Source organism: Rana temporaria, chromosome 5 (genome assembly GCF_905171775.1).
Source record: "Rana temporaria chromosome 5, aRanTem1.1, whole genome shotgun sequence".
NCBI lineage: Eukaryota > Metazoa > Chordata > Amphibia > Anura > Ranidae > Rana > Rana temporaria.
In genome coordinates this window covers 64,006,173-64,150,351 of record NC_053493.1, presented here as the reverse complement: position 1 = coordinate 64,150,351, position 144,179 = coordinate 64,006,173, and positions in this window count along the sequence as shown.

Here is a 144,179-nt window from a genome sequence, read left to right as displayed (position 1 = left end):
TGTGTCACTCCCTCTCCTCTGTGTCACCCCCCTCTTCTCTGTGTCACCCCCCTCTCCTCGGTGTCAGCTTACCCCCTCCTCCTCTCTGTCACCCTCCATCTTCTCTGTCACCCCCCCTCCTCTGTCTCACCTACCCTCCTCTGTCTCACCCCCCTCCTCTGTGTCAGCTTACCCCCCTCCTCTGTGTCACCCCCTTCCTCTGTGTAAGCTTACCCCCCTCCTCTGTGTCAGCTTACCCCCCTCCTCTGTCTCACCCCCCTCATCTGTGTCAGCTTGCCCCATCCTCTGTCTCACCCCCTCCTCTGTGTCAGCTTACCCCCCTCCTCTGTCTCACCCCCCTCCTCTGTCTCACCTACCCTCCTCTGTGTAAGCTTACCCCCCCCTCTGTGTCACCCCCCTCCTCTGTGTCAGCTTACCCCCCTTCCTCTGTGTCACCCCCTCCTCTGTGTCAGCTTACCCCCTTCCTCACTCTCTTACTTAGCCCCTTGCTCACCTCCTCTCTCCCACCCACCACTCTTTCTCTAATCCCCCCTCTCTCTCTCATCCTCACCCCCCACCAACTCACCCAACCCCCTCTTTCTCCCCCTCTCTCTCACCCCCCCTCACCTCCTCCTCTCTCCCACCCACCACTCTTTAATCCCCCCTCTCTCTCTCATCTTTACCCCCACCAAATCACTACACCCCCTCTCTCTCTCCCCCCAACTCTCTCTCTCACCCCCCTCGCCTCCTCCCCTCACCCACCACTCTTTTTCTAATCTATCTCTCTCTAATCCTCACCCCTCCTCTCTCTCCCTTACACCTCTCTCTCACCCTTCTCACCTCCATCCCCCCCCACCTCTTTCCATCCTCAGGGGGTGGGGGGCCCATCAGGATGGCTGTATGGGGCCCCAATAATTGCTAACAGCAGCCCTGTGAGTGAGTGTACCAGTTTGGATGTGTCCTGAATCCTGTGTCTTGCCGACACACTTCTCCCCAAGGCTCTTCACTCAATGAAAGGAATGAAAACGACACTACAGTAGAGGAGCTCCACACCCAAACTCCAGCTCCCACACTTCCTGGCTCAAAGCGGCTCTCGGTAAGGCAGTCTAATGGGGGTCTTTCGTGGGGAAGGGGACACTGATGGGTGGGTTCCCTGATCTAATCAAGGGGGCACCTATATAAGGGAAAGGGAGTCCTGGTGGACTACAAGGCCCAGCATTTTACTATAGGAGGCACTGGTGGACTACAAGGCCCAGCATTATACTATAGGAGGCATTGGTAGAACTAAAATGCTGGGCCTTGTAGTCCACCAATACCTCCAATAATAAAATGCTGGACCTTGTAGTCCACCAATGCCTCCTATAGTAAAATGCACCAATGCTGTATAGTCAGTGCTTAGCGGTCAGTGTGTGTATTTTGTAGCGGTCAGTGTGTATTGTGTAGTGGTCTGTGGGTAGTGTATTGTGTAGCGGTCAGTGTGTATTGTGTAGCGATCAGTGTGTATTGGTCAGTGTGTAGCGGTCTGGGGGGCGCCACAGGGTTAGCTCGCACAGGGCGCCTGAACACCTAAGGCCGGCCCTGAGCACAGCCATATTTGTTAGTTACCTAATTCAGGCACTGCTTCCTGCTTTGCAGTGCTTCATAACCGAGTGGTATCATTTTTGCTCAAATACATTTTACAGTAAAATTACTAATCAGCAAAATGTATTTGAATTTTTTGTTAACTTTTTCTATTTTTGGAGGGTGTATTTTTAAAGGTATTTCCAGTATTTTGGTTTATTTAATTTCATGTTTTTTTTTTTCTTTTGGTGTTTAACCACTTAAGACCCGGACCAATATGCAAGTTAAGGACCTACAACCCCTTTAATTTCACTGTCTGTTTTTTTTCTTGCTGTGAAAAAAAAAAAACATTAAATTATGAAGAACTTTTTTTGGCACAAGAACAGGTACAAAATATATGAAAGGAGATTCTATAACCCACAGGGGCCATTTAAAGTTGATGTAAACCCAATTCATGAAATTTGAGCTGGGCACATATATCTGCAGTATTTTGTTATCTCTCTTCAATGTGATAAGTCCCTTAGCTCTTTCTGGAACTTCTCCTCTGGTATCAGCATGAGAACTCCTGACAAATTCTCTGTCAGGGAAGGTTGCTAAAATAGATTAGCAGGGAGCTGGCCCTATTACAAAACACCTCTGAGAGTCTCTTCCTATCATAAGAGGGGGTGCATGCCTTTCCTCTAATCAGCAATTTTAGCTATCTTGTCTGTATGCCCAGACATCACACTCTGTGTTAAACAGGAAGAGAAAATCTCCTAACACGATCTCAACTTTCTATACAGTATATAAATGTGAAGACAGCAGATATGGATGTAAAACTTATGTAGGGAGATTTATTTCATCTGTGTGTCATCTGGGGCTGTTCACTTCACAACCAATGGAGGGTTTACATCCACTTTAAAGTCTATGGAACCCTAACAAAAACCAACAACTACCTTATTTTTATTGTCCACATTGGCTCCAATGAATTTCACCAAAATAGTGAAATTTTGAAGAAATTTCTTGATTTTCACTTAAATGAAAGAAAATAAAACATCTCAATTGTGCTTATCCCTTTTATCACACAACCTATAATTAATATGTGGAAATTTTATAATTGAGAGTACTTTGTCATAAATTGTACACTGTAACATCTGAATGTACATCAGCTAAGCCTTGGTGTGTCTAAAGCAAAAATTTGATTTTCATTATACCATTAGCATTTTTATATTTCAATGTTTTTATTGAAAGAATCCAGCAATAACAAAAGTAGCAGTTAAACAGAGGTCAACTATCAAACTGTCACAATGCCAGACACATGAATACAGAAAATATGAACAAACCAACCATTAGCATTTTTAGATGCAAATACTAATAAAAAAATTGCAACAGGTCATATATCAGCTCTTCTCCTGTTTTTCTTTTATGTTTTTATACTGATTCATGTTCGTAGTGCTCTACTGATATTTTGCACTTTACGCTAAGCACATTTTTAAAGCATATCACTATCTCTGTACATTAAAGAGGAACTGCAGTCTGCTCACATAATTTGTAATAAAAACATCTTTGCCATTCTGAAACTTCCCTCCAACAACTTTGCTTATTATTTTATATATACTGTAATTCTGTACTTTCCAAATATGCTGCAGAAATCTCCCTTCACTGAGTCTGGCTGCATCAATTTTAACTGTGGGCAGCTGATGCCTGTTCACTTTCTGGATTTACACAGACACACGGCTCCAGCTCTGCAGCTCTCATTGGCCCTCTTATGACCCATCCCCTCTCCCTACCTGGAAAACTATTACGAGAGTGAGAGAGAGAGAGCTGTGCATGATGTCATAAGCCTAGGCTTTTCTTTACCTGTCAGGAAACAGGAAGTGGGCTGTTTAAGGTATTACTGCCAGAAAAAAAATATTTTGCTATCCAAATTTTAAGGGCAGAAGATTTGATAGATGGAAAGATGAAAAATGACTGAAGTTCCGCTTTAAGTTTGGAAAAAGTGCAAGCATTTTTATAAAGTACAAGTTTAAATACATTTTACTGTCTAGCCATGCATTTTGTACACATTTTTACACTGTGCATATTTAGGTTATTCCGTTTCACTTTTTATGTCACAAAATTAACATAAGGAAAGCTAACAATATGTAAAAGGCACGTACACGCTACGTTTGTGATTTATTTTTATTTTTTGCATTCTTTTAGAGGTCTAATATATTAATACAATGCTGCAGGGTGTAAATTCTTACACATTGCTGAGAACAGAACCAGTGAATAAATAATATTTTTATTACGTATACATTTCCATTTTGAAGGAACTCTATGATAACCTAGCAGTTTTGGCACTTCATTCTGCTTGTGGACAGTATAAAGTTCAACTGATATGGTCCTGCTTGGTACTAGTCATATTTGCCATATCCCAGATAGCAAGGATTACTTTTCACAAATTTGTGGCAGTGTTGAATTGTAAGTCTGTTAACTTGCTTCACATTTTCACTGGTAAGTTGCACACTTGCAGAGCACTTAAAGCACAAGGTTCAATTGACACTTTTCCGATCTGTAGCACATTTGCATGGCAACTCTCTTGCAAGAGCAAAGTTGCAGTGGTGAGTCTACAACAAGAGCTCAGGATGTCTACAGCATGGAAATTCAGCCACAGTGACCCCTTTGGTAGGATGACTATTGAACAACATAACTGAACCAAAACTTGCAGCAGACTTGCAGAATGTTTGCAAGGAAAGTTGATCTGGCGTCATGCAATATGTAGACTTGCTTAAAATTGTGAAGCCTGGTATGTCTAGCAATAGTTAACCAAGTCATTCTCAAACTTGCAGCAGGATTTCTTGCTATCTAAGATCATACAGGGAACATTTGGGCTGGGATAAGGAAAGGTGGGGGGGGGGGGGGGGGGGCAGAAGGGACAAGTAATTTGATGCACCATCGGGGAAACAACAGTGGGGTAGATTCAGGTAGCAATTACGCCTGCGTATCCATAGATATGCAGCGTAATTTCTAATTTGCGCCGGCGTATCGACTTTTCTGTATTCAGAAAGCTAGATACGCCGACTGTAGCCTAAGATATGACTGGCATAAGGCTCTTATGCTGTCGTATCGTAGGCTGCATTCTTACACTGGCCGCTAGGTGGCGTTCCCGTAGTGGTCAGCGTAGAGTATGCAAATTGCATACTCACGCCGATTCACAACCGTACGCGCGCCCGGCGTTCGCATTTTACATCGTTTGCGTTCGTCGGTTTCCGTGTAAGGCTGTTCCTGCTATTAGCAGGGGCAGCCAATGCTAAGTATACCCGTCGTTCCCGCGTCGCGATGTTTGAAAATTACGTTGTTTGCGTAAATGAATCGTGAATGGCGCTGGACGCCATTTACGTTCACGTTAAAGCAAATGACATCCTTGCGACATCATTTGCCGCAATGCACGTCAGGAAAGTTTCCCGACGGAGCATGCACACTACGTTCGGCGCGGGAACGCGCCTAATTTAAATGATCCACGCCCCCTACGGGATCATTTAAATTACGCGCGCTTACGCCGGCCAGTTTTACGGAGCGCCCCCGCAAATTACGGAGCTACTGCTTTGTGAATGAAGCGTAGCGCACGTAATTTACAGAGGCGTATCGTAAAAACGGTATGCTGCACCTCTGTAAGAGGGCGCAAATCTACCTGAATCTAGGCCAGTGTTTCTTCCCTGTTATCAATGGCACAGAGGGACAACAAGAGCCCTGTTCTGAAATGTTGAGCAATCCTGCATTTGGCAAAGCTCCACTATGAATTGCAGTTTAATGCCTCCCTTGATGCAGAGCAGCATCAGGTCTCCCAGCAGATATTCTATCAATATGGGCACCTGTCAGAGAGTGAAATTGTGTACTTCTTCACCTAACACCTGCATGCTGGATAACTGAGTGCCTGAGTGATCAGCATGCAGGTTTAGCTGTAACTGCCCTCTAGGTTGGTGCTGGCCATCCCTGGTGATTGATGAGAAAACCTTAAAGTGGAAAAAAGTCTAAAGCCTCGTACACACGACCGGTTTTCCCGGCAGGAAAACTGCCAGGAGAGCTTTTGGCCGGGAATCCTGGCTGTGTGTATGCTCCCTAGCAGTTTTCCCGTCAGGAAAACAGACGGGAATCCCAACAGGAAAATAGAGAACCATGCTCTCTATTTTCTCATCGGGTTCCCCGGCAGAGTGTTTCCTGCCGAGAAAACCGGTCGTCTTTATGCAGTGAAAAACCGTGCATACTCGATAACACTTCGGCGCATGTGCGGTAGCATACAAGGTTAGTGTGGGGTGTAGCAAGATGGCGGCGACGGCATCAAATGTAGTCAATGACGTCACCGCGTTCTTGTCATTCAAAAGAACGGCGGTTCTTTTGAGTGCCTGTCTGTATACACGGCTTTGCAAGGCAAGCTTGCCAGGAATCCCGGTCATGTATACAGGGCTTAACTCTAACTATTTTTAAAACATTCCCTCCCCTCCTTCTATCTAACCTGCATACCCTATATAAAATAGATCCACAGCTTTAGCTCCCCTGTGTTAGTCAATGGCTGCTGCATAGTAGAGGAGGGAGTGCCGATAACGGCTTTGCCATAGGTTCCCATAGGCTCCTGGGAATTCACAGCCTCTATCGAACTCTCCCTTACACAATGGAGCCAGAGCTGCTGAATCAGATGACTGGTCTGGATTAAAATATTTAAATATACAGATCTTTTTTATACATGGTATACAGAATAGGTAGGAGTCAAGAATGTTTTTAAGAATAGTTAGATTTAGGCTTTCCTACCACTTTAAGATCTGGTATACTATCAGTGGCTTGAAGTGGAAGATTGCAACACAGTGCTTGTATGTAAGGGAGATCCATACATGTGAGATTACACTAGTGTCAGGAATGCTAGTAGATCAGACTGTGTGACCGCACAGAGGAACCAAACAAGGTGAGTAGTGAAATAAAAGGTGTTTATTTACAAATGTGTGAACCACCAGTGCACAATAAAACGACAAACAGTATGTACAAATAAAGGGGAATACCGTATTCATAAACGAGCCAAGCCAAGGTCATACACATGGGAGGTCAGTAGATGGGTAAGGATGGGGACAGGAATCAGGACACAGGGAGGACAAGTCCAGGCAGGGATCAAGGATCAGGTCCAGAAATCAGGGTCAAATACAAGCTCAGGTCCAGGAGGTATGACGATACCAGGGCGAGGAGTGATTACACACGCCGGGTATTTATAGAGGCGTGCTGATTACGTTCAGGTTACACCTGAACGCAGGAAGGGCTGTGTGCTCCACACTGCTAAGAACGCCCCGCTGGTGGACGCCAGTACTGCAGCCCAAGGATAACATAGCAGTAACACCAGCAGGGGGAACCTTCCCTGACAGTACCCCCCCCCAAAGGAGCGGCCTCCGGACGCTCCAATTAGATGTTGCTGGGGAAAGTCTGTGGTGTCAAGCTGGGCAGCAGATAAAGTCACATCAGGTTGGGCCGGATGAAAGTCCATGACTTTTAACAGGGCAAAGTGCAGCTCAAGCTGGGCAGCGGGTACAGAAATCTTAAGTTGGGCAAAAAGTACATCAAGCTGGGATGCAGATAGGGTCAAATCAAGCTGGGCAGCAGACTCCGGGTCGTCGAGCTGGGCAGCAGGCTCCGGGTCGTCGAGCTGGGCAGCAGGCTCCGGGTCGTCGAGCTGGGCAGCAGGCTCCGGGACGTCGAGCTGGGCAGCAGGCTCCGGGACGTCGAGCTGGGCAGCAGGCTCCGGGACGTCGAGCTGGGCAGCAGGCTCCGGGACGTCGAGCTGGGCAGCAGGCTCCGGGACGTCGAGCTGGGCAGCAGGCTCCGGGTCGTCGAGCTGGGCAGCAGGCTCCGGGTCGTCGAGCTGGGCAGCAGGCTCCGGGGCGTCGAGCTGGGCAGCAGGCTCCGGGACGTCGAGCTGGGCAGCAGGCTCCGGGACGTCGAGCTGGGCAGCAGGCTCCGGGGCGTCGAGCTGGGCAGCAGGCTCCGGGACGTCGAGCTGGGCAGCAAACTCTGGGTCGTCGAGCTGGGCAGCGGGCAGGGACACCTCAGACTGGGCAGCGGATGGCACTGAAACAGGCAGGGCAGATGGCGCTGAAACAGGCAGGGCAGATGGCACTGAAACAGGCAGGGCAGATGGCACTGAAACAGCAACTTCAGGCTGGCAAACTGGCACAGCAACTTCAGGCTGGCAAACTGGCACAGCAACTTCAGGCTGGCAAACTGGCACAGCAACTTCAGGCTGGCAAACTGGCACAGCAACTTTAGGCTGGCAAACTGGCACAGCAACTTCAGGCTGGCAAACTGGCACAGCAACTTCAGGCTGGCAAACTGGCACAGGAACTTCAGGCTGGCATACAGGATCAGGCTGGCAAACTGGCCGCATAACAGGTAGAGGTTTGGCAGAATCAGGTTCAGCTGGCATGCAAGCAGACTGGAGCAGGTTGGTTGGTGTGGAGACAGGTTGGGTTACTGGCAGGATCATCTTGGTTGGGAAAAACTTTCGTTTTTTCTTGGGCTTAGCCACAGAAGCTCTGTAGGTAAGGGGTGCAGCGGACTGGAAAGGAGGATTGGGATATGGCAGAGTAGAGGGAACGGTAGCTGGAGGAAGTTTTTGTGGGTTAGTAGGCGGCTGAGAAGAGACAGGTGGGTTGTATGCAGGATAGGTACAGGGAGCAGAGACTGGATATTGGTATCTGGTGGGAAGCAGTGTATACTGAGCTTCAACTGGGGTTGCCATTGGTGATGGACAGATGGATCTTTGGGAAGGTGAGTGGTTAATGGCAGGGCTGGAAACAGGTGGATTTGCTGGAATCAGGAGATCTGACCAGGCCTGCAGCACAGGCTGAACAAAAGCAGGTTCACACACACCTTGTCTAATCAGAGACTGCACTGAACTAATGCACTCAGACAACTTCTGCTGGGAACAAGAGGAATAATGTTCATCAAAAGAAACTGGATCATCCTCTAATAACCATATCAAGGATTCAACTTGGTCATGACTGAAGGGGGGAGAGAAATCGTCACTGCCATCAGGAATAAATGACAGGGCTGGCTTTACACACAAACGGATTAATGCCTGAACATCATCATAAGACATATAACCCTGATCCACCATGGAATGGGCTGATCGGATGGCTTCCATCAGCTGGTCACTTGTCCATCCCTCAAAAACCTGGCGACAATACTCCTCATCCTCCTCTGCCAGCAGAGAATAGTAAATGATTTCATTGAAATCCATCTTTAGAGCCACACACTACACCAGTATGGTTCCTCAAAGCAATCACGTCTGATCAAGGGATGGCCCTGGTATACTGTCAGGAATGCTAGTAGATCAGACTGTGTGACCGCACAGAGGAACCAAACAAGGTGAGTAGTGAAATAAAAGGTGTTTATTTACAAATGTGTGAACCACCAGTGCACAATAAAACGACAAACAGTATGTACAAATAAAGGGGAATACCGTATTCATAAACGAGCCAAGCCAAGGTCATACACATGGGAGGTCAGTAGATGGGTAAGGATGGGGACAGGAATCAGGACACAGGGAGGACAAGTCCAGGCAGGGATCAAGGATCAGGTCCAGAAATCAGGGTCAAATACAAGCTCAGGTCCAGGAGGTATGACGATACCAGGGCGAGGAGTGATTACACACGCCGGGTATTTATAGAGGCGTGCTGATTGCATTCAGGTTACACCTGAACGCAGGAAGGGCTGTGTGCTCCACACTGCTAAGAACGCCCCTGCTGGTGTTACTGCTATGTTATCCTTGGGCTGCAGTACTGGCGTCCACCAGCGGGGCGTTCTTAGCAGTGTGGAGCACACAGCCCTTCCTGCGTTCAGGTGTAACCTGAACGTAATCAGCACGCCTCTATAAATACCCGGCGTGTGTAATCACTCCTCGCCCTGGTATCGTCATACCTCCTGGACCTGAGCTTGTATTTGACCCTGATTTCTGGACCTGATCCTTGATCCCTGCCTGGACTTGTCCTCCCTGTGTCCTGATTCCTGTCCCCATCCTTACCCATCTACTGACCTCCCATGTGTATGACCTTGGCTTGGCTCGTTTATGAATACGGTATTCCCCTTTATTTGTACATACTGTTTGTCGTTTTATTGTGCACTGGTGGTTCACACATTTGTAAATAAACACCTTTTATTTCACTACTCACCTTGTTTGGTTCCTCTGTGCGGTCACACAGTCTGATCTACTAGCATTCCTGACAACTAGAGAGTATATAGTCAGGAGGAACACCTCTGGTCATGATGGTTCCAGGTAAGAGAAAGTTTGTTGCTTTTCTAACCTCAGCCATCCCTTAAAGCGGAGTTCCACCCAAAAATTTAACTTCTGCTTTAAGTGATGGTGACCCCCCCTGACATGCCACATTTGGCACGTAATTTTTTGGGGAGGGGGCGGATACCCTCTTTTTAGCATCCAGCTCCCACTTCCTCCTGGGACTCCGCAGAGCCGGAAGGAAGATAACCATCCCCCCCTCTCTCCCTGCACGCCACAGGTCCCAGAAAATTGCCCGACCATTCACAGTGTGCAGCCTGGCTCACGCATGCTCAGTGCGTATCCAGCTGTGAAGCCACAGCCGGGCACCCACAGTAAGAATGCCGGTGCCGTGGAGAGGAGGGGGAGAGGAGCGGTGCTTCATACGCCCGTATTTCTGGAACGTGGGACAGGTGAATGTCTGATTATTAAAAGTCAGCAGCTACACTTTTTGTAGCTGCTGACTTAAAAAAAAAATATTTCAGCAGAACTCCGCTTTAAGAAAGAAAAAGAGAAGCAGGATATGTGTCTTTTCAATCTACCAATCCAAAGAACCTGCTCTATGGCACTGTGGTATGACAAAAAGGGGGTCTTGGACTACGTGCCAAAGTTACTGGAAACATGTTTCAGACAAGTTGCCCTAAACACATTAGACATTTACATTGATTGTGCGGTTTATGAAATAAAAATATCTTCAATTCACTTTGAAATCTAATAACTTAGTCGAGCTTTCCAAAGTTATTTTCTGTCGTCAGCAAGTTTAGTAACAATACTGACAATTTAATGTTTATCGCAAATTCAGGTCTACAATAATTCACAGAGCAGCTGTGAATTCTGGCATTATTGTAAGCAGCCAATGACATGTAACCTTTGCAGACATAATAAGAACAAGTTGTTATCAGATATTATTTATAACTGTAAATCTTGGCTGGCCAAACATTACAATTTTATTGTGCAATTTTTGTTTCGATTTACCAAAACCATATCATAAGGGTCAAACCCAAACACTTTTAGTTAGCATGAAATCAGGCAGGCTCTTGCACTACATAGGTAAAGGTAAATTTAAATTTAAAGAAAATTGAACAAGAACATTGTATAATGTAGGGCCAGCATTAGTTGCAAAAACAAGGTAAGTGTTTCTTCTAATCATTATGATAGAGTATTCCAGACAAAATTAAAAGGCCGGAGAGGCTACTGCTCCAGTGCAGGGATTTCATGTGTACCTTGCTCATCACATGCATGTCCTATGTTTTGTTTTGTTTTTGGCCAGTCAAGTGCTACCCATAACCAGTGGATGATCAGCAGAGGGCACACACCAGGAACAGTGGCAGCTGGTCCATAAGGGGCACAGGGGCACCCCCCTCCCAAAGTTCCCAATGTTAGTCACATTATAATTTATTAAAAAATAAATTGTTAATATATGTGTGCACTGTGCAGGGCGGTGGACTAAGTGGTGTCTATTAGGTCCATAAATGTTTGAAAAGCATGTGATTTGAGGCTGAGTCTCTAATTGGCTTGTTTCAGGTTGTCCTTGGGGCGCAGATCACTGCGCCTCGAACCCTACCACTTTTTGTTTTAGCAAATCAATATTCATCATAACGTCACTTTTGGGTCCTGGCTTATCGTCCTGTGAAATGCAAGGCGTACTCTGGTGAGTGCGGGCCGTGAGGGGTTTGTTTGCGAGACCCAATTTTTTTTAGCACCAGCCGGCACTGACCGGGAAGGTCTGACTACTCTCTTGTGCACATCCAGGTCAACTTGAAACCTGATTGGCAGACCCAAAGCTGTACAATGACACTTAGACAACCGCAGTGGCAGCTGGGAGTTGTATCCCAGCTGCAGAAGAAGATCGGGCATGCATCAGGAGGGAAGGACATCACACAGGTACGGGGGTGTCTAGGGCTTGCAGTTCGGCATCTTCACCCTTGGCACTGAGTTGCTTTATCCCAGCAGTGGGTGTGGAGGTAAGAAAACCATTTAACATGCCAATGTAGCCTTTGTATCACAGTAGCCTCAATCCTGGCCTGTATTTGCCAGTCTCAACATTTAGAAGCATCACATTTTTTGGACACTTATTGCTCAATAAGGCCCATATTTGAATACGTCTGGGCATTTTCATTAATTGTTTTTCCAAGTATGAAATTATAAGACCCAATCTACTTGTATTCTCTGCACTCCAGACTGCTGATGCCTTATTCAATAACTTGGAGGGTTTGCCAAAAAACAGACCATGATTTTTTAATTTTATTATTGAAAATGTAGGTTAAACAATGATGAAAACTCATTTTTTTTCCTGGATAGTGGTTTTGATAGTGAGGCCCCGTACACACGACAGAGTTTCTCGGCAGAATTCACCGAGAAACTCGGTCAAAACCCGGATTCTGCCGAGAAACTCTGTCGTCTGTACAGTTTTGGCTCGATGGAGCCGCCGAGGAGCTCGACGAGAAAATAGAGAACATGTTCTCTATTTTCTCGTTGTTCTATGGGAGAAGGCGGCCCGCCGAGCTCCTCAGCGGCTTCATCCCAGAACTCGACGAGGAACTCGACGTGCTTGGCACGTCGAGTTCCTCGGCCGTGTGTATGGGGCCTGAGAGTCTTGAGTGCACGCACAGAAGGTGCAGAGCTCTGTAGGAACTTATCTCCAAAGGTTGACCAGCAAAAGACAGAGATTTTGTTGTCAATCAAATTATATTTTTAATGTTTTGAATATCTGGCAATTTTTCCTAAGCCTTTTAAATGTATAATTTTAGGAGCTGTTAAAATCATCACGTATGGGAGATCATTTCAGTGACGACACCTCATTAATCTTTTTAGTGTGGAACTGATGTGTCTAACACATTGCTCTCTTGCTGTCATTAACCCGACCAACTTGAACTGCCTTATGTCTGGGTGTGATATTTTATATCCTCTGAAATTATGATATATATACTGCTACCAGAAATGTTATGCATTTGTTTTTCCAAGGAAAAATAACCACTAAAAAGTCCAATCTATTCTACTCTTGGTACTCAGAGCTCTTACAATGCCAAAGGATCACATTACATGACTGTACATTGCACTCAAGGGAGGTGTATGGAAATTTACAGCACTAAATTACAAATGTGAAGTTGATTCTCTGCCAAGTGAATCAGATACTTGCCACAGCAAGAATTTCATAACATTACCATTTAGATTATGGCTTATAATATGAAGTGCGAGTTATGGGCTTTTAAAGTGCAACTCCAGCCAACATGCAATCAGTGAACTATTAGTAATGCTGGGTAAACATTTAAAATCGGAAGGTTCATTTAGTTTATTATATCTATTTGACTTTTTCTTTATGTGTTTGTTAGCACAACCCCCTAGGGACTGCTGATGAACTTGGATCCCCCACTTCTACACAGGTAAACACACCAAAATTTCACAGCACCCAGAGTCAGAGAACAGTCCGTAGCTTTGTTTTTATGTTTTATTAGGGGTTTTCAACTTGGATAGGAATGGGAGGTTATGGGATGCCTACTTGATTTCTGCAAAACTTTTAGCAAACTTCTGGGGCATCTTCCTATATACACATACACTATATTGTCAAAAGTATTGAGACACCTGCCTTTACATGAACTTTAATTGCATCCCAGTCTTTGGCCCCATACACACCATAGAATCCATCCGCAGATAAATCCCATCAAATGGGTTTGAGCGGATAGATCCTATGGTGTGTACACGCCAGCGGATCTTTATCCGCGGATATATCTCCCCTGGGATGGATTCCAGCAGATCGGATATTCGCTGACATGCTGAACAAATACATCTGCTGGAATCCATCCCAACGGATGGATCCGCTCGTCTGTACAGACTCACCGGATCCATCCGTCCAAAGGGATTCCCCGCACGCGTCGTAATGATTTGACGCATGCGTGGAATTCCTTATATGACAGCGTCGCGCCCGTCGCCGCGTCATAATCGCGGCGACGGCGCGACACGTCATCGCCAGAGGATTTCCGCGCGGATTTCAATGCGATGGTGAGTACACTCCATCGCATAGAAATCTGCGGAAATCTTTGAGAGGATTTATCCGTGGAAACGGTCCGCTGGACCGTATCCGCGGATAAATTCTCTCGTGTGTATGGGGCCTTAGTCTGTAGAGTTCAATATTGAGTTGGCCCACCCTTTGCAGCTATAACAGCTTCAACTCTTTTAAGAAGGCTGTCCACGTGGATATAGGAGTGTGTCTATGGTAATGTTTTACCATTCTGCCAAAAGTGCATTTGTAAAGGTCAGGCACTGATGTTGGATGAGAAGGCCTGGCTCTCAGTCTCTGCTCTAATTCATCCCAAAGGTGTTCTATTGGGTTGAGGTGCAGGACAGTCAAGTTCCTCCACCCCAAACTCGCTCATCCATGTCTTTATGGACCTTGCTTTGTGCACTGGTGCGCAGTCATGTTGGAACAGGAAGGGGCCATCCCCAAACTTTTCCCACAAAGTTGGGAGCATGAAATTGTCCAAAATGTTTTGGTATGCTGATGCCTTAATGCCGCATACACACGGTCGGATTTTACAACAAAAATTTTTGATGTGAGCTTGTTGTCTGAAAATCCGACCATGTGTAGGCTCCATCAGACATTTGCTGTCGGAATTTCCGACAACAAAAATTTGAGAGCTGGTTCTCAAATTTTCCGACAACAAAAGTTGTTGTCTGAAATTCCGATCGTGTGTACACAATTCCGACGCACAAAATTCCACGCATGCTCGGAATCAAGCAGAAGAGCCGCATTGGCTATTGAACTTAATTTTTCTCGGCTTGTTTTCACCGCGTTCTTGACATTCGGAATTTCCAACAACATTTGTCTGACCATGTGTATGCAAGACAAGTTTGAGCCAACATCCATTGGAAAAAAATCCACGGTTTTGTTGTTGGAATGTTCGACCGTCTGTATCCGGCATTAGAGTTCCCTTCACTGGAGCTAAGGGGTCAAGCCCAACCCCTGGAAAACAACCCCACTCCACAATCCCCCCTCCACCAAATGATTTGGACCAGTGCACAAAGCAAGGTCCATAAAGACATAGATGAGCGGGTTTGGAGTGGGGGAAATTGACTAGCCTGCACTTTTTTTGGGGGGAGCATGTACCTGATTTTGACAGGTACTCGCTCCCCAGTTTCAGTCAGATCACCTCAGCAATCTAATAGAAAGTTAGCAGCATTGCTCGCGCATCTGCAGTTGGAAATCGGCTATGAAGCCTTGGCTACGTTCATTCTCTATGGTTCCAGGAACGTAGCCACCCTCTCTTGCTTGCTACAAAGATAGACCAGGGAGTGTGCATAGGGAAGTGCACATGACTGCTTTAAACATTCCAAACATTAACTCCTTCAAACCTAACCCTAACCTTAACACTTAACCTAGATTCCTCTTTTGATACTGAAGCCGGCTAATAAAAGCCTTTGACACTTATGAAATTCTTGTAATTATATTTTAGTATACCAAAGTAACAACTGACAAAAAGGTTTAAAAACACTAAAGCAGCAGACTTTGTGAAAATTACTGTTTGTGTCATTCTCAAAACTTTTGGCCATGGCTGTATATTTAGCATGGTTCGAATCTCAGGTGGTCCTAGCAAAGCCAAGATTCTAACCATCTATGGCAGTCTCCTCCTCAAAGGCACCCTTTGTCTGCTCCCAAGTATTCCAGCTACCACCACAATTCACTACTTTGGGCAAATCATACCTTATGCCGCATACACACGGTCAGAATTTCCGACAAGAAAAGTTTGATGTGAGCTTTTGGTCGAAAATTCCCGTGTGTAGGCCTCATCGGACTTTTTCTGTTGGAATTTCCGACAGCAAAAATTTCAGAGCTGGTTCTGAGAAAATTGAGTACTGTCCGTGATCCTTTTTTTTATTTGCACTAACATACAATTTTTCAGGATAAGCTTTCGTGGTATGTCCCCTTCTTCGAGTACTGCTTGGACCTTGAAGAAGGGGACATACCCCGAAAGCTTGTCCTAAAAAAATGTATGTTAGTGCAAATAAAAAAAGTACCATGGACAGTACTCAATTTTCTCTGTCATAATTGCACTAATATGGCTACAATCACTTCAAGTAGAGCTAGTTCTCAAATTTTCCGATGGGAAAAGTTCTTGTCGGAAATTCCAATCATCTGTATGCAATTCCGACTCGCATACAAACACGCATGCTCGGAATCAATTTGACGCATGTTCGGAATCATTGAACTTTAGTTTTCTCGGCTCGTCGTAGTGTTGTACATCACCGCGTTCTTGACAGTCGGAATTTTGTGTGACCGTGTGTATGCAACACAAGTTTGAGCCAAAATTTAGTCTGAAAAAAATCCATGGTTTTCTTGTCGGAATTTCCGATCGTGTGTACGCGGCATAAGAATGCTGGCAGTTCTTCCTGTTTGAGACCTCAAAACAGGAGATGTAAGTTGACAATAGTGGTTTAGCTTACCACGATCCACCCATTAATAAAACATCAATTTAATTTTAAAAATAAATTATAGTTTTTGGTAACAGAAACACCAGTCAAACATATTTTCACTTTTCACCCTTTCAATAAACAGATCAGATAGACTCCTATAGGTACACACATAATTCTTGTTAGTGATGCAGGGAAACTGGAATGTAAGATGAGGAATCATCTTGACCACATCACTATAAATTCTACAGGGACAACAAAGATGCACGCACTGGTTTAATGCCTTCAAAGAAATTTGAAGATACTGTTTTGAAGTAGACAGATTTTTGATCAACTACAGTACCTTAGAGACAGGCCCGGATTTCCCACAAGGCCACCAAGGCCAGGCCTCGGGGGCGGCAGCAGTATGGAGTCCCCCGATGCCCGGAACATACAGTTAATGGCGGTAAGTTGCTTTCTAGCAGGACTAAATGTAGTGTGGGGGAAATACTAAGAAATAATAATTAAATTAAAAAAATAAAAAAGTAATTAAAAAGTAAAGAATAAGAAAAATAATAAGAAAATTATACAATAATAAGAAAGAGTAAATGACAAGCTACAAATACAAATAAATAAAAAAGTGATTAAAAAGTAAAGAAAAAAGAAACAAAAATTATTTGAACTAACCGTGCCGCCCCTGCCATCCGGTTGCCATTCTCTGTTGATTTGGGGATTTGGGGGGTGGGGGTAGTTTGGTTGGCGGGGAGGGGGTGCATTGCGGAACCTGGCCTTGGGGCGGCAGGGAGAGCAAATCCGGCCCTGCTTAGAGATATATAGCCAGATTCAGCAGATTCAGAGAGCTTTACGCCGGCGTATCAGTAGATACGCTGTCGTAACTCGGAATCTAAACCGTCGTATGTTTAAGTGTATTCTCAAATTGAGATACACTTAAACCTAACTAAGATACGACGGCCTGCGCCGTCGTATCTTAGCTGTCTAGTTCCGTCGGCCGTTAGGGGCGTGAATGCTGATTGCGTAGAATGCTAGAATGCGTAAATCAGCGAGATACGCCGATTCACAAACGTACGCTTGCCCGTCGCAGTAAAGAGACGCCGTTTACGTAAGGCGTTTTCCGGCGTAAAGTTAGTCGAACAAATAGCTGGCCTAGTCAATGTTAAGTATGGCCGTCGTTCCCGCATCCAAATTTGAAAATTTTACGTTGTTTGCCTAAGTCGTCTGTGAATGGGGCTGGACGTAATTTACTTTCACGTCGAAACCAATACGTCCTTGCGGCGTACTTTGGAGCAATGCACACTGGGATATGTCCACGGACGGCGCATGCGCCGTTCGTAAAAAACGTCAATCACGTTGGGTCACGATTCATTTACATAAAACACGCCCCCCTCATCCTCATTTGAATTAGGCGCGCTTACGCCGGCCCATTCACGCTACGCCGCCGTAACTTAGGAGGCAAGTGCTTTGTGAATACAGCACTTGCCTCTCTGACTTATGGAGGCGTAGCGTATATGCCGCCTCAAAAGTAAGCCAGTCTATCTGAATCCGGTTAATAAAACCTGACAGACTGATACCATTCCACATGTCAATGAAATGTTAGAAGCAATAAAAGTTTAAGTTTGTCTTACGGAGCAGCCTCCACCACGTTCACCTTATGAACACTAATAATACATTATCTCCTATTCATTCAAATAAAAAGAGAAAAGGTTAGTAGTCTAGGGAATTGAGAAGTGTAGTAATAGCAGCAGAAGCAGACGGGGATTAATCACAAGAGGCACTGTGTAAATGAATGATAGATTAGAGAATAACTCCACCTTTGAGTGAGCTTTCGTTAATGAAATGAAGTCTATGTGCACTACTATTTCAACAGTACTTTTACTTTCTTTGCTGTTGCCCTTTTTTAAAGTATGTTTGATTAATTAGCTCACTTTTCTCCATTTGCTACTAAGCTGAATAAAGAGTTCAGTAGAGAAATCCCCATAAATTTCAGTTAAAAAAATTAATTGTTAAAGTTCCATAAGATTGTCTCCTAAAATCAGGTCATGTGATCCTGCAGGTCTGCTTGCTTGCTAAAAGATAATGCCTTGACATCCGGATCACTGAAGAAATTGGAAACATGAGATGTTGGGCATAAGACTGTCATGCACGGAATTCCGCTCAAGCTTGGCTTGCATACACACGGTCACACAAAAGTTCTCAGAACTTTCGAGCATTAAGAACGTAGTGACGTACAATACTACGACAAGGCGAGAAAAATAAGTTCAATACTTCTGAACATGCGTTGAATTGTTTCCGAGCGTGCATGTTTTTTTCCCGTCGGAATTCCATACAGACGAACGGATTTTCCGATAGGATTTTTTTCCGTCTGAAAAATTGAGAACCTGCTCTCTATCTTAGTCCATTGGAATTTCCGACAGAAAAAGTCTGAAGGGGCATACACACGGTCGGAATATCCGACAAAAAGCTTCCATCAGACATTTTCCATTGGAAATTCCAATCATGTGTACGCGGCATCAGGGTATCTGCTGCATAAAAAAACTCAATAGACATAACACAGAAACATACTATGCTGCATATTAGTGTATATGTATAGGGAGGTGATGGTGTCACTGGAAAACTTCACCTCCACTGCATACCCTGAGCCCTTTGGTCATTTTCTTTGGTTTCTTTGGTTTCAACCACTATAGCCCATGAGGGAAACTGCATGCTGACTGCCTTGTATTACTCTTCGTGTGGGTTAGCACCATTCCATTGCTGGAAGCCAAATTACATTACAATGTCCTACACACAGAAAGATCTGTTCTTACCTCCAGTGACACCTGTACCAGTACTGACTACAGAGGGAATAGCGCTGGGTGCCGATTGTTCTTTACCAACTCTTCACAACACACTTTGCTTCTAGCTATTGTCCAGCCCTGAAGGCAAAGTGAGGAACCACCATGAGTACTTTGCAATGCCTTGTATTCATGTGGTTCCAGACTCAGTCCCTAGGAGAGATCCATTCTGCAGTGGGCCCTAAGAAAGGAATACGCCGCCCAGTAGGGTGTACTGTAACTCTACGTACAAAACCCCCTTCACTGAACTGACAACTCCTCTTTCTTACTACTCCTCACTTCACTACCATGAAAGTTAACTGTAACTGTAAACTTTCCTCATAGCCCAAAGGGTTAGCCAGTATTTTACTCTTGTTCCCTTCAGTTAGTACACTGTCAAGCACACACTTGTTTTCTTTTGCTAAGTATCGGAGAACAAACATGGAGTTATGCAGTTATGGAGAAATGTGTTTCCTGTAACGTACCGGATACTGGGAGTAAGGGAGGGGACTGCTGAGTTGGCGGAGTCCAGTACATGCTTCGCACTACCATCTCAGAATTGCTGGACACCGGGAGAGAGAGGTGTTCTCTAACAGAAGTTGTGTCCAAAGTGCTTAATGTTAACAGTTTAAAAAGTATGGCGATGGATTACAAGGAGCTAGCTGTGCAATTGTACAGCTAAATTGTTGATTTCATATGACCACAGCTTCTACCTGTATTACAGGCATGAGCGATTGCAGTTCCACAGTGTCCCCACTAAGGCTCCATTCACACCTAGGCGTATTTACGCCCGACGCCCGACGCTATTGCAGCCTGAAATACGCTGGAGGGGTGATTTAACATTGTCGGCTATGGAGATGGTTCACATCTCCACGCTGAACGCCGAAACGCCGTACGCCTGAAGCTCAAAACAAGTCCCGGACCCTTTTTTTCAGGCGGCTTCGGCGTTCGGCATAGCCGACAATGTTAATCACCCCTCCAGGGTATTTTAGGCTAAAAAATTACGCGTTTTGTCGCGGCAAATCGCGGGACAAAACGCCGCAATTTGTCGCTGCAAATCGCGGTACAATACACCGCGTTCAGGTGTGAATGCAGCCTTAGACACCTTACACCCCATCCACGTGCTATTTATCCTTGCTGAGTCTGGGTGGCTGCAACATGATCCTGCAGTTTCATCCTGCTGATGAAAAAATATTAGCGAATAGATATCCATAGCCATAGATAGCAGTGAAATGAACCATTCATTGTACAGTATATACTGTATATTTTTTCTTTTTTTTCTTTTATGAAAAAATATATGTTGAGTTCACCATTTTGACATCTGCTGTGAAAGCCAAGCCCAGACATTCATAAAGCTGTAACATTTCCTGAATGCAAAACTGAAAGATTTCCTTCTAAACAATGTCTGTCCAGCTGGCAGAATGAATGTCCACTGAGATGGGAAGTGCTGGAAGGCTGAAACACTATCTGTGTAACAGAGATAGTATGTGGAAGACATCTGCTTAGATCAGGATGCTTTACCTTCAGCAAATAGCTCTTGTGCCATTGACGTTGGCACATGAGTTATTTGCAATTTAAAGAGGAACTGAAGTCTGCTCACATAATTTGTAATAAAAACATCTTTGCCATTCTGAAGCTTCCCTCCAACCATATTGCATATTATTTTCTATATACTGGGATTCTGTACTTGCCAAATATGCTGCAGAAATCTCCCTCCACTAAGTTTGGCTGCAACTATTTTAACTGTGGGCAGCTGAAGCTGCTGCCTGTTCACTTCCTGGATTTACACAGACACACCTCCAAGTGTGTAGCTCCTATTAGCCCTCTTATGACTTACCCCCATTCCTGGCAAACTCTCACGAGAGAGAGAGAGAGAGAGCTGTGCATGATGTCATAAGCCTAGGCTAATGACCAGACAATAAACAGGAAGTGGGCTGTGTAAAGTATTTACTGGTAGAAAAGTTCCAAAGTTAAAACAACAAGTGAAGAAGATTTAATAGATGGAAAAATGACTAAAGTTCCACTTTAACATACCAATAAATGTTTACATTTAAACAGACAAACTTAAATTAGAATTTATGTAAACACATACCTTGTAAAACAACCCATTCAGTTTAAAATAAAAATTAAAGGCATAACATTTGTGTATATATATATATATATATATATATATATATATATATATATATATATATATATATATATATATATATATATATATATATCTATATATTTATAGCTATATATCTATATAGTTGGGACGCTGGCTTTTACACGTACATGAACTTTAATGGCATCCCAGTCTTAGTCCGTAGGGTTCAATATTGAGTTGGTCCACCCTTTGCAGCTATAACAGCTCCAGCTCTTCTGGGAAGGTTGTCCACGAGGTTTAGGAGTGTGTCTCGCAATGTTTGACCATTCTTCCAGAAGCGCATTTGTGAGATCAGGCAGTGATGCTGAACAAGATGGCCTGACTCGCAGTCTCCGCTCTAACTCGTCCTAAAGGTGTTTTTATGTGTTGAGGTAAAGTTCCTCCACCCCAAACTCGCTCATCCATGTCTTTATGGACCATGTTTTGTGCAATGGTGCGCAACCATGTTGGAACAGGAAGGGGCCATCCTTAAACATGAAATTGTCCAAAATGTCTTGGTATGCGGATGCCTTAAGAGTTCCCTTCACTGCTGATCTGTGGTTAGTTCTACAAGATGTTTGGAACAACCTACCTGCAGAGTTCCTTCAAACAGTGTATGCAAGTTTACCGAGAAGAATTGAAGAAATGATGCTGTTTTGAAGGCAAATGCCTCATACACACGATCGGTTTTCCCCGGCGGTCAAAAGTCCGCCGGGAAAACCGAGGGGAAAACCGAGAACCTGCTCAATTGCTTCCCCATGTACACACGGCCGGTTTTCCCGACAGGAAAACTGCCATGACAGCTTTGGTCGGGAAAACCGTCCGTGTGTATGCTCCACTGCAGTGTTTTCCTGTCGCGAGCATACACACGGCTGGTTTTATCGACCAAAAGCAAACATGGTAGTTTTTCCGTCGGGAAAACCGATCGTGTGTATGAGGCAAAAGGGTGATGCTCACACCAAATATTGAGTTTTGAATTTTTCTTCTGTTAAATTACTTTTAATCTTGTAAACTGCTAAAAATGTAGTGTACCTCACTTAGGAGCCGCAAGTAGAACTGGGATGCCCCACCCTGCACAGCCAGACACCCTAGATTTCCACAGGCACACTTGAGTCAGTGAACAGTATAGTACTTTGTTTTGATATTTTATTGAGGGATTTGAACTTGGATGGAAATAGGGGTATTGTGAGATACCTCTTCTTCCTCCATAACTCACTTATTTGCAAAATTGACTCAGCTGGCACACTTTAGTGAATCTGGCAAATGAGATCAAGCAAAATCCCTTTACAGGCAGGGATCCCAGGACTTTAGTTGTGTAGCAAAGTCCAGTGTCCAGCTTACATCCCTGTGGCTACTGATCCCAGCATCACCTCTTCAGGCACTGCCAGCCCACTTGTCTACAGTTGCCCCTTTCACTATCCCACCTGGCTACTTCTCCTCAGTCCTCCCAGACAGCACACTTACCGGCCCCACTCCTGGACTTGCTAACTTTCTCCCGCTGTCCTCACACTTGCTCACATGCATCCAGTAAGCATATCCTCCATGTGGTATAGAGTCCCTTCCAGCATCCGAGTCCTAGGCTCAAGGTCAATGCCCCCAAACCAGGGGGCACCCCCATGGGCCATGGTCAGGTTACTTAGCACTCCTTCTCCATTATTCACCTGACTGCCCTTGCTGGTATGACCCAGGAATATTTAAGAGGGTCCCACCCCCTGCCAGCCCACTTTGCTGGGGACTGTCTGGGGCCCTCCCCAATACTCCAGACAGCTCCACCTAAACTGTACCCTCTACTTCTGGAAGCTTCTCCAGGGTTCCAGAGAGCAGGGGGAGTTGCCCTAGATGCTGCTTGCTGAGTCATCCAGCCTTCCTGAGTCACAAAGTCCTGACCCAGATTCAAACCAGGCTTGGCTGCCAACCAAGCCAAGCCAAATGTACCTACTCTAAATATGTACACTAGCACACTAGCTGGAGGGTGAAAATAAACTTTTAACTGTTCTATTTTTGAAAGCATTAATTTACAGCATTTTTTTTCACACTTGCCTAAAACTTACATATAACACATACAGTATATTTTTTCTGTTGGTTGAAGTAGATGCACCTTTTTTAAAACCTATGTAACTATCCTAAATGTTGCTTGGCTGTGGATTTTAGGAAGCTAACACATTTAGGTACTTATGCTAATTATATGTAAAAACACATTTCAAGGTATCCTGGACCCAGAACAACATTATTCCATGCGGTAGCAGACAAAACCTTGTACAATTTTTTTGCTCGCATAAGCCTACAAAGATAAAACAAACAATCAGAAAGTAATACTTCCTTACAATCATTACATATATTTACTTTACACCTCTAGTGTGTATAAGCGAGTTATCAATATTATCCATGGCTATGATTAGAAATTGGCATGTGACTGAAATCCAGCACCAGTAATGGAGTTTATGATTCAGGTTATAGTTTGCAGAGTAAGGGAAGTAAATTGTATAACTATTGCATTCTGACACATTCCAAATCACAATTTATTTATGACTGTCCTTTCCGCATCACTAATGAGAAATCCAAGTGTCAAATGAAGAGCAGAAATTCTACGTTTTTTAAGTCATCTTAACTATTTAGCATTGAATATATTATTTCATCCCTATTATATACACGCATTCATTATATCTAAGCTCCAGGCATACAGCTACTGTAAATACACAATTCTAGCACATATATGGGAACTATTATTTGGTCATATATGGCCAGTTTGCCCATGCTAATCTCTGGCTGTTTGTAAAAAAAAAAACAACCAGGGACCCAAGGCAACACCATAGACCGAATACAGAGATGATCTTGATTGGTTGATTAAGTATCCAAGCATCCCTGACTGATTTGCTTACATACAACACCCTAGCATCTGACTGTAATTTAGTGTTGGTAATGCAGCAGGGCAACCTTGTCATGTGGTTGGGTAACAATGTAACTAAAGGTTTGTTGGGCAAGTTATGCCTTTTTGATAATGATACAAAGGTGTGTTATAGTTTTAATGTCACATGAGGTGTCTGTAACATGGAACATGATTTGGCATTGCTTGAAGATTGGTCAAACAAGTGGAAATTAGTTTAATGTTTCTAAATGTAAAATAGCAAACCTAGGAAAAGGGAATCACTTGATAGACTACAATATTGGAAGTATAGTGTTAGTATAGTGTTAGCCAGCACTACAGAAGAAACTGATTTGGGGGTACATATTTTAGATGATTGCAAAGTGAGCAAACAGTGTGACCAGGCAGAGGGGAAAGCAAAAGGAATTCTAGGATGCATCACTAGAGGGATCTTTAGTGAGACCTCATTTATAATACTAAATGGGGGTGAGATAGTAGGTGTTGGCACCTCTTAATTTGTGAAAAACCAAAAAAATGGACAAAAAAATATAATAAAATGAGGAATGAATCAATAACCTCCTATAAATCCATGCGTATATAGTTATTTGTGGTGTGTGGGTGAAACCAACCAATGTATACCTATGATACAATCCTCGTTTGTCTTATATTAGGTATATAACAAACCATTTCTAGATCATAGAAAAAAACCATAGTGCACAGAATAAAAAAATAAACATTTGAAAAGAATCACTACAGTTATAAAAAATAAATAAATAAATACAAATATTGATGGATGAATTAAATTAAAGTGCTCTGTGCTGTGAATATCCGCTGATATTAAATAAACAGTCCATGCAAAAAAGTGCTTTGTGCTTCATATAATATGCAGATGACAGTGTGCTCAGTGCTCCCTCTTCACATGCTCTGGTGGGTCCCTTATTCACCAGATCCAGGCACCCACAAGGGGTAAGATGCCTTCACAGTATTAGCCCTGTGTCGCTCTCTGGCAAGTATCCACTTGTTGGGACCCCTTCACTTTAATGTATATCTCAGAGGAGAGAGAGTACTCACATAGTACAGTATCGTTTTGATTAAAAAATGATTTTATATAAAAGTCAGGTACTCACAATTGGCTAGAAACAATCAAGCGTTTGTGTCAGATATCCTTGGAGTGTTTGCGACTGGATGCTTGACCGGTTTCGTCTGATGACATCATCTGGAGCGTCATTTAGAATACTGGGCCAGATTCACGAAAATTTGCGGCCATGTAACGTAACCCGTTTACGTTACACCGCCGCAAGTTTTCAGTGTAAGTGCCTGATCCTCAAAGCACTTACCTGGAAACTTGCAGCGGTGTAAAGCAAAGTCGTCCGGCGCAAGCCCGCCCAATTCAAATGGGGCGAGTACCATTTAAATTAGGCGCGCTCCCGCGCCGGACGTTCTGCGCATGCTCCGTTCGCAATTTTCCCGACGTGCTTTGCGCGAACTTACGGCGGCCCGACGTGTTTGTGAATCGCGACGTGCGTAACGTACTTACGCCGGGAAAATTTTTTTAAAAGCGACGCGGGAACGACAGGCATACTTTAACATGGTGGAGTAATTTTACACCATGTTAAAGCACACCTAACTTTGCGACGGAAAAAAAAGACTTGCGCCGACGTAACGACGGGAAAAACCTTTGTGGATCGCCGTAACTGCTAATTTGCATACCCGACGCTGGAATACGACGCAAACTCCCCCCAGCGGCGGCCGAAGTAATGCATCCTAACATCCGACGGTGTAAGTAATTTACACCTGTCGGATCTTAGGGCTATCTATGCGGAACTGATTCTATGAATCAGCCGCATAGATACGACAGGAGATACGACGGTGTATCAGGAGATACGCCGTCGTATCTCCTCTGTGAATCTGGCCCACTGTGTCCAGTTCTGGAGACCTCACTTTCAATATTGATAAGATGGAACAAGTCCAGAGACGGGTAACAAAATTGATGAAACGTTTGACGGATAAAACTTATTTTGGGAAGATGTACGTTGTGGGCCCAAATGGGCTTCACTGGGAGTACCTAAAAAACACATAAAAAACACACAAAATCTAATCGTTATATTCTACTCCATTGTGATTACTCTTTACCCTTGGATTGTTTCTCATGTTCTTCGTCACATTGTATCCACTACATGCCTTACAGTATGTAAGTGGTACTCTGTTCTCCTGTTTTAAATTCACAATAAAGTTCTTGGAAAAAGAAAAAAAAAATACAAAAATGTACGGTAAGTTTTCTGGCCTAGTAAATAGCTTTCAATTGGCTAAAAATAAATGAAATGAAATGAAAGAAATGCTCAAGTCTAAAATGCATTCAAAAATACAAAATGTATAAACACTCAAGTGTGAATGGAGCTGCCAAAACACACATTCCATTCTTTGCAACACAGATAAAATGTTTCACGTTTTTATCCTCACACAAATACAATAAAATAGGTTTGATACACTGAGAACAGTAGACTGATAGGATTTGAATATAGTTTTTGTGAAACAATACAAACACCACCTAATATGATTGTTAATATGAAATGATTACAATTCAGTCTTGAAGCAATTTGCTGTAATCCTTGTACTTACTATACTACGGTATATTATATATTTTTTTAAATTCTATTTTAAAATATCTATCATTTAGTAATGTGTGCTAATTACACCTGATGTTAATAATGCAGGTGCTGAGCAATCATATATTGCATAAGGCAAACTAAGAGGGGTTTGGACCGAAGTCTCAAAGGTTCTTAAAAGCTGCAACTGATATTTTCCCGTATTTTCACAGGAAATATTGTTTCTGACAGTTTTCCCTATTTATAATGCTGCTCTGGGCAATTTTTTCATTTATTTTTGCCATAGTATAACAAAAGGTAAAAATAACCCAGTGAAATGTATTTTGTGAATGCATCTCAGCAATTCGTGAAAACGAGGTTTGTCTGAGAATTTGCAGTGTCCTAAAGCTGCCCTAACCCAGTGCGGCTTATTGCAAGTAAGCTGCCATTGGAACTGTCCCCAAGGTACTATTTTGCGGACGTTGCTTTTTGCTTTTCACAAATCAGTTTACCTTTCTTTATACTTTTACACCATGCTTCATGCAGCTTTTCATGCCAAGCTTTTATAAACTGGACAAAAGGCAAAATGTAAAGGAAACATGAGGCAGTCATGAGAAGAATAGGTGACCCCTTTAAGTAGGTGTAAACTTCTTTAACAAACAATTGCATTTCTTTTTTTTTAAATACTTGTATTCACTTTTCTTTCATGCTTTGTTTTAGTTCAGCACTGTTGGTCTCCTGCAGCCTCTTTAGAGCCATTTGTTGTCTACATGCACATATGCCGGTAATGGCTACATATGCTTTCTCAGGATCACTTATGATCACAACAGTGGATCATGTCTGCACAGTGTTGAAACACTTGCTTGAGATACTTGTAGTCTCCAGCTGGTGTAACAGGGTGATAATGCAGATACAGAAAGGAACAGTGCGTTTTCACCATATTCAAAGAAATGCCTGAACAAAGACCATCATGCCAGGATCACCAGGTATTATTTTAATGAAAGATGCAAATAATGAGTCAAACATACCTGGGTTTGGTCTGGGTATGTTTGGTGAACTTTACCTAAGTTCACATGCTGAATCTGAATTCCTTTAAAATCAATGGGAGCCGCATCCTAGACATCAGTAATGAGAATTTTCTAGGCTAATAAGCAAGAGATTGTCAAACATACAGTAGAGCATAGGGGCTGAGAACAGCCCTAAAGGACATATACCAAAGCAGAAATAAAAATGGAAAAGTTCCATTTGGCAGGGAGCAGTAATTGTATAATGCTTTAAGTAAAACATAAAAAAATCTAAATCCCCAGCCTTCACAATGACATGACCTAACTGACTGTCACTAACCCAGGTCGGCGCATTGTTCTGATGGACTCTGTCCCAAGTTGGGTTATAATACAACATCCTAGGTGATTCATAGACACCCAATACTGAGTTTATGTTTGTCTCAGTTATCTAGTTTGCTTCAATCTGTGTATGTATCCATAATAGCCAAGGTGGTCCTGGGATCCCCGGAATTTGTTATCTACAGTCTTCCCCCATGTCCTGTCTTTGTGATTGTAATTCCTTAAAATTTATAATACAATTCTTTGAAGCTTAAAATTTAAATAAATAAATAAAAGCTAAATAATTTTAATTAACATGCCTGGAGGATGCAGTTAACCTGCCGTAAATTGGGTATCCATATGATGTATACAACTTACTACAGCAAAACTGACATTTACAAAGAAAAAAAGTTGCCTGAAAATGACAGTTTCTAGCTGCTTCCTTCTGTAAACAAAGCGACTTGGGATTCAATTCATTTATACCAGATCCTTATGCTACATGAGGGTCTGTCTGGTATAGATGTTAATAAGGGGACACAACGCTATATATATATATATATATATATATATATATATATATATATATATATATATATATTGTGACAGAAAGTCAGGTAAATCTGTGGGTGTTGTCACAGACGGGAGATACATTTCTGCCTTGTTTAGACAATATACCAATTATTATCAGGTGTCGGCTACAGAAGCAGCCAAAAAGATTTAAGGGCGATGGAAAACTTCAACTGTTCAGAATGAGGCAATTAAGGCCTCTATAAGTAATCCAGAGAATTACTACTGATTGCTGCATCCTGAGGCTTTCTGAGTGAAAGAGAGCAGTGAGCGAAAATACTTCTGAAGGTGAGGTGCTGTTGATTTTTCTGTGTGATAAAAATCAAAAATAGACTATTGGTTTCTGCTGTAGGACCAGCAGTGTCTGCCCAGCACTAGGCTGTGCCAGACTCCATAGATAGGTTCCTGTGTGGTGAAGGTAGACGCCCCAAGTGGCCAGGGTTTATTTTATGTTTGATTTTGTTTATACTGTTTGGATGCTTGCACTTGTTTCCAGCAAGATGGAAGAATAAACCCAAATCTTTGCTTTCAACCGTCTTCAGCTGTTTCTCTGTATAAATCAGTGTGTAGTGAACCCATCCAGGGGGTCACACACCCCACTACCGAGCTAATCCCTTACAATATATAAGGGTGTCTCCTAAAGACAGAGGCCTCTTTCCCTCCACCCTGGCCCAGTGGTTGTGAGAGTCTGTGGCAGGGGCTTATCGGAATCTGGAAGCCTGTTTAACACCTTGCCACCCAGCCTATAGTAGATAGGTGGCCAGGCAGGACATTACTTCTTGAAAATGGACATCATATGACGTCCTCTCAGAAAGCGCAGCGGCGCAATCTGTCACTGGCTGTGGCTATCAGATAAAGCCGATGACTGATCGGTGTACTGGCTCTCTGTCACTACCATGTGACCAATCACAGCAGATCACATGACAGTTGAAAACAATTCATGCCATCCATTGTGTTGCTAGCTGTGATTGGTCAGTGTGATCACATGGTACAGATAAGGCCAATCACAGCCCATCTGTACAATGTGATTAGCTCTGGCCAGTCACAGTTAATCTCTACAAAACAAACAGAATGAATCAGCTTCATTCAGTAACATGCTTGCTTATACAGTAGCAATGAAATTCACAATATGTAAAATAAAAAAAATCACAATGTGCAAAATAAAAAAAATTGTGTGAAATAAAAAAAAAAAACACTCCCCTTGTCCTTCCTCTGGTCACAGTGTCTTAAAAAAACTTGTAGAAAAAAAAATGCAAAAAAAAATATGTATCTAGCATTACCCAGAAGGAGCTGCTGGTTTAGATTTTGGGTTTTGCACGTTACCTCTAGGTTTATTGTGTAGGGAAGGAAGTCTGTAGAAATTGCAATGTCCACACAAGATGTAAAACCCTCAACTGTAGGCTTTATTTTCGCTGCATAAAACTTGTGAAGGAAGTAGAGAGTATAGAGAGAAGGGGAAGGTTCAGGTACGCTGTACAGAATGCACAAAGTATTCAAAGTTCTAATATTCGCCACTCACTCCTGAGTGGGTATTGCTCACCCGGATAGACCCCTCTCACATGGCCTAGCAGCCGGAATGATACACGGACAGTATAGAAACAATCTCTGCCACAGACCGTCTGAGAACACAGAATGGATAGTCAGGAATCCTCTGCCACAGGATTTAAAGTCCTGAACTTCCTGCCTTACAGCCAAAGAGCCTTTAAGCCAATCCAGGGGACTGAAAAAAAACTTGTATAGCGGATCCCTTTTCCTTAACGAGGTTACAAAGGCCTATCCTGAGACATCAGCTTGCCTTGCTTGTCTCCTCCAGGGCAGGTCCTCTCCCGGTTTCCTTCACTAAAAAGCTTCCTCCACTTGGACGAACAGTTTGGGATCCCTTGTAGGACCATAGGCCCCAGCCAGCATAGCTGGGCCTACTCGTCAGGAACACAGCCTCAGACCAACGTGGTCCCAAGACTGAAATCACGCACACCCACCTCACGCCAGGAGGGCTACGAGGCGAAGGACCCGGAATGATGGCCTCTTCCCCTTAACTACCCCCTCCTAGCATGCACAGCGGGGGTCACCACTCCCACTGCACCGCTGCCGAGGAGGGACACCCAATACACCATGGTACACCTGCGTTCCAACAGGGGCCTGAAGTGGCAACGCCACCCACAGGCAACAAGGGAAAATACTACCAGGCAGTACCACAGCCAGAATAGAGGCAAATTTGTATATAATTCAACAGGTATGGGCCCAACTATTGGCCCAGACATCCATTAAATTTGAAACATCGCCCCCATCTTTGGAAGCAGGGCGCTACAATGTTAAAAAAAAAAAAAATTGTACTGTCACCAGTCAGTGTCCCTAATCACTGCCACACCAGCTATATGATGACACTATACTGCACTAGTGACAGTATGTATAAAACTTTGTCACCTCTTCCCATGCTCATCATCAGGATTTTTCTAGAGCCTCTCTGGTACCCCAATCAAGCCAGCTGTCTCCCACCTTGACCACCTTTTGACGATCCTTGAGGACTCATCTCTTTAGGGAAGCCTATACCTCCTCTGCCTAACAACTGGACATTCTTCATCACCTCATCCCCACACAGTTATTATCTTTGGTATCACTATTCCTTCCCTTATAAATTGTAAGCTCTCATGAGCAGGGCCCTCTGAATTCTCTTGTATTTAATTGTATTGTAACTGTACCATCCTCCTGAATTTTCTAAAGCGCTTTGCAAAGTATTTGGTGCTGTATAACTACTGATAATATTAATCAAAATAAACTACCACACTGAGCAAAGCTTTTCTACATTTTGAAACCCCTTTTAGTTTAGCAACAGTCTTCCATAGATATCTTATCAGTGTGATGGAGATTCAGGAAGCTCTTCAGTATGTTTGTCCAGTGATAGACAGAAGCAGAGCCAATACACAGACCACTAGCAGCAGTTTATTTTCCTGATACAAACCAGATCCTAACAATATTAAAGTGACACCATCTTAAACCTTTTGTTTACAGGTTTTGTCAATGAGCACAGCCTGTTCTCACTGTTCTGATGGCTTTTTCTTAAGATGAACATTTATCAAGATTGTATTCCTAGATTGCACAGTAAAGCTCAGAAGACACCGTGTATCACATCACATCAAAGAGAGTTTATACAACGGGATGTTTATGATTTGATGAAAATCCTGGAAGTCTTAGGCCCCATACACACGATAGAATTTATCCGCAGATACGGTTCAGCGGACCGTATCCGCGGATAAATCCTCTCTAAGATTTCAGAGGATTTCAATGCAATGGCGTGTACACACCATCGCATTGAAATCCGCGCTGAAATCCTCTGCCGATGACGTGTCGCGCCGTCGCCGCTATTATGACGCGGCGACGGGCGCGACGCTGTCATATAAGGAATTCCACGCATGCGTCTATTCATTACGGCGCGTGCGGGGAATCCCTTTGGACGGATGGATCCGGTAAGTCTGTACAGACGAGCGGATCCATCCGTTGGAATGGATTCCAGCAGATAGATATTCTGTGCATGTCGACAAATATTTATCTGCTGGAAATCCATTCCAGGGGAGATTTATCTGCAGATAGATATCCGACGGAGTGTACACACCATAGGATCTATCCGCAGAAACCCATTTGATGGGATTTATCTGCGGATAGATTCTATGGTGTGTATGGGGCCTTACTCCTGTTGTTTGGGAGGTTCAATAGGTTTACAAATGGTGAAAGATCCATAAACTACAACTGAAGCAAATCCTGACTTCCTCTGTATAATAGAATTCCACTGAGCTATTATTACAAAGAATGTAATTATCTGCATATTTTTCAAAGTTAGAAGACTAATAAAGAGTATGTAATTTTCAGGGGATACATCATGAGTACATCAGGTGGTTATGAAGTAGCTCTATAATAATATGCTTTCATCTGTTTATCTCATCTATACTAACAAAAAACTTGCAGTCTTTTCTTGGAACCTAAAAACATTTCAATTTCTTTTAGTACATAGGTCCATAAAGAGCACAGGAGTGCCATCCCCTTTCTCCTGTCACCCCTCTATCACTATAGATAGATTCATACATTGCATGAATCGATCTATGGTCACCGCTGCCGCCCCCTATTCAGGTGTCCGGCCCCTTGAATGGGACTGTATGCAGAATGCTATCTATAACCACTTAAAGACCTCAGGTGTTTTTCAGATTTGGTGTTTGCAAGACTAAAACAGTTTTTTCTGCTAGAAAATTACTTAAAACCCCCAAACATTATATATTTTTTTTTCTAACACCCTAGAGAATAAAATGGCGGTCATCGCAATACTTTTTGTCACACCGTATTTGCGCAGCAGTCTTACAAGCGCACTTTTTTTGGAAAAAATTCACTTTTTTGAATTAAAAAATAAGACAACAATAAATTTAGCCCAATGTTTTTTATATATTGTGAAAGATAATGTTACGCCTAGTAAAATGATACCCAACATGTCACGCTTTAAAATTGCGCCCGCTCGTGGCATGGCGTCAAACTTTTACCCTTAAAAATCTAGATAGGCGACGTTTAAAAAATTCTATAAGTTGCATTTTTTGAGCTACAGAGTAGCTCTAGGGCTATAATTATTGCTCTCGCTCTAACGATCGCGGCGATACCTCACTTGTGTGATTTGAATACCGTTTTCATATGCGGGCGCTACTCGCGTATGCGTTCGCTTCTGCGCGCGAGCTCGTCAGGACGGGGCGCTTTAAAAAAAAAATTTTTTGTTTTCTTATTTAATTTTATTGATTTTATTATTTTTTACACTAAAATATATATAAAAAAAAAATGAGCACTTTTATTCCTATTACAAGGAATGTAAACATCCCTTGTAATAGAAAAAAGCATGACAGGTCCTCTTAAATATGAGATCTGGGGTCAAAAAGACCTCAGATCTCATATTTAGGCTTAAATGCAAAAAAAAAAAAGGAAAATTTGTCATTTAAAAAAATGACAGAAAAAAAATTGTCTCTTTAAGAGGCTGGGCGGGACTGACGTTTTGACGTCACTTCCGCCCAGCAGAGCTATGAGGACGGGTGGGGGCCATCTTGCCCTCACTCAAGTCCTCACTCTCCAGGCGGCAGCATCGGATCTCCTCCGCCGCTACCGACGGCTCCGGTAAGCGGCGGAGGGCGCGGAAAAGCGGCGGGAGGGGGGGGGCCCTCTCCCGCCACCGATAACGGCGATCTCGCGGCGAATCCGCCGCGGAGACCGCCGTTATCGTTTACACGGCCGCCCGCTGAAAACATGGATATCTCAGTTGTGGCAGCAGCTGCTGCCGTTACTGAGATATCCATGTTTAAAAAGAGGACGTATATATACAGTGGGGGGTCCTTAAGTAGTTAGGCCCCTTGAATGGGACTGTATGCAGAATGCTATCTATAAATAATGACCCAAGAGACAGGTAAGGTGGGTTAAACTTGGCCGCAGGCCTTTATTACTGGTATTTTATTTTTTTTAATTATATTTTATTAAACAAATAACCATTGCTAGATATCAAATAAACACATCACCTATTTACTTAAACCACCATACATTCATCAACCCAGCCACTACGACTCAGGTTAGATTTAACGTCTTAGGCCTCGTACACACCAGCGGATCTGTCCGCTGAAAACGGTCCGTTTTCAGCGGACATGTCCGCTGCGTCCGCTGCCGGATTTCTGTCTGATGGTTGTACACACCATCAGACAGAAATCCGCGCGGACACGATACGCGGTGACGTGGCCGTGCCGTCGCCGCAACGGTGACGCGGCGACGTGCGCGGCCCTGGAAGGTCAATGCTTCCACGCATGCGTCGAATCACTTTGACGGATACGAGGGCTTTCGGCCGATTTGACATGTCCGGTGAGTCTGTACAGACGACCGAACATGTCCGACGGACAGGCTTCCAGCAGACATGTTTCTTAGCATGCTAAGAAACATTTGTCCGCTGGAAACTGTCCGATCCGCCGGACAATTGTCCGGTCGGCCGTACACACGACCGAACATGTCTGCTGAAACTGGTCCGTCGGACCAGTTTCAGCGGACATGTTCGGTCGTGTGTACGGGGCCTCATTAACTAACCCCTCTCGTTTGTTAAAATAAACCAAGAGGGAGTACTACGTAATAAATAAGGCCGCGAAAAGGGAGGGGGGGTAGTTCACAGGTAAGGGTTACCTGATAGTCTGGTCACAGCAGCTTGCTGCACCTGCCTTAAATAACCTTCCTTCCTTCCAGAACATTCCCTGGTGCCATGTGACCTAACACCTGCCTCTCTATTGGCCCTAGATTACCTTACCTATACCCATTACCATACAGGTGTGAGAAATAACAAAATATGGTGGAGTGGCATAGAGTGGAGTGCCTGTTTAATCACTATTGTCAGATGCATGCTCTGGTCCCTTTAACATCTTTTCCTACAATTTCTGGTTTCTTGGACATGCTCAAGAGAAATATGTTTATCTTATTTCCTCCTTCAGTAGCTCAGAAAGGCCATACCTGATGAGGCAGAGGTAGTCGAGCAAGTGGTCTGCAGCCAAGTGCGCAGCCCTTCATAATCAGAACTGGTGTGCAAGCAGGTTGCTCAGAGCCTAATAGCATGAAGTTTCTCTGAAGGACCAAAGAAGCCCCTCCCCAATTGCTGCCAGAGTACTTCAGTTCCAGTGGGATGGCCCTTTGTCATTGGATCTACCAGAGACACCCTGGACATCACTGTGAGGGACACTGTCTATAAGGATAATGAGGATAGAGCAGCTGTTCTATACAGAATGTGACATATGGGCTCCAATAAATGAGCCCATGTTATGTAGCTTTCAAAATGTGTTTAGCATTATTTTTGTAGTATTTGCACACTGCCATTTTGACCCTGTTTTGCATTATTGATTCTAAATTTGCACCTGTTTAATCACTCTACCTGATCATTCAACTGATTACCTATCTTGTTACAGTATTTCAGTGAATAATGTCTTGGGGACAGGAGTAAAACGTTGTCACCCAATAACAGGAAGTACTTAGACAAGGCTTCTTATGGTAGTATCACCAGGTTTTTTGTTTTTTTTTAAGGAAAGCTGGACATATTAAAAAGAATGAAAATAACTTGAAATTCAGGTAACATTTTAAAGCTTATATAGCTTTTAGTTATCAGGTTTAATTATGTATTTTATGTTTTGGTTGATGTTTTGGCTGATGTTTAATTTTCAACAACAATTTATTCTATGACCGCATCCCTGTTTTATACATTTAGAAGAATCCATGGTAAACCCAGGGCAGTCTGAATGATATTTTTCCCAGGCTGGTCAAAAGAAACTTGCCAGCTGGTGTTTTCGCCATGTCTACTTAGCAGCTGAGGTTAGAGTTATCAACTGTTAGCATGGAGCAGGTGGTAATCATCTAGTGTTCTGCTCATGCCTGCTGTGTGAAGAATGTGATACCTCCAGCCCTCCTTCCAGTTGAGCAGCAATAGGTGGGTGACGCCAGTGATTACATTAGGCTAGCTTTAAAGAAGAATTCCAGCCTATACCATTGTTTGGAAATAATACAAGGACCTAGCACATTGCAACATTTATCATGTTAAAGTAAACCTGTCATGAAAGAAATATACAGGCTTATTTACTGTCCTTCCTCTGAAAATGCTACTTGTCTGGCTGTTATACTAATCATCTTAGTTTTAATGCTTTCTGTCCTGGAATAACTATACAGATCAGGAAAGTCTGAGTAAAATCAGAACTCAGACAATGGGCCAGATTCACATTGGTTAGCGGATCTTTAGATCCGCGTAACCTATGTGATTTAAGATCCCCTGCCGCAAGTTTTTGAGGCAAGTGGTTAATTCACAAAGCACTTACCTCAAAACTTGCGGCAGCGTAGGGGGAGTGTATTTAAATCAGGCACGTCCCCGCGCCGATTTAGCTGCACATGTGCCGTCCGCGAATTTTCCTGGCGTGCATTGCTCCCAATGACGTCGCTAGGACGTCATTGGTTTTGGTTTGAGCGTAACTTGCGTCCAGCGCTTTTGTGAATCGACTTACGCAAACGACGTAAAATTTCAAAATTAGACGCAGGAACGACGGCCATACTTAACATTGGCTGCGCCTCATAGGCCCAGGGGTAACTATACGCCGGAAAAAGCCGAACGCAAACAGCGTAAAAAAAAAGCATAATCGTTGTGTAAAAGATAGGGAAGCGCCACCTAGCGGCTGGCCTGGAATTGCAGCCTAAGATCCGACGGTGTAACACAGTTACACCTGTCGGATCTTAGGCCCTGTACACACGGGCGGATATCCGATGAAAATGGTCCGCCGGACCGTTTCTATTGGATATGTCCGCTGGCGGATTTTGATCTGATGGCTGTACACACCATCAGATCAAAATCCCCGCGGAAAACATCCGTGGTGACGTGGCCGCGCCGTCGCGGCGACGATGACGCGGCGACGTGCGCGACCCTGGAAGGTAAATACTTCCACGCATGCGTCGAATCATTTCGACGCATGCGAGGGATGGGGATCGGACGGACTTATCCGGTGAGTCTGTACAGACGACCGGATAAGTCCGAAGGACAGGTTTCCAGCGGATAGATTTCTTAGCACGCTAAGAAATTTTTATCCGCTGGAAAACCGTCGGCTGGACAAATGTCCGCTGGAAAATGTCCGCTCGGGCCTACACACGACTGGATCTGTCCGCTGGAACTGATCCGCGGATAAATCCCAGCGGACAGATCCGGTCGTGTGTACAGGGCCTTAGGGATATCTATGCGTAACTGATTCTATGAATCAGTCGCATAGATACGACCGCCACAACTCAGAGATACGACAGTGTATCAGGAGATACACCGTCATATCTCTATGTGAATCTGGCCCAATGATTGGAAGACTGGGAGGAAGGAGAGCCATAAGAGACGCATGCTACATACAAATCAAACCAAGCTATATGAGAACAATACATGTATTTCTAGAATTGTAGCATATTTGCAATTGTTTTTAACATGTGCAAGAATAAAATTATTATTTTTATATATTTTGTGTAGTACAATTAAAGTCCTGATTTCTTTAGGTAGGTTTAAAAAAATAAAAATAAAATCAGAACTCCTGATAGTTGATTATGGTCAGTAACTCGAAGAACTTATGCAAGCAGATCAAGACAACAGACATGCAGCTAGTATTTTCAGTTTCAGTATTTAAGCTGAAGCAGCAGCGTCCATGTTTCTCTCCTGATAAATTGCCATCTGAATCCATGTATCGTTCTCTCTATGGTAGTATGCAATTTTATACAGTTATTAAGGTAATTTCTATTACTTAACCACTTAAGACCCAGACCTTTATGCAAGTAAAGGACCAAAGGTGTTTTTACAATTTGGCACTGCGCTGCTTTAACTGGTAATTGCGCGGTCATGCAATGTTGTACCGAAACAAAATTTGCGTCCTTTTCTTCCCACAAATAGAGCTTTCTTTTGATGGTATTTGATTGCCTCTGCAATTTAATTTTTTTGCTATATAAACGGAAAAAGACCGAAAATGTTGAAATTAAATGATATTTTCTACTTTTTGTTATAAGAAAAATCGAATAAACTAAATTTTAGTCAAACGTTTAGGCCAAAATGTATTCAGCCACACGTCTTTAGTAAAAAAAAATCGCAATAAGCGTATATTTATTGGTTTTCGCAAAAGTTATAGGCCCAGATTCACAGAGAGCGGGCGTACATTAAGCCGCCATAGCGCAAACAATGTACGCTACGCCAACGCAGCGCAGAGAGGCAAGCATGGAACTCACCAAGCCAGTGCTCCCAACGCTACGCTGGGTTTCGAAGGCGTATGCCGGCGTAGGTGGAAGTGGGTGTGAGCCATGCAAATGTGGCGTGACCCCATGCAAATGATGGGCCGAGCACCAGACCGATACATATCACGAACTGCGCATGCACCGAGATGTGGACGCATCCCCATGCGCATGCTCACAACCGCGTCGGAACAACTGCCTAAACTACGCCGGATCACTGCGTACGGCATGAACGTAGCCTACGCCCAGCCAGACACATCCAACGTAAAATACGCCGACTTGTGTTCCCTGGTGCAGACCTTTGCATGTCTGCTGCTGGGTTACACCTCCTTTATGGGGAATAACTTTACGCCGGACATACAACTTACGCGCACTGCGTTGGGCGCACGTATGTTCGTGAATCGCCATATTTCACTCATTTGCATATTTGAATGGCTAATCAATGGAAGCGCCACCATGCGTCCAGCCTAAATGTGCGCCCACCCTACGCCGGCGTAGGCAAGTTACGTCGGTGGGATGAAGCCTGTTTTTAGGCGCATCTTAGTTTGTGGGTACGGCGCACATTTGCACTTACGTTGGCGTATCTTGTTATACGTCGGCGTAAGTGCTTTGTGAATCTGGGCCATAGCGTCTACAAACTAGGGTACATTTTCTGGAATTTACACAGCTTTTAATTTATGACTGCCTATCTAATTTCTTGAGGTGCTAAAATGGCAGGGCAGTACAAAACCCCCCCCCCCCCAAATGACCCCATTTTGGAAAGTAGACACCCCAAGGAAATTGCTGAGAGGCATGTTGAGTCCATTGAATATTTTTTTTGTCTTAAGTGATTGAATAATGACAAAAAAATAAAAAAAATTATAAAAAGTTGTCACCAAATGATATATTGCTCAAACATGCCATGGGCATATGTGGAATTACACCCCAAAATACATTCTGCTTCTTCTCCTGAGTACGGGGATACCACATGTTTGGGACTTTTTGGGAGCCTAGCCGCGTATGGGGCCCCAAAAACCAAGCACCGCCTTCAGCATTTCTAAGGGCGCAAATTTTTGATTTCACTCCTCACTACCTATCACAGCTTCGAAGGCCATAAAATGCCAAAATAGCACAAAACCCCCCCAAGCTTTCCATTTTGGAAAGTAGACACCCCAAGCTATTTGCTGAGAGGCATGTCGAGTCCATGGAATATTTTATATTTTGACACAAGTTGCGGGAAAATTACAAACTGATTTTTACAACCAGCGGCTCCTTCGGGGGTGAGCGCTACATATCCATTAGAATGCATGTGCCTCCATTGTGGGGACACTCGTTGTTTAGTGTTAGGACCACAGATTACAGGGTGCCTTGGCGCGGCTCTGTGGCTCACGCAAGCGTTTGCAAATGCGTGCGGACAAAACCCCTGTTTTTAACGCATACTGCTAGACAGGTTAGTTGGTTGTTCTGCGAGCTGGTCGGTAAGTAGGCTTGGTTTTTCCCTAGGCATTCCCCAGGTTTTGTTGTTAAATGTTTACAACACTCCTGTAAAAAGGTTCTTCCTTTTTATTTTATTCCATTGTTAAACTTACTACATACTGTCAGCAACTTAGCTGTTCTGTTTTGGGGACATCAGACACCCCTTGGCCAGTCCTTTTGGGACTAAAGTCTATTTCAAGATTGACTTTGGTGTTGTCTTGAGATTAACCACTTTTAGGGATGCCTGCTGGGTAATCCCCTTTCCTCCTCAATGCAGCCAATTCCAACATGAACATCTGTGAAAAGATAATTTCTTCAAAATCTTTTGCATTTTATTTATCTTTTGTGTTTTTATTACTCCCTGCATCCCCATTAGAGAGATTTCCCCTGACTTCCTGCTCCCATGATCTGACAGGGAAAAGTCACCTTCGGCTGGAGACCTATTTTAAAAGAAAGTAGTAGAATGGTGTCCACAGATGAAATCGCTATTCTGAGAAAACCTGGAGTTTATACGTTTTAAATTAAACTTTTGGGAGAGAAGGGAAGGTTTCAGGGCACCTATGGATATGGCAGACTTTAGAAAAGGGACAAAAAGTACTTACAGTCTTTATAGACAGAGGACCTTTAACCACTTAAGACCCAGACCAAAATGCAGGTAAAGGACCTGGCCAGTTTTTGCGATTTGGCACTGCGTCGCTTTAACTGACAATTGCGCGGTCGTGCGATGTGGCTCCCAAACAAAATTGGCGTCCTTTTTTTCCCACAAATAGAGCTTTCTTTTGGTGGTATTTGATCACCTCTGCGGTTTTAATTTTTTGCGCTATAAACAAAAATAGTGCGTCAATTTGGAAAAAAATTCTATATTTTTTCCTTTTTGCTATAATATCCCCCAAAAATATATAAAAAATAATTGTTTTCCTCAGTTTAGGCAGATACGTATTCTTCTACCTACTTTTGGTAAAAAAAATCGCAATAAGCGTTTATCGATTGGTTTGCGCAAAATGTATAGTGTTTACAAAATAGGGGATAGTTTTATTGCATTTTTATTAATATTTATTTTTTTACTACTAATGGCGGTGATCAGTGATTTTTTTCGTGACTGCGACATTGTGGTCGGACACATCGGACAATTTTGACACATTTTTGGGACAATTGTCATTTTCACAGCAAAAAATGCTATATAAATGCATTGTTTACTGTGAAAATGACAATTGCAGTTTGGGAGTTAACCACTAGGGGTCGCTGAAGGGATTAAGTGTGACCTCCATATGTGTTTCTAACTGTAGGGGGGTGGGGCTGGACGTGTGACGTCATTGATTGTGTTTCCCTATATCAGGGAACACACGATCAATGACAGCGCCACAGTGAAGAACGGGGAAGCTGTGTTTACACACAGCTCTCCTCGTTCTTCAGCTCCGGGGACCGATCGCGGGACTCCAGCGGCGATCGGGTCCCGCGGTCACGGAGCTTCGGACCGGGTCACGGGCCACGGCTGGGCACTTAAAGAGGACGTACAGGTACGTGCTTGTGCCCAGCCGTGCCATTCTGCCGACGTATATGTGCAGGAGGCAGTCCTTAAGTGGTTAAAGAGGTTGTAAAGGCAGAAGGTTTTTTATCTTAAAGCGGGGGTTCACCCTTAGAGGGCACTTTTCCCCCTTAGATTCCTGCTCGTTATTACTAGGGGAATCGGCTATTTATTTTAAAATATGTGCAGTACTTACCCGTTTACGAGACGCATCCTCTCCGTCGCTTCCGGGTATGGGCTTCGGGAATGGGCGTTCCTTCTTCATTGACAGGTTTCCGAGAGGCTTCCGACGGTCGCATCCATCGCGTCACGATTTTCCGAAAGAAGCCGAACGTCGGTGCGCAGGCGCAGTATAGAGCCGCACCGACGTTCGGCTTCTTTCGGCTACGAGTGACGCGATGGATGCGACCGTCGGAAGCCTCTCGGAAGAATGTCAATCAAGAAGGAACGCCCGCTCCCGAAGACCCATACCCGGAAGCGACGGAAGAAGATGCAGCTCGAAAACGGGTAAGTACTGCACATATTTTAATATAAATAGCCGATTCCCCTAGACCGAACGAGCAGGAAGCTAAGGGGAGATTTTTTTTTTTTTTTTAAATGGGTGAACTCCCGCTTTAATGCATGATCTATGCATTAAGATAAAAAGCCTTCTGTGTGCAGCAGCCCCGCTCAGCCCCCCTAATACTTACCCAAGGTCCATCTCTGTCCAGTGATGTCCATGAGTGTCTCAGCCGTCCAAGATTCTACTTCCTGATTGGCTGAGACACAGCAGCGGCGTCATTGGCTCGTGCTGCTGTCAATCAAAGTCAGCTAGCCAATCGGGGAAGAGCGGGGACGGGTTGGGGCTCTGTGTCTGAATGGACACAGGGAGCTGTGACTCGGGTGTTGCTTGTTGTGGGGGCAGTGAACAGGAGGAAGGGGCCAGGAGCACAGAAGAGGAACCCAAGAAAGGGAAGATTTGGGCTGCTCTGTGAAAATCCACTGCAACAGAGCCGGTAAGTATAACATGTTTGTTATTTTTATAGGGAAAAAAAGAGCCTTTAGAATCACTTTAAGCTAACTTATAATTCCGTGAAATCATGGCTGCAAAGTACTGAATTGTTTGGCTACTGATTTTAGGGCTAGGTCACCACACTTCAGTCAAGGACCAATCTTCTACGGTACTCCACTTAGGTTGAGTTTCCCCATTGTGCTCCAATTCCCTTGCTTAGCGTTTTAGGCCTTAAACCCAGGCATCTGTCCAATCACATGGTCCTTTTTCTCAGGCAGCAGGCCTAAGATGATCATTCATACAACTGCATCCCTCTCTAGCCAAGAGGCCTGGGGAAAGACTTGCATCCCAAAGTCACTCCTGAATAGTAATACTTCCTGTTGGCCTACACCAATGGCAATAAACCTCTAGTGATTGGCCAAGGAGATAAATATTTTAGGGCTGTGCAAATTAACTTTTAATTAATCGATTAATCTTAAATTTTTTTGATCGATCAAAATCTTTTTGATCGATTAAAATTCTTTTGATTGGTACTCACCTCTCCGCCGGCTTCTGGGCCTTCAGGGAGTTTCGTCAGAGATCCAGTAACGTCACGGACACAGGCGGGGCTTGCCGTGTCCATCTGAAGGGCTCCTTTGCTGTGCCTTCATATCTGCATGCCGGCGGGACCTTACTATCTGCCACACACAAGGGCTGTTACACTTCCCTCTATCACTTCCCTCTATCAACCTGGGATTCTACAACCATCCACTGGGAGTTGTGATAGTTCCCTTCATGGGACATCTACATGCCGATGGACTGATGTAAACCTCTCCTCATCTGGATTCAGCAGTGGTATCGTTGTACACATTTTTTTTACCAGTATCACACTTAGCTACATGTTTTTATGACTGCTTTTGTTACCGTTTGGTATTACTCGCACCATTTTTACAGTTTATGTAGCTACATCGATTTTATCTCCAGTGCAATATTTATTTTGTTACCTACTTGAAGACTATAAAAGTTTTAATGCTATTCCCATCGAGCGCTGCCTTTGTGTGTTTTTGTATCCTGCTATCCATTTTTCCAGTGGTTGGTAGCTGCACTGGGAATCAGCCTGCAAGGAGATCAGCTAAAAGTAGTTGGATCTGTATGTGCGTTATAATTAATCGAAATTAGTCGATTAATCGATAAAAAAAAAAAACGATTACTCGAACAGAAAATTTTTGATCAGTAACAGCCCTAAAATATTTATAACTCAGGTTATAGCACCACAGTATTACCAGGGAGAATCCCAAGCAGCAGGCAGAAGCAAACAATAACTAGAGCTTAGTAGAGACCCAAGAAATCTGAACTATTATTTAGGCTTGGATAATTACAGTCTACCAACTCTAAATATGAATGAATATTTCTGCTTTGGGATCAGTGACTACTTATGCCTGCTCTTGGCTGCTATCCAGCTTTTTTGGATGTAAAGGGAGACAAGTCTCTAAACCAGAGATAAGCAACCTCAGCACTCCAGCTGTGGGGAAACTACAAATCCCATCATGCCTCTGCCTCTAGGAGTTATGACTGTGATTGTCAGGGTCTTGCAATGTCTCATGGGACTTGTAGTTTTACCACAGCTGGAGGGCCGAGGTTGCCTTCCCCTGCTCTAAACAAACAAAACCCATGATGTGTGTACAAAGCAACTCCAAGCAAACAGCTTGCTACACAAATATATGTTTACTATTTTAGCTACCAAAGGGATTTCATTATTTTTAGCCTATCTTGTGATTTACACATCCCCACCATACCAGACCTAGGCAGGTGACACAATTTTTTCTTGATGCAGAAAAAAAGAGTCCTGTGTCACCTCTCGCTGTTCAGCCCCCCTGTCAGTGCTGCAATAGCATGAAAATCTGTATTTTCAAAACACTGCCATGTATTTTATAACTATACTGTAATTTATTCCAAGGGGGAATGAAAATATCTAGAGGTGAAGTAGGAAACCCTTTAACCTATTAAAGTTGGTCTTTGTTTTAGGAAAGTCATTGTAATCTACAGTAGGAACAGGGTGTAAATAAAAACCCTGCCATCTCATAAGTACTGTACGTGTATTAATTAGTCTTTATCCACTTCAATTACTTTATGATTAATTAATCACCCAATATTTATGTTATGCAGCGCCGCTAAGACACATCTAGCAAACAAAATATACACTATATCCAGTTTTATTTTGACACTTTGGTAACAGAGATTATATAAACAATTGCCAGGCTCAAAGTTATTATTAGCTTTACTTTCCAGTCAAACAATTCATTTTTGTATATAATAGGCCGTGGGTTTTTAAATGTGCTTTAATAAATGTTAATACGGTATATGTAAACATGCTGGCAATATTAAAAGAATAACAATTTACGAGCCATGTCTAGATAATAGAAGGACAATGCCCAAAACAGAAATCTTTTCAGATTTATAGTACCGAAAATGTAGCAATAAATGTGTTCTGGTCGAAAAATAGTAAAAACGTTTTAATTGGTCACTACATTGAGTCTAAGAACTTACTCAGTATAGCAGGGCAGAGAACAAAGGTCTTGTGTAGGTGCATTAAACTATAACAACCAATCAGATTTAATTAAAGTTTACAATGAAACGTATTTAAAAAAATGTGGGGGGAGGGGGAGATGGTGGAACCAGGGGAGTACCATTATAGCTAACATTATCCAAGAAAAACACCTTTTTTTTACACGTGCCCCCCCATATGGCAATCCATCACATTATTCCTCGCTCAAAGCTTAATCATGACACGTTCTGTAAGTACAACTTACTTCTTCAGGAGATGGAGAACATATATTATCTACAATTATACAAATATGTCATGAATAGGGATGAGCCGAACACCCCCCGGTTCGCAGCAGAACATGCGAACAGGCAAAAAATTTGTTCGAACCCGCGAACACCATTAAAGTCTATGGGACACGAACATGAAAAATCAAAAGTGCTAATTTTAAAGGTTAACATGCAAGTTATTGTCAGAAAAAGTGTTTGGGGACCCGGGGTCCTGCCCCAGGGGACATGTATCAATGCAAAAAAAACATTTTAAAAATAGTTTTTTCAGGAGCAGTGATTTTAATAATGCTTAAAGTGAAACAATAAAAGTGAGATATTCCTTTAAATGTTGTACCTGGGGGGTGTCTGTAAAGTAGCGCATGTTTCCAGTGCTTAGAAAAGTCCCTGCACAAAATTAAATTTCTAAAGGAAAAAAACGTAATTTAAAACTACTCGGCTATAATGAATTGTCGGCTCCCAGCAATACAGATCAAAGTCATTAAAAAAAAACAGCATGGGTTCCCCCTTAGTCCATTACCAGGCCCTTTGGGTCTGGTATTAATATTAAGGGGAACTCTGCGCCATATAAAAAAAAATGGCGTGGGGTTCCCCTTCAGGTCTGGTATGGATTTTAAGGGGAACCCCCCACCAATTTTTTTTTAAAAATTGCATGGGGTTCCCCCCAAAAATCCATACCAAACCCTTATCCGAGCACGCAACCTGGCAGGCCGCAGGAAAATATGGGGGATGAGAGAGCAGCCCTCCCCCTCCTGAACCGTACCAGGCCACATGCCATGCCAGGATGTCCCCATGTTGATGGGGACAAGGGCCTCATCCCAACAACCCTTGCCCGGTGGTTGTGGGGGTCCGTGGGCGCGAGGCTTATCGGAATCTGGAAGCCCCATTTAACAAAAGGGAACTCCAGATCCTGGTCCCCCATGTGAATTGGTAACGAGGTACATTGTACCCCTACCATTTCACAAAGAAAAAGTGTGAAAATTTTAAAAAACGACAGGAGATGGCATGGGACAAGTCTTTATTATAAATTAAAAATTAAAAAACAGTCCAGCGATGTAATCCAGTCTGTCCAGCGTTGTAATCCATTCTCGATGTCCAGTGATGATCCATTCTCCAGCGATGCTCTCCACTCTAGCGAGGAACGACGCATGATCCTCTCGCACCAGAGGCACCCGGCCTAATGACACGCAAGCTGTTTGACAGTTCTTTTATAACCGAGGTGGGGCCACCCGTGACGTGGATGGGTGACCCCACCCTCTCTAACGCATCACAGGGCTCGGATAAGGGTCTGGTATGGATTTTTGGGGGGAACCCCACACCATTTTATTTTAACTTTGGTGCAGGGTTACCCTTGAAAGCTTGCTATGGGGGCACTCAGCAGGAGAGGGGGGCCAAGAGTTCGCGTGGGGGACTTAAGGAGAGGAGAATCAGGGCTGCTCTGCGCAGATAAATATGACATGATTGTTATTTTTTATTTATTTTTTATTTGCCTTTAATATCACTTTTACGTAAAAATATTTCTATGGTACAGTTCAATCTGATTTATCAGTCAATCCAATAAACATCCTAAATCAACAAAACTGTTTCTGATTGTCCATTTTTGTAGGTGATTCTCATATTTGCACCCATAAGTGAACACAACATTGAATATGATCTTCAATCCCATAAAAGGCTTTATAAACTTTCTTATCTAAAGAATTAATTTGAAAAGCTGAGTACTAAAATAATTTCATATCCCATGATTGAGGAATGGAAGGGGGGGTTGGGTTCATTCTCGGACTCCAAACACAACAGTCTTCTTGTCCCATGAAGATTAATGTGAAGTTTTACTCTGGGGATAATGACAGGAGTCTAAATAACATTAAGCCATTACATTAGTGATGTCATGTGAAGCCCAGAAACCCCAAAGTGCTGCTGCATAAACACAGTTGTCAAAGATTTGTTATTTTAAAGCTGAAACTTGTCAGGATCATACATTGGCTCAGGCACCCCATTCCCAAGATGCAGCTTGATTCATGGCTCATGCTTAGACAGAGGAAGTCAACGTCTACTAAAAACCAAACAGGGCAAGAATAAATTCCACAAGAAGTTAGATAAAAAAGGAGGGGTCAAAGAATTAGTAGAGAGTTAATTACGGGTTGCTTTGGCAGTGAGAAATTTCTCAGGAAATCTACAATGATGCAAAGAGAGACCACACAATAATATATTCTCTAATGCTGTAAGCAATGTGGAAAGTCATGTATCATGCATGGACATGGAGCTCCAACTAAAATGTTTAAGTTTTATGGAGGGGAATGGTTAAATCCTCTGTTTGACTTCATTGCCATTTGTGTTCTTCTTGCAAGCACAACAACAATTAGTAGAACTTTCCCCAAAGTTGGGGAAAAACCCACTGTACCAGTACTGCATAGTTTTTTTTAATCTGAAACCTCAAAACACCAAGCAGTACAATCCAGAGATGGCAATTTAAAGAGGTTCTTTAACTCTAGAAAAACATTTAATAAAAGTCAGCAGCTACAAATTCTGTAGCTGCTGACTTTTAATAAAAGTATGCTTACCTGGCTAGGGATCCAGCACTATCCTCACCCGGGCTAGTTCTCCACTAGCCTTTGGGTTCTTGACACCGCCATCTTAACTGTGTGCCATTGGCTGTGCTGCTTGTGGCTTCTCAGCTGACTGCCCACTGCGCGTGCCCCATCCACGCTATGCTTTGTGAATGCCACACAGTCTTCTGGGACCTGTGATGAGGGAGGGGGAGAGTGGAACTTCCACTTGGATTGTCTAGGCAATCCAAGCTAAAGTTGGAGTGGGTACCTGTCAAAACGAAAAAAAAAAAAAGACATGCCAAATGTGGCAGAGGAGAGGGGAGGAGGAATTAAAGTGGAGCTTCCCCTTTTGAGTGAAGTTCCGCTTAAAGGTAGTAGGTTGTAGGATGGAGTTCATAAAACTGGGTTTGATATGGTTTTCCACATTCAGCAGCATACCCCTGTTACCAATAAGCAATATAATCCCCCCATTGTTTGAATGGCTCAGCATTTCGTTGGATACTAAGATTTCAAGCTGGACAGGAACCAGAGAGAGGGCCTTTTATTTGCCTTTTTTTAATAGAACCCAATGCCTTGGTTCATTAGGGTAGGGACTTTATAGAGCCCCCAGTTTCCTAACCCGTAGGGCTTGTTCACACTGGCAGGCTGCACTAAACACATGGACACTGGTGTTTCCTGGGAGGAACAGTGCCAATGCTCCAATCCCAGCACATTCCACAGTTTTCACTTTATTATTTTTTTTGTTTGAACTTTATTGTAATGGCCCAAGTGACATTTTATTCAGTTCTATTCACTGCAGCATTTTTTGCGATGTGTTCATTTGCGTCACGTGCTATGCTGAATTAAAGTACTCCATGCCGTGCCTTTTTCAATGTTTATCCCTGCAAACAGTGGTGTGAATTGACTTTAAAAAAAAATTAGGAGAAGTGTCTTGTCTTTGAGTTAGGCCTGCTCTGGACAAGGTTGCCCGCACAACCTAGAGTGGCTGATTAATTGATCGATCATAGTTTCAAAACCTCAAAAAGCTAAAGACTTAGGGCTGGATTCACGTCGTTCGGCGCATTGTTACGGCGACGTAGCGTATCGTATTTACGCTACGCCGCCTTAAGTCAGAGAGGCAAGTGCTGTATTGACAAAGCACTTGCCTCCTAAGTTACGGCGGCGTAGCGTAAATGGGGCCGGCGTAAGCGCGCCTAATTCAAATGAGGATGAAGGGGCGTGTTTTATGTAAATGCGTGGTGACCCGACGTGATTGACGTTTTTTACAAATGGAGCATGCGCCGTCCGTGTACATATCCAAGTGTGCATTGCTCCAAAGTACGCCGCAAGGACGTATTGGTTTCGACGTGAACGTAAATTACATCCAGCCCCATTCACGGACGACTTACGCAAACAACGTAAAATTTTCAAATTTCGACGTGGGAACGACAGCCATACTGAACATTGGCTACGCCACCTAGGGGGCAGCTTTATCTTTACGTGGCGTATCTCTTACGGAAACAGAGTATCTTTACTGCGACGGGCAAGCGTACGTTCGTGAATCGGCGTATCTAGTAATTTACATATTCTACGCCAAAATCAACGGAAGCGCCACCTAGTGGCCAGCGGAAAAATTGCACCTTAAGATATGACGGCGCAGGCCGTCGTATCTTAGCTAGGTTTAAGTGTATCTCAGTTTGAGAATACACTTAAACTTACGACGGGCTTAGATTCCGAGTTACGTCGGCGTATGATACGTCGGCGTATGATACGTACTGATACGCCGGCGTAACTCTTTGTGAATCCAGCCCTGAAATGGTAGTTTCAAGCGACCACAAGGAGATGAAATTGGCTCAGTTTTTTTTAGTTTTGAAATTTATAGCCTAGTTTGATAAATGAAATAAGGGTGGCCAATCAAAGGTGTGGGTGGTAGATTATGGAGAGTTGTCATAATTATGGTTAGCTTTAATTGAGACCATGGCGATAAAGCAACCATTAAGGCATGCACTCTATTTGTACTGTACACATCCTTAAAATGAAGCTAGTTTGAAGTGTGGGGTTTAATTGTTTTTTTTATTTTATTTTATCTTGACTACGGTTATTTTAATTAATAAAGAATGCTATTTTTTGATGCAGACATTACAGATATACTGTATATGTAGATTAATTTATTATTCGTTGGAACAGAACTATCCCCTCCCTGCCTCTAAAAATAAAAGTTTAATTACACCTAAAAGACTCAGAACTGTGTTTCCTTTGATCTAAAAAAAATTAATTTATAAAAGTAGCCAATCTTATTAAACAAAAAATCAAATGCATAATTAGAAACATTTCCCTTATTTCAATTTTTTTTTCTTTCTTTGATATAATAAATTAATGGTCTAGTCACTTTCATAACAAATAGGTAAAGTAGTTATAATATCAACAATCACATTTTCTGTTAGCTCAGTAATAAGGAGAATTAAGCCCCAAATGTTTTTTCTTAGCTGTGTTATTAACCATTTCAGCCCCGGAAGGATTTACCCACTTCCTGACCAGGTCTTTTTAACTGACAATTGCGTGGTTGTGCGAAGCTCTACCCAAACAAATTTAATTTTCTTTTTTTTCCCCACAATAGCTATTCTTTTGGTGGTATTCGATCACCTCTTTTTTTTTTTTTTTTGTGTGCTGTAAACAAAATAATAGCGACAGTTTAAAAAAATATGTACTTTCTGCTTCAAAACATTTCCAAAAAAAAAAAAAATAATGAAAATGTAAAAAACAAATGTATTTATCAGTTTAGGCCAATATGTATTCTGCTACATATTTTTGGTAAAGAAAATCCCAATAAGCGTATATTGATTGGTTTGCATTTACAAAATAGGACATAGAATTATGGCATTTTTCCTATTTATTTATTTTTTACCAGTAATGGCGGAGATCAGAGATAGTAGTCTAGTGGAACTGCGACATTGCTGCGGACAGATCTGACATATTTTACACTTTTTTGGGAACCAGTGACATTATTACAGTAGTATCATCTTATGTTTATTGTTTTTCTAATTATTCATGCACCTTTTAGTAGTGGCAACAATGTATGGATTTAATTTTAATTCATTCATCTCTATGATTATTGTGTACATATGTATTCATGCTTATTTTTTCTTATTAAGTATGTGTGTTTATGTTGCTGTCCGTGTTCATGTATGTTGGGTTGTATATGTACACACGCAGCAATATTTTTGTACACCTTTTATAAAAAGTTGTTATTTTGGAGGATAGTGTGGTTCTTTAACATATGTATGTATCAATCATGTTGTGTAGCTGATGAGACCATCTAATGAGTATCTGCTGATGTGAGGGCGGCCATATATAAGCTTCAGCATTCAGTTTAGTTTTTGTAATGCTTAAGCACAGATCAGATTTGTGAAACGCGTCTACGTGACTAATACCTGGTATCCCTGGTGTATTTTGACCATCTGCAATAAAAGGCACTATTTGGAAACTTTGGATGTGCAGCCATTTCTTCTTTTTCTCAAGTTTTTACGGAGGTGGACTGGGGCTAGCATACACCTGCATACACCTGGAGCAGCAAATTCCTTTTCTTTTAGCATTAATACAGTAATCAGTGCTAAAAATATGCACTGTTATTGTACTAATGACACTGGCAGGGAAGGGGTTAACATCAGGGGCGATCAAGGGGTTAAATGTGTTCCCTGTTTGTATTTTCTAATTGTATGGGGGACTGTGTGACTGGGGAAACACATAGATCCACCTTCCTACTTAGCAGAAAGACAGGATCTGTGTTATCTCCCCTATCAGAACAGAGATCTGCCTTGATTACACAGGAAGATCCCCATTCTGTCACTGCAGGGAATGATCGCGGGTGACCGGTGGACAAGAAGTCCACCAGACCCGCTGACTGGCTCCCCCGCTGGCTAATGGGAGTGCGTGCCTCTGGCAGCACACGTGCCCACAAAAGCGAGTTCCCGAGCCGCCGTACACCTACGGCGATTTGCGGGATCATGCCACCTTGCTGCAGTATAATGATGACGGCTATTTGGCAAGCAGTTAAAGTAGTTGTAATCCCATTCATCTATAGCTCAGGTTCACACTGGGCTGTGGGAATGAAGCCGTGTGATTTCAGGCTGCAGGCTGGCTGCAGAACCCTGCAGAACCAACCTGCACAGAAACCTGCACAGATGTCAATGTAAATTGCAGCCTGAAATCGCAAAAAGCAGTACAGAAACTACTTTTTGAAATCGGTGCAGCGCCGCAGATACAGCGTCGCACCGATTAGGACAGTACCATTGCTGGCGAACGCCGCCAATTTGACATGTCAAATGGTACCAATGGGAACCAGGGCTACAAGCTCTAAAATTGTAATGTTATTTAAAATGTAATTTTCTATTTTTAAATACCGGGTGATCCTTTGTTCAGGCATTCCCTTCGATAAGGTGACAATATTCTGTCTCTTTCTCCCTTTGTGCTCATGTGTTGTCACCTTGTCACATGGTTTTAGAAGATGAATACAAGGCTGATTACTAGAGGGGTAGATCTTCATCACCCAGTAGTCAATATTTGCTCTAATTATCCATGTGAGAAGAAAATTCCTCTTCACTTTAAATATCCAGTCATGACATTTGCTTTTTACATCATTGGCTAACTGAAGTGAATATTAAAGGAGTTGTAAAGGAAACATTTTCTTTTGCTGAAATTACTGTTTACAGGGTATAGAGACATAATAGTTAACTGATTCCTTTTAAAAACAATTAAAAATAGATAAAAATCTCCTGCTTCTGTGATGTACAGAGCCACAGAGCCAATACAGGGTAGTGGTGGTTTGGAAAATGAAACTGATTGGTGTTGAGGGGTTTTAGACACACAGTAATCACACCTCCTTGATTAGTGACCACAGAGAGAAAGCTCCCAGTACTGTGGTTATCAGGAATCAGAAAACCAGGAAGTGTGGAGATCAGAGAAGAATTACAGCAACTTGAGAGCAAAAACGAACAATGAGGACATGAAAACAGCACTGCATTAAGGTAAAGGAAGCTATTAAGATAAAAAAAAAATCCTTTACAAACCCTTTAACTCAATTTATTATTATTATTATTATTATTATTATTACTTTTATTAGTAAATCAGCCTTAATAGGAGGCCTTTTAACACATATTACACAGACATGTTCTACTGTGAGGAGGGCAATATGAACGTTTAACCTATAAGTGGTAAAGTACTTATTTTCTAAGTCCTGAGTATATCACAATTCTTTCCCTCTCTGACAATATACAAAAATAAATTATAATAATAAAATTTCAATGCCAATTCTCATAATTTTTAATCTCCTTATTGTAGTGTCATGTTTCCCTAATTTTCTCAGTTGTGTAATACCCTAGCAATATCTGCCACCTGGTACAAATAAAATGGAATAGCTGTCTCACCTAAATCCATACAAGTGGTTTCACCATACACCTACCTGTAGCATCTACTGCTGACAGTGACAGTAGAGTCTTTTATTTCACAGGGTTGTATGGTATAGAGATCCTGAACCCTGCAGTGTTCCACCTATAGTGATATCAGATACCACCAGAGGCTCATGTCTCTTTTTCTGAAAAATCTGGAGTATTTTTATGTGAATGTGTAGTTTGGTGCAAGCAGGGAGAGGAGCTACCCTACATCTAGCCATTAACAGAAGATAGCAGAAGCCAATTCACACCTCTGCACCTTAATGCTCACTATGTTCTTGTATACTGTGTTTCCCCGAAAATAAGACCTACCCCAAAAATAAGACATAGTGTTATTTTCCAGGAGGGCTGCAATATAAGCCTTACCCCAAAAATAAACCCTAGTTTAAAATGCTTGTAAAAGCCTATAATCCACTCTATTACAGTAGTATATAATGTACAATGTGTGTGTTTCTGTAACATAATTGCGTGGAAGAGAGCTCCAGCGGGTCACAGAAGCGCAGACCGGCACTATAACCAAGGTATATGGCACAATTATATTACAATTATATTACATTATAGAAACACACACATTGTACATTATATACTACTGTAATAGAGTAAATTATATGATTTCTCAAGCATTTTAACCCACACTGCATCATTCCCTGCAGTGACAGAATGGGGATCTGCCTGGGCTTTAGTTCACACTGGGGATTCTTGACAGGCAGGGAGGAAGAGGGGGAGAGAAGACAGCACATTACATGGTAAGACCTACCCCGAAAATAAGCCCTACTGTGTCTTTTGTTGCCAAAATTATTATAAGACCCAGGCTTATTTTCGGGGGAAACACGATATGTTGTAATTTATCTATTTATTTGCCACTGTTTTGAAGCAGTTTGGAATTTTTTTTTTGTATAAACCGTATCCCATGCAATTCAGTACTCTCCCCCAAGAAAACGCAATCAGAAAATGCAATAAAATGTATCAAAAACACATAAAACCCAACAAAGAAATTCACAGGGAACTGAGCTAAAAATAAATGCATGTATTTTTTAAGGGCAGAATATGCCTTTCCTAACTTTTTCTAAAAATATACAATAGATTATTTCACTGTGTTCTGAACCAGCTCCAACTGGATACACTTTTGATAGATTCAACAGAAGCTTTCCTTTAATAAACACTTAAAAAACTGAATCAAGAGTCCCCAATACAATTTACCTCCAGCAACAAGCCCAAGTTGAACAAAAAGGGATTTTAACTTTGCCATTGACAAAACTTTTTATGCATACCGGTGTATATGCGTTACAGATTAAGAAAAAAAAAACTCTTGCATAATTTTTAAAATGAGTATATGGCTAGTCTGTTTCATTTTGCAATAAATACTTTCCCAATTCCAAAGAAAAATTACAGATTTACATCAAATTTTAAAGGAATTGTTGTGCTCAAAATGGGGATTCCAGGCACCTGTACTTGCCTATTACACCTCAGTGCATGTCTACTCTGGGTTGCAAAGTTCACAGCACTGTATCTTTCCAGCCATTAGATGAATAATTGTATGTACAAGAGTGCACTTATCTGGGAAGCAACACATTAGCAGTTGGAAAGGTACAGATGTGAACATTTTCCTCTGAATGAAACTCTCATAGCTGTCCCGCAGTGTGTATAAATAATGATTGGAAACATTTTGTTATTAGTACAGAAATGGACTGGGACCATTTGATGTATTTTTTTAAATAATTCACTGTAATGTGCATATTCATGCTTAATATAAAAAACAATTCTTAGCTTTCTAATTCCTGATCTAAGCATTATAATGATGAGTAGGCAATCGTAAATCTCTCCCTGCCTCTACAAGCAAGTAGGCCACTTAACTTGACCTGGAAAGGCTTAAGCCCCTCATTAAACTTGGTAGCTCAGATGGTTGAAATAATTGGATGCTAGCCAGAGGGCATCTATTTAGTCTATAATTAGGTCATTTCATTTTCTTCCCTTTCAGCGAATGTGCTTATAAATTAATTTAAAATCCTGCTGTGAAATGAAAAAATACAAATAAATATAGCGTAGGCTACAAATCCTTTTTCCAAGTGCCTATTGAAAAATATCTTCTGCCTCCATTATTGTTCAGAGAAATGCATGCAGCGGCATTGGAGGTACATACTGCTGCTCTGCTGGATGGTTATTAATGCTCATACCTGCTGCATGGTATCCTATTGATTGTCAGCAGTTACCATTTCCCAGAGATAACAGGAGCGGAGAGTCAAGAAGATGCTGTAAAAACCATATGGGCAGAAATTGTATTTTATATAGAAAAGTGTTGGATAGTATTGGCTCTTTTTTTGATCAAGTCTTTAAATATAAATATTTTAACTGCAGACTACATTTAGATCAGGGGTCAAGTCCTGGGAAAAAAAGTGTGGGAACTCACCCAAGATTCACCACCTCAAAAATACATATATATATATATATATATATATCAGGAACGGCCCAAGACATTGTGCTGCCTGGGCCCAGGAATGAAGTGCTCCCCCCCCCCCCCCTCCAAAAAAAAAAAATATTGCCCACCAAAAGGCCCCCACATTAATTATTTTATATCATTGCAATTAAAACCCAAATGAAATTTATCAGTAAGTCAGATTTACATGCAACAGTGATGGTGGGGTTCAGACACAGCCAGGGGTGGTGGGGGTTTATACACAGCCACGGGTGGTAGGTTAAACACAGCCAGGAGTGGTATTGAGGGGCGTTAAACACAGGCAGGGGTGGTAGGGAGAGGGTTAGACACAGGCAGGGGTGGTAGAGGGTTAGACACAGGCAGGGGTGGTAGGGGGTTAGACACAGCCAGGGGTGGTAGGGGGTTGTACACAGCCAGGGGTGGGGCATCACTAGGGTTGGTGTCACCTGGTGCGGTAAGAAATGGTGTCACACCCCCCCCCCATTGTATTTTTTCCCATATAACACTGCATATAATGCCAATAGTAGTGCCGTTAACAACTATAAAGCAATTAGCACATTTAACTAACAATATGATATGAAAAAAATTAGAACTCCCCAGGAAATAACAACCCCCCATCCGGATCAGTACCCGTTTCAGCAATAATAGCTGCCAGTACAGTGTCAGTTTCTGCAAAAATAATTGTCAGCATTGGTGTCCATTTCTACAATGATTTAAAGCATTGGTGCAGTAGCTACAATAATAGCCCTGGCATTGATGGTCAGTGGCATTAATGCTTTTTTAAAGCCCTGCAGCACAAGGAGTTAATTTACACTGCAATGGATCACTAATGCAGTAGTGGCCAGTGGCTGTGTTAATTAACTCCCTTGTGCTGTATTGGTGGTCAGTGTTAGTTACCCCTTTTTATTGCAGCATGAATGGGTTCATTAACACTGATTTCTATATATATATATATATATATATATATATATATATATATGTGTGTGTGTGTGTGAATCTGTTGGGCTATAAGTAAGGGCATTGCTAATACCAACTTATGTTATGTCTTGTTTTTAAAGATTAAAAGTAACTTAAAGTCTTACAGCTTGAGAAAAAAACAGAATGACGAGTGCAGTTCCAGCAGGTTGGACACAGCATAGTAAGTGATTCAGGACATTAGGACATGGTTAATACCATGCCACAGGATGGGAATAAGCTGGAAGTCAATACTAGCTGCTACAAAAATGGTAATTCAAAGTCAAAATGTATGGCAGAATCATAGATGAGGGTGAAACAAGTATAGGAATAAAATGATCTGAGGAAACCTAAAGCCTTATACACATGATAGGACTTCCATCTGACTTTTCTGTGGATTTTGCACCGAATGGGCATTGGCCGTGAACTTGGTATGCATATACACGGCAGGGCTTCATTGGCCGTGAACTTGGTATGCATATACATGGCAGGGCTTTTTCAGCCAACTTTCACCAAATCATGTGGTTTCTCAGCTCTTTACCGCCACCTTTGTGCAACTTCTGTTATTGTTGTCTGATCTTCAGCATTGGTTTCCTAGCATGCGTGTTTGTATATTGGACATATATTGGATGTATATTGTATATTGTACACACGATCGGATTAGCCTCCATCGGACATTCGTTGCCGAAAAGTTTGAGAGCATTCACACCGAACATTTGTCTGATGAAAAAGCGAAAACATTTGTCCGATGGAGCGCACACACGGTCGGATTGTCCAATCAAATAGGTCCGTCGGACATTTGTTGTCAAAAAGTCAGATCGTGTGTATGGGCCTTAAGAGAGTTGCACTCATTATCCAGTACAATGGACACCCAGAGTGTGCTGAATAAAACAAATATATGTTTCTAACATAGAATTCCCCGTTGTTCCTCCTTTATTATTCTATAATTTGGCATTCATTTCTTTGTAATGATAAAATGCTTCTTGAGTCTTCCTCAATCCCCTTATCTTGGAATAATTTTAGTGAATTCCGGAAAGCTTTATGTATTTTTCTATTACAAAGTAGAGGGGAGATTGTTGTGAAAAAAACCTCTCTAGCCATTTGTGATTGGGAAGACGCAATTAGTTTCTCAATATGAATCTTAATGGACTCCAATAATCTCATACACAACAACATTTAGGCCCCATACACACGATAGAATTTATCCGCGAATACGGTCCAGCGGACCGTTTCCACGGATAAATCCTCTCGTGGATTTCGGCGGATTTTGATGCGATGGTGTGTACACACCATCGCATGGAAATCCGCGCCGAAATCCTCTGGCGATGACGTGTCGCCGCGATTATGACGCGGCGACATGCGCGACGCTGTCATATAAGGAATTCCACGCATGCGTCAAATCATTACGACGCATGCGGGGGATCCCTTCGGACGGATGGATTCGGTGAGTCTGTACAGACCAGCGGATCCATCCGTTGGGATGGACTCCAGCAGATGGATATGTTGTGCATGTCAGCGAATATCCGATCTGCTGGAATCCATCCCAGGGGAGATTTATCCGCGGAAACAGATCCGCTGGCGTGTACACACCATAGGATCTATCCGCTGAAACCCATTTGCTGGGATTTATCTGCGGATGAATTCTATGGTGTGTACGGGGCCTTAGACTAGGTGAGGAAGGGGCAGCACTGTAAGCCAATCAGGGTTTACTGCAATACACAGTGCTACAAGTATAACACATGGATCTATCCCTTCGCTTTTCAATCACAGTCCTGACCAAGCTGCACTGCCTTCAGTGTACTGGAAAAAAAGTAAAAAGTCAAGACTTTGTTTAATGCCTGGTAGGGGAGTCTGGATCAGAGAACTTGGTGAACAGTATTGCAGATCTTTTGGTAGGTAAGACAATTCACAGATGTATTTCAATGGTGTTCTCTATCCTGGCCTTGATTATTAACTCTTATACAGTCTTTATGCTGCTGTGGCTCTGAAGACAATGAAGATTAGAATGTTCATCAGCTTGACCATCCAGCTAAGCTTTGGAGAGGTCTGCATAATGACAAAGAGGCTGCTGCTGGAGAATATGGATGTTGCTGAATCTGCAAGAAGCTACATTTATGAAGTCTCAATATATCATGCAGTGCAATCAACCATGGCTTTTTTTCTCACTGTATATCTCATATTTGAAGTTGTGTTTAAAGTGGATGTAAACCCTCCATACACCCAGTGAAGTGAACAGCCTCAGATGATACACAGAGATTAACCAAATTTCCCTAAATAGGTTTTATATGTATATCTGCTGTGTTCACATGTATATACTGTTTAGAAAGTTCAGATTGTGTTAGGAGATTTTCTCTTCCTGGTTAACACAGAGTTTGATGTCTGGGCATACAGCCAAGATAGCTAAAATTGCTGATTGGAGGAAAGGCACACACCCCTCTTCTCATTGGCAGAGACTCTCAGAACTGTTTTGTAATAGGAGCTGCTCTCTGCTAATCTATTTTTCTACCTTTGACAAAAGATTCAAGCTGCTTTTGTCTAAAAAGTAAAAAAAATATGTCAGGAGTTCTCAGGCTGATAACAGAGGAACCGTTCAGAAGAGAGCTATAATGCCGCGTACACACGATCATTTTTCGTAATGAAAAAAAAACAAAGTTTTTAAAAACTTCATCTAAACTTCATGAAAACAATTTCGAACATGCTGCATTTTTTAACGTCATTTTAAAAAATTACGTTTTTCGGATTGTAAAAAATGATCATGTGTGGGCTAAAACAACGTTTTAAACCCGCGCATGCTCAGAAGCAAGTTATGAGACTGGAGCGCTCGTTCAGGTAAAACTACCGTTCATAATGGAGTAAGCACATTCATCACGCTGTAACAGACAGAAAAGTGCGAATCATCTTTTACTAACACGGAATCAGCTAAAGCAGCCCAAAGGCGAATAGAACTTCCCCTTTAGAGTGCCGTCATACGTGTTGTACGTCACCGTGCTTTGTTCATCATTTTTTTAAACGATGGTGTGTGGGCAACGTCGTTTTTAATGATGAAGTTGGAAAAACTTTGTTTTTTGGACATGCTGAAAAACAGAGGGCCAGATTCACAAAAGAGATACGACGGCGTATCTCCTGATACGCCGTCGTATCTCTGTGATCCGGCCGTCCTAACTATGCGACTGATTCATAGAATCAGTTACGCATAGATAGCCCTAAGATCCGACAGGTGTAATTGAATTACACTGTCGGATCTTAAGGATGCAATTCTAGGCCAGCCGCTAGGTGGCGAGGCCATTGCGGTCGGCGTAGAATATGCAAATGACTAGTTACGGCGATTCCCGAACGTCCGCGCTGCCCGTCGATCTAACTTTACGTCGTTTCTGTCAAGATACGCCACGTAAAATTAGGGCTGAGCCCTAGGTGTTCTAAGCCATGTTAAGTATGGCCGTCGTTCCCGCGTCGAAATTTAAAAAACAACGTCGTTTGCGTAAGGCATCCGTGAATGGCGCTGGACGCCATTTACGTTAAGGTCTAAACAAATGACGTCAGTGCGACGTCATTTAGAGCAATGCACGTTGGGTAATTTTCCCGACGGAGCATGCGCAGTACGTTCGGCGCGGGAACGTGCCTAATTTAAATGGTGCCCGCCCCATTTGAATTAGGCGGACTTGCGCCGAGCGGATTTACGCTACACCGCCGCAAGTTTACAGGTAAGAGCTTTGTGAATCAGGCACTTACTCTGTAAAACTGTGGCGGTGTAACGTAAATGGGATACGTTACGCTGCTGTGGAGCAACGTAAATGTATCAGAATCTGGCCCAGAGTTTTTTTCATGCCGAAAAATGATCGTGTGTACGCGGAATAAGACTTAGCTCATCGAAAAGAGATAACAACACACTGCAGATATATATATATATATATGTGCCCAGATCGAATTTCATGAATCGGTTTACATCCACTTTAACCTACAAAGAATTTTCATATAAAAAATACTATATCGTTATTATTTTTTCTTAACAAATACTTATCACCGCTCAATGGTGTCGCCTAAAAATATTTATCACTTACTATTTACCCCACTGTCTGGGTAAGGTATTAAAGTATAACTTTTTTTAGATTTGCATGTGCTATGAGGATTAGAACCCATTATTGCTAAAAAATAAATAAAACGCCAGTAATCCTTAAATGTTACTAAACCTACATCATAATCAATATTAATAAATGATGTATTACATGCTGTTCATACTCACTCAGTCACTATTAGATTTATTCTCTGTATTCTGCAAAAAAAACTGGTCCTACTGCTTTCTATCTCCACCTTCTGTGCATGTCCCCACTGCAGAATAGGAATAGAAGGTACATCTTCTAAAGAGGGCATCTGTTCCTGTAACAATTTTATAAGGCATATCTCTCACACAGAAAAGATATCTGATCTCTTCCTGAAATCTCACAGATGACAAAATAGAAAAGCAGACAGCAGTTTTAACGCTCCCATATTCTATTGAAAATGAAAACAAATGCCTTTAGATCTACACTATATTACCAAAAGTATTGAGGTGCATGCCTTTACATGCGTATGAACTTTAATGGCATCCCAGTCTTAGGGCCAGATTCACAGTGGAGATACGACGGCGTATCTGCTGATACGCCGTCGTATCTCTGTTTCTATCTATGCGACTGATTCATTGAATCAGTTACGCATAGATAGCCAGAAGATCCGACAGGTGTAATTGTTTTACACTGTCGGATCTTAGGATGCAATACCGCGGCCGCCGCTGGGGGGAGTTTGCGTCGTAAACCAGCGTCGGTTATGCAAATTAGGAGTTACGGCGATTCCCAACGGATTTTCGCGTTCGCTACGTCGCCGCTAGTCTAGTTTGCCGTCGCAAAGTTAGTCGTCGTTTTAGGAGCCCTAACTTTAGTCAGCAAGCGTATTGCTGTCTAAAGTATGGCCGTCGTTCCCGCGTCGAAATTTAAAAATCAACGTCGTTTGCGTAAGCCGTCCGGGAACACGGAATTACGCTACGCGCGTCGCCGTTCGAAAAAATTACGTCACGGCGCGCAATGCACAACGGGAGTTCGGAAATGGAGCATGCGCAGTAGGTCAGGCACGGGAGCGCGCCTAATTTAAATGGCACACGCCCATTTAAATTGGCCCGCCTTGCGCCGGAGGCCGCCGGCGTAGGTTTTCATCGCAAGTGCTTGGTGAATCAGGCACTTGCGATGAAAACTTGCGGAGGTGTAACGTATCTACGATATGTTACGCCGCCGCAATTCTTCGTGAATCTGGCCCTTAGTACCTAGGGTTCAATGTTGAGTGATGTGCTATCTAATCTGCTTTAAGGGACCAGGATTTGATTATTATTTTTTTGGGTAAACAAATGCTTTAAGTCAATAATCTTGGATTTCGTCTCACAAATTTATGTGAAGGAACTAGTGTTTTGTATCACCAATTGGACTACACAGTTGATATTGGTCATGTCATTCAAGCATTTGCATATATGTAAGTATATTTTTTTGCACAGTGCACTTAATTATGATGACAAGTCAATATTCAGTTGATGTTGTCTAGGTCACTTAAACTTTTATATTTTGGCTGTATGTTGTTATGTCAATATTCACTTTTGATATTTACAGTAGCTCTGCACTTTTTTGTTTCATGTATTCACGCAATTTTTGCTAGATTGTAGTGCTGTCTGCTACTGTCTCATTATTATCGCACAGTAATTATTTATATAATTTTCCAAACATTCCCATAGACCACAGGTGTCAAACACAAGGCCCGCTGGTCGTATCTGGCCCTCCAGGCCAATTCATGCGGCCCTCGCACCTCTCCTGCAGCTGCAGGAGAGCTCCAGCCCTCCTCTGGTCCTACTCCAGACCCTTACTTTCTTCTTTTAAGCAATGCATCAAGCTTCTTCCCAGCAGCAGCATAAGGAAAGGGGGTGCACTGTGATGTAAGGGAGAGTGGGGGACTCAACTTCTGATGGTGGGGTGGCTCTTAACATCTAATGTAAGGGGAGGGGATGCGCTGGACATCTTAAGGATACAACTGGCACTTTTGAGGGCAATCATAATGCTGATGCGGCCCACGATGAAATTGAGTTTGACACCCCTGCAATAGACACACTCCTAAACCTCCCAGACGAGTTTTAAGCTGTTATAGTTGCAGGGGGGGGCAACTCAATATTGAACCCTACGGACTAAGACTGGGATGCCATTAAAGTTCATGTGCGTGTAAAGGCAGGTGTCCCAATATTTTTGGTAATACAGTGTATTTTAAAGTGATATCAAAGGTCAAATTTTGTAAAAATAACAATATACTCACCTGCTCTGTCTTGCACACAGCAGCCTTGATCCTCCTCTTCTCGGGTCCCCCGATGGCGCTCCTGGCTCCTTCTCTTCTCTGAGTGCCCTCATATCAAGCCTCCACATCTCGGGATCAGTATCGGGCTAGTATCAGTAAGTATTAAGGTGGGGGGGGGGATGCATACTGAATGCATAAAGGTAAAGAACCTTCAGCCTTTACAACCTTTCTAAATCTCTAAAGAATAATAAGGAACCAACACAGATTTTACTAAACAATTTGCAAGGAATTTATTAGGCCATATAACTTAATGAAATATTGCAATAACTGAAAATTGGGTTATTTATATTCAACTAATGAATTTTAAAACATGGTTTTATAGGGTGATTGAATTTTTAACTATTTAGGTTTAGCTAAGAAAGCGACAAACTTTATAATGTATTGTCGTTCCACACCACCAGAGGAATACAGTTATTATTCCCATTTCATTGATGTGCTTTACAGTGGGGATCGGAAGTTTGGGCACCCCAGGTAAAAATGTGTATTAATGTGCATAACGAAGCCAAGGAAAGATGGAAAAATCTCCAAAAGGCATCAAATTACAGATTAGACATTCTTATAATATGTCAAAAAAAGTTAGATTTTTATTTCCATCATTTACACTTTCAAAATTACAGAAAACAAAAACATGGCGTCTGCAAAAGTTTGGGTACCCTGCAGAATTTATAGCATGCACTGCCCCCTTTGCAAAGCTGAGACCTGCCAGTGTCATGGATTGTTCTCAATCATCATCTGGGAAGACCAGGTGATGTCAATCTCAAAGGTAAATGCCCAGACTCATCAATCAGCACCATTGGTTCTTCTAAGCAGTTGTCTAGAAAACTGAAACTGAAAATAGTTGACACTCACAAAGCTGGGGAAGGCTATAAGAAGATAGCAAAGTGTTTTCAGATGTCAATATCCTCTGTTCGGAATGTAATTAAGAAATGGCAGTCATCAGGAACAGTGGAAGTTAAAGCAAGATCTGGAAGACCAAGAAAAATATCAGACAGAACAACTCGCAGGATTGTGAGAAAAGCAATTCAAAACCCACGTTTGACTGCACGATCCCTCCAGAAAGATCTGGCAGACACTGGAGTTGTGGTACACTATTCCACTATAAAGAGATACTTGTACAAATATGGTCTTCATGGAAGAGTCATCAGAACAAAACCTCTTCTACGTCCTCACCACAAAAATCAGCGTTTGAACTTTGCAAATGAACATATAGACAAGCCTAATGCATTTTGGAAACAAGTTCTGTGGACCGATGAGGTTAAAATATAACTTTTTGGCCGGAATAAGCAAAGGTACATTTGGAGAAGAAAGGGCACAGAATTTAATGAAAAGAACCTCTGTCCAACTGTTAAGCATGGGGGTGGATCAATCATGCTTTGGGGTTGTATTGCAGCCAGTGGCACAGGGAACATTTCACGAGTAGAAGGAAAAATGGATTCAATAAAATTTCAGCAAATTAGGTAACTTGATGCCATCTGTGAAAAAGCTGAAGTTAAAGAGAGGATGGCTTCTACAAATGGATAATGATCATAAACACACCTCAAAATCCACGGGGGATTACATCAAGAGGCGTAAACTGAAGGTTTTGCCATGGCCTTCACAATCTCCTGACCTCAACATAATTGAAAATCTATGGATAGACCTTAAAAGAGCAGTGCGTGACAGACAGCCCAGAAATCTCAAAGAACTGGAAGACTTTTGTAAGGAAGAATGGGTAAAGATACCTCAAACAAGAATTGAAAAACTCTTGGCTGGCTACAAAAAGCGTTTACAAGCTGTGATACTTGCCAAAGGGGGCAGTACAAGATATTAACTCTGCAGGGTGCCTAAACTTTTGCAGACGCCATTTTTTTGTTTTCTGTAATTTTGAACGTGTAAATGATGGAAATAAAATCTAACTTTTTTTGACATATTATAAGAATGTCTAATCTGTAATTTGATGCCTTTTGGAGATGTTTCCATCTTTCCTTGGCTTCGTTATGCACATTAATACAAATTTTTACCTGGGGTGCCCAAACTTTCGATCCCCACTGTAAATGATCATAGGTTTGATGATAATGGTAAAACAAATGTTCAAATGTGCTTAGAAACAGGCTCAAAAGAAAAATCATATTTTCCATATATCATCCCCAAACTACCACATGGAAATTTGTTCACCAATTCTCCAGATGTCATTCAGTTCTTTCACTGTCCAGGTAACCAAATAACTTTCTTTCATATCTGTCCAATCAGTAGTTTTGATGTCAACAGTCTCATTCATTGAAAATGGAGAACCTTTAAAGTTCACTGGGTACCCAGGACAGTACAAGCAACGAGAGGACATCCATGCAGAACAACCAAAGTTCCCATAAGCACAGAAATTAGTTCTTCACTGTTAAGGCAGTCACAATTATGAATATCTGAAGATGGTCAACAGTATAAGTGAATTTAAATGTGAACTGGATGCCAGATTCAAGAATGTATTTTGTTGTTGTTGTTGCCCCTTTGTAGGTTTGTTTTGTCTTTTTTGGATTGACAGTGTTAATATTTGACTGTGAATACTGTAGGTCTTTTCTTACTATATAACAGATTAGAAGGTCCACATTGTGTGAATTATAGGCAGGTCAGCATCAGAAATAGTTGAGACTGTAAAGTAAGACTGCGCAAATGAGTACAGTCTTGCTGATTTTGTCTTTCCATGAGGTTGGCATTTGAATTTTTAGGACTAGGATTCTAATCAGTTAGTAAGATGGACTTCAGACCTGGCGCTGCTATTACTGCTAATCCGAGTATTAGCCATTTAACAGAATGGGTAATCATCCAAATTATCAGCCAGAGAGTAACTGTATGTTGCCGTTATCTAAACAGGTGCAAAGTTAGAAGCAATAATGTAAAATGATTGATGATGGCAAATACATGCATACATTGCAGAAAAATGAAACCCTACACAAACATAGACTCTTGACAACAATATCTCTGTGGCTCATTAAGAGTCACATAGGGCTGAGTAGCATAGTCTCTGTAAAATTTTATAACAACAGAGAGTCAAACTGGGAATTGCTACTTTAGTAAAACAGTTCAGAACACAAACGGTTTCCTGCTATTATCCTCATAGACAACCTACCCCACAGTGAAGTCCAGGGTAGGTAGCTCTGGAAACACAGGAGAACAGTATGAAAGATCCAAGGCTCAAGGACACATCGCTACTCCACTGGAACTGAAGTACACTAGCAGCAATCGTGAAGGGATTCCCCGTAGTAGATGGGCCTTCTGAGGAAGTTATATGCTATTAGGCTCTGACCTGGCTGCCTACATGCCCATTCTAACAGTAGAGGGACCCTCAACTAGCTGTACATAACTTGTCCAGTTATTCCTGTATCTTCAGGTGTTGCTTCTCTGAGTTCCTGAGAAAGAGAAGTAGAGACATGTATTTTTCCCTGGGTGGTGTTCAGGAACCCAGAACTTTATAGGAGATAGAGTTTAACATGTATTAGTGATGTTTATGAAATATTAAGCACTTTGCACTTTACTGTTCACTGTATCCAACCTTAGTGTACACTGGTTTTTATTGTTCAAGTGCCCCCTTATACAATACAACCCACAATTCCTGTATTAGAAAGCTTCTCTCTTCTTCTATAATTATCTTGTTGTTGACCTGCCTAATAAATCTGTTTGTTTTCCCTTCCATTAATCATTTCCATCGCTGGATTTTTGTGGGGAGAGTTTTGTGTGTGTAACTTTGTTGGTGGGCATTAGCCTGGGCAGAAACCACAAACAAAATCAGTCCCAATATGAGAGATGGCCCTCCTCCATGTGCAAAGTGCTTGAAATCAAACAAGACAGTGATAAGGGTGAAAGCATCCTGTTCACCACATATAGTCCTAGTCGCTCACCTTAAAGATTCAACCTGAAAACGTCACATAGCATGTATCCCACACCATTGGCATCCAGCACTCAAGCAACGATGTATGATGTATGAGATTATCTCACCTCCGGGTCAGTATGTAAACATAAGAAAGAGATCTAATGCTCTCCGTTTGATACATTTATTGCAGCAAAAAAGGTATAAAAATGGTGTTCAATTTCAATTTGAAATTCACGAGTTGCCACCACTCTCTTTATAGGAAAACCATCCTCAGGCAACATAATCCTACATGCATCCAGCTCGCTCCCTGCATCTCTAGTGTCAAGCATTCCATATAGCCAATATCTACCCAGTAAAAGAAACTGTACAATCGATGAGGACTTTGAGGCTGAAGCTAAGGCAATGCAAGGATGGCTAAGAGAGCGAGGTTATAGTAAAATGTGTCTCAAAAAAGCATGTAATCGTGCAAAAAGACCAGGATGGAAAAAACGTTATTTACATTTAAAAAATCTGGCCTACTGCACAAAATAGTAGATTGATAATGTGATATTCAGGTCAGCATAAACAAGTGAATAAATATTTGTACTTACTTTTGGCAGATTACGTGATACCATTAGAGGATATCCCAGTTTTTTGCCTTGTTTATACATTTTCTGAGCCTTGGTCTAGGGTCTGGGCATGGAAATTGTAAAACAGCAGCGTCATGGGGTGCCTGCGCGTGATATCACTTCCCGATGGAGACACTCATGCTCGGTGACGGCACTTGTCTGACCTGCAGGGGGGCCGAGGTATAAAAGAATGTGTGCGAGGTGGTCATTCCTGCCGATGTGCATGGTGACAGACGACACAATGCCATCCCCAGTAACTAACATCTTTGGTGAGTGAGCGAGTCCCTATGGGGTTAAGATACTCAATTTTTGAATTAGAAAGTAATTGGCTTGTTTTGGTTAATTTTTTATTTGTTTTTAAAGTGGCTTTTCAGCTCCTATTTATCTGACAATTGGACTAGTGGAGTGTCTTGTGGGTTTCATCACTCTTTTGGGACAGTGTTTTCTTTTTTTACAGCGCTCAAATGCTTTGTGGTAGGCCTTTTACTAATTTGGTTTGGATCATTTAGTGGGGGTGGAGGTTTATAATTCGGCAGTCTTTTATTGAACTTGTACCTCTCCTGTGGCTCACTAATAAAGTTTGGATGCAAGTTGGATGGTTGTTATCTATTTGGGTCCATATAAAGATCAAGCATATTTCTTGGCTTGGATTCAGCCCTTTTGTATTTATTGTACAGTATTATGATTTAATTAAATACATGATCATGTATGTATGAGTATGAACAAAGTAACAAATATATATTTTTCTGTAATAGATTGTGATTTATGTAATTGTTATGTTTCTTAATTTTAGTGGCTCATTATGTAGCATTCTCATGATGAAGCCATTGTATTGGCAAAACATGTAGAGATGATGTGACTGCATAAACAGGCTATATGGATATGTAATCCAGCATATTGTTATTTGAAGGAATATGGAACATTTTAAATGTTTTTTATCTATGAACTATACATAAAAGAGTGGTTTAAGTATATATTGTTTCAATTGTTAGTAAAAACCCTATGTATAGTGCAGATCATCCCCACTTGGCTGGGACAGCACCATATTGTCCATACAGACATACCATCCATAGTTCCACTCGGTGAAACACCAGTGGAACTCTTGAACAAGAGCAGAGTCTCCAACAGTACTGCCAATATTTGGGCACCCAAAGATGCTCCCACACCATTGTCTCGTATATTTTCTGTATTGTTGTTTTTAAGCATATTACCTTTTTTGTGTACTACTGTATTTTGCTAGGCACACAAAAAATCCCCCATATGCCAGTGTCTCCCTTAGTGGGAGATTCGGAGATACCCTATTTTTTCCATTATTTTATTACAGGTACTTATATATTTCTATATAATATTATTTATCGGCGTATACCGCGCACTATTTTGCCCTAAAAATCAGGGCAAAATCGTGGGTGCGCGATATACACCGATACCCGCTTTCCCGCCACGAGTTTGAATACTGCGCTCGCATATACCGAGCGCAGTACACTTGTGAATCTTCGGGCAGTCTCGGCGCCTCTCGCACTGACGTCCTGTACATACAGGACGTCAGCGCGACAGTTGCCGAGCCTGCCCGAAGCTTCACGAGTGTACTGCGCTCGGTATATGCCGGCGCGGTATTCAAACTCGTGGCGGGAAGGACGCGAGGAGGCCGCGAGGACGCCGCAGAAGGACGCCGGACCCGCCGAAGAGGACACCGGACCCGCCGAAGAGGACACCGGACCCGCCACAGAAGGACACCGGACCCGCCGAAGAGGACACCCGAAGCCGCAGAAGGACGCCGGACCCGACGAGGCCGCCGATGGACGCCGCGCAAGACACCAAAACTGTAAGTACAAAAAAACAAAAAAACTTTTTTTCCACAGGAATTCGGGCCACTTTGGGGGTGCGCGGTATACGCGAGAGCGCGTTATACCGCGATAAATACGGTAGTACTTATATAGTTCAGTCAATTTACCAAGCACTTTACCCAGTACAGTATAGTACATTTACATCAGTCCCTGCTCTCAATGAGCTTACAATCTAAGGCAGGGATCCTCAAACTACGGCCCTCCAGCTGTTGTAGAACTACACATCCCACGAGGCATTGTAACACACTGACATTCACAGACATGACTAGGCATGATGGGAATTGTAGTTCCTGAACAACTGGAGGGCCGTAGTTTGAAGACCCATGATCTAAGGTCTCTAACTTACATTCATACATACACATACTAGGGTCAATTTAGACAGGGGCCAGTTGACCTACCAGCAGTCTTTGGAGTGTAGGAGGAAACCGGAGTACTTAGAGGAAATCCACACAGGCACAAGAAGAACAGTTGTGTTCAAGTGCTAACAAGGAGCATGCTGATAGGTGGATAGAGCTGAATGACAAGGTGATGAGTTTATCAATCTGCTGCTTATCTTATCACTGTCCCCACACAGACTGGGGGAGAAACAAAATCTGTGCTATTTTACTGAAAAATCTGACCTCCTGTCCTTCCAGACAGGGCTGTATACTATGGCAGAGCTGTGTAAATCTTAGAATTAGATGCACAGAAATACATTTCCCTTGGCAGGTTAAACAGCTCTTATATATGTATTTCATCTGGTTTATTTTTTAGCTATTGGCCTAAAGTTCGCCTGTAAACAAAATTAGGTGTTTTTTTGTAGTGGAGTGCCTCTTGACTCCACTACAAAAACCTACTACTTGCTCAGATGCAGGCACAGGCTCCTTTGACTCATTTTCTGACAACCTTTTGGGTTCCCACAACCCCCAAGGATTTTCAGAAAGTTTTCACAAGCCCCTGGCCACACGCCCAGGAAATGTCCCTGTTTAGACCACACCTGGTGAGGCAGAGATGGCTGGGCATGTGATTGCAGCAATGGGTATGGTCCTCCATTGTTAATCTAAGTGTGCAGGCAGATTCTACAGAAGACCCAGCCACTGCAGACAGCACTGCTCCAACTGCTACCAGAATGCTGCACCTCAAGTGGGGTGACTATGCATGTCCAGTCATCCTCCTGTGGTACCAGCCCTAGGACAACTCCAGTAGCTCATCTGTGGTGCCAGCCCAGAGATCCCTCCAGCTGTTTGCCTGTGTACACAGATTCTCCCTGAACTTCGCCATGGAAGACATGGTTTTAGAGCATAAATAGCTGTTAATGTACTGTGCTGTTTATTAAAATTGATGTCATTCTTTAGTGCCTATGGCTACAGAACCGTATAGAGAGATTGTGCTGTACTGCTGCCAAGTGTCCATATTGAGTGGCAGAGACATTGGGGTAGATTTACTAAAGGCAAATCCACTTTGCACTACAAATGCTCTGCAAGTGCACTTGGAAGTGCAGTCGCTTTAGATCTGAGGGGAAGATCTGAAATGAGGGGAAGCTCTGCTGATTTTATCATCCAATCATGTGTAGGTACAAATGTTGTTTTTTATTTTCCTTACATGTCCCCCTCAGATCTACAGCGACTGCACTTCCAACTGCACTTGTAATGCACCTGTAGTGCAAAGTGGATTTGCCTTTAGTAAATAACCCCCATTGTTCTGATAATCTCCTCTGTGTAGAGCTTTGGAATCAATTAAACACTGTTCAGTACTGAAAACCCTTTTGGAATTTTGGCATTGTTTGCATTGTGAATTCTACTCTGCACCTGTTTTTTTATTAACAAGACAAAATAAAACATCATACACATTAAATATAAAGAATTAAAATAAATGAAGCAGCTTCAAAATCCACTTACATTACATAAATGGTATAATAGCCATCAATTCAAATTGGAGCAACGAAAAAAAGAAAGAGATGTTTTTTAAAATAATATATATATATATTGGCTCAGATCTAAACCATAACATTTATCAAATTAACCATTCAACAACAAACTTAAGAAACCCCATACGCATTAGATGCTGTACAGTACAGTAGGTGTTTGCGATATTGTGTTTTTAGCATGACAGCATCGCGCTGATTCTCGGCGACATGGTGCCGAGATCTCGCCGACATCTCGCACTCACTGGAATAGTGACAGCACATTCCAACGTGCGCGTCATAGAAGCGACGGGAGATCCGACTTGGATTCCCGCCAATTCTACATGTGTGCGGCGTTTGTTATGAATCCTGAGGAGGAAGTCCCCGCCGGATTTTAAATAAAAATTCGGCATGGGTTCCCCCCTCAGGAGCATACCGGGCCCTTAGGTCTGTTATGGGTTGTAAGGAGAGCCCCCCATACGCCGAAAAAACGGCGTAGGGGGTCCCCCTACAATCCATACCAGACCTGTATCCAAAGCACGCTACCCGGCCGGTCAGGAAAGGAGTGGGGACGAGCGAGCGCCCCCCCCCCCCCCCTCCTGAGCCGTACCAGGCTGCATGCCCTCAACATGGGGGGGTTGGGTGCTCTGGGGCAGGGGGGCGCACTGCGGCCCCCCCACCCCAGAGCACCCTGTCGCCATGTTGATGAGGACAGGGCCCCTTCCCGACAACCCTGGCCGTTGGTTGTCGGGGTATGCGGGCAGGAGGCTTATCGGAATCTGGGAGCCCCCTTTAATAATGGGGCCCCCAGATACCGGCCCCCCACCCTAAGTGAATGGATATGGGGTACATCGTACCCCTACCCATTCACCTGGAGGAAAAGTGGTAAAAACACAAATAAAAAACACAGGGTATTAAAATATTTTATTAGTCTGCTCCGGAGGCTCATCCTGTCTTCTTTAGCTCTGTTTACCAGGGGGGGCTTCTTCTTTGACGTCTTCGGGTGGGGGCCGCTCTTCGCCGCCGTCCGGTTCTCTTCCACCGCCGGGGGGGACGCTTTTATAAAAGCGCCCACTCCTCGGCGGGTTTCCTCCGACTTCTTCGGCGGGGGGTGGTGTGCTTCTTCTTCCGCTATCCAGGGGTCTTCTTCGGCTATCCGGGGGTCTTCTTCACTCTCCGGGGGTCTTCTGCTATGTTCGCCGCTCTCCGCTGTTAACTCGGCGCACCCCGGTTCTTCCTCCAGCTGTCCGGTGCCTTCTCCTTCAGCGCTGAACGTCTATCTTCTTCTTCCGTGCTGTGAGGTATTCTTCTTCTTCCGGGCTGTGACGTCATCTTCTTCTCTTCTCCAGATGTTGACACGCCGGCTCTTCTCGCTGAAATGGCAGGTGCGCTGCTTTCATCGGACCTATATAGGCCTCACAGTCCCATCATGCTCTGTACCTACCCATGTGATACCTACCCACGTGGGTAGGTATCACATGGGTAGGTACAGAGCATGATGGGACTGTGAGGACTATATAGGTCCGATGAAAGCAGCGCACCTGCCATTTCAGCGAGAAGAGCCGGCATGTCAACATCGGGAGAAGAGAAGAAGAGAAGACGTCACAGCACAGCGGCCTGAAGGGAGAAGTAGAAGTCGTCACAGAACAGCGGAAGAAGATGAGAAGACGTCACAGAACAGCGGAAGAAGGAGAAGGCACCGGACAGCGGGAGGAAGAACCGGGGTGCGCCGAGTCAAGAGCGGAGAGCGGCGAACATAGAAGAAGACCCCCCGGAGCGGAGAAGACGTCACAGAAGAGCGGTGAAGACCCCGGAGAGCAGGAGAAGACCCCCGGAAATCGGAAGAAGAAGCTCCCCCTGGTAAAAGAGCTAAAGAAGACAGGGGGAGCCTCCGGAGCAGACTAATAAAATATTTTAATACAATGTGTTTTTTATTTGTGTTTTTACCACTTTTCCTCCAGGTGTATGGGTAGGGGTACGATGTACCCCATATCCATTCACTTAGGGTGGGGGGCCGGTATCTGGGGGCCCCCTTATTAAAGGGGGCTCCCAGATTCCGATAAGCCTCCCGCCCGCATACCCCGACAACCAACGGCCAGGGTTGTCGGGAAGGGGCCCTGTCCTCATCAATAGTGTTGAGCAGAATATGCCATATTCGATTTCGCGATATATCTCGAATATATATTCGAATATTCGAGATATATTCGCTAAATTCGAATATTCGTGATATTTTATCGAAATTAATTGAATGCGATTTTTCGCTATTGCGAATGCGAAAATAATTGCGATTTTTTAATAACTGCGGTAGGAGCGCTCTGATTGGCTTAGAATATTCGTGATATTTTATCGAAATATCGCAACATGCGAATGCGATATTTATTGCGCAATTTCGAGATATGCTGGAGGAGCGCTCTGATTGGCTCAGAATATTCGTGATATTTTATCGAAATATCGCAACATGCGAATGCGATATTTATTGCGCAATTTCGAGATATGCTGGAGGAGCGCTCTGATTGGCTCAGAATATTCGTGATATTTTATCGAAATATCGCAACATGCGAATGCGATATTTATTGCGCAATTTCGAGATATGCTGGAGGAGCGCTCTGATTGGCTCAGAATATTCCTGATATTTTATCGAAATATCGCAACATGCGAATGCGAAATTTATTGCAGATATTTCGAAAACTGCTGTAGCAGCACTCTGAAATCGAATATGTATGATATTTTAACCAAAATACATATTGCGATTGCGATTTTTCGATCGCGCATGCGCAATTGCGCGAACAACACGCGACCATTTCCTGGAGCCTTGCCAGTTTCCCAATATTACAGCAACATGGTGGGAAGCAATTTCTCAAAGTCTGAGGAAAAGTTGCTGATTTGTGTAAGTATTTTGACCACTGTTATTTCATCATCTTCAACTGCATTTAAGTCTAGTTTAAAAGTTAGTATATATGATCAGATATTAGTATTTAACCAAAAATGTGTCTCCTGCTTTTACAAAACTACAAGTCCCAGCATGCCTGGACAGCTGCAGACACCCTGGTTGGCAAATGTGTATTTAGGCACTTTTCCTTGTTATTTAGCATAATGAATTTAAAAATTTTTTGGACATAGGACGTATGCGAACGTCCTGACTTCAGTGTCCTCAAGGCCCAAGGACGTTCGAATACATATTGCCCTTTAGATGTTGCAGAACTACAACTTCCAGCATGCCTGGGAATGCTGGCACTTCTAGTATTGTAAGTTCTGCAGGCCCACATTTTTCAGGCCTTTATGCACGGGTCTCTAAACTGTGGCACCCTAGATGCAGCAAAAGTAAAATTCTTAGCATGCACTGAAAGACCGTGGCTGATGGGAGTAGTAGTTTTGCAACAGCTGGAGGTGGACTGGTCTTGAAACCCAGAGTTAGGTAACAAACCCGTAGTGTTTTGCAACCATTCTGCCTCCAGCTGGTTATTTTCTGTTGAAAAGCCTGTGGCGTGCAAAACACAACCCAAAAACTCCACCCGGTGCAAGGAAAAATTTGCACACACCTAAAGAGTGACATCACAAAAAACTGCGACGGTTGCATACGTCAGTGGTCCTCCGAAAAGGTCCCGTCTCTGACCCCCCGGGGCGTTAGGCTCCTAGGCTCCTGACAGGGAAAAGAGTTACTGTGGTCCATACAGCCGAAGCCATATGGACCCATCTCGGTCCAAGCAGCGCAATCAACACGCGAACAACACGCGACCATTTCCTGGAGCCTTGCCAGTTTCCAACTTATGATCGCAGCGCAATCACACAGCAACATGGTTGGAAGCAATTTCACTAAGTCTGAGGAAAAGTTGCTGATTTGTGTAAGTATTTTGACCACTGTTATTTCATCATCTTCAACTGCATTTAAGTCTAGTTTAAAAGTTAGTATATATGATCAGATATTAGTATTTAACCAAAAATGTGTCTCCTGCTTTTACAAAACTACAAGTCCCAGCCCAGCCCAGCATTTAAGTCTAGTTTAAAAGTTAGTATATATGATCATATATTAGTATTTCACAAAAAATGTGTCTCCTGCTTTTACAAAACTACAAGTCCCAGCATGCCTGGACAGCTGCAGACACCCTGGTTGGCAAATGTGTATTTAGGCACTTTTCCTTGTTATTTAGCATAATGAATTTAAAAATTTTTTGGACATAGGACGTATGCGAACGTCCTGACTTCAGTGTCCTCAAGGCCCAAGGACGTTCGAATACATATTGCCCTTTAGATGTTGCAGAACTACAACTTCCAGCATGCCTGGGAATGCTGGCACTTCTAGTATTGTAAGTTCTGCAGGCCCCCATTTTTCAGGCCTTTATGCACGGGTCTCTAAACTGTGGCACCCTAAATGCAGCAAAAGTAAAATTCTTAGCATGCACTGACAGACCGTGGCTGATGGGAGTAGTAGTTTTGCAACAGCTGGAGGTGGACTGGTCTTGAAACCCAGAGTTAAGTAACAAACACGTAGTGTTTTGCAACCATTCTGCCTCCAGCTGTTTTTTTCCTGTTGAAAAGCCTGTGGCGTGCAAAACACAACCCAAAAACTCCACCCGGATGCAGTGAAAAATGTGCACACACCTAAAGAGTGACATCACAAAAAACTGCGACTGGTACATACGTCAGTGGTCCTCCGAAAAAGGTCCCGTCTCTGACCCCCCGGGGCGTTAGGCTCCTGACAGGGAAAAGAGTTAGCAACGCATATCTCCCCTATACGTGTATCCTGTGTTGTTAATAATATATTCATAATTATGCAAATGATAATGGCTGCTATATTTATGCAAAAAAGGTGGCGACCGAAATGGCAGGATATAAAATCTTTCATGTTACCCCTGTCATTGATTAATAAGGCGAGAATGCTTCCAATTGTTGAATAGCATACATTTACGTCATATATCCATAAGGCTGTCAACAGAAGTATTACAATATACTTTGTTCTTCATCTTGCAGAAGTTCCTGGAAACAGGATATGATGACCTGCGGCGGCAGCCACAGAAAAGGGCTGTGGTCAGCGCCCTAATCGCTGACTTTGGCGGCCAACATGACCACAAGGCCATTGTTAAGAAGTGGTCTGACCTCAAGAGGCGCCAAATGGGTAATGTCAGACGTCTTCGGGCTAAATATCATCCAGGTAAGTTATTGTTGACAGTTATGTTTTTTTTTTAAAAAGTGTATTTTGTGCGTGAACTCGAAAGAGAGAGGAGCCGGCCTGCAGGAGTTGGGAGGCCTCCCCCAGAGGCAATCTGCCACCTTTCTCCATGCCCCGGTTGGCAATGGCGGGTGTGAGGGGGTCCTCCCAACCCAACCTCGCATAGCACACCCACCAGTGGCGGGGCTGAGACCACCAAACTCAATTCACAGGTAGCCGAGAGCGGGATCCGAACCCCTAGCTGCAGAGGTGAATCAGTTGTCAGTGCAGTGGCAATCGCGTGGAGCCACCGCAGCTCCTTTGGTGACAGTTATGTAAGGTCATATGTAATTCATGTAAGGTCAGATGTTGTTAACCAAGATGCCATGTTGTGCTAACATATATCACCACCGGCCAAGGTATTCATAGTACTGTTGAAAAAAGACATGGGGCAGCAGACAGGAACACAGAAGTTATGTGGGAACATAATTTTCCCATTGCTTTGCATGGGACTTTAAAGAAAAACCCCGACCATGGCAAGTGGGGGTGGGTAAGGTTTAAACCACCTATCCTATGTTTGTGGCTGACATATAAGTAACCTGTGTGCCAAGTTTCATATAAATATCTTTAGCCGTTTGTACGTGATGCTGGAACATACATACATACATACATACATACATACATTTATGCACACACACACGTTGAGTTTTATATATATAGATTACCACTAAATTCCTGTGTTAGGAGTGGGGTTGTTATAGTAATCCCGTGTGCTCCATCAGGCCCTTTTTTTAACATGAGATGGTCTGAACAAAACAAAGGAGACAAAAACAGCTCATTTTAACATGGTTGCATCCCAGCTCACGCTCAGTCCCCTGTAGTGCCCACAAGACCCTTTAATATAACATTGTCCCATTGGTTAACTGTCTATATAAATCAATTTGTATTCATATACAATACAGCAGAGTACACAGAATTTGCATACGTCATTAGAAAACATTTTTATAATATATGAACATTGTGTTATTATAGGAGCTCCAATGCCAGTTATCCGCGCCAAGCGCAGAAGGCGCCAGGCCGATGAGGAGGAGGAGGAGGATGCGGCAGAGGAGGATGCGGCAGAGGAGGAGATGGATGAAGAGGAGCAGCCAGGGCCCTCCCACTCCCCAACCCCAGCTCCTGCTGAGGAGCAAGCTGAGGAGATTCCCCCCCCCACCACCCCAGCTTCTCAAGCGGAAGAGCAGGAGGAAGAGAGCGGTCCTGTGAGCCTCGCTCAGGAAGGTAAATATGTGCACAATGATTAATAACATTTCAACAACAAAATGTAGATATAAAAATGGACAACATATAAAGCGCACCTGTCAGATTGTAGAACCATAATATGGTATTGATGCTAGAAGTATACAGGTAGTGCATAATTATTAGGCAAGTTGTATTTTTTGAGGATTCATTTTATTATTGAACAACAACCATGTTCTCAATGAACCCCAAAAACTCATTAATATCAAAGCTGAATTTTTTTGGAAGTAGTTTTTAGTTTGTTTTTAGTGTTAGTTATTTTCGGGGGATATCTGTGTGTGCAGGTGACTACTATTACTGTGCAGAATTATTAGGCAACTTAACCAAAAAATAAATAGATACCCATTTCAATGATTTATTTTTAACAGTGAAACCAATATAACATCTCAACATTCACAAATACACATTTCTGACATTTAAAAACAAAACAAAAACAAATCAGTGACCAATATAGCCACCTTTATTTGCAAGGACACTCAAAAGCCTGACATCCATGGATTCTGTCAGTGTTTTGATCTGTTCACCATCAACATTGCGTGCAGCAGCAACCACAGCCTCCCAGACACTGTTCAGAGAGGTGTACTGTTTTCCCTCCTTGTAAATCCCACATTTGATGATGGACCACAGGTTCTCAATGGGGTTCAGATCAGGTGAACAAGGAGGCCATGTCATTACTTTTTTTTATTTAATACCCTTTCTTGCCAGCCACGCTGTGGAGTACTTTGACACGTGTGATGGAGCATTGTCCTGCATGAAAATCATTTTTTTCTTGAAGGATGGTGACTTCTTCCTGTACCACTGCTTAAAGAAGGTCTCTTCCATAATCTGGCAGTAGGACTGGGAGTTGAGCTTGACTCCATCCTCAATCCGAAAAGGCCCCACAAGCTCATCTTTGATGATACCAGCCCAAACCAGTACTCCACCACCACCTTGCTGGCGTCTGAGTCGGACTGGAGCTCCCTGCCCTTTACCAATCCAGCCACGGGCTCTTCCATCTGGCCCATCAAGACTCACTCTCATTTCAGTAGTCCATAAAACCTTAGAAAAATCTTTCTTGAGATATTTATTGGCACAGTCTTGACGTCGCAGCTTGTGTGTCTTGTTCAGTGGTCGTCGTCTTTCAGCCTTTCTTACCTTGGCCATGTCTCTGGGTATTGCACACCTTGTGCTTTTGGGCACCCCAGTGATGTTGCAGCTCTGAAATATGGCCAATCTGGTGGCAAGTGGCATCTTGGCAGCTGCACGCTTAACCTTTCTCAGGTCATGGGCAGTTAAGTTTGCGCCTTTGTTTTTCCACACGTTTCTTTTGTTTGATGATCACGCTTCAGAAGCTTTGCAATTTTAAGAGTGCTGCATCCCTCTGCTAGATATCTCTCTATTTTGGACTTTTCAGAGTCTGTCAAGTCCTTCTTTTGGCCCATTTTGCCAAAGGAAAGGAAATTGACTAATAATTATGCACACCTGATATAGAGTGTTGATGTCATTAGACCACACACCTTCTCATTACAGAGATGTACATTACCTAATATGCCTAATCGGTAGTAGGCTTTCGAGCCTATACTGCTTGGAGTAAGACAACATGCATAAAGAGGATGATGTGGTCCAAATACTCATTTGCCTAATAATTCTGCACTCCCGGGATGTGTTAGACACATAACAAGTGTATACACATGATAATGATTGATTAATAAGCAAAAAAAATATTTTATTTATTTGGTAACGTTCTTTGAAATCCAAATGTTTTTTTATTATATCCTAACAGTAGCAAGAAAGATGATGCAGCAGCACGCGCTGCTAAAGAAGACACATCAGAGGATAAAGGGAAATCATGAACAAATTAAATACCTGGTCCAGCAAAATACGCAGCTAGACCAGCAGCAATTAGAATATCTTGCTGAGCTGGAAAGGCTTCAGAAGCTCATGCTCAGCTATGTCTGAATTAATTTTTTGATTAAAAAATGTTATTTTTTGGAAATGTTTCATTTCTTTTTGAGATCGATTTTTAGGTTTTTCAACACATCTAACTTCACATCGAACAAATCAACATCAACACATCTAACTTCATAATAAGCAAAAACATTTCATACTATCATTTTATTTAACACAAACCTAGGACAAACTAAAGCACACGGACACAGACACGACGAACACAAAATAAACTGTTGAAAAATGAACATAACAAAAGCAACAATAAATATATATATATATATACAGAGAGAGAGAGAGAGAGCAAGAAAGAGAGAGAGAGTGCAGATTTGCTCTTGCAGACAGCCTAATGGTTGCAGTATAAAGGCCGCAAACCAGGGTTTAACATAAGGTTAATTGTTTTAGTTACACTTGCTGTTACGATCCGGTCTGGTAGCTTGAAGCGGAGGCTGTTGGTGAATCCGCTGTGCCAGAGAGGTCATGAAGCTTTACTCAGCATGGAGGCAGCAGCAGTAGTATTAAAATATAATGTAACTAGACAATGCATTTCCTGAGGAAAATGCGAGTGGGAATGCTGAATAGCTTAATTGCTGAGCCCCTTGCCAAAGACATTCACCATAACCACTACACTATCTTTAGGACACACAGCTTCTTTCTCTATCTGCAAAGTATAGAGTATGCTGACTTCCTGGTCGCCCCTCCCCCCTCAAGAGGTTTCCCCTCCCCCCCAGGTCAGTGAGGAGGAATATTGCACTGAGGTCAGGAAAGTTATTTATGGAAAGAAATAACATTACAAACGCTTTTAATTCACAGATCAAATACATGATTTAAGCCTCCAAACAAAGCTTAATAAATCCTCAACCGTACATGCGATCGATACAACGACTACACCGTTTGAAATACACGGCCCTTGTGAACGCATTGATATGAAATTTATGTTGATAAACTTAAAAATGTGGCCATGTCTGCGATTTAGAAAACAGCGTCTTTGTGAGTTTTGCAGCAACATTTTTTAGATAATTTAACATGAGAGTCTATGAGACATAATTTCTGGCTGTTGCTCCAATAACTAAAACTAAAATACGTATCGCAGAATTGATCACATTGCCAGAAACCAGACAAGCATAGCTACGTTTTGATATAAAAATTGTGTATGAAAAGTAGATCTTGTGGGCGTGAGACCATTTTGTTTCCCCTTTTTGTAAAGATATTTTTAATTACAAAGATCTCCAATGTTAAGGTCACATGACAGACTCTAAATCCCCTCCATAGGATTACATTATAACCTATCGCATTTTTGTGAAAAATTCGCAAAACGTAAATTGCGTTTTCAACAAAAAATTGTAAACGATGAAGATCTGAAAAGTCATAGCCGGATAGCTAAATATTTTGTGACCGCTTTACAGTTTTTTCAGTGTCTGTAAGTGAAAGTATGAAGTAGCTGAAACTTTTGGCAGGGCATGTGAATTCAAAGGGGAAAAGGATGTTCTCATTGACTTCAATGTTAAAAAAAGGGTCTAAAAGCTTAAAATTTATAAAAGTGTAAAAAGTAGAAAAAAACTTGAAGAAGTCCCATCATTAGCTGAAAGAGACGAACATTTTTACAGTTGAATGGTCTCAATAGCTGAAAGTATGCCGAAGTTACGCAGAACCAAAAAACGTAAGGAATAATAAGATTACTAAATTTACGTATATCAATACTGGAAATGTTTATTAAAGCATTCACACTAATTAAGATTAATACATTTACGGGTATCCATACTGGGAATGCTTATTAAAGCATTCCCACTAAGTATCACACAGGCATGATTTACAAGCAGTAGTGGTAATAGTAATACATAGCATAAAAACACTTGGGGAATACTGTACAGCATCAGTAGTGGTCATAGTAGTCAATAGTGTACCAAAAAATTGGGACACAGGTGTCTTGACTGAGCTGTAATAGTAGTAGTAGACATTGACAATACAGTGTCAAATCACTCGGGCAAGAGGTGCCATGATGAACAGCAGTCTTAATAAGAGTATATAGGGTGTGAAATAACTGCTGACATAGGTGTATTGACTGGGCAGCAGCAGCAGAAGCAGCAGTAGTATTAACAGTAGTAGTTGATACAGAGTCATATCACATGGGCAGGAGGTGCCATCATGAACAGCAGTAGGAATAGGAGTATATAGAGTGTCAAATAACTGCTGACATAGGTGTATTGACTGGGCAGCAGCAGCAGAAGCAGCAGTAGTATTAACAGTAGAAGTTGATACAGAGTCATATCACATGGGCAGGAGGTGCCATGATGAACAGCAGTAGGAATAGGAGTATATAGAGTGTCAAATAACTGCTGACATAGGTGTCTTGACTGGGCAGCAGCAGCAGAAGCAGCAGTAGTATTAACAGTAGTAGTTGATACAGAGTCATATCACATGGGCAGGAGGTGCCATCATGAACAGCAGTAGGAATAGGAGTATATAGAGTGTCAAATAACTGCTGACATAGGTGTATTGACTGGGCAGCAGCAGCAGAAGCAGCAGTAGTATTAACAGTAGAAGTTGATACAGAGTCATATCACATGGGCAGGAGGTGCCATGATGAACAGCAGTAGGAATAGGAGTATATAGAGTGTCAAATAACTGCTGACATAGGTGTCTTGACTGGGCAGCAGCAGCAGAAGCAGCAGTAGTATTAACAGTAGTAGTTGATACAGAGTCATATCACATGGGCAGGAGGTGCCATCATGAACAGCAGTAGGAATAGGAGTATATAGAGTGTCAAATAACTGCTGACATAGGTGTATTGACTGGGCAGCAGCAGCAGAAGCAGCAGTAGTATTAACAGTAGAAGTTGATACAGAGTCATATCACATGGGCAGGAGGTGCCATGATGAACAGCAGTAGGAATAGGAGTATATAGAGTGTCAAATAACTGCTGACATAGGTGTCTTGACTGGGCAGCAGCAGCAGAAGCAGCAGTAGTATTAACAGTAGTAGTTGATACAGAGTCATATCACATGGGCAGGAGGTGCCATCATGAACAGCAGTAGGAATAGGAGTATATAGAGTGTCAAATAACTGCTGACATAGGTGTATTGACTGGGCAGCAGCAGCAGAAGCAGCAGTAGTATTAACAGTAGTAGTTGATACAGAGTCATATCACATGGGCAGGAGGTGCCATCATGAACAGCAGTAGGAATAGGAGTATATAGAGTGTCAAATAACTGCTGACATAGGTGTCTTGACTGGGCAGCAGCAGCAGAAGCAGCAGTAGTATTAACAGTAGTAGTTGATACAGAGTCATATCACATGGGCAGGAGGTGCCATCATGAACAGCAGTAGGAATAGGAGTATATAGAGTGTCAAATAACTGCTGACATAGGTGTCTTGACTGGGCAGCAGCAGCAGCAGAAGCAGCAGCAGTAGTATTAACAGTAGTAGTTGATACAGAGTCATATCACATGGGCAGGAGGTGCCATGATGAACAGCAGTAGGAATAGGAGTATATAGAGTGTCAAATAACTGCTGACATAGGTGTCTTGACTGGGCAGCAGCAGCAGAAGCAGCAGTAGTATTAACAGTAGTAGTTGATACAGAGTCATATCACATGGGCAGGAGGTGCCATGATGAACAGCAGTAGGAATAGGAGTATATAGAGTGTCAAATAACTGCTGACATAGGTGTATTGACTGGGCAGCAGCAGCAGAAGCAGCAGTAGTATTAACAGTAGTAGTTGATACAGAGTCATATCACATGGGCAGGAGGTGCCATGATGAACAGCAGTAGGAATAGGAGTATATAGAGTGTCAAATAACTGCTGACATAGGTGTCTTGACTGGGCAGCAGCAGCAGAAGCAGCAGTAGTATTAACAGTAGTAGTTGATACAGTCATATCACATGGGCAGGAGGTGCCATGATGAACAGCAGTAGGAATAGGAGTATATAGAGTGTCAAATAACTGCTGACATAGGTGTCTTGACTGGGCAGCAGCAGCAGAAGCAGCAGTAGTATTAACAGTAGTAGTTGATACAGAGTCATATCACATGGGCAGGAGGTGCCATGATGAACAGCAGTAGGAATAGGAGTATATAGAGTGTCAAATAACTGCTGACATAGGTGTATTGACTGGGCAGCAGCAGCAGAAGCAGCAGTAGTATTAACAGTAGTAGTTGATACAGAGTCATATCACATGGGCAGGAGGTGCCATGATGAACAGCAGTAGGAATAGGAGTATATAGAGTGTCAAATAACTGCTGACATAGGTGTCTTGACTGGGCAGCAGCAGCAGAAGCAGCAGTAGTATTAACAGTAGTAGTTGATACAGAGTCATATCACATGGGCAGGAGGTGCCATGATGAACAGCAGTAGGAATAGGAGTATATAGAGTGTCAAATAACTGCTGACATAGGTGTCTTGACTGGGCAGCAGCAGCAGCAGAAGCAGCAGCAGTAGTATTAACAGTAGTAGTTGATACAGAGTCATATCACATGGGCAGGAGGTGCCATGATGAACAGCAGTAGGAATAGGAGTATATAGAGTGTCAAATAACTGCTGACATAGGTGTATTGACTGGGCAGCAGCAGCAGAAGCAGCAGTAGTATTAACAGTAGTAGTTGATACAGAGTCATATCACATGGGCAGGAGGTGCCATGATGAACAGCAGTAGGAATAGGAGTATATAGAGTGTCAAATAACTGCTGACATAGGTGTCTTGACTGGGCAGCAGCAGCAGAAGCAGCAGTAGTATTAACAGTAGTAGTTGATACAGAGTCATATCACATGGGCAGGAGGTGCCATGATGAACAGCAGTAGGAATAGGAGTATATAGAGTGTCAAATAACTGCTGACATAGGTGTCTTGACTGGGCAGCAGCAGCAGCAGAAGCAGCAGCAGTAGTATTAACAGTAGTAGTTGATACAGAGTCATATCACATGGGCAGGAGGTGCCATGATGAACAGCAGTAGGAATAGGAGTATATAGAGTGTCAAATAACTGCTGACATAGGTGTATTGACTGGGCAGCAGCAGAAGCAGCAGCAGTAGTATTAACAGTAGTAGTTGATACAGAGTCATATCACATGGGCAGGAGGTGCCATGATGAACAGCAGTAGGAATAGGAGTATATAGAGTGTCAAATAACTGCTGACATAGGTGTATTGACTGGGCAGCAGCAGCAGAAGCAGCAGTAGTATTAACAGTAGTAGTTGATACAGAGTCATATCACATGGGCAGGAGGTGCCATGATGAACAGCAGTAGGAATAGGAGTATATAGAGTGTCAAATAACTGCTGACATAGGTGTCTTGACTGGGCAGCAGCAGCAGCAGAAGCAGCAGTAGTAGTATTAACAGTAGTAGTTGATACAGAGTCATATCACATGGGCAGGAGTTGCCATGATGTACAGCAGTCTTAATAAGAGTATATAGGGTGTGAAATAACTGCTGACATAATTGTCTTGACTGATCCAAAGGAGTCATGGGAGAAAATCATGTGGTCAGATGAGACTATAATATAATTTTTTGATCATAATTTCACTAACCGTGTTCGGAGGAAGAATAATGATGAGTACCATGCCAAGAACGCCATCCCTAATGTGAAGCATGGGGGTGGTAGCATCATGCTTTGGTGGTGTTTTTCTGCACATGGGACAGGGTGACTGCACTGTATTAAGGAGAGGATGACCGGGGCCATGTATTGCAAGATTTTGGGCAACAACCTCCTTCCCTGAGTTAGAGCTTTGAAGATGGGTCGAGGCTGGGTCTTCCAACATGAGAATGACCCAAAGCACACAGCCAGGATAACCAAGGATTGGCTCTGTAAGGAGCATATCAAGGTTCTGGCGTGGCCTAGCCAGTCTCCAGACCTAAACCCAATAGAGAATCTTTGGAGGGAGCTCAAACTCCGTGTTTCTCAGCGATAGCCCAGAAACATGACTGATGTAGAGAAGATCTGTGTGGAGGAGTGGGCCAAAATCCCTCCTCCAGTGTGTGCAAAGCTGGTGTAAAACTACAAGAAATTTTTGACCGCTGTAATTGCAAAGAAAGCCTACTGTACCAAATATTAACATTGATTTTCTCTGATGTTGAAATAGTTATATTCAGCACTGTAAATACATCAGGTCCGGGGCTTCATCAGGGAATGCATGGCAAGGGACCCTTCAGCGCCCTGAACCGACGACGGGTGCCAGAAAGTCACCGCCGATCCAGGACTCATTCATCTTTATGAATGTGAGTCTGTCCACGGACTCTGTGGACAGACGGGTCCTCTTGTCCGTGACCACCCCACCTGCCGCGCTGAATGTCCGCTCAGATAGTACGCTGGAGGGGGGGCAAGACAATAACTCCAGCGCATACTGAGCGAGCTCGCGGCAGGTGTCCAATCTGGCAACCCAGTACTCCATGGGGTCGTCGGTGCTCATACTGTCAGAAGCACCGACGGACGCCATGTAGTCTGCCACCATGTGGGCCAGCCGCTGGTGGTGACTGCTGCTGCTGCTGCTGGTGGTGGTACTGGGTCGCTCGGTTTGGAAGAACATCCTCATCTCTTCCATTAGGTCCCCTGCTCGGCTGCAGCTGGGTGCAGCCACCTGCTGGGTGAGATGAGGGGGGACAACTGGAGGCCGGGGAGTTGCCTGCTCCAACCGTCTGACAATGGCTGCCTGCAGTTCCTCCATCCGGTGCTGCCTCCGGCTGGCTGGGATGAACTGCTCCAGTTTCCCCTTGCACCTGGGATCCAAAAGGGTGGCCATCCAGAAATCATCCCTCGTCTTGATGGTCTTAACCCGGGGGTCCCTCCTGAGGCATCTGAGCATGTGGGCAGCCATGGGGAAGAGCACAGCCCGCTGTGACTCCTCAATGCTGGCCAGGTGAATGAGGTGCGACTCTTCTTCCCTGAGGCGCTGCTGGTCAAACTCAGACATGCCCAACCCCCGGACTATCGGTGCCCCCAACACCGGCTCTCCCTCCTGACCAGGCCCTGACTCCGGGACGACACCAGCAACCACCTCCTCCTCCTCTTCATCATCATCCTCCTCCTCCTCCTCCTCCTCCTGGTCCTGGCCCTGGTCTCGGTGGAGCATTGCTGACTCCTCCTGCTCCACCAAGGCACTCTCCCCAGCCTCGAGCAGGCGATCTAGTGTCCTCTCCAGCATGAACAGTATTGGCAGCACGCTATTGAGGCCAATTTGCTCACTGCTGACCATCTTGGTCGCCTGCTCGAAGGAGGACAACACTTGGCAGACCTGGTTTATCTGCCCCCACTGCGCACAGGCGATGAAAGGGAGTTGTGGTGAAGCCCTCTGAGTGCCTAGTTCCATCAGGTACTCCCTCACCGCCCTTTGCTGCTCCCACAACCTCTTCAGCATGTGGAGGGTGGAGTTCCACCGCGTCACACTGTCCACAATCAGCCTGTGAAGGGGCAGATTGTACTTCCGCTGCAATTTGGACAGGGACGCGGTAGCGGTTGGGGAGCGCCTGAAGTGGCTGGCAATCCTACGCGCCTTTGCCACAATGTCACTCAACCCTGGATAAGTGCGCAGGAACTTCTGCACCACCAGGTTGAGGACATGTGCCAGACAGGGCACGTGCGTCAGACTGCCAGCATGGAGGGCGGCGAGTAGGTTGCTGCCGTTATCGCAGACAACCATACCTGGCTGGAGCCTTCGGGGTGTCAGCCACTTCTGGACCTGAGCTTGAAGTGCTTTCAGCACTTCTTCTGCAGTGTGTCTCCGGTCCCCTAAACTAACAAGCTGGAGCACGGCCTGACAGCGCACGTGCCCCACACTTGAGTAGCTACGGGGGCGCTTGCTGGGAGGCTCAGCAGCTGCGGAGACAGTGGCTTGAGGGAGACCAGCAGTTCTCCCCTGGACACCCCGGGGCGGCACCACAAGATCGGTTGCCGACGATCCCTCACCGACGCCTCGGAGGGAAACCCAATGGGCCGTGAAGCTGATGTAGCGTCCCTGCCCATGCCTGCTGGTCCAGCCATCCATTGTCAGATGAACCCTGTCGCTGACAGCGTGATCCAGCGACAGGGTTACATTCTGAACAATGTGCTGGTGTAGGGCAGGGACACCAGTCCTGGCAAAGAAATGGCGGCTGGGGACACGCCATTGGGGTTGGGCCTGCTCCAACATCTGCCTGAAGGGGTTGCTGTCAACTATGTTGAAGGGCAGCAGATGTTGGGCAATAACCCTTGCCAGGAGCCCATTGAGGGAACGCACACGTCGGTCTCCAGGGGGGAAGGGAGTGGTGCGGTCAAAGGCGTCTGAAATCGACGCCTGGCGCCGGACGGCAGTGCGGGACACAGACGTGGAGGGTGCTGTGGAAGTAGAGGTCTGGCTGCCGGTACCAGTACCTCTACTAGAGGGAGCGGGGGGGCATGACCTGCTGGAAACAGATGAAGATGTGGCAGGGGCTGCTGTACCCTGCTCACTTGTGGTGGTGGCGCTGCTACCACCACCACGCTTCATCTCCTCATACAACGCCCAGTGGTTTATCCTGAGGTGCTGGTTCAGGGCTGTGGTACCCACCCGAGCCAAACACTTCCCTCTCTTCACCCTCACTTTACAAATCCGGCAGATGGCCACGGTAGGGTTGTCTGCCACCAGGGTAAAGAAATTCCAGACAGGTGACTTCAGCACCGCCCTCCTGTCAGATGGGGTGACGCTTACTTGCACCTGCTGGGATTCGGTGCGCACAGGTGGAGCTGCCTGCTGCTGCTGCTGCTGCTGCTGCTCCTCCTCCTGACACCTCCTGCTGCCATCACCAGTGGAGACCCTGACGATGGTCTCCCTGGTGGTGACCTGGCGCACCGTTTCACCAGGGTGCCTACCTTCCCCGTCGTCACTGACGTAGTGAGCCGACGCGTCAGATGGCAACCATGATGGGTCACCCTCTTCGCCCCCAGAGATGTCAGACCAAGGGCTGAGATGTGTTGGTCTGAGGGAACCACGTGACATGGAGCCTCTAGCCTGGCTCCGCTGTCCCCTCACCCACGCCTGGGTCTGACTAGGTGCTGCTGTTTCCTGCACCAAAACAGCAGCACCAGTTTGAAGGGATGTCTCTGGGATACTGCCAGCAGGTATCCCATCCTCCTCATCCATCCCTTCAAAAAGGTCCTGACCATCAGGACAGAGCTGGAGGTCTGCCTGATGCATGGCCTCCCCCAAGAGATCCCTATCACTGTCGCTGTCGAACAGTAAGATGCTGGACTCTTGGGGGCTGGGGGGGGGTAGTACAGGCAACGGTGTAATGGTGGTACTACTGTGAGTCGGGACCGACGACTCAGTGGCACTGCTGTGCCCCATGTAGTCCACCACTACTTGAGCCTGAGATGGCAATATCGGGCGGCTGCCCGATGGGAAGAACTCCCGGATCAGGCGTACTCCCCTTGCACCCGATCCTCTACCACTAGTAGGGGCACGAGAGGTACCCCGTGCTGGCAGCGATCCAGCACTGGGAGTAACTCCCCTACCCCTACTGCCACGGCCACGGATGCCGCTCATAATTGCTGATATGTGTGTGGGGGGGTTAAACTTTATTGGGGGGGAAAATGTGAACAAAATGTGTTTTTGTGTTTTTTTTTACAAGACAGGCACGCAGACAAAGACGTACACAGACAGCTACTAAACTATAAGAAAAGTAGTACACCAGACAAGGACTACAAAATTAAAGAAAAAAAAAAAAAGCACTAAACAAACACTAACTTTTTTTTTTTTTTTTTTTTTAAACACAAAACACAGACACTAAACACACACTAAGCTAAGCTAGATGAAATAAATGTACACTAACAGTGTGTACACTTACTACACAAAATTTAACTAAACTGAACACAAAACTTAGCTTTTATAAAAGCTCTTTAGGGAAAACTAAACAAAATTTGAACTGAGATGCCTATCAAATATCACTGAACAGTGAACCTGCAAGATCTGACAGTAACACAAGATGAACAAAACTTAGCTTTTAGAAAAGCTCTTTTATAAAGCTCAGATCAATATGTGTTCTGAAATCTCTTGCAAATATAACTGAACAGGGAGGATTGCAGGATCAAACAGTAACACAAATGAAAAAAACAGCACAAAACAGCACAAAACGTAGCTTTGAAAAAAGCTCTTGGGTCTATTGCTTTGAAAAAAGCAGTTGATATACTGGAAAAGATCCACTGGAATCACTAAATAGCAATGCTGGTGATGATCTAAATCAATCAAGAACAAAGACACAGGAAACCAGGAAACCAGGAACACAGAAACAGCCTCCACACTCTATAGCAAGCTTCTGAATCTGCAATGAAATGGTGCTGGGAGTGAGCTTATATAATGTCCATGCAGGCAGGTTCCTATTGGTTGCTAACCTGTGACGAGTGTGGAAGGAGAACTCTGATTGGCTCTGATGCAAAAGGGCGGAGCAAATAATCGCGCAATATTCCTATTGCCGAATATTCGCATTGCGATTATTCGGCAATATAAAATGATCGCTTCAGCTACTCGGCCCAATGGCTCTAATCATACCAGCAATGCTTTCAGACGTCTATGGAGATCACTAGGATGTGATCTGTTTTAAAAATGAAACTGTAAAAATCGCTCTGATGCGGAAGATCGGGGCGAGGAAAATAATCGCGCGATATTGCGTTTGCCGAATAATCGCATTGCGATCTTTCTGGAAAATTCAATGAACGCTTCAGCTACTCGGCCCAGGGTCTCTAATGATACCAGCAATGCTTTTAGACGTCGATGGAGATATCTAGGATGTGATCTGATTCAAAAAAAAAATTGTAAAAAATCGAATATTCGGAATTGCGAATATTCACCGCGAATTTCGAAATATAGCGCGATTTCTCGAATATGCTATATTCGAGTCGAATATTCGCAATGCGAATATTCGTGAGCAACACTACTCATCAACATGGGGACAGGGTGCTCTGAGGTGGGGGGGCCGCAGTGCGCCCCCCTGCCCCAGAGCACCCAACCCCCCCATGTTGAGGGCATGCAGCCTGGTACGGCTCAGGAGGGGGGGGCGCTCGCTCGTCCCCACTCCCTTCCTGGCCGGCCGGGTAGCGTGCTTTGGATACGGGTCTGGTATGGATTGTAGGGGGACCCCCTACGCCGTTTTTTTCGGCGTAGGGGGGCTCTCCTTACAACCCATAACAGACCTAAGGGCCCGGTATGCTCCTGAGGGGGGAACCCATGCCGGATTTTTATTTAAAATCCGGCGGGGACTTCCCCCTCAGGATTCATAACAAACGCCGCACACGTGTAGAATTGGCGGGAATCCAAGTCGGATCTCCCGTCGCTTCTATGACGGCTCTGTCTCCATCGCGGCAAGCCAGCTCGGCGCTGGCTCCCGCGATGGGGCTCGTAGGTGCTCAATCTCGCCGAGAAAGGGAGCGAGATTGACACAATATCGCGTTCACCTACTGTATATGGCAACCCCTATTCATGTAGGTATCTCTATACAATGGGAGATTATTATTTACCAATTGTTTCCAGGTGGACTTTATTTACTAATTAGGTAACTTCTGAAGGCAATTGATTCCATTAGATTTTAGTTAAGGGTATCGGAGTAAAGAGGGGCTGAATACAAATGCAAACAACACACTTTTCAGATATCTATTTGTAAAAAAAAAATGAAAACCGATAACCATTTTCCATTGTGTTGGCCTTTAACATAAAATCCCAATAAAATACATTTTTGGTTGTAATATGAAAAAATGTGGAAGATTTCAAGGGGTATGAATACTTTTTCAAGGCACTGTATGGTCAGTTTTTTTTTTTTTCATTTTTGACAGCTATAATGGACGGAGAGTTGAATTAATAACTAATTTCAACAAAAAAACATCAAGTCAAAGACTCAACAGGGATATCTGATTGAATGTTATTTTTATTTATGAAGCCAAAAAGAACTTTTTCAGTATATTACGCATCCTCAGATGTATACATGCTATAGAGGGATCACATAACATCAGTCTTTATTGTTCATATTACAGCAACAATTGGAACAATTGGCTTTCTGTTTTCCCAAACAGATGTGCGATAAAACAGCTGTGCAAAAAATCTCCATGCAAGTCATTTCACTAAACATTTCAAAGAAGTTATGTTGATAAAGTTATGTTGCGTTAAGTTTACCTTGCATCCACTCTGCAGCTACATCAGTGTGTAAATTTGACCCCGCATCAGTTGTTCCATTAAAGAATTTAGGGCCAAATTCTCAAAAGAGATACGCAGACTTAACTGCTGTTCAGCCTGCGTATCTCTGTGCCTAACTTTGGAAACGATTCTCAAAAGGCTTTTTCCAAAGTTAGGCAGAAAATCTGACATGTGTAAAACACTTACACGGTCAGATTTTAGGATGCAGTACCGCATCCGCCACTGGGGGCATTTCTCATTGAAATCCAGCTTTGCGTATGCAAATGAGGACTTAAGTAGATTTTCAAAGCATTTCAGCACTTTGATTTCTGCCTAAGTTCCGAATTTGCCGGCGCAAAATTAGGGCTGGTTTTACAATGTGGAAAGTTAGCCAAACCTTGTAAAGGCCCATTCCAGCGACAGCATTTGGTATACATTCCTGAGGGAGAACTCCACGGCAATTTTGAAATTCAAAACCGGCATGGGTTCCCCCCCAGGAGCATACCAGGCCCTTAGGTCTGGTATGGGTTGTAAGGAGACCCCCCCACGCCGAAAAATTGACGTAGGGGGTCCCCCTACAATCCATACCAGACCCGTATCCAAAGCACGCTACCCGGCCGGCCAGGAAGGGAGTGGGGACGAGCGAGCGTCCCCCCCCTCCTGAGCCGTGCCAGGCCGCATGCCCTCAACATGGGGGGGTTGGGTGCTCTGGGGCAGGGGGGCGCACTGCGGGCCCCCCCACCCCAGAGCACCCTGTCCCCATGTTGATGAGGACAGGACCTCTTCCCGACAACCCTTGCCATTGGTTGTCGGGGTCTGCGGGCGGAGGCTTATCGGAATCTGGGAGTCCCCTTTAATAAGGGGGCCCCCAGATACCGGCCCCCCACCCTAAGTGAATGGATATGGGGTACATCGTACCCCTATCCATTCACCTGTAGGCAAAAAGTAAAATGTAGTAAACACACAACACAAGGCTTTTTAAAATATTTTATTATTCTGCTCCGGATGCCCCCCCTGTCTTCGTTATTAGCTCAATTACCAGGGGGGGCTTCTTCTTCCGCTCTCCGGGGGTCTTCTCCGCTCTCCGGGGGTCTTCTCCGGACTCCGGGGGGCTTCTTCCATCTTCTCCCCTCTTCCGCTCTTGACTCGGCGAACCCCGGTTCTTCTGCAGCTCTCCGGTGCCTTCTTCTTCAGCGCTGGCTGCCTGCTATGTTTGTGTGTTAGCTCGATTTCAAACAGGCAGCCGGCGCGGTCTTCTGTGACGCCAGGGTCTTCTGGTCTTCTGTTCTTCCGATGTTGCCTCGTCGCCTGTTGTCGCTGTAATGATGGAAGCGCGCCTTGCATCACATTTATATAGGCATCACCGTCCCATCATGCTCCGGCAGGTACCCACGTGGTGGGTGCCTACCCACGTGCACCCACCACGTGGGTACCTACCGGAGCATGATGGGACGGTGATGCCTATATAAATGTGATGCAAGGCGCGCTTCCATCATTACAGCGACAACAGGCGACGAGGCAACATCGGAAGAACAGAAGACCAGAAGACCCTGGCGTCACAGAAGACCGCGCCGGCTGCCTGTTTGAAATCGAGCTAACACACAAACATAGCAGGCAGCCAGCGCTGAAGAAGAAGGCACCGGAGAGCTGCAGAAGAACCGGGGTTCGCCGAGTCAAGAGCGGAAGAGGGGAGAAGATGGAAGAAGCCCCCCGGAGTCCGGAGAAGCCCCCCCGGAGAGCGGAGAAGACCCCCGGAGAGCGGAGAAGACCCCCGGAGAGCGGAAGAAGAAGCCCCCCCTGGTAATTGAGCTAATAACGAAGACAGGGGGGGCATCCGGAGCAGAATAATAAAATATTTTAAAAAGCCTTGTGTTGTGTGTTTACTACATTTTACTTTTTGCCTACAGGTGAATGGATAGGGGTACGATGTACCCCATATCCATTCACTTAGGGTGGGGGGCCGGTATCTGGGGGCCCCCTTATTAAAGGGGACTCCCAGATTCCGATAAGCCTCCGCCCGCAGACCCCGACAACCAATGGCAAGGGTTGTCGGGAAGAGGTCCTGTCCTCATCAACATGGGGACAGGGTGCTCTGGGGTGGGGGGGCCCGCAGTGCGCCCCCCTGCCCCAGAGCACCCAACCCCCCCATGTTGAGGGCATGCGGCCTGGCACGGCTCAGGAGGGGGGGGGACGCTCGCTCGTCCCCACTCCCTTCCTGGCCGGCCGGGTAGCGTGCTTTGGATACGGGTCTGGTATGGATTGTAGGGGGACCCCCTACGTCAATTTTTCGGCGTGGGGGGGTCTCCTTACAACCCATACCAGACCTAAGGGCCTGGTATGCTCCTGGGGGGGGAACCCATGCCGGTTTTTTCTTTGAAAATTGGCATGGAGTTCTCCCTCTCAGGAATGCATGCCGAGCGACGCTGTCATTTTTTTTTATAATTAATTGTTTTCCCGGCGCGTCTTTTTTTTTCACCCGTCGCAACTTTAGTGTCCCGTCGAAATTCTCAAAGCCGACCGGCGTTAATTACGTTCGCGCGCTGCACGTCGGGAAAATGACGTCACACGCATGCGCAGTACGGCCGGCGCGGGAGCGCGCCTCATTTAAATTTAAAACGCCCCCAGGAGAGGAGGACCGCCTTACGACGGCGGCACTTAAGTTACACAGCGTGTAATTTCTACCTAAGTGCTTTGACGATCAGGCACTTAGGTAGAAATTTTAAGTCAGTGTAACTTAACTGCTGAAATTTAAGTTACGCACAGTTTTTGAGAATTTGGCCCTTAATTTCCCCTTGCTTGTCAAACTCTAGCCGATATTGTTTGATTTTTGCATGAGACATCGTTACTCCAGTCTTCAATTTTTCTACGAAAAAGTACCTGTGGCCTTTAAACACTATTCTAATGTGTATATTCAGACTGACTTCTTATTTGTTTTATCCCTTTCCTTTTTTTATATGCCTTAATTGTATGGATTTGTACCACCATTTATTTATTTAATAAAAGTTTGTAAACAAATAAAGAATGGCTCATTAGACTACATGAGAATGCAGCTTTTTTTAGTAAGAGGCATGGCAAGTTTTTTGAAGTTGTAATTTTTTTGTCACAATTTTTGGGAAAATTAAAAAATAAAAATCTTTTCCACAATTTTTTTTCCTAACACCTATGCTGGCTAACCTGTGTAAGAAAGATGTAAAAAAAATGTACAATATAAACTTACCTATTTTCAGGCCACTTTGGTCAAGTTATGTGATTTGGCTCCCTTCTGTCAGCCAGTGGCAAGGGGAGAGGAGGGAATGCCAATAACGGATGAGCCATGGGAATCTGTGTGAGTGAGTGAGGTCACCGCTCCCAGGAATTTTAGCCATTGTCGAGCCCTCTCTCCTTACCCCTACAGCCGCCGCTGGTTGACACTGCTGACACAAGGGATCACATGGCTGGCCTGGTGTGGGCTAAAAATAGGTAAGTATATACATCTTTCTTACACAGGTAATACAGTAGGTGTTGGGAGGAGGGAGGGAGCATTTTTAAGACTAGTTATGTTTAGCCTGAAATTTTACTTTAAATCAGAACAATACTCACCTCAGCTCCAGTGATGTATCGTCTCCGAGCTCCCCACCCAGCCGCTGACATCTTTGGGCGGCTGGCTTCCAGGTCTCGGTCACCTGCTGCTGTCATTGGCTGGGCAGGGATGACGTCACTTCCACACAAAGCATGTCTCTTCTGCATTAAACATCCTCCCTGTCCCCCCAATTTTCAGTTCCCAGCAAAAATTTCCAATATGGATGCCATTTCTTTCATCCTGAAAGTGACCCACCTTTCTTTTCCTGGAAATGTCCAGAACTGATAGAAAAAAAACCAACTGTCAACTGTTACAAACCCATACCTTTAAAGTTACTTTTAACAGAGGCAGTTGAGCAAAGCAGAGCCTATTAGGTTTAATTGAAAGAGATAGAGAATTGTATATTGCAGTCTCCTGTGTATGAGCACATTTACAGTCCATCACGTATATTATTTAAAGCCCAATTGAAGTGCACAGTCAACAACACTATTCAAAGGGCATGAGCATGGTTGACTGGTCTGGGGTGCTGTGCAGGGGGGGTGTTGGGCTCTGTGTGAGAGCAAAGGTCTGACCACAGGGCAGCTTCCTACAGCTTTTAGAACTAACACATAATTGTAAAATGATCATATTAATTTCTTTGTTATGCAGCAAAGCTTTAACTGGGCTCTAAATAGTGGTATAAAGAAAATATATTACTGTACTATTTCTGATGGTAACTAGTCAAATATTTGTTTTATTACTCATTTAGTCCACGACCCGCTCAAATGTGGTTCCTTTGGGTAGCCCAACTGTTAAAAATGCAGGTTTCTCTAAGTAGATGACATTTTTTATTTTGAATATACTGTACTGACGGCCTGTCAGTTTTTCCTGTCTGAAATTACAGCAGTATGGCCAGCATTGTGGAGTGGGGAGTCTTTTGTCTAAAACCTTTGGTTGAAGGATGTCCCTCATATGCACCTCAAAAAGTTAGAAGGTATGCCAGTGATGGGTACTTCGTTATATTGGAATAGCTATAAGTAAAGGTGTCAAGTTAACCTTAATGGTTCATCAGGAGGAAAAACCATTGCATCACAAATTCCTAAGCCCTTTCTGGACCCAGTCGAGCAGTTCATTTGTCAGGCAATGTCTCTGGCATAATGACCTATTTTATTTTCCCTAGTACTCCGAGCTCTCTGCCAGAAATATCTAATACCTGCCTTTTTTTTTTTAATGTTTGCTGGGCAGCTGTTAATTTCCGTCTATATAAAATTCATTTCCAAAACAGTCAGCGAATCCCAGTAGAGACATCTGGCAGGGCCTATTCCGAGCAGTTCAGATTTCGCCAGGAAAGCTGTGTAGTTTCAGGTTACATAGTTCCCCCAACCCAGCTTGTACTCGCCTGTGACTTTACACATCCACACATATGAAATGTTTACTGCTAACCAGACTTTGCACAACACTTTTATGTAATTTATGAGATCAATATGAAATATGTATGATGGAGTTAGGTCAGTAACGGAAGCAATGGTGTCTGAAGCCAGAATCATGATTAATGTTCAACTTAGGCAGTTTAATTACCGTAGTCATTTAGTCAGTCTATAATTTATTAAGTCATAATTCATCTTTCATAGATTTAGAAGTGGTCACAACCATGAAAAGCGATTGTTGATTGGTTGATATGGTTTAAAGAAGACCTACAGGTAAGGACAGAAAAGGCTGTATATGTGTAAGATGAAAAGTTATACATCTGGATTTGCATTTTGTGGTTGGATGTGCTAAAGGGAAGAAGAGCATTCAATTCAGGGTCAGTACCAAGAAATAAAGCATTTTTTAGTTTAAGAATATATCTTACAACTGCAAATTGCTGACTGATTCACCAGTAAACTATTTAGCTCATACTTTCACAAATTTGAGCATAGAATAAGTTCAGGCACTCTTCATTATAGACCTGGGTGCACATGGTCCAGGCTATATGTTCTCCACAGGACCAGGAACGATGTTGTTGGATAACATGGTGGGCCTAGTTGTAACATTTAATAGCCTAATGCCTTGTACACACGACCAGTTTTCCTGTCGGGAAAACTGCCATGACAGCTTTTGGCTGGGAAAACTGGCCGTGTGTATGCTCCGTGGCAGTTTTGCCGACAGGAAAACTGCCAGGAATAGCGGCAGGAAAAATTAGAACATGTTCTCTTTTTTCCTGCCGCGATTCCTGGCCGTCTTTTTCCCGGCAGTTTCCCTATGGGAAACACTGTGTTGGAGCATACACACGACCGGGATTCCCGGCCAAAGCTCTCACCGCAGTTTTCCTGACGAGAAAATCTCTGGTGTGTACAGGGGGAAAGTTACCGAGTAGGTTCTTGGTTTTCCCCCCGGGATTCCCGGCAGACTTTTTGCCACCGGGAATCCCAATCATGTGTATGGGACATAAAAGTGTTTTCTCTGTGAAGCCTTGTACAAATGACCGGTTTTCCCATCTGGAAAACTGCCATGAGAACTTTTGGCTAGGAAAAACAGCCGTTTGTATACTCCATTGCAGTTTTCCCGACAGGAAAACTGCCGGGGAAAAAAAGAGAACCAGAACTCTTTTTTCCCGATGTGATTCTCGGCGGTTTTTAACCCCTGCAATTTTCCTATTAGAAACACTGCATTGGAGCATACACATGGCCGGGATTCCTGTCTGGAAACCCTGTCGTGTGTAGGAGGAAAAAGTTACCAAGCAGGTTCTCGGTTTTCTCCTCGGGTTTCCCGGCAGACTTTTTACCGTCCGTACGAGGCTTGACTGTTCAAAATAACCGCTTGTCACAGAGCAACAGGCGCCATTTTTTTCTTGGTTGGAGGGGAATTTTCTCCAGAGCTTGGCATGGAAAGTCCTTAAATGATCCACCAGGGAGCCATCCCTGCTGGGAGAACACAGTGATTATTGCTAGCAGTTATAGCCGCTGGCATAAATCACATGTAGAAATCAGACATGCTGGTTGTACCCAAGTTGATCGATGGATCAACTTGGGTACAACCAGCCTGACCATGGATGTTTGGAATCTTGGCCAGCCGGGGCTGAACCAACCTAGATTTGAACCATCTATGGCCATCTTAGCATAATTGGGTACAGATAAGTGTCATGGAAGTCTTTGCATCTCTCATTTGTGAAATTAGTGTGCACTCTGCATTAGTCCTGCCAAACTGCCACTGAGCTGGACTGCCGAAAGCTAATGTATATGATGATAAACCATGTGTATGTAAAATTACAAATTTTCATCACCTGTAATAAATTTACTGGTGATTTCTATTTGTATCTTAATGAAGAATTCCAGGTATAGACATGTTCACATAGTTACATTGGTCTAGCTTGGACCAATGTAACTATGTGTATACCATACTTACAAGATCCCTCTAGGAATCTGATGTCATGCTCTCCACCTCGTTCAATCAGAGAATGCTTTGCATTCATTGAGAAAAATTCAACTCATTCTCTGAATGGTGCCCATGCCCATTGGCCGACTTCTCATGTTTACAATGCAGTAAGGTAACCACTTGAGTTGGAAGCTAGTGGATGACACTGTACTAGGAGTGCCTACTACAGTGATTTCCAGCTCCTGGAGGGATCCCACAGCTATGGAACATGCATAGTTACTTTGGTTCAAATATATTTTCACAACCATACTTTTTAATTGTGACTTTTATATTTTTTATTTATAACCTCTCCTACAAAAATCTGTTTAAATATGTTTTTGTAAACAAACCAATGTGTGATAAAAAAAAGTCTTTGTTATGGCTAGCATGGATATAGTTTTTTCTGCAGAATTCCAGGTTTTATTTGCAGAACGAGCATGCAAGTTCCATTTTTTTTAAATCTGTGGATTATCCCCAAACAGCTGCAAGAAGAACCGAAGTGTTCCCTAAAACACAACAAATTCCTAATGCTGCCTAGGGCAAGTTTTTTTTTTCCTCTCCAACTCTCGAGTGATTTTATGAACCAGCCGGCCTGGAAAAGTTTTGCATTTGTTTGCAGGAAAAAGTAAATATAGCCAAAATCAACAACTTCCTTCCTTTGGGAGCATAAAGCAAATTGGTGTGTGGATTACTGTAGTTCAACAATCTTAAAGTGGAGTTAATGCAAAACCTGCAGGCTCCAGGGTCGTACCTCTGGCGTGATAAATCTTTTCTATGCATTGCACACTTGAGAGGTGAAGTAAATTAAAACTGATCTCCCTTATAAATATGTTGCCAAAAATGTTTCACTGACCATTAATGGTTTACTGCTGGTTTCCTCTACGTCGGGTCAAATAACGGAGCCTCAGACTGGTGCTGCTGTTGATGGATTTAATGGTGATTAGTATGAAACAAAATGATGTCATATGTTGTCACCTGCCAAGAAGAATTGTACTGTATATGCAGCAACAGTTCCATACAGTAAATTACAAAAACACACAAAGACGATGGACTGAAAGTCTTCATCAAGAGGACAGCAAGTAAAGAAAGAAATATCGTAGTTCTGTTACTGATATGAAAAATAATACCAATGCTACATGTGTTTTGTATTAGTAAATCAGCTTCTGTTTTCCCATTCTATAGCAAAAATACATTTCTAGAACCCACAGTGCTGGGTATATATTGGAAAGGACTTTTGGCTCCAATATTAAAAATATTATTTCCACCATAAGAGCAGATGGTGCTACTGCAGTTGCCATCACAAGAATTAACTAAAATCCAGTTAAAGGGGTTGTAAGGTCAGAAGTTTTTTAACCTAATGCATTTATGCATTACGATAAAAAGCTTTCTGTGTGCAGCAGCTCCCCTCGGACACCCTAATACTTACCTGAGCCCCAGCCAGGGGCGGATCCAGAGTCTAGTCTTGGGAGGGGCACTACCGGACAATATTTTTTTGGGTACAATTTATCAGGGAAATCAAATGACTGGTGTTAGCGATTCAATGATCACGGCACCATGGTTGTTATGGTGTCAGGATGATTGAAGCGCATTGTTTATAGTATTACATTGTAATATAAAATGAAATGGTTCAACTCACCATAATCAGAATCAGTGGGAGCCCCGAGTGTGTCACTTGCCACGTCACCTGTTATTAGATGCAGCTTGTCACCTGCCACGTCACCTAGCACACGTTGCGGATTGGCACTTACCACGTCACCTGCCACATGTTGCGGATTGGCACTTGCTACGTCACCTGCCACATGTTACAGAATGTCACTTGCCTGCCACCAGATGCAGATTGTCACTTGCCACGTCAACTGCCACATGTTGTGGATTGTCACTTGCCACAAGTTGCGGAATGTAAGTTGCCTGCCACCAGATGTAGGTTGTCACTTGCCACGTCACCTGCCACAAGTTGCAGATTGTCACTTGCCACGTCACCTGCCACATGTTGTGGATTGGCACTTGCTACGTCACCTGCCACATGTTGCGGAATGCCACTTGCCTGCCACCAGATGCAGAATGTCACTTGCCACATCAAGTGCCACATGTTGTGGATTGTCACTTGCCACATGTTGCGGAATATCAGTTGCCTGCCACCAGATGCAGATTGTCACTTGCCACGTCACCTGCAACAAGTTGCAGATTGTCACTTGCACGTCATCTGCCACACGTTGCGGATTGTCACTTGCCACATCACCTGCCACTCGTTGTGGGTTGTCACTTGCCACAAGTTGCAGAATGTCACTTGCCTGCCACCAGATGCAGATTGTCACTTGCCACGTCACCTGCCAAAAGTTGCAGATTGTCACTTGCCATGTCACCTGCCACATGTTGCGGATTGTCACTTACCCCGTCACCTGCCACAAGTTTCGGATTGTCACTTGCCACATCACCTGCCACATGTTGTGGATTGTCATTTGCCACATCACCGGCTGCATGTTGCGGATTGTCACTTGCTACATCACCTGCCACAAGTTGCGGAATGTCACTTGCCTGCCACCAGATGCAGATTGTCACTTGCCACCTCACCTGCCACACCTTGCAGATTGTCACTTGCTAAGGTGGTGTTTTGCTTGTCAGAATCAGGCAGCAGAGAGATGATGTAATCTCTCTTCTGCCTGCACAGTGAGGGCGGAAGTTACTGCAGGGATGCCGGGCGGGCATGGGGCCGTGAGAGATTATGTCATTTCTTTGCTCCCCCGGCCCCGGCTTGTTGATTGGCCAGCCGCCTGCTAACCCACAGAGCCGACCAGTTGACCGCTCACTCCCTGACTTTCACTCCCGCCCTCCCACACACCGAGGCACCCAGCAGCTCATGCTGTCACCCGCCCGTGAAGCCGCTCTGTCACTCGCACGCGGAGCTATCCGCTCAGACTCTTGGGCGCCACAAATTACGCAACACTAATTTCTCGGGGGTGACCCCCGGATTATATAGATATATATAGATATAGATACTGTATATATTATATAGATATTTGAGTATTGCAATTTTTTGTTAATGGATTTTTTTATTCTTTTTGTATGCTCCTAATTAACATGACACAATAAACGAGAAGCAACTCTCTATATCAAAAATCTTTGGTTACATCCACTTTAACTGCTAGGGCCTATGTAATGTATATGCATCTGTTACAGGGCTTTTCATGCACAGAAGGACGTGTCCTATTTTCCAATTGCGCCCTGTGATTGCTAAACTGGAACCCACTATTGCATCCCCTGGCACAATGTAGCATAGAGAACATACATTAAGAGCAGAAGACAGTACCAATGCCCATTCCACTATATTGTAATGAGACCAGTTAAAAATGAATTCATATTGGCTTGTATGGACTACTATATTTAGCAATTTCCCTTGAATAAACCAACATATATTTTGGACCTCTCCCTTCACCACCTCTGGTAACCATATTGGATTCTAGCTGTTGGTAGATCACCACAAATATGTGCCACATCAAAAGGTCAACATTAAAAATTAGACAATCCAATATCTTTTCTGTTTAAACTATTTCCCTTAAACTGAGACTTCAGCCTTCAACCACTGAGTAAAAAAATATATCTTATCTGAAAATCGTTCACTTTTTATTTTTCCAAGAGAATATGGACCTGTACATGAACTTTTCCCAAATCTTATGGGCCTCAGGCACATCTCTGGTGACATAATTCAAATAAAGCCAAGTGACTGTTATTTTCATTCTAGAGTTGCCCCAGTATTGAAAATAGAAACTGACAGTAACGATTTATTTATCCACCTTCCAGCATTTACTCTGCGGCTAGTGATGCAAGACAGTTTTACGCTTTTTTATTTGTATTAGCGCTACATCAGAAGAATTCTTTAGTGGCAAAGAATTTTTGCCTGTTTTAAATTGGTGTCATGTGTGGAACTCGGATCATATGTGTAAATCATTTTCTGGGTGGTAAGATACTTAATATATAATGTGAAACCACTCTGGAGCCTGGCAAGAAGTTCTATGATATTGATACAACGGAGGGAAGCTGGAAACATTATGGTGTGAAAGTAAATAGTGCAGTGGTTTCGAAGCCTCAAATGTCTTGACTATGCATTGCTATATCTATTCCTATGTTTTAGGTTTAGACAACTTTCGGTTTAACCCACAAGTCAGAGAAACCAGTTATTTTACAGAAGGCACAAAAAAAAAAGCCAAAAGAACTGTCAACAATATGTTAATGTTCTTATAATAGTCTTTATTAAACAAAACTAAACCCATCAATTGAACTGTAATCAAAAATCAGTTACAATCAAGGCATCTCATGAATGATAACTGTCACAGTTGCTCATGCTCTCAACCAAACTGTCAAGCCATCAAATGGCTACAGTAGTGTGATAACCAATCACATGTGCAGCATCAAGGCAACTGCAGATCAAACAGATCCTATGATGGCAGATTCCTTGGCTTTGAAGGATAGGAGGGTTTAGTCCCACTTTAACCACTTTAACCACTTGCCACCTGCCTACCGCTTATTTACTGTGTCAGGTCGTCTCTATTGCGTGAAATGACGTACCTGTATGTCATTTCGTGCAATAGCCACTGGGTGGCGCACGCATTGCGCGAAGTGCGCTCACGCGCTGATTGGACACAGGGGATGCAAATCAGCAGCTGTCTGTTGGCCACCCGAGATTGTTCCCCAGAGAGGAAGTACGGTGATCTGCCTATGTAAACAAGACCAATCGCCGTTCTGACAGGGAAGAAGATAGAGATCTTGTGTTCCTTCTCTTCATCCAGTCAGAGCAACCCCTACACAGTTAGCAAGCACTACCTAGTAGCACACCTAACTCTTTGATCGCCCCTGATATTAACCCCGTCCCTGCCAGTGTCATTAGTACTGTAACAGTGCATATTTTTAGCACTGATCACTATATTAGTGCCACTGGTCCCCAAAAAAGTGTAAAAAGTGTCAGTTAAGTGTCCGATTTGCCAGCCGCAATGTCGCAGTCCCGCTAAAAATTTCTAATAAAAAATAAAATTATAAAAATTGCATAAAAATATCCCATCATTCGTAGACGCTATAACTTTTCAGCAAACCAATTAATTTACACTCATTGGGATTTTTTTTTTACCAAAAATATGTAGCTAAATACATATTGGCCAAACTGATGAAGAAATTCATTTTTTAAAATTTTTTTATTGGATATGTTTTATAGCAGAAAGTAAAAAATATAGTTATTTTTTTCAAAACTGTAGCTTTTTATTTTGTTTATATCGCAAAAAATAAAAACCGCAAAGGTGATCAAATACCACCAACGGAAAAAAATACCACCAACAAAACCTCAATTTTTTTGGGGTACAACGTCGAACAACCACGCAATTGCCAATTAAATAAACACAGTGCCATATTGCAAAAAATGCACTGGTCATTAAGGGGGTAAAACCTTTCAGGGCTGAAGTGGTTAATATGTGTTCATCAGATATCTAACATATGGATACGTACAGTATGAAAATTTACTCATCACATACAGATGATAACTTGGGAGTCTTTAATTTTCAGCTCTGACCAACCCCAGTGAAAGTGGCTGTGCCACTGAACAAAAGCTGAAACAGAACACGTTTAGAAATGTAATACATATTGGCAGTACCATGTTATGTTTTCTAATTTGAAGAATTTAAAGCTCAATAGTAACTGTCTAGTAAGTGGAAGCAATTGCACTGCTCTCGCCCTTGAGCTACAAATGCACTTGTTTTACTTGTGTGGCGTTATGCTGCCTAATTATTTGAGTGAGTGACTATGGGAATGAGATGGACAGAAATAAAGTGGATGTTTACTTGGCAGGTTCAGAATCACTAGGCACTACTGTTTATTTCTGTTGACTCCAGAGCCTGGTGGTGCTGTGTACTGTATGTGCCCAGGTCACTAGAGTGTCTAGTAAGATGAGTATGATGATTCTGGTAAGGTGAGAGTAAGCTAGCCCAAGGGTCATAATAGCACTTGCTCCAAAAAAATAATCTGCTACTGTGGGAGGATAATAAGACCTGAAACAGGTTCTAAGTATTTCCTATTCCGGCAAAAAGTAGAGAAAGTTTAGGCTGGAGTTTTATGATAACTGCATTTTCGTTTATAGGCATTTCTGGCCATTTAAAAAAAATATATATATATATACATTTTTTAAGAAACGCTTCTAAACGCAAACGCGGCAAAACGCTGCTAGACACGGCATGTAAACGCGGCAAAACTGACGTTTAAAACGTGGGTTACTATCCGTCAAGTTTAATCATTTAGGAGCAGTTGTAAAAACGTCCCGTGTACATGAAGCCTTAGGGCCCTTTCACATGTACGGATCCCATGAGGATCCGTACCTTTGTCATCTGGTTGCTTAGCAGGGATCACTCCGTTGATCCCCGATGAGCCGGAAGATGACAGGGCCCTGTCAGATCTCTTCTCTCCTCTATGGGGGGATCGGATGAACACGGACCGTCTGTCCATGTATATCCGATCCGCAGAGGGATGGAAAAATAGGATTTTTCTGCGTCTGCAGAAACAGACCATAGCGGGGACCAATGAGATCGGGTGTCAGGGATACATGTATGTCCGTATGTCCGTATTTTCCGGCAATTTTTGGCCAGTTTTCCCGTTGGAAAAACTGCGGGGAACATACAAGGCCGTGATTCCCCGACCAAAAGCTCTCCTTGAAGTTTTCCCGTAGGGAAACCCAGTCGTGTGTACGGGGCTAAAGTCTTTATTCATGTTGTGAGTTTTACCTGTCCGCTGCCCCAAGATCATTCAGGTTAATAGAAATAGGCTAAAAATAATTAAAATACAATGTAGAAATGAATATATGTGTAGCACCCTTGTCCTAAACAGGGCTGCTATTTAGGGTTGGCTGAAGACATTGTGCTGCCTGGGTCCAAGAATGAAATTCTGCCAGCCCAAAAAATAAGCCACCAAAAGGCCCCAACATCCATTATTTTATATCATGATAATTAAAACTAAAATTAAATTAATCAGGAAGTCAGATTTACATGCAACAACACCTTGTATATATGCAAAATTATATGACATACCATTATGTTCAATTCCAAGGGGCGGGCTAGGGCAGTATAGGGGTAGGCTAGGGTAGTATATAGACAGTCTAGGGTAGTAAATGGGCACACTACGGTAGTATATGGACAGGTTAGGGTAGTTTACGGACAGGCTAGGGTAGCATATGACAAAACCAAATGATAGTAAATGCATTTTTAGGGTGTGCCCCCAAGTCTGTTGGTGGATGGGTAGTATATGGACAGGCTAAGACAGTATAGGGGAAGGCTAGGGTAGTATATAGACATGCTGGGGTAGTATATAGACAGGCTAGGGCAGTATAGGGGCAGGATAGGGTAGTATAGGGACAGGCATAGCGACTCGGGGGGCAGTTGTCTCCATGACACACAAAACTCCTGGAAAAAAAATCTTGGTCGCCAGTTTGCTGGGTAAATAGAAGAGAATGAGAGGTGGCTGTGGTTCAATTTGCTGCCCCTCTAAAAGTGCTGCCTGCGTCCAATGGACCCACTTGGACCCATGGTAGGGCCGACCCTGCTGCAAGTAAATTTAGTTGTGCTAGGTGGTAACTAAGCCTGGCTAATATGTAGTCTTTGATCAAATGGGTTTCTCCTAATCTTGAGTTTAACTGTGATTTCTCTCTTTTGTCAATAGGTGCCACTGTTACCTTTGGCATTAGTATGATAGATTACAGGGAATTCAGGTTATGAATGAATATGCTTTTCTCAGCAGGAGTTTATGTGGCTACTGAGGCTGCTGGGATAGTCAGAGAGAGTCCGGTGAAAGGGGTACGGCTGCGGCCTGGGTGTGTGTGTGTGGAGCAGCAGCCGAAGTGTAGGCCTGAACCCTAGGGCCTAACCACATTTAAAGGGGCTTGGCCTGAGGGGAGCCTGATCACTACCAAGAGGCAAGGGAGAAGTTGCCAGAGGGTCAGCCTCTCTTGTTGCCGGAGGCAGGTGTAAAGGGATGGAGTTCTGAAGGAGTACCAGAGGAGATTCTTCATCAGCCGGGGACTGTGAAGTAGCTGGAAAAGCTTCAGGAGGGAACCCATCCAAGAAGTACAGCGGGTAGCTGTGAGTAAAGCTTGAAGGAGTACAGCAGGTAGCTGTGAGTAAAGCTTGAAGAGAGGTACAGCTGGTAGCTGTGAGTAAAGCTTAAGGAATGGGTGGCTGTGAGCTAAGCTTGGGGATCTACAGTGGGATACTGTGAGTGATGTTGTTGCTATAGGAGACAGTAGTTGCTATGAAATACAGATTGCTGCATTCAGCTTCAAGGCCCTTTTTCTGTATTGCTGTCTGCCTAGTTCTATTTTTGTCTGCAGAGTCTGCAAATTTGCTACTGCATTTGCCTAAGGGTGTCCTGTGCCCCACCCCTCTCTCCCACTCTTCCTGTTAAGAGAAATAAAACTCTCCTTTGTTCATTTTCAAAAATGACTGGCGCCCATCTTTCCACCTTGCACTACACCTACCATACCTAATAACCTGCACTCTGAGGAGGAATGTCAGCCCTCGTTGACTCTGGAGGTCACCACCAGGTCTCTGGAGGTCGGGGAGAGCATATGATTTTACAAATTGACACAGATGCACTTTAAAACAATCTGAAGTGCTACATAGTCTCAAATATTACATTATAGCCCAACTTCACATATAATCAATGCACCAGCCATAGTTTAAAAAAATAAAAAATAAAAAAGCAGCTCTTGCTTTTAAGTGAGGCCCCGTACACACGACCGAGTTTCTTGGCAGAATTCAGCCAGAAACTCGATCGGAGCCGTATTCTGCCGAGAAACCCGGTCGTGTGTACACTTTTGGCCGAGGAAACCGACGAGGATCTCGTCGGTTGGAAAGGGAAAGTATTGCCTCTATTAGGCTATTGGTAAAATCAATCAGATGTGCCAGCATCCCGGTTATTTGTAAATAGTGGGACCTAGTAGGTAGAATCAAAAAGGGCTGCTTGAGGCCGATTGATAGTTCATACCACAGATCAAAGAAGAAAAATGGAATTGGGATTTTCGAGGCACTGATAGGGAAACAAGGTTTATAAAAATATATGAATATTTATTTGACAATATACAAAAATACAAGGGTAAAAGACATTTGGGACAAACCCCCACAAATCAGATGGGTAGCAAGACCATTGTTATCTAATCGGTGGAGCCATTGATCTCGACCGGTTTCGCTGTATAAAACTGCTTCTTCAGGAGAGTTCTAGAAAATACAGGTAAGATATACAATGAAAGACAAGCAATATATACTATAAAGTTAAACATAAAGGAAAAAATATATAATAATCAGCATTGCATTCTGCAGGAGAGTCAAGAAAACTTGCTCACCTTTACTGGCCAAAACGATCACGTGCTGGGGCAGTAAAGGTGAGGATCTCGTCGGGCCAAATAGAGAACATGTTCTCTATTTCCTCGTTAGTCAATGAGGAAACTTGGCTCGCCAAGATCCTCGGCGGCTTCACAAGGACCTCGACGAGCAAAACGATGTGTTTTGCCCGTCGAGTTTCTCGGACGTGTGTACGGGGCCTCATTGTAAAAGCAGAGGTTTTTTATCTTAATGCATTCTATGCATTAAGATAAAAAAACCTTCTGTGTGCAGCAGCCCAAGCCTCCCTAATACTTAAAACGAAGTATCATAAATAAATAAAGAACCGTTGTTCAAATGATAAAAACAGCGCTATAAGAATAGTTTTAAAGTGATTAGCCCCAGAGCGGAGCTTAAAGGAAGAGACAGGGGTGATGTGTTTGGTGATCAGAAAACAAGGCGTTAGTGCACCCTATACCTTATTCAAGGTTCACCAATAGGAGTGATAATGCTCCCTTATGGGGTGCAAGCTTACCACTACCAGCAAGAGAAAATTAATATCCCCTTAGGCACATCTTCCACTGCTCTTACTGTCTGCGGCGGTCATTCTCATTGAAGATGCATGTAAGCAAAGAGACACTCAATAGTGAAGTATTGCTAAAACAAAGGTAACTACAATGTAAAGAGGGGAACAATCCCCATATGTAAATGCCCGTACAGAAAATATGTAAAGAATGAACAAAAAAATAGCAAGCCTGTGATTCCAGTCGTCACCGACGTCCTATGGGCACCAGGGGCCGCACGAGTGCTTGTAACGCTGATGTAGTGATAGGTGGTTATGGAACGAAAGCAGGCTCCTGTGTTGCGCTGTTGTAGCCACGCCCTGACGCGTTTCGTCACTTCCGACTTCGACAGAGGGCGTGGCTACTCAGCGCTGTCACTATCCCTTTGTACCCCATCGGCTACGGCTATTGGATGTGAGCGATCCGCCCTGACGGTCACGATTGGTGCAAACTGGACCGGAAGGAGGGGCGGACGTCAGCTGTGCCGTTTGGGGCTGGCAGGGAAACGTAGACATATGTACTGCTGCACTTTTAATCGAGAATTACATCTCCGAGGAACATAAATAAAAACTGGATGCAAAGGCCACCACATAGCGGGGGAAATGTTTGTAAACACTTCCAGCAATCCAGGATATGTTATTAAGTGGCGTGTAAACAAGGGATAAAAGCTTGGACATAACTAGGGCATTCGATATAGCAGCCAATCACGTTGGACCTGGGCGGGTAATATGTAAATTAATCCATGGGCCGTGTGATACACATCTAGAGACTATGCATCCTGCGGCCAATCATTTTAGACTAGGGCGGGAGTTATTCCAAAACGGAGCATAGGCTCGGGCTATAGATATTTATAAAGAAAACACTGACCCGACGCTACAGGTATAGGGATGTGCTATTATTAGTGATAGTAAGAGGGCTAATTCATGAGTGGCTCAAAATATCTAAGGAGGAGGACATTTGTGAGCATGCACTGGAAAAAGGTATATTGGATAAAAGCTTTTTATATATATAGTAAAAAGCATACACATATATAAAATACATACACATATAAAAAAATATATATATGTATACATACATATATAAGAAAGGGGTCAAAGCCCGGTGACCAACTTCAAAGTACACATTATATATTATATATGGGGATAAGTTCAGGCATTCAGTGTATACACATATACACATTGTCCTGCAAATGGACCATTAACCAAATGGTTGCATATTATGAAGTACTTGTCAGCGTGTATATATGAGTAATAGCAGACAAGTAGACATGGATTCTTATGTGCTGTGTGTCTGGATGTATTACTCCCCAGACAGCATACCTATGAAAGACAACAGCTTTATATGTGTATATACAGATGACATCGGAGATATCATAAGGGAGTACACATATGTATTTTTAGTCACCCTAAACACCATTTGTCATCATTATAGACCCCCTATTCTCATGATATTGGGTGGAAAAGGGTATATCAAATCCTATATCATTATTTATGGAATGGTGTATATGCATATATTGAGTCACCCAGTAAGGATCGAGGGTGATATATGGGTTAATGCATGTCTGTCATACAAAGAATCGAAAAACGAGTAAGTCTGGTTGAATCAGGTATGATGGATTCAACGTGGTACACAAGAGGAGAGGAGGTAAGGCAGTAAAAGTATGCTGCAACACTGTCTCACAAAGGACCAAAATATATATAAATGTGTACATAAACAAAGGATACCAATGGTATCGATGAGTGTTAGTAAATAGGTAATCAATAGTAGGGACGTTAAATGTCCTCATAGATGAGACCAAAAGAGGGAAGGGATATGGAGGACCCAATAAAAAATGATAAAGTGACCTTAAAATATTAAAATATTAAAATATTAAAATATTAAAATATTAATAAAAGACGTGCCGAGGTAAGAAAACTGGGTAAGAAAGCCATCTAAAAGAAGAGGGATTAAAAGTCACTGATAAAGCAATTTATATCCAGCTCCACATTCAGGCCTTTTGGCAACAGCGTATCGACAGTATAGATCCACTCAGTTTCACGCTTTGAAAGTTCTCTGACCATGTTAGAACCTCTCCATGCTGGTTTGATGTGATCAACTCCCCAAAACTTGAGGCCAGCCGGGTTCTGATTATGATGCTGTTTAAAGTGGAGTGATACACTGTGGTCTTTATATCCAGACTTGATATTTGCCACATGCTCGGCTATTCTGATTTTCATGGCACGTTTAGTTCTCCCAATGTACATCAATTTGCACGGGCATTCTAACATGTAGACCACGTGCGTGGTGTTGCAGGTGATGAAATCCTTTACACTGAATGTTAGTCCATTAGATGTGGAAACAAAAGTCTCTACAGGACCTCTCGACCTGTCTGCCTCTCTACAGGGGAGACATTTTCTACATGGGAAAAAACAGTCCTTATCCCAAAATGAGGGGGGTTTTTTTGGGACATCAAGTACCTTCTTCACGATCTTATCTCCAATACTTGCAGCCTTTCTGTAAATAAAACCAGGTTTAGTAGGAAGTACTGTATTTAGTATACGATCCAAAAACAGCACATGCCAGTGTGTTTTAAAAATTCTTTCCACTTCTTTGTACTGGCTATGGTACCCTGAAATAAAGCTCCATTCGTGTATGTTTCTGGTGTTTGTGAGCTTGGACGTAAGGAGGCAGTCTGCTCTTGGTATCAGAGATAAATCTCTGATAGTTTTTTTCAAGTGAGCATCTTTATATCCCTTTTCCACAAACTTATCTTTTAAAATCAAGGCCTGTGAAATAAAATCAGTATCGTTAGTACAGTTCCGTTTGACCCTCATAAGTTGACCTTTCGGTATATTCCTAAGCCACATCGGATGGTGTCCACTGTGTGTTGGGAGGTAGCTATTTGAATCAGTGGGTTTAAAGTAGACTTTTGTTCCCAATTTATTACCGTTCCTGAAAATATTCAAGTCCAAAAAGTGAATACTCTGTCGATTATATTCACTCGTTAAAACTATGTTGCAGGTATTGGTATTAAGATCACTTAAAAATTTCTCCAACGTAAAAAGCGAGCCCACCCATATAAAAAACAGGTCATCGATATATCTACGGTAAAATAGTAGCTCCTTGGGTCTCGCATTAAAAATAGTCTTGTCCTCCCACTCTGCCATGAATAGGTTGGCTATACTGGGGGCAAACTTAGCCCCCATGGCAACACCATTCTTCTGGGAATAAAAGCATCCATCATACCAGAAATAGTTGTGGCTTAGGCAGAAATCAAGGCAATTCCGTAAAAAAATCTTCAGGGTGTGTGTAATATCGTCTCTTACGCATAGTGCCCAATTTAGTGCTAAAAGAGCGTCATCGTGTTGTATCACTGTGTAAAGCGAAGACACATCCGCTGTAACTAAAAAAACGTCATCTTGTCCAGGGATATCTATACCCTCCAATTGGATGAGTAGATCCTTAGTGTCTTTAAGGTATGCTTTTGTGACCATAACACTCTTTTGTAGGTAGTGATCGAGAAATTGGCCCAAGCGTGATGTTATGGAACCAATCCCATTTACTATGGGCCTTCCAGGAGGATTTTTTATGTCCTTGTGTATCTTGGGTAACGTATAAATAGTTGGTATCCTGCTACTGCTAGGTAGCAGGTATTTCCTTTCTTTATTTGAGATAGCGTGGGAACGAAACCCTGCCTGTACCAAAATCTGAAGGTTATCTTCATATTGTGTTGTGGGGTCACATTTCAATTTTGTATAGGTCTCAATATCTAGCAGCATACCCATCATTTGATTGTGGTAAAACTCTTTAGTTAAAATAACCACTCCTCCCCCTTTGTCTGCTGGCCTTATTATAATGTCATTGTTCTTCTCAAGCAGTTCAATACCATCTCTCACATATCTCGGGTTCACGTTCTTTTTTGGTTTTATGGGTTCTAGATCACGTAAAAGTAACCCTTTAAAAACCTCAAGTGGTTGGTTCGAACTGAGTAGAGGATTAAAAAGTGATTTATTTCTTAGGCCACTATCCGTTGGAGGTGCTGGTGTTCTGCTGTTAATATTTAGATTCCTATTAAGGAAGTATTTTTTAATATCAAGTTTCCTGATATATTTGTGGATATCGATGAAGACATTAAATTTGTTTATCGGTCGATTTAGTCCACACTTCAGGCCTAGGTTTAAAACATTGGTCTCTTTATCCGTTAAAATTGTATCTGTAAGGTTAAAAATGCCCCCTACTCGTAATCCCTGACTCTTCTTCTCTTGTCCCTAATACTTACCCCTAATACTTACCTGAGTGAGCCCCTTCTCGAGTGATGTTGCGTGAGAGACTCGGCTGTCCAGGACTCATAGCTAGGACAGCAGAGAAGCGTCATTGGCTCCAGCTGCTGTCAATCAAAGTCAGTGAGCCAATGAGGAGAGAGAGGGGGGGCAGGGCCACCGCTTTGTGGCTGAATAGACACAGGGATCTATGACTCGGCTCGGGTGCCCCCATAGCAAGCTGTTTGCTGTGGGGGCACTGAACAGGAGGGAGGGGCCAGGAGCACAGAAGAGGGATCCGAGAAGAGAGGGATCTGGACTGCTCTTAGCAAAATCACTGCAAAGAGCAGTTAAGTATAAAACCTGAGACTTTCTTATCATTTTAATACTTGCTTCCTCTTCAGCATTTTCCCCATCCTTTTTCACCACTAGATGTCTGCAGCCTTCTATTTTGAATAACACCCAGTGTCCTTTAACCCAAATGACTGTGAACGGCTTGTGAGTGCAGACCACCATGGAATTAATATGAACATATTCGCCAGCACACCACGGATCGTATAAAACGTCCAAAAGTTTTAATGCAGTGAAAACATCACAAGGATTGCAACGTTTCGAGGCCATGCAGGACCTCTTCGTCAGGCAAGTAATAAATGGAATTAAGGTGCATCATTATGAACGCAATAATGTCAGTGCCACACTCTGCTTCATTGAGGAGTTCCCACACTAGACAAGACACTAGAAGAATAACCTCCAAGTCATGTGACCAGCCTGAAGAATTCTAAGGGAGGTGGCAACTATCGCTGGGGGTGGGTCGGTTTGTGGGGGAGGGGTTATGAGCCATCAAGCTTGGAATTGGGCTTTTTATCATTGCAATTTTTATCAATTCCTGGAGTTAGTCTGATAAACAGCAAGCTCTACAGTATGGGTGCTCAACCTGTGGCCCTCCATCTGTTGTGGAACTACAAGTCCCATGAGGCATTGCAATGCTGACAGTTACATGCATGGCTCCCAAAGGCAGAGGCATGTTGGGACTTGTAGTTCTGCAACAGCTGGAGGGTTACAGGTTGAATACCTATGCTTCGCAGGGATTTCCAAACTACGACCCTCCAGCTGTTGCGGAACTACATATCCCATGAGGCATTGTAAAACTCTGACATTCACAGACATGACAAGGCATGATGTGAATTGTAGTTCCTCAACAACTGGAGGGTCATCGTTTGGAGACCCCACAGGCTTAACCTGCAATTTCTTTCAACAGTCACTGGGCAAGAATGCACTGTTTGACATGAAGATAGCAGAAAAAAATTACAAAAAAGTAAACACTATGAGATTAAAATGTATCTTTCATAGTTGTCCAGTATTATCTTAAATTCTCCGTAGTTCTTCTGAAATACTATGTGTATATTAAATATTAGTCTGAAATGCATGATATATAGATAGTGTCCAGTAATAAATACACTGAATGAAAAGTTGGCTAACTTTCCTATAATAAATACAGCATGGTTTATTAATGGCTAATTAAGCTTTGGAATATATTTATCTGATGTCCAATGCACATTTAATTCCAAGATACTGACTGAATGCTTACTTATATGTCTATACTAAGTGGGTTCTTCCAAGTATGTATTCTTATCTTTCCAAATTATTTCCTACAAGCTGTCCCAATGGGTCTGAGAGAACCAGGTGCAGATTCAGAAAGACTCCATATCCATATCCAGTACTGCAAGGACACACTACGCGTTCTCCCCCCAGTCATAGCATCTGCCAAAGACTTACATGAACCTAGTGCAATTTTAAGGATATAACTAATTCTGGCACACTAACAAATAAAGAAAATTCTATAAACTGCCAACACAGTGCTAATTTCCTTTTCTAACTGAAATTGCTGATGACATTTCCTTTGCTTATGGCAAATATCCAAGCTCAAAATATTCTGAGTCTTCTTAAATTCGCTTCCTTACCCAAGAAAATTCGAAATAGCCTTACTCAGTTTTAAGTATTTATGAGCAGCTCCAGGCAACTATATAAAACACATTTCATGTGAACCTGAGCTTGGCTTACACATGGTAAACTAGCTCTATTGCGGGACTTCTAGCATTCTAGCACCATCAGATGCTTGGAAGTGTATGTTTAGCCAAAAGTATTTTCATTGTTGTGGATAGAGTGAGAAAGGGTTAAAACCCCTGTGAGTGTATTTTTTTTGTTATCTGTATAATTTGGGGAGATGCTTACTTGCCCCTTACTTCTAGTCCTGGAGATATAGCAAGAAGTGGAAAGAGAAGAATGCCCCTCTTAGACTGTTGTCAAAGACAACTGGAGACAACTCTAAATTTGGGATTTCTCATTACACTCTCATTCAGTGACAATGGTCACCAGCAGGCCCAGACCGAGAAAAAAAAATAGACACAACATTTTAGACTGAGCAGCCAATTTATCAGGTGGGGGGGGGATATTCAGGGACAGTTGGTGACAAGATATTCACAGAGTCGGTCCTCCGCACTGTAATGTACACGGGCACTATGATATAAAGGGGACGGCACTGTACAGTGGCCCTTTAAGGTGCAGTCCCCTTTATATCACAGTGCCCCTAGCAAACACAGCCCCCCATCACAGTGCCCCTTGAAGTCATGCCCCCATTTTTCTCTGATCAAAGTGCCCCCTTTTACTCTCTGCCTCCCCTACACAGTCCTACATTTGGCAGGGCAGAGGCAGGAATTCAGCTTGTATCCGCAATACTAACTCTAGTATTGCTTCTGAAGCCTCGTACACACGACCGAGGAACTCGACGGGCGAAACACACCATTTTCCTCGTCGAGTTCCTTGTTAGGCTGTCGAGGAACTCGACAAGGCAAGTTTCTCCATTCCCATCGAGGAAAAAGAGAACTTGCTCTCTTTTTGGCTCGTCGAGTTTCTCGACAGTTTCCTCGACGAAAATGTACACACGACCGGTTTCCTCGGCAAAAAATATCTCCCAGCAAGTTTCTTGCTGTTTTTTGCAGAGAAACTCGGTCGTGTGTACGAGGCCTGAGGGTTCTAGAATCTTTTTCCAGAGGCAGGGAGAAGCACTCAAACTCCTAGCTTGTGAAAACCTGAGCAGACAAGACTATACAATCATTGCTCCCTTGATTCTAGAAGGAGCCAAAGCTAAATTTACCTAGCGTCCTACGCTTTGAAGGTGCTACAGTTATTAAAAATGTATTAAATAGCATTTTCAGTTTCTGGTGCTCAGATAAAGTTAAGTTCTGCTGTAATGTGAATGTTGGTGTATGTGTTATAAGGAGGGTTAATATGAAGATTAGTGTTGGGTTACAGGGAGTACAAATGTTAAGGTTTGTGTTAGAGTTACCTAAGGGGTTATAGTGTTAGGGCTACAGGGAATGTAAATGTTAGTGTTTCCATAAAGGTTCTAGTGAGGGTAAATTTTAGGGTTTCAAGGAGTTTAAATGTGAAGGTTAGTGTAAGTATTACTAAGAGAGTTAGTATTGCGGATACATGAGGGTTAATTGGTTAGGGGGTTAGTGGGAGACTTAAAGTGCTGCTGTCAATCACAGCCAGTGAGCCAATCAGGAGAGGGGGGGGTAGGGCCAAGCTGTAGCTCAGTGTGTGAATGAACACACAGAGCCGTGGCTTGGGAGCACACCTGCTTTGGTGCCCCCACAGCAGGCAGCTTGCTGTGAGGGCACTTAGCAAAATGGAGGGGCCAAGATCTCCAGCAAGGGACCAAAGAGGAGGATCTGGGCTGCTCTGTGCAAAACCACTGCACAGAGCAGGTAAGTATAACATGTGTGTTATTTCATTCAGCTAGCAGACTGAATGAAAAAAAAAATGAACTGACTACAGATTCCCTCATTCTACACATTTGAGGTGGATGAGACAATCCTCCCTGCTGTGTCATTGTATTCTGGCAGTGGGACTCCCCCACCATCAGAATAAACCGATCAGCACTGCAGCTGATTGAAGCAAAAATTTCCAGCAAGCCAGTACAGAATACTCAATTGATAGATTGACTTCTCATGACCAGAAATAGCCATAGATGGATCGAAATCTGATTAGTTCCTTGCTGAACCCGCTGAATTTTGAGCCATCAATGGCCAGCTTTAGTGTGAGAGACCCTCAGGGTAGTAGACAGTACTCTACAGTATGTTATATAAATAATCCTCATCAATTTATCGAGCAAGTACTACCATTGTAGGCCCAAAAAATTAGATAATAGGGGTACATATCATTCTGCATTTTTGACACAGCTGGGGGGCACTAGTAAGAGAATAGGGGGGAATTGGTAAGAGAGCTGGGGGGGGGGCATTAGTAAGAGAGCTGGGGGGCATTAGTAAGAGAGGAAGGGGGAATTGGTGAAAGAGCTGGGGGTGTATTAGTAACAGAGGAGGGTGGTATTGGTGATGGAGCTGGGGAGCATTAGTAAGAGAGGATGGGGGAATTGGTGAGAAATCTGGAGGGGGCATTAGTAAGAGAGGAGGGAGAGCATTAGTAAGGGAGGAGGGGGAAATTGGTGAGAGAGCTGGGGGACATTAGTAAGAGAGGAGGGGGAAATTGGTGAGACAGATGGGAGGCATTGGTGAGAGAGCTGGGGGGGCATTGGTGAAAGCTTGGGGGGGCATTGGTGAGAAAGCTGGGTGGGCATTAGTAAGAGAGAAGGGGGGAGCATCGTTGAGAGAGTATGAGGGGGCATTGCTCAAAGAGCTGGGGAGGTATTGCTGAGAAAGCTGGGTGGGCAATGGTAAGAGCTGGGGGGCATTTGTGAGAGGTGAGAGAGCTGGCGTTTTTGGTTTTGTTTAACTATGCCCCTTAAGCCCCTCCCATAATTAAGCCTTTGGTCACACCCACATGTTGCCGCTACAAGCTCACCTAATCCCTCAATTGTCCCTCATTCTAAAGTTCAAATGTTGGGAGGTATGCACTATATCTGGCCTCTCACAGTACACAGCACATGGAAATGCAACTATTTTAGTAAATATAAACTGCTAAATACCTTTTTTTCATCAGCAATATTGTCATACCTCCCAACATTTTGAGATGGGAATGAGGGACACCTACTAGCAAATGTAAGTAGCCATAGGACACACACCCCTCCACATCTCCTTAAAGGAGAATTAACCCCAAAAAAGGTCAATTAAATACACAAGGGCTTTTTTTTAGCACTACTATTCCTTAATATTGGTTTTCTAAAATAAAAAAATGCAGCAATTTAGAATTTTGATGAAAGGGTTAGCACTGGGAAACACTTTTTGAAAGATAAAAAGTGCATTTTATATACAATTATATGGATCAGACTAAAATGAGGGAGAAATGAAGGGGAAAGAGGGACAGAGGGACATTGCTCCAAATCAGGGACAGTCCCTTAAAAATCAGGGACAGTTGGGAGCTATGGTATTGTGACTTCTATAAGTGTCCAGCCAAGCACAAGTTAAAGTTTGTAGGAGGAGTTTCCATTCTCCTCTGACTGTAGTATGGGGCTGCATAACTCCTGACCCTCTGTCTGGACAATGCTGATTGGCCCTGTGCTAAACACATTCACCCTTCCAAAAAAAAAAAACTCTGTAGCAATATACATCAAACTGAACATGTGCAGATTGCCCCAAGGCAATGTGTTATCAGGAGATGTACTGGGGACTGTGGAAGAAGGGGAGGATCAGAGAAGACAGGATCAAACAGCCTTTTCCACAATGTTCAGTATTAACCCCTTAGGTTTCACAGTGAGTATAACAAGCACGCTTTACTGTGTATACAGACTGATTTTGCTGTTGTGGATTTTGTAACACTTTACAGATTTCAAATACCTCCCAACATTTTGAGATGGGAATGAGGGACTACTACTAGCAAATGTATGTAGGCATAGGACACGCCCCCTGCCACACCCCCTTAAAGGAGAATTAATAAAAAAAAAGGTTAATTAAATACACAAGTGCTTTTTTTACCACTATGGTTCCTTCATATTGGCCTTTAAAATTTACAAATGCAGCAATTTAGAATTTGCATTAAAGGTTTAGCACTGAAAACACTTTTTTAAAGATAAAAAGTGCATTTTATATACATCTATATAGATCAGACCAAAATGAGGGACAAGTGAGGAGGAAAGAGGGAAAGAGGGACTTTGCTCCAAATCAGGGACAGTCCCTCAAAATCGGGGACAGTTGGGAGCTATGGGCCAGATTCACAGCCAGCGGGCGCAACGTAACTTTTCTGATTTAAGTTACACCGCCGCAAATTATACAAGTTAGTGCCCGATCCACAAAGCACTTACCTGGAAATTTACAGCGGTGTATCCTAAATCAGTCCAGCGCAAGGCGGGCCAATTCAAATGGGGTGAGTCCCATTTAAATTAGGCGCGCTCCCGCGCCGGACGTACTGCGCATGCTCCCGACGTTATTTTCCCTACGTGCTTTGCGCGAAGTTACGGTGCGCCGAGTTTTGTGAATCGCAACGGGTAAAAAAGAGTTGCGGCGGGAAAAAAAAAAGATTTGAAAAAAATTCAAAACCGACGCGGGAACGACGGGTATACTTTTGCATGGTAGACTACCTTTACACTTTTGTAAAGGTACCCTATCTTTGCGACGGCAAACTAACACTTACGGCAACTTAACGAAGGGAAAAAGCTTTGTGGATCTCCGTAAGTGCTAATTTGCATACCCGACGCTGGATTACGACGAGAAATGCCCCCAGCGGCAGCCGCGGTACTGCATCCTAAGATCCGACAGTGTAAGTCCATTACACCTGTCGGATCTTAGGACTAGCTAGGCGTAACTGATTCTATGAATCAGCCGCATAGTTAGAAACAAACATACGACGGCGTATCAGTAAATACGCCGTCGTATCTCTTTTGTGAATCTGGCCCTATGATTTCAGACAGAAGATGTATTTGGATGTTTTTTTAACACAAGTATAAGTGAACAGTTGTGAAATTTATGCTTTTTAATGACTATCTTTATCACAAGTATGAAGACTCAATCCCGAATCATAGTCTCATGGTCCAATGGAGACAGTCTAGGAAACTTGGCCCCAAAAATGAACACAGGTAAACAGAGGCTGATTGAGTACCTAGCAATGACAGCAATAAATGAACTCTTGTGTTTCTTTCCATAGCATAATTCAGGATCCATCAAGTATCGCCTGAAACAAAGTTATGGCTGGTCAAGAAAGTTACTTTCTATAAGGAATGCTTCCCTCTGGACTTATCAGAATGATAAACGAGTACGGTTTATAGACGTGGAGCTGCAGTGAGGACAGACACCCAGACATAAGATAACACTGCTTTTCACTTACCCATGGACAGTTACAGTTTGTGAACTGTGCTTTTCCTGCTGCTTACTTATTTTATATCCCAGACGTATAATAGCAGTCAGTGTGCAGATGGTAAAGAAATTTCTCTTGACCGACCCGTCACATTCTCACACATGTAGACAGCACATTTTATTAGTGAGGATGAGGATATGTTGCAATCATGTTCAGTAATGTATATTCATTTATAGCATATTAAACTATGCTATAGACCAGGGGTCTCCAAACTGCGGCCCGAGGGCCAGATGTGACCCTGTGCTAGCCTTCATCCGGCCCTTGGGGCAGTATTGCTCCCAATGATATGAGGCACTATTCCTCCCAATGACACCAACAATGGGGCACTATTTATTCCACTAATAGCAATGAAGGAGCACTATTCCTCCTCCTACTGCTCACCAGCACTGGGGCCATGTTTATTCTCACCGATGCTCGGCCCTGGGGAATTTTCCCCCTTACGTCTGAAAGAGAGTAAACTGGCCCTTAGCTTGAAAAGTATGGAGACCCCTGCTATAGACAGTGCAAATTATCATTCAGATCTGCCTCTGAAGAAGCTTGCCATTTACATTGAAAGTGTATGTAGGCTCTAACAATAAATGTCTCTTATGTGCTTTCTTTTGAACTAATACCTATGTCAATGGTGTTTTGATAAATTTAGGTAATCCTACCAGAAATACAGTAAGCTCCTGACACCATGTGGATTTGCAGCATTATATCAAGCAGTGTTGTCATCCCTGCCCAGTTCTCTTCTGTGGACTAGCGAGCACTCCCCTTATATTATGGAGATAAGGAGGGCGGAATATTCTGTATTAGGGTACCCTCTAGAAATCAGTACCAGGCCTAGTGGATGAGAAAAAAAATTATCCATACCAGACCCTTATCTGAGTACTGCCGGCTGCCGGCTATCCAGGAAAGGGGGGTTCAAGCATGCACCTCCTGCCTTGAGCCATTCATTTCACATGCCCTAAACATAGAAGGAGAACCTTGCCGGGCCCCCAGCACCTACTCCTGGTTACTCATTTGCAAAAAGAAAAAATAAATAAAATATATACAGTATATATACAGTATATATATATATATATATATATATATATATATATATATATATATATATATATATATTACAACCCTCACATTTTTGTAAATATTTTATTTTATCTTTTTATGTGACAACACTGCAGAAATGACACGTTGCTACAATGTAAAGTAGTCGATGTACAGCTTGTATAACAGTGTCAATTTGCTGTCCCCTTAAAATAACTCCACACACAGCCATTAATGTTTAAACCACTGGCAACAAAAGTGAGTACACCCCTAAGTGAAAATGTCCATATTGGATCCAATTAGCCATTTTCCCTCCCTGGTGTCATGTGATTCATTAGTGTTACAGTGTCACAGGTTTGTTAAATTTGGTGTTATCACTCTCACTCTTTCATACTGGTCACTGGAAGTTCAACATGGATCCTTATGGCAAAGAACTCTCTGAGGATTTGAAAAAAAGAATTGTTGCTCTACATAAAGATGGCCTACTCTATAAGAAGATTGCCAAGACCCTGAAACTGAGCTGAAGCATGATCCAAAAGACCATACATTTAACAGGACAGGTTCCACTCAGAACAGGCCTTGCCATGGTCAACCAAAGAAGTTGAGTGCACGTGCTTAGCGTCATATTCAGATGTTGTCTTTGGGACATAGACGTATGAGTGCTGCCAGGATTACTGTGGAGGTTGAAGGGGTGGGGAGAGTCAGCCTGTCAGTGCTCAGATCATACGCCGCACACTGCATCAAATTGGTCTGCCAGGCTGTCGTCCCAGACGGAAGCCTCTTCTAAAGATAATTCACAAGAAAGACGTAAACAGTTTGCTGAAGACAAGCAGACTAAGAACATGAATTACTGGAACCATGTCCTGTGGTCTTTTCAGACCAAGATAAACTTAATTGATTCAGATGGTGTCAAGCATGTGTGGTGGCAACCAGGTGATGAGTACAAAGACAAGTGTGTCTTGCCTATTGTCAAGCATGGTGGTGGGAGTGTCATGGTCTGGGGCTGCATGAGTGCTGCTGGCACTGTGGGGCTACAGTTAATTGAGGGAATCATGAATGCCAACACGTGCTGTGTTATACTGAAGCAGAGCATGATCCCCTCCCTTCAAAGACTGAGCAGTAGGGCAGTATTCCAGTATGATAACGACCCCAAACACACCTCCAAGATGACAACTGCCTTGCTAAAGAAGCTGAGGGTAAAGGTGATGGACTGGCCAAGCATGTCTCCAGACCTAAACCCTATTGAGCATCTGTGGGGCATTATCAAATGGAAGGTGGGGGAGCCGAAAAGTTTCTAACATCCACCAGCTCTGTGATGTCATCATGGAGGAGTGGAAGAGGACTCCAGTGGCAACCTGTGAACTCCATGCCCAAGAGGGTTAAGGCAGTGCTGGAAAAAAAATGGTGACCACACAAAATATTGACACTATGGGCCCAATTTGGACATTTTCGCTTATGGGATGTACTCACTTTTGTTGCCAGCGGTTTAGACATTAATGGCTGTGTGTTGAGTTATTTTGAGGGGACAGCAAATTTACACTGTTATACAAGCTGTACACTCACTACTTTACATTGTAACAAAGTGTAATTTTTCAGTGTTGTCACATGAAAAGATATAATAAAATATTTACAGATATGTGAGGGGTGTAATCATTTTTGTGAGATACTGTGTATATATATATATATATATAGTAAATAAATACAAAATACAGTCCTTTATTTCCAAAAAGTCTCATGGTGTAAATTGATTACCAATCACGACATTCAGCAATGTAGATCCACATCAGTCACAATGTAAAATAATATAAAATAATGCACATAGGGAAAAAGAATCCCCTGAGAGAGTACACCATTGGGGGTACAGTGTTAGTCAGCACTACAGAAGAAAAGGATTTGGGGGTACTTATTTCAGGCAAAATTAGCAAATTGCGTGACCAGGAAGTGGAAAAAGTGAATGGAATTCTAATATTCATCACTAAAAGGATCAGCAGCAGGAGGAAGGAGGTTCTGATTCCTCTATATAGATCGTTAGTGAGACCTCTTTTAGAATACCGTCTGTCCAGTTCTGGAGACCTCACTTACACAAATATATTGATAAAATAGAACGAGTTCAGAGACGGGTAACAAAAACTGTGAAATGTTTGTGTCCTCACTTCCTGGCGGGCTCTGCACGTGTTCTATGCGAACACGCCGGACCTCATCCTTATTGAAGATCCTGCTAGTAACAACACTTCCTGTTCCAAGGCTGACACTGCCTTGCATTTACCAGCCTGTCATGCATGTTTCTTTAGTTGATCCGGGGGCCTATCTGAGAGACCTGATAGCCAGCCCAACGACCAGGTGTATGAGCTTACAGTTGTATTCAAAATTATTCAACCCCCACTGAAATTGATTGTTTTGGCCAGTTTGACATTGATTTTGATCATTCAGTCATCCTGCTTACAATTAAATCAAAGAGGCACGTGTAGGTCAGACAAATATAACATAACATTTATAATGAAATAACCACAAATGTCTTTTCTGTGCTCACATCATTATCAGTTTTATTCAACCCCCAAGTGACATTCAATCTTAGTACTTAGTACAACATCCTTTTACAGTTATAACAGCTTTTAAACGTGAAGCATAGCTTGACACAAGTGTCTTGCAGCGATCTACGGGTATCTTCGCCCATTCGTCATGGGCAAAAGCCTCCAGTTCAGTCACATTCTTAGACTTGCGCACTGCAACTGCCTTCTTTAAGTCCCACCAGAGGTTCTCAATCGGATTTAAGTCTGGTGACTGTGATGGCCACTCCAAAATGTTCCAGCCTTTAATCTGCAACCATGCTCTAGTGGACTTGGAGGTATGCTTGGGATCATTGTCCTGTTGAAAGGTCCAACGTCTCCCAAGCCTCAGGTTTGTGACGGACTGCATCACATTGTCATCCAATATCTCCTGGTACTGAAGAGAATTCATGGTACCTTGCACACGCTGAAGCTTCCCTGTACCTGCAGAAGCAAAACAGCCCCAAAGCATGATTGACCCCCCGCCATGCTTCACAGTAGGAAAGGTGTTCTTTTCATCATAGGCCTTGTTCTTCCTCCTCCAAACATAGCGTTGATCCATGGGCCCAAACAGTTCTAATTTTGTTTCATCAGTCCACAGAACACATTTCCAAAATTTCTGTGGTTTGTCCACATGACTTTTGGCATACTGCAGTCGACTCTTCTTATTCTTTGGAGACAGCAAGGGGGTGCGCCTGGGAGTTCTGGCATGGAGGCCTTCATTACGCAGTGTGCGCCGTATTGTCTGAGCAGAAACTTCAGTACCCACATCTGACAAATCTTTTCTCAGTTCCTCAGCAGTCACACGGGGACTTTTCTCCACTCTACGCTTCAGGTAGCGCTCAGCAGTCGAAGTCAGCATCTTCTTTCTGCCACGACCGGGTAGCGTTTCAACAGTGCCCTTTGCCTTGAATTTGCGAATGATGCTTCCTATGGTGTCTCTTGGTATGTTTAACATCTTTGCAATCTTCTTATAGCCATTGCCCTTCCTGTGAAGAGTAATCACCTCTTCTCTTGTCTTCCTGGACCATTCTCTTGACTTCACCATGTTTGAAACCACACCAGTAAATGTCTAGAAGGAGCTGAGTATCACAGTCATTTTAAAGCTGCCTAATTGGTGCGTATTAGGGTTTATTGCTGCTCCCTGACATCCACAGGTGTTTTCAATACCTGATTGAAAACACTTCAATGAACCTCTGTTCTTCAGAGTGGTAGTCTTTAAGGGGTTGAATAATTGTGTAAATGAAGAATTCACAAAATAAACATTTACTACTGTATTACAAAACCAATTGATGTCATTTTAGTTGCATATGGTTCTTTAAGAAGTCCTTGTAGGATTTCATTCTGAATACAATTACAAATGTACACTAAATTCACTAAAACCCTTTACAGCATTGGGGGGTTGAATAATTTTGAACAAAACTGTACATGGCAGACTGACAACTGTTACTAATTGCGAGGCAGTGCATTAGGGTTGTCAGCCTGCAAAAGGAAGTGCTGTTACTGGCAGGATCTCCAGGTATGAAACTTTGCAATAGATTCACAAGAAAGTATTTAATTAAGAAAACTGTATACAGTGAATCATAGTGCTAAACATGCTAAAAAATACATTTGGGGCTTACATATACTTTAAGGCAGCCCTCAAAATTTCCACTCGCCTGCTAGCATTTGGCGAGTGGATTTAAGCTGGGGGCGAGTGATGACAGGGCTGCATGACCAATGTCCCTTCAATCTGTGCCTACACTTAGAGCCCCGATGAGATTGGCGGCCGAAGAGGAAAGGTGCATGCTCGGGAAAAGTAGTCTGGTGAGCCGCGCACAGGCAGAGCAGTACACAGGTGCTCTCCTTACAATTCTCATTAAGCCATGGGACCTAACAGTATGACCTCTCTGAGCCTGCCCCCCTCACCACTCCGGGTGTCCCAGGTAGGCAGTGCAGCGCTCACTGAAAGTTGCCCTGCCCTGGCAGCCTACCAGTTTATGCAGTTTTCTTCTCCTTGTGCTCTATGTAAGTGTCCAGTTCAGCCTGAGCACTGTGAACAGACTGGTCTCAATGTGTGCTGTGCGCTGTCAGTGTGCGCTGTGCTATGGTGTCAACGGCTGTGCAGTTGTGTGGATCTCTTTGCTGGATTGTACTCCCTCCCGCTGTGCTGCAGCTCCTCTCCTCACTGCCAGCCTGAATAAAAGGGGGAAGTGGGGACATGCAAGCGTGGAGCCACACACACACAGGCTCCTGATGATGAGATGAATAGGAGAGGGAGAGAGAGGATGGATGGATGGATGGGAGTTGCAGAGGAGACAGCAAGAGAACGGGGAAGAGATCCAGTTCTAGTGCCCTGTCCCTCTGGTCTGCCCCCAGTGCCCTGTCCCTCTGGTCTGTCCCCAGTGCCCTGTCCCTCTGGTCTGTCCCCAGTGTCCTGTCCCTCTGGTCTGTCCCCAGTGCCCTGTCCCTCTGGTCTGCCCCCAGTGCCCTGTCCCTCTGGTCTGCCCCTAGTGCCCTGTCCCTCTGGTCTGCCCCCAGTGCCCTGTCCCTCTGGTCTGTCCCCAGTGCCCTGTCCCATTTTGTTAAAATTGTTTTTGGCAATATTTAATTGTGTAACTTGATTCTGCATAACACATTTAACAGTGTCGTTCCATGAGATATTCTACGAGGGCGTGTTTAGGGGCGCAATTGGGCGTGGAGCAGTGTATGAATTAGGTGGGGCAACTGGTGGCGAGTAACGCTTGAGGCCTGGCTAGTAGCTCAGGGCTTGAAATTTTGAGCCCTGCTTTAAGGTACACACATTTGTCATTCTATGGGTACCAAAAGTCCAATTATTCTTTTTTAGCATGAATCCTAACGAGTCAGCAGAATCAAGTCTGTAGTGACATTTCAACCCTCTGTTACCTTATCCACTTACGTCCAAACTGTGCAATGAGTGACGACTTCCCACTTTCACACCAACATATACTGCATATTTATAGACTTAGAGATTACATATCTCTATCTATAAATATACTCATGTGGGATTTCTCTTGTGGCATCCTAATTGCACCTCATAAATATTTATCTCATATCTTTGTAATTGGATCCGGAAAGCAGTATGTACATCGTTTGAACTGCCAGCAGAATAAATGCATAATTTGTTGTCTGCATTAAGACCAAACATATATACACAACATATGTGGGAAAATACATATTGGAGTTCTCATGTTGTATTTTGCTCGTTATCAAAATGGTTCAATGAAGTGAGAAATACTTTTTGCACCTTTTTTTCTATATATATATATATATATATATATATATATATATATATATATATATATATATATATATATATATATATATATATATATATATATATATATATATATATATATACACTTTATATATCAGCAGAGCTGCTAGTGATAACAGAGGGAACTGCAGCATATTTTTAATCCAAAGTCCTTCCATACAATGAGGAGTATTATTTTGATTTTATCACACTTTATTTAGTATTAATTTATTATTATTATAATTATTATTATATTGATATATTTCTGTATGATTATTATTATTCATTTTAATACATGGATTAAAGCTCAACTACAGGATCATTTATTTGATTTTAATGCCAGCCCCGAGTCCCTCCGAAGGTTAAAAAAGCAGCTCAGGCTGCATTTCTTACCATCAATTTAGGGCTGTGCAATGCAGTACCTCTTATCCACCACAGGGTGTCCTTGACCTTCTGTGTTCAATGGCATCCAGTGTCCCTCAACTTGAAAAACCTTGTAAAGACTGTGAGTACATATGTCATGGCCCCCGCCCCTGAGTATGTTACCCTGCTCTCACAGTGTATTGATTCAGAGAGTGGCACTGATCTCATTACATAAGCCCTGCTGCTCTCTGCATCAACCATGAAAACTGAGGAGGAAGAGGATCTATTATGCCATGTGACTGGCTAAAAGACAGAAAAAGGTAAGTAACAAAAACAAAACATACTGCAGGAGGGGTCCTCAAGAAGGGAAGGTAGTCCTCTGGGGAGGGGTTGCACAGACCCCGATTTCGGCCTTAAAGTGTTACTAAACCCAGGATCCTGTAGTCACTATATCTGGTCTCCCACAGTACACAGCACATGGAAATGCAATTAATTTAGTAAATATAAACGGCTAAATACCTTTTCTCATCAGCAGTATATAGCAGTCTTGAGACTTCCATCAATGTCTGGTTAACCACTTAACGCCCGCCGCACGACTATTTACGTCCGCAAAATGGCACAGACAGGCAGATGGGCGTATATATACGTCCTTGCCTTTCCGCGGGTCCGGGGTCCGATCGGGTCCCCCCCCGCTGCCTGCGGCGGGCGGCTTACCTCGGGGAGCGATCCGGGACGACGGCGCGGCTATTCGTTTATTCGCTGAAGATAGGGGAGAGCCGTATGTAAACACGGCTTCCCCGTGCTTCACTGTGGCGGCGCATCAATCGTGTCATCCCCTTTATAGGGGAGACACAATCGATGACATCAGACCTACAGCCACACCCCCCTACTGTTGTAAACACACACTAGGTGAAGCCTAACACGTTCAGCGCCCCCTGTGGTTAACTCCCAAACTGCAACTGTCATTTTCACAATAAAGAATGCAATTTAAATGCATTTTTTGCTGTGAAAATGACAATGGTCCCAAAAATGTGTCAAAATTGTCCGAAGTGTCCGCCATAATGTCGCAGTCAAGAAAAAAAACGCTGATCGCCGCCATTAGTAGTAAAAAATTTTTTTTTTATAAAAATGCAATAAAAATATCCCCTATTTTGTAAACGCTATAAATGTTGCGCAAACCAATCGAAAAACGCTTATTGCGATTTTTTACCAAAAATAGGTAGAAGAATACGTATCGGCCTAAACTGAGGGAAAAAAAATTTATATATGTTTTTGGGGGATATTTATTACAGCAAAAAGTAAAAAATATTGCATTTTTTTCAAAATTGTCGCTCCATTTTTGTTTATAGCGCAAACAAAAAAAAACGCAGAGGTAATCAAATACCACCAAAAGAAAGCTCTATTTGTGGGGAAAAAAGGACGCCAATTTTGTTTGGGAGCCACGTCGCACGACCGCACAATTGTCTGTTAAAGCGATGCAGTGCCGAATCGCAAAACCTGGCCTGGGCATTTAGCTGCCTAAAGGTCCGGGGCTTAAGTGGTTAAAGCTTGTAGGAGGAGTTTTCATGCTCCCCTGATTGTCCTATGAGGCTGTGTGACCCCTGATCCTCTATCTGGACAGTGCTGAATGGTCCTGTGCTGATTACATTCCCCCCGCCTCAAAAAATAAATAAAAAAAAACCTCTCTAGCAATACACATCAAACTGAGCATGTGCAGAGTGCCCCCAAGGCTCTATTATATCAGGAGATGGTTTGGGGACTGTGGAAGAAGGAGAGGATCAGAAAAGACAGGACCAAACAGCCTTTTTTACACAATGCAGAGAATTAACCCCTTAGGTTCCACAGTGCGTATAACAAGCATGCTTTACTGCATATACAGACTGATTTTACTGTTGTGATTTAGTAAAACTTTAATACATTAACCCATACATGATCAATTATCGATATATTGACCATTTCCTGCCTACGTTCTAAAGATTCCCACAGCTCAGTAATATACTGGAAAAATGTCAACTGGTATTTATAAAAAATACACGTTTTAATAGAAAAAGTGTTAAATTTTTAAAGGGGAGAATAGGGCAATTCATCTCATGATAAATAGCCCACAATCCTCTGTAATCCAACAGGAACATAAATGTGGATCTGTATAGATAAGGAACAGAGGGCACACCAGCCTAGCACATTATATTTGCAATCATTTTATTATAAAAAGATGTAGATATTAGACATGTGCACACTGAAATATTTCATTTCGGAATTTAGTTTTCGTCCAAAAACTAAATTTATTTAGTTACTCCCAAAATGTGTTTTTATTTATTTTGTTTTGTTAAATGCATTCATCCAAAAATCCGAATGAATTAAGGTCGAATCTGTCATTGAAGGCTTATGGTGTCTGTCGAATGAAGATTAGACAGAGCAGCTAAACTGTACAACGCCGCAATTGTACATTTCCAGTCGAATGTTCCGCCTACAAGCTATAGAAGAATTCTAATGTTGTATGACACTAGTAATAATTATATTTATAAATTATTATTACTAGTCAACCAACATTTGAATTCTTCTATAGCCTATGGGCCGAGCATTTGACCGGAATTGTATGATTGCGGCGTCGTACAGTTTAGCTGCTCCGTCGAATCTTCTCAGAACTTTTGACAGACACCATAAGCCTTCAATGACAGATTCGACGTCTGTATGTTTTTCGCTGCTTCGTCTAATCTTCGTTGTTCATGTCGAATGGTTTACCCCAACACTGTCTCTATAATGTTGAATCTTTTATCTCTAAAATGTAGAATCTTTTCTTCTCTATGTAGAATAATCTTGGACTAATAGAGTTAAGGTTAGACACAATCGACCACAGGTTCGATAGACACAGATTGATATTGTCAGCGTAATGTTGAATCTCATATCTATATGGAACTGTTGTAGCAATGAAAACGAAAATAAAGCATTTTTTATGTCGGATCTTTCGGATTTCAGATTATGCATGTTCGTAATAATGATAACGGGATTGTCAGGCGGACTTTTTACCGCCAGGAATCCCGTATGTGTGTACGAGGCTTAAGTGAACTCTGGACTCTGTATGTAATGCAATCCTGGTATTTAAAGACCTTTAAGACCTCCTACTGTTTGTGAAATTTGACTGACCACACCCATTTGATGTGATTTGGAGGGTGTGGGTGGGGGAGGGGTTTTGGGGCATTGTGGTTGAGTTCCAGCACCTATTGCTTGAGAAAAAAAGCCCTGTATAAAGGTCAATTCTGCAGCATGCACCAGCTCCACACCTCCGTACCGATCACAGGAGTGTATGGTGTGAAGAAGGAGAATGCCTTCAGCTATCCCTTCTCGCCTGGAACATTCCCCTATGCTAAGTGCTGTCCTTCACAAGCAAATTCCTGTCCCTAAATATTCACTTGCCAGAAGTATGCCAAAAGGACATGGAGTCCCTTATTTAAAAGGTTACCCCATCCAAGATGGCTATCATAGTCTCTCAAGAGTTCTGTGTCAGGCGGCTTTCCTCTCTCAAGGCACTGGACCAAAACTCTTATGAGACTCCCCTCCCCATGCAACAATAGCACCAGATCACATACAGGTGGGAAAACTAATTACACCTGCCTACATTTGCACTCTTATAGCTGGATTCATAAAGAGCGCTGCATCTTTAAGGCGGCGTAGCGTATCGTATTTACGCTACGCCGCCGTAAGTTAGATAGGCAAGTACTGTATTCACAAAGTACTTGCCTCCTAACTTACGGCGGCGTAGCGTAAATGTGGCCGGAGTAAGTGCGCCTAATTCAAATTAGGCTGAGGGGGCGTGTTTTATGTTAATGGGGGGTGACCTGACGTGATTGACGTTTTTTACGAACGGCGCATGCGCCGTCCATGTACATATCCCAGTGTGCCTTGTGCCAAAGTACGCCGCAAGGACAAATTGGTTTCGACGTGGACGTAAATTACGTCCAGCCCTATTCACGGACGACTTACGCAAACAACGTAAAATTTTCAAATTTCGACTCAGGAACGACGGCCATACTTAACATTGGCTACGCCACCTAGGGGGCATGTTTATCTTTAGGCGGCGTATATCTCTTACGGAAATGGCGTATCTTTACTGCGACGGGCGCACCTACGTTCGCGAATAGGCGTATCTAGTCATTTACATATTCTACGCCAAACTCAATGGAAGCGCCACCTAGCGGCCAGCCTAAATATTGCACCCTAAGATACGACGGCGCAGGCTGTCGTATCTTAGCTAGGTTTAAGTGTATCTCAGTTTGAGAATACACTTAAACTTAGGACGGTGCAGATTCCGAGTTAGGTCGGCGTATCTACTGATACGCCGGCCTAACTCTCTATGAATCCACCTATTAAAAACCATCCTAATTTGACCTTTCTCATAGACTCCACTTTCCTGATTCTTTCTGGAATTCTGGCAAAGCAAAAAATTATAATTCTAATTTAGCTCATCCCTATGGCATATTAATCTTTGTAAGGTAGCTCAGTGGTGCCTCACTGTCTAGTGCTAAGTAGGGCTCCTTGCTGATTAGAATGGTAATCCTTTAGGGTCTGTGGTTACCTTTAGCTTGGTAGTAGCCATGACTGCAGGGACACATTGACTTCTCTAACAATCAAGGTACTATGGGTAAAAACGTTGGAAGCTCCGCCGTCTGACAGCTGTATAGTTTTTACACTGTGGTCACATTTGGCCGTGTATTGTTTTAGTTATGAAATGCCTTTTACTGGGTTGTTTAGTAATTGCTACTAAGCAAAGTAACTTTCTCCAAACAAATGCGCCACTTTTGGAGACGTTTCCTATTTCAGAATGTGTACACAATAGCACATCTGTTATGATGCCGAGCCGGATTTCCATCCCTTGGCTTACTTCTTTCACATTAGCACCCACAGAGACATTTTAACACTGAATCATTTGCAAACCACATGTGCTACAAGGGCAGAAACAAGATCCAAGAATTATGAGCGATTTCCCAAAAGGCCGCTTGTGGCTAGCAGGGGTGTTACTCCGGCATATGTTTAGCAATACGTTTATCTGTGGAATAGAACCTCCCAATGTGTGTTTTCTCACTGAATGAAGCCAGAAGGCTGTCCAGAGTTCCAATATTAGGCAGTGCTAATAAAAACCATCTGAAACAAATGTAGCTTACCATACTAAGAACTGTCCGTGTTGCCCTAAAGGTTAGCCACCAATTAGAATTTAGAATTAAAATTTAATTGGTGGCTTGAAAGTCATGAGATGTAAACCCTCACATATACTCAGTGAAGTGACTGGCCTCAGGTGATACAAATTAAACAAATTCTCCTTTATGCAGTAAGTTGTACTTGTTTATCTGCCACCCTCTCTTCTCTACAGCAGTTTAGATTCCAGAATGTACTTAGTATTTGTCAGTTGCAGCCTCTGTACAGTACTGTTGGGAAAAAACAGTTAACACCAGCGGCTCCTTGGCTCTGTCTGGGATATCGCTACATTCATATTTTAAGAAATACCTCCTTTCTTGAAAGTATATTATAATTATAACTAGAATGATTATTTTATGTAACATCTATTATCTGCAGGAACATTAATCTGTTATGAGTTTCATTTAAAAGGGAATGTATGTTAATCTTTTTTTTTTCTTTTTTTTTTTGGAGATACTGATGTAATCCCTGTATTGCATTGATGTACATTGTCCCACTTACTTACTATTTAATACAAATATTAAACATAACTTTAAAATAGGGATTCATGCCGCGTACACTCGATCATTTTTCAGCATGAAAAAAACATAGTTTTTAAAAAACGTCATTTAAAATGATCGTGTGTCTGGTGGGCTACACATCATTTTTCAGGTTCTGAAAAACGAAAATTTTTTTTTTTAGAACATGCTGCATTTTTCAACGTCGTTTTAAACAAAGTCGTTTTTCGGGTTGTAAAAAATGATCGTGTGTGGGCTAAAACAACGTAAAAAACCCACGCATGCTCAGAAGCAAGTTATGAGATGGGAGCGCTCGTTCTGGTAAAACTACCGTTCATAATGGAGTAAGCACATTCATCACGCTGTAACAGACAGAAAAGTGCGAATCATCTTTTACTAACACTGAATCAGCTAAAGCAGCCCAAAGGCGAATGGAACTTCCCCTTTATAGTGCCGTCGTATGTGTTGTACGTCACCGCGCTTTGCTAGATAATTTTTTTAAAATGATGGTGTGTGGGCAACATCGTTTTTAATGATGAAGTTGGGAAAAACTTTGTTTTTTGGACATGCTGAAAAACTAATTTTTTTTCATGCTGAAAAATGATTGTGTGTATGCGGCATCAGACCTTGAAATGCATACTATTGGTTAAGAAATTCTGTTTTAACAGAACCCAGTGATCCATGCTTAAATGGCTTTCCCAGACTATGGCCAGTCTGAAGATAGAAGTCATAACAAACCTTACTCTCGGAGGACACCTGCAAGTCCTCTACTACTGGAAGACAGCTGCTCTGTGGGCATTGGCAGGCTTGAAATGTCTTAATTACAGCATTTAATTAGCCTTCTATGAAGGATTGAGCTGCAAAATATACAGAAAAAAAATATTTGTTATAATGGATTGTAAGCTTTGTGGGCATGACTTATTTCTAGTGTTTAAAGTGGCACTAAACAATATTCTTATTCTTCAAAAATAATCTATACATATCCACTGCTTAATGGTCCTGTAAATAATTTTTCATTAAATCGTTTCTTACAGTTTGTTTAATAACTCCTACTTTAAAGCAAACTTTAGAGTCACTTTAAGAACTAAAGGCATTTCACATTTTTTCACTTTGGACAGATTAAAGGAGAGTTATAACCTCTGTTAGTTTTTAGCCATCTACATTATGTCCCATAGGGAAGATTTTCCTTCACTTATTGTCCCATAGGAAAAAAAAGGAAGTGAGAGGAGATTCCCCAGAACGTGTTTTTCTATTGGAAGAGTTCCCCTCTTTTGCTGTTCTGGTGTCAACCCAAAATTTAGGATTTTGTTTTATTTTTTACTTTTGATGATAGCGGTAAACAGGACAAACAGAGAAGTGGCACTAAAAACCTGACAGGTGTTCCAATTCCTCTCTATTCTATCCAAAACCAAAAAAGTGTCTTTAGTTACACTTAATTATGCTTGTATTGTATATTTTTGAATGCCGTTGTTTTATCTCCTATACAAATTCCTCATATCATTCATCTGTGAGATAAATAAATTAAATTAAAGCCACAATATTTTTTTTTGGTTTGTTTTGGAATGTGTGCCTTGATTGGCAGATTCCCATGCTTTTCTTGTTTTCAGTGACAACTCCCCTACCTTTCAGGCCTCGTACACACGAGTTTCTCGCCAAAAACTAGCAAGAAACTTGCTGGGAGATAATTTTTTGCCGAGGAAACCGGTCGTGTGTACATTTTTGTTGAGGAAACTGTCGTGAAACTCGACGAGCCAAAAAGAGAGCATGTTCTCTATTTCCTCGACGGGAATGGAGAAACTTGCCTTGTCGAGTTCCTCGACAGCCTAACAAGGAACTTGACGAGAAAAACGATGTGTTTCACCCGTCGAGTTCCTCGGTCGTGTGTACGAGGCTTCAGTGCTGGTGGTGACAGTGATCCTCAGCACAGTTACAGAGGGACAATTTCCCAGAAGGGGACACAGACAGCAATACACACTTGATGTGTGGCAGGACTAATTTCCAAAGTTTTACAGAATTTTAATGAATACCACATTCCACATAACAGAAGCTGGACTTTAGTAGCATGCAGTGATTTCTTGTTGAGGAAAAAACATGATTCAGCTCCAGACACCAGTCTGCCACTTTAGGGTGCTTAAACTGGCATCTGGAGCAGAATCCTCAAATCGTCTGATCTGAGCTATCAAAAATAATGGCCCAGCACCCCACTATCCAAATCTTCAAGCAATAATATTCTAACATAGGTCCTAACCTTATCCTACTCCATCCAAGACTAATGAAACATTTTTGGCAAAATATTCACTGTAAAGGAAACCTGTACTAAGAGAAATTTTTCTTGTTTTCTTCTTCTGTTCAAGACCATGGTGTGGAGCTCAAAAAAACTAAACACCAAGTGAAACAAAAAAGTGCATACGAACACACACACACAAAAGTGCATTACAATGTGTCTTGGTCCCCTCCCAAAGAGGAAAGGTCCCTTCCTGGCCCCCGGAAGCACAAGGCTTCTGACGACAGGGGGGGGGGTGAATAAGGCTTACTCAAAAGCACCTCACCAAAAGGCCCAGCTGACCCCTCTCTTCATAATCAGCTGAAGTCGACAAAGGAGTACTAGGTGGGAGACTCTCCTGAAGAAAGCCCTCTCTCAAGGCAGGGGAGGATAAAACCTAATGGCCACACATCCTCCCCTCTAGACTTCAGGGTAGACCCGAGGACCCACACCCTACCATCAGTGAGTAAAGGAAAATAGACACACATATAAAGGATAGTGACATACCAACATGAGGAGGTGAATAAATATAAAACAAAAAAGTGCCAATGCTAGTTTCCTGTCTGTCATTTGGATCCATTGACTTCAATGCTTTCTGATCTAACAATGCATATCAAGTATTGTGATAAGAAGTACTGACTTTACTGGAACGTCATGGGCTGCATGCTTGCTTTGGGCTAGTAAGGCTGGGTTCACACTACTACACTACTTTCATCCTACTTTGCTCTGCTACATCGGTCCTACATTTATCCTACATTGGTCCTACATCCATCCTACTTTCATGAACAGGATACTACTTTGGTCCGACTTCAATGATATTCAATGGGCCTGAAGTAGGATCAATGTAGGACCAAAAGTAGTACAGGGAGCATTTTCAAAGTCGGACCGACTTGTGTAGGACGCTACAAGACGCTCTCATAGGGAAACATTGAACACAGAGCAAAGTAGGATGAAAGTAGTGTAGTAGTGTGAACCCAGCCTTAAACATAAATGATTGAAGATAGATATTACTGGGCAAATAGCATTTTAAAGGGGTTACCCGGAGAGCTTACTAATTTCTATGAGCACAATTTAAATGAATAATACAATTTAAGATGCATACAGTTAACATAGCCTTTTCTCCAGACGTTCTGTAGTTAACCAATCAATCTCAGGGCATTTTTGTAAAATTATGATCTAAGAACCCCTAATTGTGCTGCTAAGAAGACGGAATCCGAAACTCATCCGCTGAAGTTCCTTTGTGACATTTCCTTGCAGAAAGCCCCAGATTGCCCTGAAGCCTCCTAGTAAGGATGATGTGTGTATCCCAGAAGACCTCTGGGAGAGAGATTACATCATTCACACCTAAGTTCCCCAAAAAAAGCATATGGGGGGGGGGGGGTTGTTTCTGAATTTGTAACAGGATATTGGGGGGGGGATGTACAGTGTGTAAAGAGGGTGAATGTTTACTTTAAAGATTAAACAGTGGCTTTATCACTCTAAATTATGCTACTGAAAGGCACAAAAAGTACCTGCACATATAGCCCTTTGCATGCAGAACACTGGGGTTTATTTAATAAAGCTGGAGAATGCAAAATCAGACTCACTTCTGCACAGAAACCAATCAGCTTCTAACTTCAGCTTGTTCAATTAAACTTTGTCACTAAAACCTGGAAGCTGATTGGTTTCTATGCAGAAGTGAGCCTGAATTTGCACTCTCCAACATTATTAAATACATGTCACTAGGCTTCAGTAAAAGGGAAAAGTGCCAATACTTTAGGTGCTATTGCAGTTCCCAGCTCCCTTCCACCCCCCTCCACCACACACATTTCTATTGGCCTGTTACTATGATGGGTTGTGCCTTTTTGACCAATAAAAATGTGTAGGAGTTGGGAGGGGGTGGGCAAGCTCTGTCACTGCCAGATAATACCAACACTTTGCCCAATAAGAATAACCTGTACAATGAAGTGCTGATTTACTAAGCCACAAAACTTTTTATGGTATGTTCCCAATCAGTTCATCCAGCCTTTTCACTTGTAAGGATGTGTATGTGTGCACTGGTGGTGACCTTCCTGTAAACAGATTGGTCCACTTCCAGATTCTGATTATTTTCAAAAACCAGATAGGTTGTTAGGTAGATCTTCCAGCATATGGCTTTAAAGAAATGTCGAAAGAGGAATATATTGTTAGCATTTATTGTAAAAATAAATGCCTACAAGCAGCATTTTATTATAAATACAGTATATGTGTATGTATATGTACTGTATATATATATATATATATATATATATATATATATATATATATATATATATATATATATATATATATTTTTGCCTTAACATTTTACCAAAGGATCCATCTTCCCATAACTCAAGCCCATACTCAAGATATTTGCTACCACAAACCAGAATACACTGAGGCCCCGTACACACGTCCGAGAAACTCGATGATCAAAACACATCGTTTTGCTCGTCGAGTTCCTTGTGAAGCCGCCGAGGATCTCGGCGAGCCAAGTTTCCTCATTGACTAACGAGGAAATAGAGAACATGTTCTCTATTTGGCCCGACGAGATCCTCGTCGGTTTCCTCGGCCAAAAGTATACACATGACCGGGTTTCTCGGCAGAATACGGCTCCGATCGAGTTTCTGGCTGCGTTGCTAGGGGGCAAAAAGACCAGGGGTTTCAGCCCGAAGTCCAAGGCCGGGGGGGGGGGGGAGCAAGGCAGGGGTGTGTGACTTACCAGTGCCCATCAATGCTGACTGTTGGATTCTAATTGACAATACATACTTCATTTTGATTATACAGTATTCATCTTAGAAATTATAGAAAGAATCTGTTTAGAGGAAAGAATTTAAGAAATATAAGGGACTTTCATACCAGTGACAGTGCCTTGTCTATTTACTTTTAGATAATGATTTAGGATTTTCAGGAGTAGCGTGACATTTTTAAACAGCCCACTTTGAGTAAATAGGAAGAGTCAATAAACAAGAATTTAAGTGAAGTCACGGATGATTAATCAGTAAAGTTTTGGGAGTTTCTAAATGATCTGTATTCTGGTTGGCCTAAAGACATGGCCTCATAACACGCCTCAGATGATGTGATTTATTATATATGCTGTAGCAAAAATCCAATACAAGCAGAATTCTAGCATCATCCTGTGGTGTTTTGAATTCGCCATGCGCATGTCAAGGGCAGATAACAGCGGTGACTTTGACTGACAGACCTGAAACATCTGGAACAACAATAAGTCTACACAGGTACTTCAAACGACCAAGGGGACCCTCGATATGGCCTACCTAACACTGACCACTAAACTCACCTGCCTGACTCACTGACCATTACACTGACCATTACACTGACCTACCTGACCTACATACACTGACCTACACTGAACTGTCTGACCTACATACATACACTCACTGACCTACATACACTGACTTGACCTACTAACACTGACCTGGCCTACATACACTGACCTACATACACTGACCTGACCTACTGGAGCTTGCAGTGCCTATGATGGACGTCACACGTCCCACGATCCCAGCATTGGACCAGTGGGACGTCCATCATAGGTGCTGCAGGCTCCAGAAGGCAGGACCTGCAATGTCACTCGGCCACACTCGGCCACACTGGGCCACACTCTGCAGTGCTCGGCGGCTCTCGGGATCAGAATGGTCCCTGCTCGGCGGTGCTGGGGGCTAACAATTAAATACTGCATGCCTGAGACTCTGGGCTTTTCGGGGACCCATTTGGGGCTCCAGTCCCCCCCCCCCCAATGACGCCCCTGGTTGCCCTCATTCTTTACAGTGGTTGCCAGGATCTTTAGCACCTCAGTATATTAGGTGTGTTGAATTTCTGTGACTCCCCCTCTGTTTGCTGTAGTTCCACCCATAAGCAGCTACCTGACTAGTGTGTCCCTGCATTATTAGAAATATACTTTTCTGTTTTTCAGTTTTTTTACTTTGTAGCACCCTGCTCCCAATGAGTGGCTGTTATATGTTCAAATTATAGTTGCCTGGGCAGTAGTTTGGCCCAGAGAGATTTTGTTCAAATTCATGGCTCTGCTCCAGTTTAGCTGGTTGCATGATGTTCCCTCTGACAGTGGGTGTCGCTGTCACCGCTGGTCAGAGTTGGAAAGGCAACAGGCTGGATGCATTGGGTATCTCTTTCCCAGAAGCAGCACAGAGGGCGTGGTCAACCCGCTGTGCATTCTGGGAGAGGGTACTTAAGGGGCAGAAACCATTTTGCGGGGTTCCTCTTTCGATCCCACCCTGAGGGCCCTCTTGGCCTCAGGGATGTGTTGAAAGTTACCGTCTCTGGGCCACGTTGCCCTGAGGCCAAGCAACTGAGATGTAGGCCCTGGACCTACTGGGGCCTACTGATCCAGGGATGATCATGTGTCGCCTTACCTGCTGGAAGGGACAGAACAATTGAGGACTCTGTTGGAGGATATGTCCGGATCTCAATGTTTACCTCACAGTGCTGCCGGAATGGCTGGAAGATCCTGGCACTGAGAGCTGAGTTCTACAATTCACCTAGTCTGTGGCAGAGACTATCAAACAAGTTCTACAATTCACCTAGTCTGTGGCAGAGACTTTCCTTTGATCGAGCTTCGCACCGGTTGCTAGACCAGTGAGAGTGGGCCTATACTGTGGTCACTGAGTCCAGTGTGGAAATGGCTGTTCCTCTGGACCTAAAAGAATTCTGGGAGGACGTCCATGGATCCAGATTCAGCGGTGACACTCGTTCCCGGCTTCCTGCTCCAACCTTGTCTGTATCCAGCGACGGGTGCGGGTCTTTTTGACCCCAGATCTCATATTTAAGAGGACCTGTCATGCTTTTTTCTATTACAAGGGATGTTTACATTCCTTTTAATAGGAATAAAAGTGATCCATTTTTTTTTTCAGTGTAAAAATTTATAAAATAAATAAAAATAAATAAGAAAACAAAAATTTTGTTTTTTAAAGCGCCCCGTCCCGACGAGCTCGCGGGCAGAAGCGAACGCATACATGAGTAGCGCCCGCATATGAAAACGGTGTTCAACCACACAAGTGAGGTATCACCGCGATCGTTAGAGCGAGAGCAATAATTCTAGCCCTAGACCTCCTCTGTAGCTCAAAAGATGCAACATATAGAATTTTTTAAACTTCGCCTATGGAGATTTTTAAGGGTAAAAGTTTGACGCCATTCCTTGAGCGGGCGCAATTTTGAAGCGTGACATGTTGGGTATCATTTTACTCGGCGTAACATTATCTTTCACAATTAATAAAAAATTGGGCTAACTTTACTGTTGTCTTATTTTTTTATTCAAAAAAGTAAATTTTTTTATTCAAAAAAGTAAATTTTTTTATTCAAAAAAGTAAATTTTTTTATTCAAAAAAGTAAATTTTTTTATTCAAAAAAGTAAATTTTTTCAAAAAAAAGTGCGCTTGTAAGACCGCTGCGCAAATACGGTGTGACAAAAAGTATTGCAATGGGGGCGTGTCCTAGCTATGGAGGAGTGAGGACGTGTTCTACCTCAGCTCCGCTCCACCGCCGCCGTTTCACTAGCTACAGAGGGGTTTTCAGAGTTGATCCGGCTCCCCCCATGTCCCAGCGACTGCGCCAGCCGTCCCAGCCACAGAGAACGCCCGTCACCCGGCAGGTTCAGCTGGACAACTACTTCTCGGGGACCCGAGGACAAGGCCGCGAGGCATCCAACATGGCGCCGACCGGGAAGACGCAGAAGGCGCCGAAATCATCCCAGCCTGTCACGGCTGTGACACGCCAGCAGAAAGCTCCTCCGCCGTCTGCCTCCCCAGATTCATCCCCAAGGTCGGTGAGTGACTCGGCCCCCCCTGCATCACCTACATCCCCGGGTGGAAACGTGATGGCCCCGGACCTCATGGGGGATGATGACCTCAGGCGCCATATTATGTCCCTCCCTACACGAGAAGACCTGGAAAGGTTCACAAGCAGGGTGGAGAGGGCCTTCACTGAAGACATTACCCAGCTAAAAGCGGACACATCACACTTGGGGAATAGGGTAGAAGCATTGGAAGAAAAGCTTGAGGAGGCTCTCCCCACTATTGCCCTGCTGCAGGCTAAGTGCCGTGTACAAGACCAGAGGATTGAAACCCTGCTATGTCAGCTAGATGATTCTGAAAACCGCAGCAGAAGGGTCAATATAAGGATAAGGGGGCTCCCTGAGGCCACAGCTTCCCGCGACATTATCCCCACGTTGCAAGACATCTTTAGGGACATTTTGGGCCTGCCTGCGACTGCTCCTATGGAAATAGATCGAGCACACAGGGCACTGAGACCGCCATCGCAAGACGCTGACAACCCCAGAGATGTTATCTGTAAGCTCCACAAGTACACATTCAAGGAGCGCATAATGCAAAAAATGCGTGGAAAACCTTTCTACGATTTTGATGGGGCACGTTTGTTTTTTTACCAAGACATCTCCAGGCGCACTTTAATGCAGCGCAGAGCGCTCCGCCCCATACTGACTGTGCTCCAAGATGCTGGACTGACTTACCGCTGGGGCTTCCCTTTCTACCTGCAGGCAACCAAAAATGGGAAACAGGCCACGCTACGCACGAAAGATGACCTTCCACACTTTCTCTCGGCCCTAGGGCTAGACCCCGTGGATTTCCCTGACTGGAGGGAACCATCTGAGGCCCCGTCGTTAAAGCTACCCGAGCCGTGGACAACGGCCACGAGAAAGAATCGCAGGAGGGTCAGACAGCGCACTAATCAGGACCCCCTGCCGGGGCCCTCTCTGTCCCAGGACTGACAGGGGTATCTCCTCTAAATGCCACCTTGAAGGCTTCGATTTCACTTCTTGTCCCGGGGTGACGGCCCCCCTGGCACTTTGATTTGCCTTCTGGACGTACCTCTCTGATACGCACTTGGCCTAGGCCGGATGTTACTGTGCTATGGTCCTTTGAGGCTGGTTAGACTGGTGTGCTCGTTTCAGGGACGGCTGTCCCTCTTCTGCCACTCTGATACACCGGACTTGGGGTGCTGGAAAATTTGTTTTGTTTACTGTTCCCCCTTTATTTTCTCAGCACTCTGTGAGATGCGGTGGGCGGGGGTGGGACTCTCTACCTTCCCCTCCATGTTGGCACACGAACCCCACGTAGGCCCCCCCTATTTGGGTGTAGTTCCCTATTGGGACTTAGAGCCACGGTGTAGGGCTCCCACCACAGCGGTGATGGGTCCTATGCTCGGCTTACAGATGTTTATTTGTTTCACTTGTTTTTTTTGTTTTTCTTATGCTGGGTTGCGGTACACATTATTTTACTGTGATTATTCTGCCTGGCTTGACCACTTTTTCTGTCTCTCTTCTGATCTTTACTCTGCCTTCTCCGTCCCCCCCTTCTCTTCCCCTCCCTCCTTTCCTAGGAGCATCACCGTGTGGCTGCCTCTGCTTCGGGCGGGCCGACGTCTGGGGCGGGCTCTTCTTGGTTTTTCCCCACCATGTCATCGCTGAAGGTCGTATCGTATAATGTCAGGGGCCTCTGCTCCCCAGGTAAGCGAAACAAGCTATGGTGGGAACTGAAAAAGCTGAGGGCACAGATAGTTTTTCTGCAGGAGACCCACTTCACCCCCCAGTCCCTGCCCAGGTTGCCTTCCCATCTGTACAGTCAGTGGTTTCATAGCACCTCCCCGATTTCCAAGTCCAAGGGGACCTCGATCGCGATCCATAAAAACTGCCCCTTCCAGCTTATAGATAGTCGAATTGATCCTCAGGGCAGGTACGTCTTTATTAAGGGTACCCTGGCGGGAACGAAATACACGTTTGCCACTTTATACGCCCCCAACGCCCACCAATTGACTTTCATTGACAATACCCTAGATCTTTTGACTGACTTCAAGGAGGGGCGCGTGGTGGTCGGTGGAGACTTTAATGTCAGCCCAGACCCACTCCTGGATACATCTAGCTCCCGGCCGTCGCACTCCTACGCGTACCTCAAACATTTTCGCAGAACACTCAGGTCTCATCTCTTGCTGGATAGCTGGAGGGTGCTTCACCCTACCGGTAGGGACTTTAGCTTTTACTCAGCTGTACATGCGGTATACACTCGAATTGACCACATCTATGTGGACCGCCACACTCTGGAGCTCCTGCAGTCCGCGTCCATTGGCAATATAACAATCTCCGACCATGCTCCGGTCGCGATGTCCTTCACTCTACCGTCAGGTTCTGATAGGACCTGGACGTGGAGGTTAAATGAAAATTTATTGGACGATGCCGCGGTGGTGGCCAGAGTGGAGGAGGTTATCACTAACTTTTTCCGGGAAAATTCCACAGAAGAGATCAGTAAGGGTATCCTGTGGGAAAGTCACAAAGCGGTAGTGAGAGGGGAATTGATCTCCCTGGGCTCTAAGCTTAAAAAAGAACGTCAGGCGGACTTTAAGAGGGTTCTGGATGCCCTTCAGGAGGCGGAGGTGAGACATAAAGGTGCGGGGGACCCCGAGGCATTGCAGAAATTGACTGACATGAGGTCGCTGTTCCTGAAACTGCTAGACCGGCAAATGCGCAAGCAAACTAGGTTTATGTACTACAAATATTATGAGCATGGTAACAAATGCGGTCGCATGTTGGCTAGGGCCCTCCGCAAGAAACACGCTCAAGCATATGTCCAGCAGCTCCGCTCTCCATCGGGCGCGGTGGCTGCTCGGTCCTCAGACATTGCCTCGGGGTTCCAACGGTATTACTCGCAACTTTATAATTTAACTCCTGATCAATCCAATCCAGTCCCTAGAGCAGAGGCCGTTAGAGAATACCTGACCTCTGCCGGCTTGACTCCCCTAACTGAGGCCCAGTGCTCAGATCTGGAGCTTCCAATTACCCCTGGAGAACTTCGGCTGATAGTAAAATCCCTGCCTAATGGGAAGAGCCCCGGTCCAGATGGCTATACTAAGGCTTATTACAAAACCTTCCTGCCCCTTTTGATGTCCCCCATGTGTAGCTACTTCAACGCTATCGCTGAGGGTTCCCCAATCCCCCCGGAGGCGCTGTTGGCGCACATCTCCGTGCTGCCAAAGGAGGGCAAAGACCCTATGGCCCCGCAGAGTTACAGGCCGATATCCCTGTTAAATGTGGATGTGAAAATCCTAGCGAAAGCCCTGGCGAATAGGCTAAAGCACATCATACCCCAGCTGATACACCCGGATCAGACTGGGTTTATAACCGGAAGGGAGGCGAGGGACAACTCAATCAGAGCTGTACAGCTCATCCATTGGGCCCGCTCTTGCCCTGCCCAAAAAACGTACATA